The sequence below is a fragment of the Corvus cornix genome, chromosome 3 (assembly GCF_000738735.6).
Source record: "Corvus cornix cornix isolate S_Up_H32 chromosome 3, ASM73873v5, whole genome shotgun sequence".
Classification (NCBI taxonomy): domain Eukaryota; kingdom Metazoa; phylum Chordata; class Aves; order Passeriformes; family Corvidae; genus Corvus; species Corvus cornix.
This window is the reverse complement of record NC_047056.1, coordinates 57,502,164-57,607,432: the sequence shown is the minus strand read 5'-3', so window position 1 is coordinate 57,607,432 and position 105,269 is coordinate 57,502,164. Positions and strand designations below refer to the sequence as shown.

Here is a 105,269-nt window from a genome sequence, read left to right as displayed (position 1 = left end):
CCTCTGCCAGTGCATCAGATAATCACTTAAAAACCTCAAAATCCTTCTTGGAACACTGTCAGCAGTGGGGCGGTGACATCACCCAGTTTGCAGGCACTTGAGGGCACCATCCTACATAACAGCACTGATAAAGTTCTGCAGAAAACCATGACCTAAGTTTAAGATCCATACAGACACAATCCTCTTGCTAAATAAAAGAGTGCCTATGAACAAGCTTGGACAGCAGCCATCCACCCTGCTTGTTATCTCGCCTAATGCAGCTTCATATTGTACCAAATATTCGTCCCCCAGACTAAACTGCTGAGAATAGATAGCCCTAAGCAGCAGGGGTGCAAACCAGTCAGCCTCACACCTAGGCCCAGGAGACTGCCTACACCAGCCTTTCCTTCCACTCTCCATGCCAGGAGAAGGGGTGGGGATCTCCACAGCCCTGCATCTGAGGACTACCTGAGCCTCTGCTCACTGGTGACCCCACAGCACAGACTGCAATAGGGAACCAGGCGGTAGCAGCTCAATGCACATTGCACAGATGTTAATCGCAAGGCTTGGTTCACAGCAGAAGATGGCAGGAATTAGAAAGGATATCAGAGCTCGGTTTTGGAGACTAAATAAATAGTGGATTTTTTAAGATCAGAGTGAGACCTCTTTATGGGGCAGTTAGAGATGCTGAGACTCCCCTCTCCCACACATGGTACAATTACATTCCAGGTCAGGACACTAAATTACATGTAGCTTTTTCTCTGACAGTTCCTGTATTTTGGCTTTTGTTGCTGTTGGCTTTTTCCCCTTTGCTTTATTGATCTTTCTTCTTCCTCCCACACCCACTTTCATCTTCTTCTTTTATCTCCGTCTTCCTCTTCTTCCAGATTTCCTCTTTTTCTTTCTAAAAGGTGGCAAATGTACTCAATGAAATATGTTCTTTCCCAGGCCTCTAGATCAACTTAGCAAGCTGTAGGCTGAATTTGAGACGTGGGAAAAGTCAATTCCAATCAACAGGGTTTCCACCTTTTGGCAATCCATTAAAGCAATGCACAATACATTATACTCCCCTCCCTCACTATTTCCACGGACTGTAAGCTATTTTTACCATCTTGATCCCAGGAACAAATATAAATAACTGTAGTACTTGGAACTGTAGAATACAACAACCAGGGGAATCTATACTCATTGCTAAGACAGCAGCTGAAACAGCAGAGGAAAATAGACACGAGGGGAAAGAAGGAAAAATTGAAATGAGGAAAAAAACAGCCCCTGAGGCTCCCCCAGGCTGATCCCCTCTGCAGCCACCAGGTTTCCCTCCCTGACACCCCACACCTTTCCTTGCACAGGCTCACTCTTGGAGTGAAGCAGTCTCTGCTCAAGGCAAATGGGATGCTGCTGGGCCTGTGCTTTATTGCCCAAACCCAGTGCTGTTTCAGCCCCATGGTGGTTGCATACCACTCATCTTTGCCTGTTGGAGAAGATCAGGTACCACACATTTGTGTGCTTGCAGATGATAGCCTTCCTCACTGACTTCCAGCATACTGAAGGAAAGCAGCAGCAATGTGTCTCTACACGCATGTGTGGGAACACCTGCTTGCCAGGATTTCAGCTCAGGATCTGAGACAGGCTGGGGAACCGAAAGGGCTCACCAGCTTCCTCAAGGCCAGCTGAAGGAAAGGCAGCCAGAGGATAAAGGGTTCCTACACATCCATTTTCATAGTCTATATGTGGCTTCCCTCATCATTTTTCTTTTCACCCGGTCACAGTGGTGGCCAGTGAGGAGGTTACACCAGGCTCTACCTTCCTGTTCAGATAAATATGCCGTAATTCCACAGAATTTTTATCAGGATCCTTGCTAATGACTCAGAATAAGCAAGCATTTCAGCTATAAGATAAGACAAGCCAAGTTCACCAGAGGGTATTTTACACAATGGAACAAACAAAGTATATTTCCAGAGATGGCTGTAAAGGCCTAATAAAATGAAAATGTTCCCTCTCATGTTATCAGACAGGTGTAAATCACAAGGTTGCTTCCTCTCTCAGCTGCACGGGCCTCAACTTCTGCTTGGAAAGTCAGTAAAAATCACCTCAGTTTTGTCTGTGATTCCTCATTGTTGCACATCCCTCCCCTATGACTCAGTTTCCATTAAGCTTGGAAGCCAACATTTCTAAATAATAAGAAAAGGACTTTCCTTTAAGGTTTCTAGGTCCATTTTATGAGAATAAAGATGAAACTTTTAAATCTTATCAAGGATGGTGTCAGTGCAATGAAGAGATCTGAGAGTGCCCCTCTCTAGCTATCTACTTGCCTAGCTATTTCTGAAGGGGGAATTCTATTAAAAAAAGGGGGAAAAAAACCACACGAAACCAGGGTTTTTAATATTAGACTTTATTATCTACTTTCATACTGTTTCTCAGTTTTACTTTTATATTCAGTATTCCAAACAAGCCTTTTTTTGTGGCCTTTCTATTGCATTTTTTTGGTTAAGAACTCTTGAGAATGTAAAAGACCACTAAGGTGGCCAGTGTAACAAAAATGCTAGCATTCATACATGTAAGAAGAAAGTAACAGAGAAATCGCCCTAGACCACTACTGTCCATCTTATGGGCAGCTTTGGGTAGAAGCAGTATGATCTGCTGTAAAAGAGAATTCAGGTTCAAATACCCCACGAGCCTTAACATTTAGTTGATCAAGTCCACATGGGAGAGCAAATACATGCTTCATATTTATGTGAAAAATTATCTAATCTCAACAGATTTCTTGTTTCTGTCTTTCCAAGACAATTGCAAGTTATTTTTAATGCCACTGAAAAAGAACTGAGAAACAGCTCTGCAGAAACTAAAAAAAGCTACAGGATCAGGGTGAGTTCAGAGCAGCAGCAGAGACCCAGCATGCTCCAAATGGACCAGGGAAAGTTCAAGTCATCCTGGAAGTATGGATGAGAACTAGTAATTCCTCAGTGCCTTTCTCTATTCTCCCTGTCGTTTTTGGAAACCCTTAGCAGTTACAATCTATTTATAGTTCACTCTGTTTTTGTAGTTTATCTCTGCTATAACATCATGTTCTTTGTCCTGACTGCACAATACCAACCCAAAGAAATTCTTCATGGCTGGGTTCTCACCTCCTGCTTTATTAGCATGCTTTATTAATAGGAAGAGGGACCAGACTACTCTCATCAGGCCACTTAACTGGATGAACATGCTCTCTGTTCATGATCCAGCTCTTAGCATGCTACTTAAAATGGGCATTTTTGGGTATGTGGCCCTACCACAGAGTAGTTCAGTTACTCAGTTGTTTTAATGTTTATTTAGTTTTAGATGTCAGTATATTTATTACACAGGATTTATTTTATTTTCCCTTCTGTAGTGAATGTTCCTGGGTGTATTTGAGTGTATTTAAGCAAAAAACATAACGATGTAAATATCTGATGTGGAGACGCAAAGCAAGGATGATTCAACAAATTCAAAAATGAAGGAATTGTTTACATTGGTCTAAGATCCCCAGACCCCAAGCAAATAGATGAACTGAAACAAAGGCCATTCAAGCTGAGTATATCTGAAAAGGATGCAGCAGTTGTATCCATTTTCCCATGAAACAATTCTGCAGTGACTGGATGGAAAACATAACACCTGTATTGTGGGGAGCTGGCCCGGGTAAAATGGCCCAGGTAGGTGGCAAAGGAAGTCCCTGAGATGAATTCTGTATTTGTAGGCTGAGCTTTCAGTCACCAAACCCAGGCCTTAACAGAAAACCCTAAGTAAGGGGAGTACGGTGACCAGGAAACTTGGAGAGGTGATCCCTGGCAGTGTGACCACAATGCAGCAGATGGAAAGCCCGGGGCACTGGGAACTGGAAGGCATCATCTGCAAAAGACTTCTTCCTGCTGCAAGGTTGCTCCCCTTGGCAGCTGGTTTCAGCAGAAGGAGTGCAGCCTTTGACTCAATGCTTGCAGCCATGCCATAGCCAAGAACTGGGGCTGCTGGAGGATGAAGGGACATTATCAACCACAGAGAAGGGATGGCACCACTGCTCCCCCAGCTCCATGCTGGCCAGCTGCAGTGGAGTGGGGACTCTGGGAGGTCTTGTGAAGTCTGGGATTGTGCCATTTGCTGCCAGGGTGGGTAGCATTCCTTGGGTGCAGGCCCACCATCCATCCTTCAGGGGAGCCAGTCCCACATATCTGCTCTTCTGCACTGAGATGAGGACATGGGGAATGGACCAATTTCAGTAAACAAGAAGTTCCTGGACAAACTGCCAGCTGCTTGAAACTTAGATTTAGGAGACTTATTCAGAGATGAACTTTATGAAAAGATTATTTAGAGGATTAGTTCATATGGTATTTTTAGCAAAATTTTAGCTGAAGAAAAGCAAAAAGGGCTTACTTTGGGTTTGTTTAATAAATGAAAAGAGCAACAGTACCATATACTTTCCATATACGCATCAGTACAGCAGCTGGCACCATCCGGACATCTCAAATTACTATCCTCCTCCAGTCCTGTGTACAACAGCAAACTGCTCCTGGGCCAGTGGAGCCAAGGAGACATTTATGTTTCTGCATAGAAAGCAGGCACCAGCATGGACCTTACCCTCTCCTCATCTGCAGTAGGACTGCAGACCTCACCACCTTCCCATGGGGTGAGGGGGGCAGAGCCTATCCCACTCACTGCCCCATCCAGCACAGGCTGGTGGAGCAGGGGTGCAAGGTGTTACACCTGTTGGAGCAGTTTGTGCAGCCGAGGAAGGCTGTCTGTCACACACCTCATGCTTGGCACGCCCTGGTTATCACTCTCCCAGCCTTCATCCCAGCTTGGGGGATGTTTAAAGGCAACTTCACCAAACTCTTTCTGCTTCAAAATCATTCTTCTTCTTTCTTTCCAGCATTATGATTAAAATGGCAATTTGTACTAAAGAACTAGGAATGCCTCATTCAAATTCCTCCTGGTAACAGCTTTTGCTCAGACAGGTGGCACTGGTAAGCAATATGTCAGCTTTTTTCGCCTTGTTTATCTTCTGGAAGTCTAAGGTGTTCCCAGCTAATCCTTCACTGATTTTTCTATATCGAGGGAAGTTTCTCTCTTGTTTTTTCCGTCACATGATGCTTTGTTCTGATATTATTCTGCTCCACTTCAGTTTTCCTTCCTCTGAGAATGAACCTTTCAGGAAAGCCCTGTTTGCTTCTGGACAAAACCAGAAACTTGAAAACCTCTGTGTACAATATGAGAAATCCCTGCTCCCACTGCTCTCCTGTTCCATAAACCCAGCAGTGCAGGAGGAAACTCTAGCCTTGTGACCAATATAAGGAGGCCTCAGGCCTTGCAACCACAGTCCCAGCTGTGATCCCTGATAGTTCATACTGTGCCAAGATTTTCTAGAGGTTCATTGACTCGGGCTGTGTCCAGACTTCTGTTTACAGAGGCTGCAGAGTTTTTGCCAGGAAGGGATTACAGCACATTCTTGAGAAGCATGTTTTAAGAGGCAGTGGGCACAGGCTGAACCACAGGATGTTCCCTTTGAACACGAGGATACATCGTTCTAGCGTGAGGGTGACTGAGCACTGGAACAAGCGGCCCAGAGAGGTTGTGGAATCTCCACCCTTGGAGCCATCTGGGAGTGATCCTGGGCAACCTTTTCTAGGTGAACCTGCTGGAGCAGGTGATCTTGAGAAGTGCCTTCCAGCTTCAACCAATCTGTGATGATTCTGTGTTTCTTTTTCCCTGCAAAGCTCCAAGCAGCAGTAGTCTGTGTCACCTGTACTTACTCATTCCCCTGGAAATGCAAGTTGGGTTTGCCTGACTTCTGCTCTGCTTTCTTATGCTTTTGTCAAAAAATACTCTGTGTGTGCAAAAAAAGATATGGGAGTGCCAAATAGCAAAATTATTCCTGTTCTCTGCATGCCGTGGGGGTGCCACACCAGTTTTGTTCACCAGGCAGTGGGTCTAACCCCCATGAGAGATTGTCACGCTCATACCTGAGATGGACAAACCTTCACTCACCTCCAGGCTGTCCCAGAACCATCGAATCACAGAATGGCTTGGGTTGGAAGGGACTCTAAAGGTCATCTAGTTCCAGCCTCCCTGCCATGGGTGGGGATGTCACCAGGTTGCTCAGAGCCCCATCCTGCCTGGCCTTGCTAAGCCACCACAGCTTACTCTGTTGGAGCACCCTGGAAAAAGGGCAGCTCTGACCCGAACCTACACAAACAAAATAACTGCACAAGAAGTTGTGAAGTAGCAACATGAGAAATTGCATAAAAGAGGAGGATTAAGTATATGGTGAAAGGGAAGCAGTAGTTTAAAGGAATTGATGACCCAGGTAGAAAGTGCAGAGGTTATACTCTGTGCTATCATGCCACTGATACCACATACCACTGTTAAACTGGCAGAACTAGGATTGGGGGTTAAGAGCAAACAGGACAGCCTGTTTGGAAAGGGATGAAGATGGTTAAGGAAAAGGGCATGGGAGGACACAGTATTGCCTGCTGCCAGTTTGCTCTGATGCAAGGTGGCTGGCAGTCTCTGCTCACTCTCGCCAGGGCTCCTTGGTATCTTCTTGTCCCAGGCTGCTATTTGCTGCTGCCTCTGCTTCCCTCCCTGCCTGAAGGTGGGTTTGGCCTTGCTGAGAGCAAAGAGCAGCTTGTGGAACAAAGACTTGCTTAAAACTCTGTGCACCCATGTGAGCGGGTCAAAGGGAAAGATGTGCAAAGCAGGCAGCAGGCGCAGAGGGAACAGCTTAGCTGGCACAATGACAGTGCAGGGCCAGCTCTCCATGGGAGAGCTGCTGAGCTCCTCTGGTGCAGACCCTGAGGAGCTGTGGAAGAGATGGGACAAGTCAGGGGGCAGAGGAGAAAGTGATCATCTCCTTGGAATGCTGGTCATGCCTGGCTCTGCATTGATCACTTCCACCTCCTCCTGAGGGCAGAGGCTCCACTGTGCCACCTTCCCCAGAACCGTGGCAGCCACAGACAGCTCCGTCCTCACCACCACAGCTCACACTGGCATCCAGGCATCCTTTTCCCCGCTGATGCAGCCTTCAACTCCTCCCATGCTTTGCAGCCATAGAGTAATTACAGAGAAGCTGAGTGAGGTTTGCAGCCACCTCTGAAGGCTCCTAGCAGAAGAAGAGCCTGGGCAAGACCCTCACCAAAGGGCATGAGAGGAGAAGGGCTTCCTGATGGGCTAAAGAGGCAGGAGGTGTCCTTGTTCCTTGGTCCTTCTTGTGAACAGCTCAGGAGGCAGCTCTGACTGTCAGCATTGTGATGCCAAGCCACAACCTAGGGGTAGAAAAAACCTGTCTTCATGAAAGCCATGAGTGCCCACGAAGTGTCTCCAGGACTGTCCCTGAGGGCAGTATTTCAGAAGTTGTTCTCCTGAGCAGAGGAAAATTACATCAGAGGCGTGACAGGGAAGCTGCTGTACTGTGTCCTCCTTACACCACATCTGCTGCTGTGGTGCCCATGACACAGTGGTGAGGTCAGGCATGCAGCTGGTGCTCTCCTGGCAGAAGTGGCCTTCCCTTTACCATTCATTTTTCTCAGAGGAAAGAACAAACACTGTATGCATGCATACACAGGTGTGTGTGTGCCTGGGTGTGCCCACCTTTGGCTGAGGCTTGTTGGTTCAGTGGTGCCACACTGTTGGCTGGCAGTGGTAGCAGACTGTGACAGCAGACAGACAAGGTGGCACATCACTGAGGTGATGGCTTGTTTGTGGAGACCTGATGAAAGACAAGACCTGAGGCAAAGGCCCCTGGCTAGAAAAACTCAATCGTGAGGAGTGTTTGCAGAAGAAGCAGCAATGCAGTGAGCCTTTATGGGGACACAACATGTGAGCAGTGTGACCCTGGGACCAAGAAGAAAAATGAGGTGCAGGGATGGAGAGAAAACTCTCTAAGAGTTCATGTGCACACAGGCATCAGCCAGACTGGTACAGAGTGGCATCTTTCTAACAGCAAAACCTTCACCACGTCACACTGAACTCAAGAAGCTCTGAGGTTCAGAGCAGGGGTTTGCATCACCAGGTGTCGCCATGGTCTGGTGGGAACCACCTGAGCACAGGCTCCTGGCCAGCTGCCATGCCATGGGAGCAGGGAAGTCTTGTCCCCAGGAGGGGACTAATGAGGTTGCAGAAGTAAGGGGAAGCACAATTGCTCATCCAGTGGCTGTCACTTTCAAGTACAGATAAATAATGTTGAAACTCAGCATTGTTGACTGTTAGAGCAGATTTAATACAGCCACCACTTTCATATATCATCTGTAGGGACATGGTATTCCTGTACCCTCTCATTCAGCCTGTGTCTCTGATCACTCCTGGTGCCTGCTTAGAAAACCTTGGGTCATTCCTTTGGAGCTTCTGAAAATTTTCAGACAGGTTTTAACTTCTCACTTCCTATGCAGCAGTTTCATTTAGACCAAGGGGCTATTTCTTAAGATTATTTTTTTGAGATTATTTTTTCATAGATTTCACTGTTTCTGGGAACTCCAAGAAAATCACAGTGCAAACTGAAGTTTAAACAAAGTTGTTGTGTGCTATCATATGACTCACTTGAAAGCTTTCCTCTTAACCATTGCCACCTGTAATTATCTCAGAGCACACACAAGTATTACAGGATGTTCTTGATAATGTCAGAGTTTGGAAGTCTGCAGTGTATTTCTCCCTGCTCAGTATCTGTCAGATTTATTTTTCATTGGGCATGGCTCTGCGGCCTGTTGGAAGCACAGATCAGCCCAACAGAGCACCTGTGTGTGAACCACCACAAAGTACATCCACCCTGGGAAAGGAGTCTCTGCTGAGCTCTACCTTCCCAAACTGACTGAAACTCCTGCTGGGTGTTGTCCTTGATGGCTGTATTTCTATCTGCTACTCCCTTTGGCCTGTGGCATTCAAGAAAACAAGAAGTGAAGCCACACATGTCCCACACACCAGAAGTGCCTGATGCACAGGAGTGCCCATGCGCTACCAGGAGCAACGTCAGGCACAGAGTCTGTGGTCAGTGTGGCTGTAAGGCTGCTAGTGCTGGGTAAAGATGATGCATAAACATGCTCAGCTGATTATGGTTTAGCCAGAAAGTATTGAAGAGACATAACAGTATCCGTGCTGGCTGAGGTCCCTCCCTATCTGCAGGTTAGGTATGAACTGTCATGCCAGGGCTGGCCTTGAAACTAATGTAAAAGCAGAGCTGGCATAGATCCTATGTCACGTGCACTCATTTGACAGGAACATGAGCTGGGCTCCGGGCCAGTTTTGAATGCTGCCTGAACCGGGAACCAGCACTGGTATCACCGGTGTGGGACAATTTGGCTGCAGGTCGCAGAGGAAACATACCCTGAAATTAGGAGGGAAAGCTGAGATCACAGTATCTTCTGCTCTTACCAAGGGGCAGATGCAGTTAAAAATTAACATCTCTGTGATATAGCTGTGACCTGGCCCAACAGTATTACAGGCATTGTGCATTACATACTTTGTTGAATGTGTGTCTGAGAATAGCCACTCACCTGGCTATCTCCACAGGTATGACTAACCACTCCTCCCACCCACTTCCAACCTTAGGGACTCAGAGATAATTTAATGACAAGTTAGGCTCACAATTTCCTGGTATACTCATAGGCCACTTACTCTTGTATTTATGGGAGCAGCCCAATAATTCAGAAGTTATCAGTAATCTCTTGTACTGAATGGGCAGCTTGCTCCATAGGAGAGTAAGGACATGCATTTTACAAGGTCACTTAGTCCAAAATACCTCCCTTGAGAGCTGCCTGTGCATTGTAAAACTGCCAGTGCTGCCGGCTCTGCTGCCTCAGTCTCGGGAAAGCAGAGTGGGACCAGTGGTGCTGGCGTGGCTGGCCATGCAGGGCATGGGCAGTCTGTCTCGCCATCACCTGCTGAGTAGTGCCAGACCCTGCCTGCACACACACTGCCCCCATGTACACACACACAGGGACATGCTGCTGTTCTACTGTTTGAAACTGTGGCTCCTTCTGTGAATGCTTCCTACACTTTGTCCTTGCTTTTATCTTGATCTGATTAACAAGCTGAGCTTCAGCAGTCACTTAACTTGCTTGAATTCATGTCTTAGTTTCAGTCCACTGAGAATGGCTCTTTCACAGGGAGCTCCCCTGCCTTCACTTAGCCAATTCTTCCCAAATCAAAAGTGGACCTGCTCTGGCTGAGCAGCGTCCCCATGCTGGGTTTATCTTTCACCCGTACAAAGTGCCAAGTTCAATGATCTCATTCCACCCACTCCCTTAGCTGTAAAGTGGGTCAGTTTTCCCATGGATATTTCACTTCAAAAGATGCTTGTTGAAGAGCCAATCAACCCTACAGTGCTCAAGGGTCACATTTCACTGAAGCATGTGACTCACCTACCACCGCCCCAAACAGGATATCTGATGGTGACTATCACTGTCTCGTTGCTTCTTCCACCACCAATGTCCACCTACTGCCTCATTTCTTACTGTGGAGGCCATTATGAAGGCACTTATGGCAGCAGGGAAGGGAGCACTGAAGCCCACTGGGCAGCACAGATGGACAATTAGCATGGGAAGACTCAACCAGAAAACATTGCTCTCTATTTCCTATTTCATGTGGTATGCATTTGGCTTCAAATTTGCATGCTAGCTAGTGTCCTTATCCTTGACTCCCCTCACTTCTCTGACCAGCCTCTTTAGTGTACTTCTAGCTAGTCCCACTGAAATTTCAGCAGTCCTGGGGCTAAAGTGAAGCAGGGCTGTCTGCATTCATGTTGGATTGGTGGAGTTCAGTCCGAATTCCCTACCAAAGGCTGATGGCCTGTCTATGAATGTTGGGTCTATATGTTCCCTTTGGACTTAAACTACTGACGCCTTCTTGCCATCGCTTCTTGATGGTTTTCTTTACTCTTGCAGACCCTGAGAAACTGTGTTTATTGTGTTTGTATTATCTCATTTGCAGCTGCAAGTGGATTTGTGTCATCAGTATATTTCATTGTCTCTCAGAAGTGTAGAGAGATGCCCAAATGTTCACAAAACCAACTTACAAGATATCAAAACCCAAACATTTACAACACAAGCTAAGACATGGAAATAAAACTTGAGAGCAGGAACTTTTAGCTTGTCCCGAAGGGAAAACTTTGGACCACCTGCCATAACAAGAAGTGTTGGATACCTGCTCCTCTACTGGGAGCTCCTCTACTTCCAAGCACCTGGGATGTCAGAGGCAGCAGGCTTGAACATGACATCTCACAGACCAATGTGCCATTTCTCAGCTACAAAAGGACTGTTTTTTCAAGCAATTTGAGCAGAAGAAATAGCTTCATTTCATGCTGAGCAGAAAGCTCTTTTAAAAACATAAATGTGCAGACTAATAACAATTGTGCAAACAAACACTGACAAACTGCATCACAGCTGTGTGTTTATGATACTTAATTCCCCAAAGATTCAAGCTTGTGAAATATAATTGAACTCCTTTTGCATTCGGAAAAAAAATATTCAAACCCAGAGTCAAGAAGCCTTTCCTTAAATCTATTGCTTAATTTGGGTTGATCCCCAATTACAATTTTCCTAGGTCAGTATTAACTGCTTTAGTGTTCCTTTTAATAAGTATTATGTGTTTGATTCCAAGTCTTCTGTCATTTAAAAAGCAATTTATGATGCCAGGAGATATAGGTGTGTTTACTTATTTCACAGAAGTGCTAGAATGATGCTTTAGCTGAGGACCATATGGAAAATACAAGAATATTGTTCATAATGACACTGAAGTTGAAGACTTCTGGCATGGTGTAGCTGGGGGAATTCTGTAATTGCCTGTCTCTCGTTAGACCACAGTCACACCAGTGATCCTAACAGCTGCATGGTGATGTGCAAGAAGCAAGGCTGTCAGAAATTCAGAAAAAGCAGTTCTCATAATGTTATACCAACTGTTACTCTATTAGGGCTGGGTTTAGAAAACCCAGTCCTCTGGGTAATGGTATTTTACTGCCTCAAGGATCAAACAGGATTTCTGAAGGGGTTGGGCCAAAAACAGGGGTAGCAGGAGGAGTCACAGGGGACTGTCACAGGGGTTTGAGTCAGGGCAGAGAGGTGAGTTAGGGAACTTCAATAGGGAGCAACTGGTCTCAAAGGACAAGAGCAATCTCTCCTCATGCCCTCCTGTTCCTGTCCATCTTCCCATGTCCAGAACACTTTGTCCCAGAGCAGCCTTGTCTGATGAGACACAGGGTCACCATCTTCTTCACACAACCATCCACCCCTCAGGGAAGCATCCCTTTCTCCCCCTCCCATTGGGACACCTCTGAGTAGCTGCCATTCCCACTGTGGAGGTGGAGAAAGGCATGGGCCAGGACAGAGCTCCAGAAAGCAGGAATCTGGAGCCCCCTGATGATGGAAATAGTTATGAGATGTGCTGCTCCCTTGTCACCTTCACTCTCCTCCCAGGCTGCTCACAGCAGCAGCACTGGGAGCAGAGACCTATGGGGGTGGGAAGGAGACATCCCTGCTCTGATCCCTGCAGGCAGGACAGCCTCCGCCCCTGCCACCTCTTTTGCTCCTTCACTGAGCCTGGTGAGGTGCCAGGGATGGCCCCATGCCCCACACCATGCTGTGCAGCTGTGATACCCTGTCTGAGCACAGCAGTAAGTACGTGATTGATATGTGTAATCTAGGAACTTATTAAGCAATCACACTCCCAAGACTTTACTGCAAAATTAAATGCTTGTAATTAACTACATATTAAAGTCTTGAAACAGGGCCAGTTCCAAACTGCAAACCTGCTTGCTACTTGCCAGTTTGCTTTCTCCTATGTTTTTTTCTTTCTTCCCTTTCGAATTCACAGGCTTTTTTTGAGCTGTACTTCACATGAAACCTACTTAACTTGCCTCTTCCTTCTTATCCAGGCATGAAGCAGCTCCCATTCCTGAAGAGCTGCTGGTCCAAAAAAAGCTTCTACACATGGGACAGAAGGAGTCAGTGTGTTTAAACCAACTCAGAAGTGGCCATGCCCAGGCTGAGAACAGCGAAATAGGTACCACCTCAGCCCCTGACAGGTGGCTTTGGGTGAAGTTACCCAGTATGTTGTGACAGCAAAGCCTACCTTCACCACCAGCAGAAATGCATGTTATGACGCAGCCTCAGTCCCCAGTTCACTCCATCCTCAGTTGTTTATCAAGTCCTCTGAATAGGATCTAGCCTTGTAATACCTATACTGTTTGCACAGCTTGTCTCAGGTAGGTCCTGCTACCTTTTCAGCAGGTATCAGTAGTTCAACTATGCAAAGGAAGTAACAAACCTAAGGCTTAGGCTGCAAACCCGTTTGGGATGGGGCTTGTTCTTTGCAGTCACACAGGGCTGCTCAACAGGAAGCTGAAGCCCTGGGAGCCATGGGCTTCCCAGTCTGGGTGGCTGAGGTGTCAGGCTGGGTAGAGACACAGGGATGACTGCAGATGGCATGTGCTGTACCTGTGCTGTGACATCCCAGAGCTGGCAAGGCTGGTCTGGCCAGCTCCATCCCTGGCTCTGCTGATAGACGTAGTTATCCTTCCAGACACCTCTTGGAGGAATTTTATAAAGTGGTTGGATGGGTGGGCTCAGGAAAATTCTCTGATCAGCATTTAAGAAAACCTGTGTGTTTTTCCTGAAGTGCCTAGCACACCCTCCAGGCTCTGTGCCAGTAGTTACAGGGCTGCCTGGACTCCTTTGCTCACTTCAGTAACCTGTTATCAGTGCACCCTTTGATAAGAGCGGCTCTACAAACCCCAATAACACTGTGGGGTGACCTTGCCATCTCCTTGGGAAGTCAGATCAAAGTAACAGGACCCGAGGGACCACGGCACAGGTTCACAACAAGCCAAGCTGCCCAAGGACCAGCTCCTTCTCCCTGGGTAGCTCAAGCATCCTCATCCTGGCCCAAACAGTGCTCACACAGCGCCCCAGCAGCCCATGAGGCCAAATGCCAGTAGTACAGGAGCTCGGCATGTTCCTGCTCTTGGCAAAAGTCATGCCACCTCATGACTGCAGAAATGAAACCTTCAGAGGACAAACTCCAGAAACACGTCATGTCCTGTGCCATGGCAAAAGCTGAGGAGTAAGAACTGTGGACTGAGCTGTCTTTGTCACCAAGGGAGATATTCCTAGGTTGCACAATACTAGGTGGTAATTAATGTTCAAGGAAGAAATGAGTTCAAGCTGTGACTTTTGGATCTAGATGCAAATAATCTTAAACTAGAGGGCTTTGCCAAATATAGTGTGGTTATCATCTAAGAAAAATGTGTTAGTAGTATGTGAGCCAACCGTAAAGTACACTTTGTTTCTCTCAGTTATAAAATAAGTTCTCATGGTGCAAATAAATATCAGGTGCAAACATGAGCTTTTTGAAAGAACTTGAGCAGACTGAAAACAAGGTGCATAGGCTCCCTCTACAGTCAGTTCTTAGAGATCCAGGTCTCGGTGCTGACACAAGCTCCAGCTGCTATTAGCAGCTCTGGGTGTATAGATCTGCCATTAAGCACCGCTGTAGGCTCCTGCTCCACAGGTGGATATATATCCAGAGGTAACTAGATGTTACATGTTCAGCTTTTACATGGCTGACATCAGCCCAGGTGAAACATTACGCAAAACTACAAGACAGATGATCTTTCCATCACCACAGGGACACCCTGCTTCTTCCTAGCTTCCCTCTCCCAGCAGCTTGAGCCATGTGGTCCTGTGCTTTCCTTTGTGCTGAATTTTCCATAACCCTTCACTGAGCCCCTGCAACTGACTACTGCAGACAGCATCAGCCTCTGTCTACTTAGCAAGTTGACTCATTCATGGTGTACAGGACCAACAAGTGCCACGACAGGCTGTAGGAAAGGGGATGAGGCCCTTGCACCAAGAAACCAGACTGGCAAAGCCTGGCTGAAATACCTGCACCCCACTGAACAGGCAGTGCATCTCAGTGGTGCATGATTTGCTGTTTTTATGAATGTGACCAGTGACTCTCCATCACATTCCTCTGAATCAAGCATGTCCTGGTCGGGTACATGGTAGCATGGGATTATGACAGACAGTATGCTCAGAGCTCCCTGTTAAAAATCTGTGTGCTTAATACATTCACAGGAAACAGAGTTAAGAGAAGGTCCAAATACACAGCTAAGTACTGAACCAAAATAATCACTAAATGGCAAGGATGAGAGAATGACTCAGTAGAAAGAAATCAATGCAGGAGTGTTTAGTTGTGCAAGAAGGTTTGTAGGACAACATGTCAGGAAGCACCTGAATGGAAAAGTTCGTCTAAGGCACCTCTAGCAAACTGTTTTAGCCTAAATTCTCAAAGATCTGAAAACCATTTTCTCTGAAGATCTAACCTGCTAGATCTCTCTGCCTCAGTTTCTCAGTCTTCATGAGTGATTTAATGAGAAGATGCTTTCAGATCTTTGCATTGGGGCTGTTGTTTCACAGCCAACAGCTATTTATACAATCATTATCAGTATGCCTTTTATCTGTAATTTTTTTACAGGAGTAGGTTTGGCTTTGTTCACATTTCACCAACGTTTCGAGCCTACATCTAAAGCTCAGGAAGGTCAGAGTACAGGAACATTTATCTTTTGAACACTGACGCGTTTTAAAGCAGTCATGGTAATGCTTCACTACTGCAGGTGAAGGGATTACTGATTATATCCAGCAAACCTGTCACACTTGACACTATTGCATGAACCTGCCACTGCAGAGTGATATGGGTCTTCTGTCAGGGGCACAGATGCCCTCTGCTAACAGAGCTGCTCTGGCTTTTTTTCACTTTGCTCGTCTGGCTGAATTACCTGTTACATGCTGATTGATGCTGTGCTGCATCTGTGCTGATAAATGGGTAGGCTGGAGGCAATGGCTCACATCTGTATACACCATCTTTTCCCTCCTGACTACCAGAAACAGCCTGCCTGTCATCACCTCCCCAAACCTGCCTGGGTGTTGTGTGGTGCTAGCAGGAATCAGGCAAAACAGTACTGGGGACGGTGGTAAAGATTAAGCACCGTGGGCACGGGACAATACTTGAGCCCATACACAGTCATGTTCAGTTTTTCAGTACAGGGGTCACCCTGGCAAGCTCTCGTGCTGCCTCCATTCACATGCAGTCAGATCCACCAGAAGAACTGCATACATGCTCACTGCTTGCTCTGTCCCCCACAAAGTGGAAAAAAACATGCTAAAAACATCTTAAAGACATCTTACTCAAGAGTCACCTGCCTTTATATTGGTGGGATGGACCACTCAGTTCCTCGAAGACTGGTGAGACCATACACAGGAGAGAGTCTGGTTAGGATTATTTGAGGGCAGCTTGGATGACAGTAGGGAAAACCTCTGGACTTTATGCAATATGTAAAGCTACTAGTGGTCACTCCCACTGTAGGACAACACTTTCCTTCCTGACGATAAAAGAGGATACTCGAGTGACAGTGGAGGTTTTCCAGAAGAAATAACATTAATCATAATCAGAGATACAACCTTCTACCAGCATAACTGGCATGTGAACCCCATACTGGCTGCTTTCTTCTTGCTTTCACCAGCATGAAATTACAGTAGGCAGAATCAGGAAAGGGAGTAAAGCAGATTTCTAGAGTTCATGCACTTCTTGTTTCACTTAATTCAGTTTTGGCTGAGATAGGCTTTAGATGGTAACCACTGCATCAATTATGTGCACTGCTGAGTAGTCTGTGTGCAGAAGGGTGCAAGGTTTAAAAACTGCTGGTGCAGTGAGCTCCTTGAGCATTAACAGGGGGAATAGTCTGTTCTTGCTTCTAATGAAACCAGATTGAACAGAGATATGTAAACTCTTCAGTTGTACACAGTCAAATGGCTGGTCTTTTCTTAGCTGCAAAAGATATTTATTGCAAAGGAGCAGTCCTGTTTGTGATTCATGAAATTTCCTAGGAATGCTGGTCACTGTAACTCAAGAGCATTTGTTTTTAATAGCCCTTTAAAATATTACATTACTTATCACCTCTGTTTTCCTCATTATTTAGTTTTGTGCTTCATAAAACTCAGAGAGCTCCCTGAGTGCTCCTCAGGGAAAAATTAACCCAGGGACAGCAGCCTGCTCAGAGGTTCCCTTCAGAAGCACTAACCAAGCTACAGAGTCTTTGTCTGGCTTAGAAAGATTTGCAGATGACAGAAAGATGGCAGAACATATTCAGGCAGAAATTGTTGCCCACAGATGTTTTTCGTCCACATCCACACTTTTGATGTTCAGCTGCATCATTCTTCCAGTCTTCCATCATTGAAGGAAATGGGGAATGACATGCAAGGACCTTATGCAACCATGGCCATGGGAACACAGCATTAATCACCCCCTCAAGTAAAGAAGGCTGAGGGTGTCTCCATTGCTTAATCACACGTTAGCATTGTCTAATAAATTCTCATTAAATAGCTGTTAAGCATTTATGAGATGGAGCTGCAGCTTGCAGTAGCCTCTGCCATCTGCCTCCCCAGGGTGCAAGGCAGGTCAGGAGGCAGAGGGCAGGATGGCCATGCAAGGGCTGGTGACCAGTCTCAGGGCCACTCTCAGTTCCGAGTGTGAGGCAGCTGCAGGTGAACCCCTGCAAGTTCCATTTGATCACCTCTGACTCAGAAGTCCCAACTCACACTGCAGTGACTGGTCTGCCTCCCATTTGAGGCACAACACTATTCTTTAACCACTAAGTGCCTCAAAGAAATCTGCCCTGTTGTGTTTTTGCTGTACTGTTTTCTTCTATTCCCTCAACAGAGCATACAAGCAGTCATCTATGTCCCTTGTAATTTTAAGGTTCTTCAGTTTATATGTATATGAGGAAGAGGATCATACTGCTTTCATAGTACTTAAGGCCTCTGAAAATACTGGACAGAGGAATTACCACCTGCCCAACACTGTGCACTGACAGATTCTCAGTGACAGACTGAAATGGCCATAAGCTAAGACTCCAGATCCTGCATTTCAAGTATGTCATATATAAAACAAATTAACAACAGAAGTCAAAAAGAAGAGCCAAAGTGTGTTTAGAAATGGCATTTAGGAAACAAAGGTTGAGATGCATGGCTTGACAATTGACAAAGTTAATTATTTGTTTGTGAGTTTAAGCAAACACTTCAGCTATTATTTAAGCATGCAGTGAAGTCCAAAGCCCTGGAAGCAACCGAGTTAGATACTTTCATGATCTGTGACACACAAAGATGCCAGCCTTGGATGACATTTTAGAGCAGGTCGGAGAATTCGACTTCTTTCAGAAGAAAGTCCTCTTTGTCTTATGCTTGCTTTCTGCTACTTTTGCTCCCATTTATGTGGGAATTTTTTTCCTGGGATTCACCCCTGAGCATCGCTGCTTCAGCCCCGGGGTGGCTGAGCTGAGCCAGCGGTGTGGCTGGAGCCTGGAGGAGCAGCTGAATCACACGGTTCCCGAGTGGGATGGCCACGGGGCCAGCTTTGACAGCCGCTGCAGGAGGTACGAGGTGGACTGGAACGCAACAGGCATCAGCTGCACTGACCCGCTCGGCAGCCTGGTGGGCAGTGGGAGCACCGTCCCCCTCGGTCCCTGCCGGGATGGCTGGGTCTACAACTCCCCGGGGAGCTCTCTCGTCACCGAGGTAAGACATAGCTTGTCCAGAGAAATCACTCCTGTCTGCACAGCTTAAAGATACAATATGCTTGATTAATAAAGTTTGCTTTTGGTGTGCTGTCTGAGTCTGACTGCTAATAAACACTCAATATCAGAACCTGCTAGGCACTTAGATCAAAGATTCATATACATAACAAGGGGAAATTATCGCTTTTCTTGGCAGCATAATACTGCAATCTTGTCATCAGTGGCTATTCTCACAATTATTTCCATTACCAAACTGAGGGTAGCACCCCCTTAGCCCAGACTGAGGAACTGCACTTTTGAGTGACAATCCAGATACTCATCCATAATGAACAAGAAGCAGAGGACAGGTCTACATTTCTCACATAATGCTTTAGCAACAGCAGTGCTGCTTTATCTCAGTTAACAGTATCTAAACCAGATAATCTAGAATATAAAAACTATGCAAACCAGTACTAATAGTCTTAAAGCCACGTAGAGACCTGAAGTATAGGAATGATCTCCAAAGAGATCTCTTCTACTTCCCCTCCACTGCCAAATCTGTATTAGCTATACCTAAACCATGCCTAGCAGATGTTTGTGTAACTTGATCTTAAAACAGTGCATCACTGGATGCTTCACAGCTTCCATGAGCAGGGCATTCATATTTCCTTGCTTCACTATAATCACTGTTACAAAGCAAGTCCACCCCATTTTCTCTTGGGACAGATGGGCTGGGGCAGAGAAGAGCACTCCAGCTATCCTCCACACCCGGGAAACTGAGCTGAGCTGTTTGGTGTGGCCCCAGCAAACTTGTCTGGGTTAGAAAAAGATTAAATAAGCAGCCAAATACATTCATGCTTCTTTCTGGGCTGAAGGCTAATTACACTGGAGTGAATATTTCCAGCTGTAGAAAAGTTATTACCAATTTGCCCTCCTCCCTTTGTTGGGTGTACCCTGACAACCTGTTAATTGTAAATCAAAAGCAAGTGCCCCTTCCCTGCAGAAAAAAGTCAGCCCAATCCTGGGCCTTTTGCCAGTACTAATGAGGTGAGGGATACCCCAGCTCCTGGCTCCACCCCAGCAGGGCTCATGGAAACACATGGTTTGAAATAGGTCTTGGCATCTGGGAAGCTGACAATGCTCCAAGTGTCGTCCAAATTTCAAGCAGATGGGTGGGGACAAGAGGATGAGATTTTTCTGAACTTTTTTATTTGTTCTTTCAGAGTTTTCTTCCTTTCTCACTCTCCATATGTGTCATTATGCAATAATTTTCCGGGATGTAACTTTTTCACGAGGTTTGGGAAAATCCAAACAAGATGCATCGCAGATGTCAGCTTAAGAGGTTAGAGGGTTTCTTTCCCGGAGTCTATTTTCTCGCTGATGCCATTGGTTTCCCTCCTTCTCAAACAGGCATGGTTTGTAGGGAATGTCCCTGTGCTTCTAACTGTGTTTGCCCTTACAGTTTAATCTGGTGTGCGAGGACTCCTGGAAGCTGGACCTCTTCCAGTCGTGTGTGAATGCTGGGTTTTTTATTGGCTCCATGAGCATTGGCTACATAGCAGACAGGTGGGTGGTGTGTAGACAGGTACGGGATGAACCCTTTACTCTGGTTATTTGCTTTCTGATGTTGTTGAACAGCATTCACAATTTAGAAGGAAAATGAATGCAACCAAAACCTGTTTGAGAAGGTCTGTGTGTCACATAAAAGGGAGGTGGGTGGTGGTTTCTAAGGTCCTGTTTTCAAAGGCTGTTTTGCCCCAAGAATCCACAGAAATGCCAAGGTATCCCTCCACTTTTACAGCCCTGAGGAATTCACACAAGTGAAGAGATTTTGTTTTCTCTCACAGGTACAAACTGCAACACAAACTCAGAGTCAAAGATGAAATTTTAACTCTTGTACCAAGAACTATTTGCTCATCTTTGTGATAATTTTGTTCCACATTAATTTTAACAGTATCCAGATGGCCATAAATCAGTTTCAAAATAGGAGTTTTTCTCAGATACAGAAATAGAAGTAGTTGTTTCTTCCTAAATTTTATTTGATTGTCCTTTTTTTCAGCTGGGTCTGTGTTTAGCCAGTTCTAGACCTTATTGTCCCTCATTTCCTCTTTTCTATCACAATTGTCATTGTGCTGTATATCTGCCCAGTGGATTTTTTTTAGGTTAGACTCTGAACGAATTTAGTGCTTTGTAGCTGATCTTCCTCTGCATATTTACCAAAATTTTCAGTAAAATAACAAGAGAGAATGGGACTGGAACTTGAAGAAATGGAGGTAACAGGGAGTGAACAATCCTTCTGGAGATCCAGTCTGTCCTGAATTTTTTTTTTTACTTTGTATTCTCAATAGCCTTTTCCTTCCAAGACTGGCCCCAAAATTGTCTCTGTTGAACAGATATTGCTATTGTTCCCTTCTTTTCACTGTCCCACTTCAAGGGGGAAGGGCCACAGCCATCCCCTCTAGTAGTTCTGCAGTGTCAATAATTAGGATAGGCTTGTGTTTGTCTCATTGGTCCCTGCTCCCAAGTTTCAGTGCAGGCAAACACACCATCAGTTAGGTTGTGCAGACAAATCTGCTTGTGAAGAAGTCCATCTATGCACAGATTGGACAGACTGCTTTCCCATCTTCATTAAACCATTACCTCGCTGCCAGTGAGCCAGACCAGCTTTTTTATAAGCTTTCTGCTTAAATGGATTTTTCATCAGTAGATAGTGATTTACTAAAGTAGCCTTTTGTGGCCACATCTTGTGTGTGGCTACACCTCTGGCAAAAGAGATTCTCAGGTGAAAGACATCAAATGGCTACAGCAGTACTACAAAAATACTACATCCAGTCTTCAGTCCTGGGGTGTAGTCCTCTCTCTGATTTCAAGGACAAAAGTGGACAAATTTATGACAATTTTGGCTTTTCTTTGCATGCATTTTGGAAGATCTTTGTTTCTTTTTTTCTTCTTTTTAATCAGAAACGTTTGTCACCCCCCTCATCCTCGCTTTCCCTTAAATCCAAGTTCTTGTTTTCTGACTAATCTCCTAGTAAATTTGAAAGCATTCCCTCCTTTTGCCCAGAACTGAGGCTTGGATGGTGATGCACACTCCTACAGGCATAACAGGACATGAAATAGCAGTGAGCAGATTCCATGAGCATCAGAAGCACCACATTTCAGATCACCTTTCCATGCCATCATGTTCACTAGCAAAGGCATTTCTTGCCACCATATGATGCTGCGAGCCAACAAAAGCCAGAGCTTCCAAATTCATAGCCATTTATATCCGAAATGCTCTCCCTTTGTGTCAAAATACTGAAGGATCTTTTTACAAAGGCTTTTTTTGAAGCAGAAGTAGGAAAATACATGAGGAAGTAGGATATAATTCCTCCTAAGATAAAACACATATATGTCAGAGTGTTAAGGGGTCTTCACTCTGCTCACACCACTCTGTCCCAGCTCACTGCTGCTCCTGCACTGCGAGCACCTGAGAGCAACACAAAATACCATAACAAAATGTATTGTGCTCAGGGTAAAAACAAAACCAGAACTCTCAAATGTGGTCTGATGAGGCTTTCTTGGGTAGAACTTTCAGGCAAGTAAAACATATCTGTTTGTCAGGCTCATGAGAGGAGGAAATTTGAGTGATGGGATCTGCTGATGTTACTGTGGAGAACAAAAGACATGTATTTTGGCTGGCACTTATTATTGCGCTATTTTTGTTAGTGGATATTGACTAATTCAATGTTTTTTATAGTTCATACTTCTAACAGAATATGCATCTCTTTTCAGCTAGAAAACAAATGCTTTTCTAGTGTTCCAGCCCACTTGTTTATTTTGGAAACCCTCTACTTCTGGCCATCAGGGAGTCACGGTGATGGAGGGAATGACAACAGGGATGTACAAAACCCTATTCAAGAAGAGCTCAGTAGTCAGCCAAGGTTGATAAAACATGTAAAGATCACAGTCAGCAAACAAATCCCCATTAAAAAGTGCTGGCAGCTTTGAAAGATGGGTTGGGGAGCCATTATCAGGGCAATCTTGAATTAATTGCCGTAGTCATTAACCAAAAGTGAGCAATGACCTGAAAACACAAAACCAGGGGAGTTTCCTGAACCTCCATTGGGATTGAAAATGTGGCAAGGGGAATAACAGATACAGGCTCCTATTCAAAATGAGCAGAGACCCTCTCCAGCCTCTTCAAACCCTTTGGTTTGCCACCCTACCCTCCCAGGAGATGAGCCTCTTTCTTTTCGTTTTTTCCCTCTGCAGGTTTGGGCGCAAACTCTGCCTTCTGGTCACAGTCCTCATCAACGCGGTTTCAGGGGTTCTGATGGCCTTTGCACCAAGCTACACCTGGACGGTGACGTTCCGCCTGATCCAGGGACTGGTCAGCAAGGGAGGCTGGCTCACAGGCTACGTCCTCAGTTACACAGTTTGCAATTGCACCTTCTGGGCTGGGATCCTTGTTTAGCAGCAGGGCTGACCCCCACTGACGCCATCTGATTTCCTGAGCCCTGTGTGTAATGAGAGCAGACAGTGACACTGTGCTACTTACTGCCAAACTGCACCTCTTTGCTTAAATGCAGGTGCTTGTGACCCGAGCTTGCACCAGCTCATAGACATAAATGGAATAATTAGGAGGCAGCTCTGAAAACTAATGCCAAAATGATGGGCAAGGTCTAGAGGCACAAACAAATTGAAAATACTGTGAAGATGTGTAGCACCTTTCTGGGAATGGCAACAAGCAGTGATGTAAGACAACACTCATGTTTCGCAGCCTTGGTGCCAAAATGACTTTTGCTGTGCTGATTCAGCTGCTTGGTGGGTAGGGAGGTTCTGTTCCCAAGCCATATGGGCGGAGGGAGATGGAGGTAAACAAGTCACATCAGTCGATTTTATTTTGCCATTTATTTCACAGCTTGAAGGAGTGGGTTGAAGAGAGCAGCCTTTGCCCTGTGTTGATGGGTGAGGGCCTGACACTCAAAGGAGGGGGCAAAGTCCGCAGCTGACCAGGGCTGGGGCTTGCCCTGTGACCGAGACCGGCTCTGCTCTCCCACCCAAACCCATGGCCATGTGCCATGACCCAAGGACACAGCTCAGCACAGGGGCTACACGTGGTCTCAGCTGGCAGGAGTTATGCTCCCCTGGCTCTCCAAACCCGTATGTTTGCTCATATGACTTGTCTTTGCAGTTGCAGAATTTGTTGGTTCAGACTACCGGAGGGCAGCAGGCATCATTTACCAGCTTGCCTTCACCCTGGGACTCCTCATCCTCACCGCCCTGGCTTATGCACTTCCACACTGGAGGTGGCTCCAGCTTGCAGTCACGCTGCCCAGTTTCTTTCTCCTGCTCTACTATTGGTAAGTGCCTGCTGTTGCAGCTCCCAGTAATGCCACACCACACTGACAGGATCAGGGGACAGTGGCTGAGAGCTGAAGGTTCTCCTTAGAGAACAGCTGCAGTGCTACAAATAGGATTCCCAAGATTATATTAGAAGAGATTTGGCCTTTTTCTGTTCCCTCTGCCCAAGGGTTTACTCTGACTCACCTAACAGCAAGGGGCTACCTGCAACATGGTGTAATGCTTCTGTGTTTGGAGTCCTTGCCACACATCACAAAATAATATGTCATTATTTCTTGACCAGTCCTTGAGCTACTGTGGGAAGGGAGTTTTCTAATCATCTATCATAATTGGTTTTGGTTGTTTGGGTTTTTTAATGCAATTGGCACAGGGTTGTTTGTGGGTTTTTTTAATTGATTAAAAATGTTTCTTAGAATATAACTAGATCAGGGAAAAGAATTGGGATGTGATTTTTTTTTTTGAAAGGTTATTTTTAACATGGTAGAAATTAAGGATCAGATTTTGAGCTATTCTTTTTTATATCCATAGACTATTAGCTATTTCTAAAACTTGTCAAGACAATTTATCTCAGACTAATGTTTCCAAACTGTAATAAACTGGGTTTAGATTTAAAAAAAAGAGAATAAATTCAGGCAAGGCTACCTTGCCACTCAAATGGAGCACGAATCGGAGTGCAATCACTGGCAGTCACAGCTACCACTGAGTTCAATTCCCCCTGTGAATCCTCAAAGCACTGTAGGATCCTAGCCTGAGCAACTCAGTTCCATGTTCATTTTCCAGGTACCAGTAATGTGCATTTTCCTTCCGTGTAGCTGTCATGCTTATATGTGTTGCAGGTGTCTGCCTGAGTCTCCCAGGTGGCTCATAGCTCAAAAGCAGAATGATGAAGCTATGGAAGTTATTAAGCGCATCGCCAAGGGAAACAGGAAGAAGCCACCTCTTTCTTTCCAGGTGACTGCACTGCATTTGCTGCATGTGTGCCTGCTTCAAGACAAATAATGTTATGAGTTTAGGATTGTGTTGGGTTTAGAGCAGGGAGCAGTTGAAATCATTGCAGCTTCCAAAAGCAAAGGCAAGTGAGTTCCCATTTACTGCCTAGGAGCCTCACAGAGAGTATTTGGGAGATTTCATGACTTTAAATTCCAGAACATCCTTATTCATTACTTTTTTTTAAATGTTGCTTCATGCCATACACAACTACAACAGATATGAAGATTGTCTGTATAAATTTTCATATTTCCTTTACCCAAAGTACTCTGGAGAAATAATTTTGCCCTCAGTTACTTAACTGGCAAATGAAAACCCTCATTCTCCCATCAGCCTAAAGGAAAATATTCACTGTAGTGCTCACCACCTTCTCCTCCTCCCACTGTAACCTCTTGTCCTGTCACTTCTGTTCCCAGAATCTCAGCTCTGAAGAGGAAGACAGAGAAAAGTTGAAACCTTCATTCTTAGACCTGGTCAGGACACCTCAGATCAGAAAATACACATTCATTTTGATGTACAGTTGGTAAGGATGGGAAGGCTTTTGCAGCCCAAATGGAGGTGTGTGATTTGGGGTCATTAAATCATTGTCATTGATTTAAGCCTGTTTTGCTCCTGACCAGCTGCAAATCTCAGTTCTTTGCATAAAATGTCTCCCAGGGGGGTCGGCTTCATTTGCACCCTCTTCTCTTCCCAGGTTCACGAGCTCTGTCCTCTACCAGGGGCTCATCATGCACATGGGAATAGCTGCTGGGAACATGTATCTGGATTTCCTTTATTCTGCTCTTGTCGAGTTCCCAGCCGCCTTCATCCTCCTGCTGACGCTGGATCGAATCGGCCGTCGCCACACCTGGGCTGCAGCCAGTGTGATGACAGGGGCTGCTTGCCTCATTGCAGCATTCCTGCCAGACAGTGAGTTCTGCAAACCTCCTCTGTCAAGGAATTATCTCCCCATCTCTTGCTTGTTGCCCTGGAAAATAGAAAAAGATCCTTGATAACCTGGCCCATGTCGGTACTGTGATCCAGTGCAGTCAAATACCATAAAAGCAGCAGTATTTATACCTGCTAATGAGAGGCTGGAGAAATGGGGCAAATCAGATCATAAGTCTGCAGGTGCTAGGTCATGAAGAATGCCATGTTCACATGTCCACAATTTTTATCTGACCAGAAGTTTGTATTTTAATGCACGATTCAGGGGTTTCATCCAAAAATACCCACATTTTCTGTTCCTAAAAAGGAAAAATGTATAGGCACATGCACACACTTAAACAATGTCTGGGTACAGTAAGTGCTTTCTGCCATCAGTGCTGCTGCCATGAATGTAGGATGTCAAACAACCACGGTGACCGACACTCGGCTTTGGTTTAGCTGAGCGCCTGCTCCAAGATCATTGTCTCAAAGCAGTGCATCACTTAAGGGCCACCAAATGAAATTCCTTTCCTTTTGTTTTATGGAATATAAGTAGACTGAAACTACAGCCACTACAGCGCCACACAACTGTGAGTTCATTGGGGAGACAAGAACAAACACACAAAATGTTATAGTAAAATGTTATATGCATAAACCCCAGAGCACCCAGACAATGAAAAACCATTTTAGGAAGCGACTGGGGAGCGCAGTGGCTGTGCAAGGTGCAAGGGCCCTGCTGAGGGAGTGCAGGAGTGGGAGTCCTGTGGCCCCACAGCTGCTGCCTGTGCCAGAGCATGGGGCACAGTAGTGCCTGAGAGAGCACCTCACTCTGGGGACAGAGGTGTGGATGACTTGGGACCTAAAACCCCACGTGGCAGACAGAGGTGTCCTGGGCTGACTCTCTGTGTAGGGCTAGGACATTCGTTTATTTGCAGCAGACATCTGCAGGTGTGAAAGCATTTATAGATCACCCTCTGAGGTAGGGAGGCAAACACAAACTTGTCCCAGCTTGAAAGCCATCACAAGCCTCTGTGCAAAGGTACAGAGTACCTTCCTGCTAAGCAGATTTCAACTGCCAAATAATGCCCTCTGTTAAGTTTTATTGCAAGCAACAAGTGGTGTCCTGTGTAAGCTTTTGTTTAACACACTAGATAACCCAAACTACTTTGTGTCATGAATTTCTCTCTGTGACAGCAGCCTAGCAAAGTCTCATGTCTTGGTTATTTGCTTGAATCAAAAGACAATTGCATTCTAAATTCTTTGCTGAGTGAAACAACAGCATCATGCTTTACTGTTTCATTAAATTAAATATTTAATGCTGTTTTATGTCAAGAGCAGAAGAAAACCATAGTTTTGTATTCAAACCTCAATGTGCACAATGTCTTTCCAGGTCTTTATTGGCTTAAAATGACTGCAGCTTGCTTGGGCAGGATGGGAATTACCATGTGCTATGAAATTATATGTGTAGCAAATCCTGAGCTGTATCCAACATTTCTCAGGTAAGTGCACCACCTTCTGTCAGCAGGTAAAAGCACTGGGTGTTTCTCTGTGAGAGACCAAGAGACTGGCTTACAGCTAAGGATGTCATGGAAGAGGAATTTGCTTGTATAAAGCACACCTTGAAATGGGGGAGGAGGGATACTGAGTGATATAGCAGAAACCCACCTCCTTCCGTGGCCAAAGCCCCTTCCCCACTTCCAAGCCTAGCACTGGGCAGTTTTCTGGGGGAATGTGTAAGAAACCTTCCCAGACAGCCTTCATGCTCCCTATCCAGTGCACCTCACTGTACCAGCAGAAGTCAAAGGCTCATTGACCTCTCCACTACAGGGCTAGTCTTAATGTCTTACCTTGTCTAACCCTCCTCCCCTCACCCAATTCATCTCGTGGTATGTCTCCCTGTGAGAATGCTCTGCCTGTGCTCTCTTCTGATTATACTCACCACTACAGGGGCCAGGTCTTTCCAAGTCTCTTCCTAAGCCCCAGGGTGTTAACTCTCTTCTCTTTCCAGGGCTCACGGCCCATCTCTTTTCCCATCAGCTGCAAATCCTGGACAGGGTGCTGGCCTGCTCATCTGGCAGCAGGGCTGAGTGAACCCTTGTGTGTCCTGTGGGGTGCAGAGCAGCCCCAGGCAGAGCTGGTGATGTGTGTGTGTATTGCATGTGCACTGCAGGAACCTGGGAGTCCTCGTCTGCTCCTCCCTGTGTGACCTCGGTGGGATCATAACACCCTTCCTTGTGTACAGACTGGCAGACCTCTGGCATGAACTGCCCCTGGTCATCTTTGGTAAGAGCTGCAAGAGGGGTTGGTTGGCCAAAGCTGAAATGAATTAGTTTGGTGATTTATTTTCTGTCTTTAAAAAAAAAAAAACACGGAGAGATGCATACACATACGTTTAAGATACAGCTTGGTGAGTCTGTTCATCTGGGTGTTTGGAAGTGGTAGCAAAGTCACCTCTTAGCCCCTTCTGTGCTGAAGGGGACCCCATGCTTTTGGGATAGCCCTTTCAAGCTTTGACTTTCTCCTGCTGAGCCCTTTCCAAGGGAGGAAAAACTTTGGGTTCTGTCCCTCTCACAGGCAGCATGGTTACCTGAACTGAGGTCCCAGCAACATGGCCTTGTCTCCCTGCAGAAAAGTTATACTCCATCTCAGGGTGGCCAGTCTATCAAGGATGCCCTGGCAATTTAGGATGGCAAAGGAGCATGTCAGCCCTAATGTTAAGGTTTCTATCCCAAGAAAAGGGCTGCCTTGAATGCCAGCTGCTGCACATACTCAAACCTGTGTGCCTGCATGAACCATCTGCCCTCAGTAGGGTCACAGAGGGTCTAAAACTAATCAGAAGGTGAAACTGGCCAGGTGGACTGGTAGTAACCTTTTATGCATGTCCTAATCAAGCCGAAAGTAGTGATGACAGCTAGCCAGCGTCACCTCAATCCCATGCCAGCTGGACAATCATAAGCAAAACCTGCTTCCTCTGCACTGTGTGCCTGAAGCAAGGAAGCCAGGCTCCCTCCTGGGTCTGTGCCTCAGGACAGCTTTCCAGGGCTCAGATGTACCTCAGAAATGTCAGCAATTACTCTGACAAATAAGAATCATGCAGATAAAAATCCAAGTGTTATTATTACTTTGAGGTACCCTTATTCTGCCATTGGGGCAGACATTGTCTGTCCATTGGGGCATTAATTAGTGACTTGAAATTAAACATAGGCATGACAATTGCACTGCCTTTGTGATCCTTGTTCTGTGCTTGCAGCTGTGATTGTTCTAATCAACAGTGGCTTAGTTTTGCTCCTACCTGAAATGAAGGGAAAAGCTCTGCCTGAGACCATTGAAGACGCTGAAAATCTGCACAGGTATGGTGTTAAACAATGTCCTCTAAAGCAACTCACCTTCACATCTGCAAAATCTGCTTTAGAATCTCCATTTATTGTACATATCTGGAGATTTGTTGGGTTTTGTTGTACCCATATAAATACAGTTGGTGGCTGGTGGGTGACACATCCCTGATTGCAGTATCGGGCTCTGGGCTCTCCTGTATGATCTGACTGGAATCCATAAACACCTTACATATGAGCCAGACATTGGGAAAAGGTGTGGAAGGTAGTGCCATGGGCCACCTGAAAAGCATTGATCAGTGAGGGGACTGTTGATATCCCCAAAGATGCTCTCACAGCAAGGACAAAGCTGGCTGAGATGTGGTTTTAAATCTGGGAAGCAATTCAGTGACTGTCCTGTGGTTTCAGTGCTCTTGCCTTTTGGCTCAACCTGCAGCTTCTGGAGCACCTCCCAGGGTTGGGGGTAGAGCTCCACAAACACTGGAAGGGTTGCTTAAATTTACTGAAGCTCCTGTGAAGCCAAAAAATACTTGGCCTGGTAAAAAACTGGGTGTGGGAAAAAAGGGACCTAACGTGGCCAGAAAGAGATGGCAATGTAGCACAGCATAGAGCAGGGACAACATGCCTCTAGGAAACATTAGGAAAATCATACATGCAACCACACACCCAGATGTCACTTTAGAATCCACTTAGAATAAGAGTTTTTAGAGTAGGAAATGCTAGAGTTGAAGTTTCTAAAGGTACCGTTGGGATATGATTTCCAGACAGCAGCACAGTTGAAATGAGGCCACAGAAAGTCTCAAATTTGCTCCTTACTCTGCTGCTCTTCAAAGTAGCCTAACCTCGTTTGAGCAATTGCCAGTGCCAAGATAACAGTTAAACCTAGTTTTGTTGAATGAATGCAAGAATATGGATTATGTGGCAGATCATGCTGTTAAACACCAGGAACATCATCTGTTTTTTCCCCTTTCCTTCCACAGGCAGGAGAGAAGTAAAGAAAAAACCATTTATCTCCACGTTCTGACTTCCGAAGTTGCCCCAAAGTAAGGGCTCATTTTGCCCTGGATCTGCCTTTGTTGGGGCAGGGAGGCAGAAGAGGGCCAGCAGAGCAGCCACAAGCCCGGACCTCATCCCACATCCAGAGAGGATGAGCCATCCCACTGTGATGATCTTTCCCTGTTGCACTCCCCCAGCTGACAGCACTCTGACACTTGGGGACTTCTGGAGCCAGAAGCATTTCTGCTTCACTCCCTCATGGACCATGTTGCAAATTTTTTCTATTTGCCTCCTGAACACTTTCATGTCTCTGGTGTCTCAGGCCATCTGGCAGCAGCACCTCATATGACATGAGTGGAAAATTCATAAAGGAACACTTCCTTCTGCTTCTTATAAAACTAAAAATCTCTTTGGGCTGCTCACTCACAGCTCATTTCTATAGCAAGCAGGAGTGCAGTCATGAGCCCAATTCACTTCCTTCAAGCTACACCTGACTCCGCACAAAAGTAACACGGTATCTGATTTACTGCCGCAATTCCCTCTACATCCCTTAAAATATTGATGCTGTTGGTTGGTCTGTGGCTCCTGCTTCCCAGATCAGCTCTGTGATTCAGCTCCTGCCACCCAGGCAGCGAGCACTGCCACTGTAGAGACCACTGTGGGAGCCTGAGGCATCCACAAGCTCCTTTTCCTTCCTAGTTTTGCTCTTCTTCTTCCAGAGAAATAAGTACAAAAAAAAAAGCACTTCTAAGTCCAAGCTGACTTTTAAGATTTGGTATTCCATAATTTGACTGGATATTAGGCAAGCTGGAAAATTAAAAGGAAGAAAATGAGGAATTGGAGGCAGTAAAGCCTCAGGATGCGGTGGGCTGCGTACAACTGCATCAGCATTCGGGATCAGTGACAGGGAAGGGGCAGGAAGCCCCACCACCGTCACCCCCTGGGACCAGCACAAACAGTAACAGGACACTGTGCCCCGCATATTAAAACATATTAAAGTTTGTGTTTATGCATGAACGTTTTCCTAATGCTCAGAGCTTGATTATTTACATGGCCAAACTCCCAAATATCTGTCAGAAAAAAGGACTGAGGCAGGGGGAAAGATAAGTCAAAAAAAGGATATGGCTTTTAAAGTTGATCTCCCTCCATACCACGCTGGAGAATCACTGCGCTAGTGCCTCTGAAGGTTGAAGAGTCCTCTCCACAGCTTTTGGGAAGCTGTGATTCACAGCATAGTCATCAACTTGTATACATTCTCTGGATCTGAGTTTGCCTCCTGACCAGTTCTAGTTGTGGGAAATGGCCCAGTTTCTTAATATTTTAAAATATTAAGAAACCCAGCGGTGTAGGGTAGGGATGGGATAGGAGCACCGAAGTGTCTGAACAACAGCTATCCTTGCGTGTTGGCGTTTGGATTTAGGTGTTGACAGCAACAGCAGAGGAAAAGAACAGTGCTTAGGTGCAGCCCTTGGCCACAAGATCATCTGCCCATCAGAGGCTGCCATGGAGAACACCAGAAACTTTGTAAAAGTAAAGAGCAATTCTTCCCAAAACCCAGCTGGTGGGTGGGTACCCCAAAACATGGAGCTTTTATGTTCTCTTCAGGCATGGTTGATATAAAGTCCAGATTTAAGTAATTAGGTGAGGGACAGGGTCTTCTTAAGGGGCCAGTCCCACTTTCATTTACCTGCCCTGTTTACATGCTCCCAGGCTCCTTGACAGAGTCAGATGGTGCTTGGTCCTGAAGCACTCCTTCCCAAGCTCCAAGGACAGCCCTGCCACTGGGCTGGTTATGCTCCAGCAGCCCCAGGAGCAGACAGGCTTCAGCTGCTCTTAAGGGGAAGGGAAGCTCAAACTGTGTGACTTGAGGCAGGATGTGAGCTTCAGTCACAGTCTGGGGGAGACACACTCCTGCCACCCCACCAGGACACAATGCTGCTGCTCCACATTTTGAGAGCAGCCATTTGCAGCTGGACCAGCTTTCACATCTCTTTGACTTCCCAACTCCAGGAAGTAATCCATGAATGGACAAAGGTCACCAGCAAGGAAATCAGTGAAGGACATTTGCCCTTGTGTTTATTAAGCTGCAAATGCCACTATCACTTGTAGGTGACTGCAAAGCAAAGGCACACCAGAGCCTGCCACCTCTGTAGCTCCTGCTGTGGCAGTAGCAGTGCTTATGGAAATAAATACCAGTGGGATGGGTAAGGGTCTTGGGACGCAGCTTTTTTAGTTACTCATTTATTCATCTCAGTATTTGCTTTGCTTGACTTGTTGCTACCTCCCCTGTTTTCTATCTGCAGAGTTTTCAACAGGTTTTATATTAAAGAACTGTAAGTCAGAAGTTCTGATAGATTTCTATTAGTGCAGAGCAGAGACATGTCTGCAACTGCAGCAGGACACCTGCTCTACCAGACAGGTAATTGCACCCACCCTGTCCCTCTTGCCCTCTCAGCACAAGCTTGTTCCCCCCTGATCCTGAAGCAAATATTAGTTTTGCAACTGCCCAGACCAAAGTCATGTCATTCCTGATCTGTCTGTACCCTTCTCAGGGCAACCTTGCCATGGCCCTGCCTCACCGAACAACATGCTTCCCTGCCTTGGAGGCCCTCACAGCAACACTGAACATTAACTGAGGCTCAGGTCAGCTGAAAGCTGGTGCAAGGTCACTGGGACGCAATCCTGGGGGAATTTCACCCTGCCTGCTAGAGCCCAGCAGTGCCTTGCTCAGCTGGGAGTTCTCTCCCTGCAGCTGATTATCACTGGGCGGAGGTATCTCATACCCTGCTCACAGTAGCCTTATGGAAAACCAGTGTTTCCCAGCAGTGACAGGGACCAGCAACACTAACAGGAAAGGGGAGCCACAGAAGGATTGTTTCTGTTTTGATCTGCAACCACAGGTCTGTTACAGCCACTCAGTCGGAGGGACTAGGAAATTTGTGAAGGTGCTGGATATTTCCTGGAAGACCCAGTGCTGCCCCTGATGCTCCCTGAGGCACAGGACCCTTGGTCAGGGTCCTGCAAGTCCCCAAGCCTGATCCCAGCTCATTCCAAAGAATGCCCCAACAGGACACGCATATAATGATATTACCTTATGAAGGAAATTAGTCTTTCTCCTGTGCATTCTTTTTTGTGCTCTGGAGTTGCCACATGCCCACCCTTGTGAGTAGCCAATAAAATAGGAGAAAATAAAATCAGTTTTTAAAAAAATCTGTGCAAGTCGTCACACGACTGACCCAGGTTTGTAGTTACCTTGATTCTACAATGGAGATAAATCTCTGTTATATTGTGCTGCCCCTTTGTAAGAAAAACCAAGTCAGACTTCATGGAGGCTTACAAAGTTTTGTCGGGATGGATCCCACCACATTCAAGTTAAGATCTCTTGAAGTCCACGTTGAAGTCCACACAGGTGATACAAAAATTCCCCAGCCCTAAAATATGTTTCTCTTGGTGTACAGCTATGCAGCAATAGGGACAATTCCATCAGAAAACCCTAAACATTGTAAATAAAGGATATGCAGAGAAATTGAAATAAGACAGGCAAGACTTTTGAGGGGGTATTTATTCTAAGTGGCATTTCTGTGCTACTGCCCTAAAGCAGACTACCCAGCAAGAGTTACACCTTCTTCAGCCACGTGTTACTTCTGATCCTTGGACACGGAGATAGATTTTTTTGGCCTTTGGAGCACTTTGCCTGCAAGGGTAACAAGACATGAACATCAGCCAGGAATGAAGGTGTTAAGTGAGCACCTAACTTCAAGTTCTTTACCTGCTCTGCCTTGGGCCCAGGAAAATGATCATATATTCCTTTAAGTTTGTTCTGGCTCCTCAGCAGATACTGGTGCTCCACGCACCACGTGTGAAGCTGCTATCAAGACTGTCCTTTTTCTGTTCAATTGTTAAGGGGTTTTTTTTAACACAAATGCCATTTATAATGGTGTTGCAGCACGTTGGAGAGGCAAGTGCAGCTATTCACAGGCCAGTAAAGGCCTAGGCTACTTGTTTTCAAGATGCCTAGGTAAATGTGTGGTAAAAGGAGTCCAGAATCTGTCCAGTTAGAGTCTGGAAATTACTCAGCAACTTCTTGGAATCAAAGAAGGCAGCCAAGTAATCCCTGGGCTTCCCTCTGGACAGGGATTTTGCCCAATTCCAAGTGAAAGCTGCTAGAAGTTCATCATCATGACTTACCTGTGAAAGTTTTCAACATCCTCCACAGTCTCAGGCAAAACTCTTCCTTTGGTTTCAGGCAGAAGCAGCACCAATCCACCCGCAGTCAAACCAAGAACAGCTTCAAAACAGAGGCACAAAGCTTGTAAGCATTTATCAAGCACTTTCTACTGCCAGACAGAAAGGACTCGTCAATGGCACTTTATTTTGTTCCTCATGCAAGATGTGCACCTCAAGCCTCTATATGCAGAACTGCTGTGCTGGTACAAAAATGGAAGCTGTGGCTGCCCTGTGGAGACAGTGCCAAGCCAAGTCCTCTTGTGTGTTATGCACTGAGCTAGGACACCTCTAACAGGGCAGACAATCCTTCCTTTGTAGAGGAAAGAAGTCTTTTTAGTGCTAGAGCATGCCAGGAAACATGTTCCATTTTTATGCTATTCACATAAGATTAGAAAATGTGTACGGAATGTATTATCTCCTAAAAAACGTGATCAACTTCTCCACTGATAATTTCTTTTATCCAGGTCATACATGTTTGGTATAAATATTTTTAATGTACTAAGCACCCTTCTAGATGTCCTGTCTGTTAAAATCTGCATATTGCCATTCAAGGTACTTTTCTATAAATAATGTGCTGACCTAAGATTCATAAAAATGTTGCAGGCCCTGACCTGAAAGTTCAGGTCACTAGTCTGCAAAACTTATCTTGCATTTATTTACCAGCTGCTTTCCAAATAGCTGGAGAAGAGCCAGTTAAAGTGTCAGAAAAGCTGAAGCGTAACAGCCCTACTTGTACTCCATTAAATAGGCAATTATGTGAAATTCTAGGGGTTCACTGCTGGACAGACAATATAATACACAGAAGAGCAGTAGATCAGCATGGAAGCCATCAAATATTCATCTCATCAAAATTTTTCTGAGCCCTTTGCCATCTGTCAAGTATGTATTTGGCTCTAACTTCCTTTAAAATACAAGGAGAAATCATAGGGGCAAGGAAGACATGGAATGCATAAACAAGTTCCAGCTTGTCATAAACTGAAGGCTAAGGCCTTGTAGAGAGCAATGGGCTTCTGCTGAATTTACAGCAGCTGCCTTGGTGGCTTTTCCCTCCCTTTGGAACTTGGGTCCCCCTGCTGCACCCTGGGCAAGGAGGTGCGGTGGCACTTACTGAAGACAATCAGTGGCAGATTGTACCAGACTTCCACCAGTCTGTAGACAATGAAGGGGACGAGGACTCCACCAATATCGCACAAAGAGGAGCAAACCATCACCCCAAGATTCCTGGTTTGGCAGCAAAGGGATCATGTTAGTGTCAGAGTACTGCAGCTGGAAAGGGATGGATCACAACTCTCATCCATGCACAGGAAAGATCCAGGCACTCTGTGGGACTTCAGATCCTTCACCCACACTAGTTCCCCCAAGGTTTCTTTTTATTTTGTTCATGTGAGTTTCCCCTTGTGTAAATGTACATTTCTTTTCTTTATTAAGCTACGTTTTTAAAGCATTTTAGCTGTGCTTCACCTACTTTATGTTCAACAGTACCTGTGTAGTTCTGACACATTTGAGGATAACTAAATTTAGCATAAAACATAACATACACATCAGCCTCAATTATTTGTTTCCAGGCCAAATGCCAGCTGGGAAGAGGATACACCTACCTGATATAAGTTGGATACAGTTCAGTGCTTACAAAGCAAACCATTTCAAAAGCCATTGTAATTCCCATTCTCCCAATGCAAGCAGCAACCACTTTTAATGAATGCATGTCTGCAGAGAAAATACATTCAACACATTTAAAAGTATCCCAGTGATTTAGCAGGTGTCAATTAATACAGCAGTGTTATTTTGTGGGACTTCTGATCCCATGTCAGTTGATCTTCTCAAGGGACTTTGTTTCACCCGTGTGAGTGAGGGAACAGTCAGCACCACATGAGCAGTGGCACAGGGACCCTCACAAAGCAGCATGGGGGTTCCAGATGACAGGGTGGGAAGCCCCCAGAGGGCTTCACTCAGGGGACTTACCCTCTGGGATGAGGGCTGTGGCAAGGCAGGCGGCCCCAGCCACCACGTTTGACACAGCCCAGGGGTAGCGCCGCCCGAGACGGTCAATAGTGACAATGATGATGAAGGCGGCTGGGAATTCAACAAGTGCAGAATAGAGGAAATCCAGATACATGTTCTCAGCATCCATTCCCATGTGCATGATGAGCCCCTGGTAGAGGACAGAGCTTGTGAACCTGGGCAGAGAAGAGCATCCTGGATTTGTTAGTCGGTCGGAGAACAGAGGTCTGCGTCCTGATGGAGTTTGCAAATCCAGAACTCCAAAACCAGCTCTCTAGCGTTATATTCTTACCAGTTGAACATCAAAATGAGTGTGTTTTTTCTTATCTGTGGTGTCCTGAAAAGGTCCATCAGTGAGGGATTCTGCTTTCCACAATCATCTTCTTCAAATTGAATATCCTATGGAAGAGCCAGTACATAATACATTAAATTTCTTCTGGGAGGAAATGATGGAAGGTACTATCACATGCTGCTTACTTACATGCACAAGCAAACCCTGAGCTCACCTTAAAATGGGAAGGCATCTTTTTCCCGTTTTTTTTAGCCATATCACTGACAATTTTCATAGCTTTTTCATTTTTTCCTTGAGATATCAGCCACCTGGGAGACTCTGGGAGGCACCTACAATGCGAGTAGATGCCATTATATGACAAAACATAAAGCCTACCTATTCTCCCATGCATGGAGACTTTGGGAGGACTAAATAGAGGCAGATGGATTTTTTTTTTGTTTGGGTGGGTTTTATGAGCTACTTCCCACTCCTGCAGTATGGGGAAAAGTACTGTATCCCATGGCTGAGACTGGAAAAGGAACAGTTGAGATAGTGGCTTTGGTCAAAGAGGAGTTTACTAAAGATAAGTCAGGGAGGGGCTTTGAGTGAGAGTGGTGCTCTCATCTTATGCAGCCCATTCACCACAAACCAGCTCCTCTTAGGGAGCCATTTTTCACTTCCGCTATTACAGGTTAAGAAGTAGTTAACAAGATAGAACTGGCTTACCAATTCAAAAATATGGAAGAAGGAAGGCAACAAATTTCTTTCTACTAGTCCTAACCCATCGAGACAATTTCTCAAATCCAAAGCACTCAAACCAAAAAATGTCAATTAAAAAGAGAAGAGAGAAACTAAAATGAAGGAGTACCCAAGTGCTTTTTTTTGGTTGGATGGCAAAAATCTGCAACTTTTTTTCTTAAAAGAACATGCTAACAACCTGTTAGAGTTGTTAGCACTAGATGATCTCTCAGTAACCACATTTTCAATGTAAGGCCAACTAAATTATGCCAAGGCACGTATTTTCTTTTATGAAATGCTTAAAGAAAATAATAAATTATATTAATCCACTTTTCCTCCAGTGTTTTTTCAAAGTGGTCTGCTTTTTAAACACAAGGTCAGGTGAGGTGCACAGGCTAGGATTCAACAAGATCTCAGTTGCTGAGGGGTCCTATTTCCCTCTCCTTTTTGCCGTGAACCTCCTCTTTGCACCAAGAGATGTGCACAACCAAAAAGGAGCGCCCACTCTCTCTCAGTATCAAGCCTTGGGAAGCAGGAGAAGCTGGGGTTTTTTGGGTCGTGGGCAGAGCTACAACAAAAGAGCCCTTACCAGTAGTAGAGCAGGAAGAAGCAGGTGGGCAGGGTGACAGCGAGCTGCAGCCACCGCCAGTGAGGGACGGCGTAAGCGATGGCATCGAAGACCAGGAGCCCGACAGAAAAGGCCGCCTGGTAGAGGATCCCCACCGTCCTCCGGTACTGCGGGCCCACCACTTCTGTCACTGCAAAGGCACACACGGACAGGTGAGCGCCGTGGCTGCTCCACACAGGAGAAACCTGCTTTGAGGGGACACTGGAAGACCAGCACTACAGTAACATCTTGGAGAAACATTGGTAATCATGGGCATCCCAGCATAATGCTTCCAGACAAAATCCCCTGGTTTGCTCTTCTGGCACCCAAAGTCCAGTAGGGAAGAAAACACTGCTGCTGGTAGTACACTGGCCTAAGACATCCTGGAACATCTGCTGCGGAGATCTCTGCATAAATCAAGCATTCATACAGGTGGATTTTGTTGTGAAATCTAATGCCAACATACATAATGTCTCCAACCCAACAACAAAGCTGAACATTTGGTTTCCTAAGTGCAGCAGTTTGGCTTGCATCTCACTCCAAGGACAGAAGGAAAACCAATTTCACAGGATGGCACAGAGCTCCCAGGCCGGGGTGGCATCACGATGCATTTGCACTTTGCAAGTCAGCATCACAGTATCACATCACACATTAACTCTCTATTAACAAGACTTAAAAGTAACTATTCCAGCCAGCAGGCACAAGCACACTCAACATTTTGCGTGCAGTTGTGTGATTCCAAGAAAGAAAACTCTTTAGAAAAAGAACAGTAAGGAAATAATTAGCAGCCAAAGGAACTGCTGAGTTTTGGAACCACAGATTAGCTAATGCTGCTCAGCTAAACGATGCACATAGACATCTCCTCAGGCTCAGTAGAACTGAGCCAGAAGCAGCTGAAGGGCAGACAAGTGCCCCAGCAGAGCAGGACAGCAAGGTTGTTCTGTCCTTGTATCCTTCCCTGGACATTCAGTATTGGCCACCCTTAGGGAAAAGATGAAAGTTTAACAGAGCTTTGGGGCTGCTTCTGGGTAGCATTTTTTCAGGAGAGAGTTTCAAGAGAATTCAGGAGTAACAAGATGTAACAGAGAAAATATCAGGATAGGGCAAATCATTGTCCTGAAAAGGACTTCGTTTTCTAAAATGGCTTAAAGTTCCCCAGAAGAAGGGATGAAGATTTCATATGTGCCAGGAAAAGATTTAAGAGGCCAAGCGAGCATCCAGAAATGCACAGGAAGGAATAATCATGTCCTAGCAGAAGACAGTCTGGACTGTGGGATAGGTACTTTTATTTTATTTTAATCATATGAGACATCTGGATAACTGCATTAGCAAGATGCCCCCACTGAAAGACTTAATGGAAGTTTAGGGCACTAACTTTTACATTTTTACCACTATGACAATGAACTGCATTTCTCAGAGACATTTGGTAGAGCCTTCTGACATCCTAACCCAGTTAATGTTCTATCAGTCAGCTTTTAAAATACTTAATCTGCTGCTTCAGTGATTGCTTGCAGTTGGGTATTTTGGACAGGAGACTGAACATCACTCCAGAAAAATCAGAGAAGTCCCACGAAGCTCTACCCTGCACCAGAAAATTGTCCTGAGATGGGCAACCAACCGTGCCTCACCAGCAGACACAGCTGGTGCAGGGCTCTGGGAGAGGCACCCACACAGGCTGGGTCTTCCACTGCTTGGCCTCCCCTCAGACTAGTGGATACACACAGGTACACAAACACCTTGTCTTTTTATCAGCAAGTACATGCTGTTCTTCAGATATTTTTAGATGCTGAAGCCTCTGTTTGCCCTTTAATGCTCTTCATGTCATAAAAATGCCGCAAGTTTTCCCCACCCTCTGCCTGCTTCTTTAATGGCCTCCTCTGTCACCATCCTGTCGCTGCCCGGGCTAGAGGGGCTGTGGTCTGCCAAGTCACCTTCCCCAGCCAGAGCCTGACGAGAGGAAGAGGAGCCATGGGGCCCAGATAGATCTGCAAAGGTGAGCTGTGCCATAGGGGAAAGCCTATCTCTACATAAGAGCCCTAATATACCACCATTTGCTCCAGCTTTGAAGGCTACTGCTATTTCTTCCTAATGACAGTGCTTGAAAACATCCTGAGAAGCCAAAGAGGGAGAAAACTCCTTAATAAAACACTATGGGAGGCATTTTTTTTAAATGGCTTTTTTTCAAGTTTTTTGGAGTCGAGCTTATTTCCTCCATCTTCTGCAGCTAGTCTTGCTCCTGGGAGAAGGTCCTGAACTCACCCAGGATGTAGCCCGCAGTCCAGCAGCCCTTGCTGACCAGCCCTTGCAAGAACCGGATGATGACTATCCACAGGTAGGTGGGCACGAAGACCAGAAGGATTCCACACACAATGTTTGCAAGGATTGTCGTTAAAAGGCAAAATTTACGGCCAAACCTGGATTGGAAAATAATAGGCATGAAGCAAACCACTAGTCATGGAAGCATTTTAAACCAGTAAGAGCTTTGTGTATCTTTGGGGAAAAAATCCAATTTTGCTATGCAAAATAGATACATGCTTTTTATTCCTCACCCACTACTCATTATTCTGCTTTTCTATTCCATGAAAAGTTACTGTGCCAGTTGCTCTGCAATTCCACAAAACCTTTCAGAAAAAAAGAATAGTCCCACATTGACATCTATTACATTGGGAATGAAAAATAAGTATGAGTTATATATATATATATAAAGTGGGAGCTCCAAACCAGCATTTCCTGGCTTTGGTTAACACCTAAGGGCTCTGATGTGGCACAGTAGGAAGTTTGGGGTGTGCAGTTCTAAAATAATCCTCGTGGGCTCTGCAGGACTTGCTGAGCAGATCTGTGCTCAGCACCAGGTATAACCTAAAAGGCAGGATACTGGCTCATGCTGCAACTGAATATCCACGGGGATGACCTTCTTTTCAGAAGAGCAGAGATGGTATCAGTTGCACAACCTTTACCTAAGTTTGGCTGCTGAACATGGATAAGGGAGGTCAGAGAGTTTTATTGTCAGCCCACACATACCTGTCTGCAATGTAGCCAATGTTTATGGAGCCAATAAAAAACCCAGCGTTCACAGATGACTGAAAGAGATCCAATTTCCAAGAGTCCTCACACACCAGGTCAAACTAAAGGAGCACACAGAGACAAAAAAGTGAAATGGCTCACATCCACAAGTTTCCTTCACTTCAGTTAAAGATTTAAACTTGTTTCTGGGTCAATGCCTGTTTTGTCAGCACACAGAAATCCTACTAACTTAACTAATTGTCCAACATTAAAAACTGGAACAAGCCCTTAAGCAGTTTACTGGCATTTCCTATTCATGTCTCATCTCTCTTTTCTGGAAAGAACATGAGTTACTGTCTGTCAAAACTGGCACCCTAACCTGTGTTGGCCCTCATTGATCAAATAAGCATCATCACCCTGAGTTTTTCAAATAGCCTTTTTTTGTGGCTGATGGTGAACCTTTCTAAGCAGTTCTTGTTGCCTCATACCTTGGCATGGCACAGAAGTACCCGCACACCACTCAGGACTAGGTGTGATGCCTTTACTAAAAGTATCCTAGATGCCTTCAGAAGCCTGCCTTTTCCAGCTTCCCATGGAGCACTGGTCTCCTGGAGGAGGGTGGAAGTATCTACATCTGCCCTGAGGCACAGATTTTTTTTTTTTTGTTTCTGTGTTCGTTATACATACAGGGGAAAGAATCCTGACTAACACCACCTCTGCAGCATTGGTGGAAACATTTGGTGGAACTTTCTATGATGAAATCAAGATTGTCATCACACTTACTGGTTTATTCTTAAAGCACCTAAACTGCTAAAGTACACTAAGTAGCTTAAGTACAATTTTCAGTTTATTCACTCCTCCTGAGAACATAAAAGTCATTGGCTTTTCTACAGTTTATTCCTGACTAATGCTGTTTAATTGTGGGAAACATTTACCTTTCCCCCACACTGACTGACATTCATTTTTATTTGAAACCAACTTTGAAAGACTTTTTTCCTTAAAAAAAAAAAGGAAAAAAAAGAGAAAAAAGAAGGGGATGGGGGAAAGAAATAAAGATCTTTGCATTGGCCAGTTTTGTTTGCAGCCCTGCAAGCTGCACTGTTTACACACCTTCACAAATCGGACCACTCATGTGACAGGAATTTCATTCAGAACTGGACTTTATCTACCTGGGGATTTATTTGCTGAAACATGCTTTGCTCCCCAGCTGGAGATATAAGCCTCCCGAGCAGCCAAAGCAACACTTCACAGCAAGGACAGAGGGAAGATGACTTGTAAAGCCCCCAGCGCAAGTTCACAGTGAGAGACAATCCTTTCTCCAGGTAAGTAGGCGATATTCTAACACAGCCAAGGCTCTACCAACCCTCTCCCACACCTCTCACCTTGTCTGTAACAGAGGGGACAGGGCAAAGGGGGCTGTTTTTACCTCAGTGACGAGAGAGCTCCCCGGGGAGTTGTAGACCCAGCCATCCCGGCAGGGACCGAGGGGGACGGTGCTCCCACTGCCCACCAGGCTGCCGAGCGGGTCAGTGCAGCTGATGCCTGTTGCGTTCCAGTCCACCTCGTACCTCCTGCAGCGGCTGTCAAAGCTGGCCCCGTGGCCATCCCACTCGGGAACCGTGTGATTCAGCTGCTCCTCCAGGCTCCAGCCACACCGCTGGCTCAGCTCAGCCACCCCTGGGCTGAAGCAGCGATGCTCAGGAATGAACCCAAAGAAGAAGACCCCCACGTACACTGGGGTGAAGGAAGCAGATAACAAACACAGGACCAAAAAAGTTTGCTTCTGGAACCTGTCAAACTCTCCAACGTGCTCTAAAATGTCATCTAGGGTTGGCATTTTGGCTTCAAAACCACACAAAAAACCTCAACTAGGTCCTCTCTACAGAACTGATATATTTAGTTGGCAGCAAAGCTACTTAAGTAACAAAGATATTTGACCAAAAGTCAAGATTAACTCTATAAATTATTAAACTACATGTTGCAAGCTTTATTTTTTCGGTTTCATCTGAAATCAGACCTTAATTCACCCAGGGAGAATTTGCATTTAACCCCTAATCAGAGCGCTTATATGTTCCTGTTCTCTGGAAAAGCCCCTATGGGCCACAGGCCTTCAGTTTTGTTGGGGGTTTTGGGATTATTTGTTTAATTAGGCAAGTCAGCTCCTCAAATAATAGGTATGTTTAAAGAGCAAACATAGATGGAAAATTCTACCAACATACAAGCAACACATGGGTTTAGTGCAGAATGGCTGGGCACCACATGTGAGCAAAGCTTCTTAACCAGAATCTGTAAAAAATAGGTGGGTACACTCTGAAAAAGAAGTGTCTCTACGTTGAGCCACATAGCAGTAAAGGAAGAGCTTTCCTGAAAATTCCTGTATCATGTGTGTCTCATCCCTCACCCTCCACACTCTTCCATTCCCATGGAAAACCTCTCCCCACCTGTATCAGGGAACACAATTTTCACCTGACCATATTTTTGTAGTGATACAAAAGAGAAAAAGCATTCACTACAGAATTATGCACTGGGAAGAGCTGTGGGAAGCCACAATATACAGTATCTATGGCCAAAACACCTATTTTTTTTACCACAGAAGACCTAGAAGACTTTAGGTAGACTTTATTGCAGGCACCCCAAATAAATGCAGTTACATCAGGCTCTAGCGGTACATTGTCCTGCCTATGGATAGATACCAACTACTCCCGTATCTTTTGCTGACAACGGCAGCCTTCCATCAGAAAGAAAAGCATAAGTGAAGGTAACATTTAAAAGACATTAAAAAAGTGAAAAACTGCCCAGAAAGCAATTTGAATAGCTTAGGCAACAATGAAAAATATTTAAAGACACAATACACTCAAAAAAACCCCCAAAAAACCAGAACTTGATCTTGCTGCTCATCATCTACAGACCAACAGTGGCCTGAGCAGCTGTGAAAGCTGCTTTGCAGGCCAACACTTCAAGATCATTCCCCACATCACACAGATGTAATTTCTCCTCTCCTGCTTCATCCTCTTCTCCATCAGGAACATCTACACCAAGTTAACAAGAACTCCTCTCCTGGCCACTCACAGCTGTGTCACCCTCAGCCTAGCACAGCACCACCCCACAACAGACCTTTGCCTCCCTGGCTGCAGGTGTTCCGTGTGGAGCTGGCGAGGGAAACATGGATGCAAAAGCGCACAGCAGTCACCACACTGAGAGCCAGTCCCTGCAAGCCTTCCTCAGCAGGAGAATGTGTGCAGTCAGCTGGGGCCAAGGGAACTGAAGCCAAAGCTTGCCTGGGAAGCGGGTGAAGCTAAGGCATTAGGCTGCATCTTAAAAACACACCCAAAAAACCCTCACATCTTTTCCAAGCAGTATGATTTAAACAGTTGGTAATGGTGTGTAAAAGTTTCCCTTGAACCATGAAAGTTCAAGGAACACTGGGCCAGTTTTCCCCATCTCCCACCATTCTCTCTGCAGCCAGCCCAAAGGAGGCTGGGTGGGAGTGTGCCAGGCAGGTGGGTTTCTAAGGGACACTTCCCAAGGAGTCATGTTGCTGACTGGCAAACTTTCTCCTCCTGGCCCATCCATTTGTACATACTCATCTGGGCCCTGCTATCCTCATAACCCTTCCCTCCCTACAGGTAAGTAGAGTATTCTTCTGGGAAAAATAGTCTGGTGAAGCTGGTTTGCATCCAGCTCTCTATGAGGTAAGATTCAGCTAGCCTACCTACCTCCCACTGCTGTCAGATACAAATTCTACCATTGATATTGCTCAAATAAGCACCCCCAGACAGGGCAGCTCTGTTCTACCTAAGCCTCATTAGGCATAGCCCAAACAAAGAGACCATGTGACTTCACACAGGAGAAATAATTTCATGCAGTGTGTTCATGGATCAAACAACTCCAAAATGCCAGCCTTGATGACTTGAGGAAGGGAAACAGAACTCTCCAACATGCATTGAGAGAACTGTGTAATGATAACTGACAGTATTAAAAATACACCATCAAGCCTCTGATTTCCCCCACCTCACCTAATTCTAAATATGAAAAATGCTGATTTAAGTTTGAAAAGATGAAGCTTAAGCCAAACTGATTTACAGCTCCACTGGTAACAATACAAGAAGAAGAAAACCCAAGTCTGATAAAAGAAAGAACATACCACCAGAGCCTACCTATCTATTCTGATCTTTGTCATCAAACGCTGGTTCTCATTTTGAGTGACACAATTGAGGTATAAACCATCCCAGCAGGAAAGGGTCCCGCTAGGCTGGTGAGCAGCATACGGAATAGTGTAAGAAGGATTCCAGACTTGAGATGTGGGATTTGGAATACCCACTTCGTATCTTTTATTGAAATTGCTGAATACTTTATATTACACTATTTTGATTCAAAATGGAGTTTTTATAAAAAGAAACCATTGTTGAAACTGAATAAGCCAGCCAAAAGGAACAACAAAAAGTTTCAAAAAATTCTGACCAATGCATGTTCTTGTACAATGCTTTGAAACCCTATCATTGTCCATAATTTTATTTAGGAAATACCTGGAGAAGAGCAAGACTGCTAGAGAAAAATTGACTTGCATTCATTACCAGCAACATTTCAAATCAATGACCATGGCCAGGATCATAGCATATGGACTAGAAATCAGGCTATCAGAAAACATTGGCCCAAATTTATTTTCTTGATATTAATACCAGAGAGAGACATTATGCAGACTAGGGCTCCTCTAGTCCTTGGGCTTTTCTTGGTGATGACAAACTGGGTAGCACAGATTGTATTACAGGAACTCTGCCTCTACATCCTTGAAAACTCTGGTTGTCTGTGCAGTTGGCCTAGTCCAGCCATAATCAAGGAAAAAAAAATCTTTGGGTGCTTGTCAGCTGCTTAGGCAAATACTGATAAAGTCAGTCATACGACCAGTACCAAAAAAAAAATACCATGCGAAGAACAGCAACCATTTCAGGCTAAAGCTATACAGAATTGTACCTTTCCATCCACACCTTTGAATCAATTATCTGTTTAAATTAGAATGGATATTCAAATTTACAGGATAAATTAGACCAGTTCCAAAATTTACATCAAATCATCCCAACACACAAAAGTTATACTTTTCCTTGTCTCACAATGGGTGAACCCATAGAATAATACCCTGCCGGCAGGAAGAACATGTTACTATCAAGCAAACCTGAGTAGTGAGGATCAATAAATACAAGGAGTTAAAACGATAGTAGTCAGATAACTTGAATCTCAGAAGCCAGGGGCTTCATTGAGCCTTAATCCTTTCCTTTCAAAGGTTTCTCTTTTTTAAGCAAGCATTTAACATCTATGCTGAGACTTCAAAAAAAAAAAAGTGTCCTGGCTAGAGAGAGTCAACTAACTCAGCCAACTGGATGTCAGAAATCCAGTCATTACTGAACAGATCATTGTAAACAATCACAAAATCTTTCTCTTCTTCCCTTTTCAATGGTTTCTTGTTAAAGGCAAAATTCAGAAAAATCTTTCAGGCTGAAGTCCTCATATTTGGTTGGAAATGTTGTCCCGTTATATATAATCTCTCTATATATATTTGATTAGGCACAAGAGGGGTTATTAAATATTCAACAAGTCCTCATCACTATCATCATGAAATGATACTGTATTTGTAGAGTTCTGTGCCTTCTGCTGGCCTGGCTTGGCTATTGCTTTCCTTTCCTTTCCTCCATTCAGTAAATAAGACTTGTTATCACTGCCAAGACTGTGTGGCTTCTTTTGTGGGTGCTTGCTCTTGTCTAGTCCTCTTCCTGTTTGAATCTTTACATCTGGAATGGTTAACACTTCATCCTCACTGTCCAGGTCATCCACATGGAGAGAGGTAAGGGCTTCAGATGTAACAGACTTGGTAGCAATGTGACCGTTCTCCTGCCCTCCTTTGGCCATTCTTGGATTTGGTGCTGCGACTTCCTCCATAAGCCACTCGGTCTCATTCTCATTAGCTTCTTCTTCGCTGTTTATCTGCAAGAAAAGAAAAGACCAGACTGTATCTGCCACTCCAGACTGACACACACTGATCTCCCCAATCGTCAGACCCCACAGCACACACGACCTTGGTTTAATGTAGCTGTGACAGTAACACTGCAAGAGATCACTTTTCACTGCGCTGAAACAGACTTTGTTCTCTTCTTGTACGTTTGCACGTTACTTGGTGATTTATAGACCGCTCTTCAATTCTTTATCTTCCTTTCCCATTTCACAGTATAAATATATACATATCTCAGCTATGTGGCTTTCCTGATGCCACACAGTACGGTATCCATGCAGTAAAGGAACTAGAAATTAAGGGGGTTATTTATTTATTAAAAAAAAGCTTAATTTAAAAAAAACTTTACAAGAAACAAATTTGATTTTGTCACTGTATTACCTTTGTGTATTTGTAGGAAACACCAGATGATCTTCTGCAGCAGTTTGTTATCTTGCTTATTACAATTTCCCTAAGGAAAAGGAAGAATACTACATTAGAAAGACTATATCCACTTACTAGCCCTCACTTTTCTTCACTGGATTTCTACCATCAACATAAAGCATGTCAACAAATGAGCTGCAAACTATCACACTGACCCTGAACCACTCTAACAAAATTCAGTCTGGGAAGATGTACATCTTCCCCCTTGCTAAAGCTTCAGGCTGACTGTTCTGAAACCCCTCTGGCTTTCATGTCTAAGGGAAAAACACCCCAAAAGTTGTCTGGAAAGCAGAGGAACAGCAGGACCTGCACTTGTTCCTTGACACTGCTGTATGGATATGGCCTGACTTCATGAAAGGAGAGGGATATCAAATGCTAACAATGTTGTCATGCTGTTTTATGCTCCTTAATTAGCAGCTGCCCACAACATAGGCTAGACCAACTCAGTTGTACATCCCAGCCCTCTTTTATATGGACCTTCAGACAGTAATGGAGAATTTGAAGGACAGTTGATGCTGCCAACTAAAAAACAGAACTCAAATCTCTAAAGTTTACTATTTCCCTTTCACTTTTGGCAGAAAACCAAGTCCTGACAAAGAAACTTCTAAAGCCTCTTAATAATTTCTTACCTCCTCTCTTTTTTGTAGAACAGCAAGATTATGAGACACGCAGTGAGAACAACCAGGAGGACACTCAGCACAGCACCAACAGCCTGGCTTCTCCTTGAAAGACCTTTATGTATTTGGGTCTCCTCATCTGTCTGGTGCTGATTGTTTCCTGGATCATTGGTTAATCTAGCAATGTAAATTGAAAAGATAGGATCTATTGATAAATTCTGTTAAACTGGATTAGAAACAGCAGATTAAAAGACAACATGCCACACCATCCTGTCAGTCCAACCTAAGAGCTGCACAAACAGATTTAGGGGATTTCATCTAAGTAAAAAACAACTTGAAAAACACAAATAGATGTACTGTGCCTACATCCCAGTATGCTATCAAATAGTGCACGAAACTACAGTCAAGACTGCAGACCACAATTAAGCACTCCAGAGTTTATACAGCAGCAGTTGTCCACACCAAGCTGCTGTTTTAGAACCAAATCTGCACTTGCATAAGCTGCAACAGCTACAGAAATTATCTTTCATCTGACTATGGCACAGACCAAACTCCCTCAATGGGTTTAAATCAGAATCAAGAGTTTCCCTGTGCTTTCAAGCTAGCAGCCAGAAAGTAAACACTCCCAGAAGTAGTCACTCCATTTTTCACAGTGAGGCTGCCTACCTGTCAAGAATGCTGTAAGCACTTAGATACAGACATTCTGCTTTTAACACTGTCCCCTCACTAATCAGGAGATTAGCTGATCATATTTAATTGCAGAAATACTTCATTATTCCTTTAAGGCCTGTAATGATTTTCCATTCCAGGCTAAAGAAGTGGGCAGATAGAGGGAAAGGACAGTCTTTGTCACAGCTTCAAAGTTTTCCAGACAGTAAGACAAGGGGGACCAAAGACCTCACCCACGAACTGTTTGCTCCTCTCAGTAACACAAACCAGCATGTTCTGTCAGCTGCAGTGGGTTTTACTTAGTGAAAACAATGATACTAATTCCACTGTGCCTCTCCAGCTTTAGGTCCAGATCAGTTTAGCAAGCTTTAATTTAGTGGTCATGTGCCAAACACTGCATACACGATCATCAATTTATCTACTGCTTTTTTAGCTTTTCCCCTTTTACCAATCACTGTGATGAACAAATAAAAGAAGCCTTTGGCTGCGAAGTGCTGACAAAAGCTGCTTTCAGAAAATGGTTAACTACTCACATTAATGGACACACAGCAGCTGTGTACCAGGTAAATAAATACTGGCAATCTGCTGTCTCATGAAGGAATTCAGGGATGCCTTCCTTTGCTTGTGGATTGCAGTGAAAGAAAATGGTTGAAGACACAAACTTTGATTTATCTTTACCGCATCTGGAGTCAGATGAAAATATGACATCCAAATCATCATCTACAATGAGAAGAAAACCTTGTAGTTTACTACTTCCTTGAGAACAATGTTAACATTAGACCCTGAAAAGAAAAGTAGCTAGCTAAAGGAAATCATTGCTTATGCAGCAGCACAGAGGGAAACAGGAGACCAAAGTCTTCTATCTCGCATTGTTTTTAACAAAGTCTTTCAGTCTTCAAGTGTCCAGCCCTAACCCATATTAAGGCTGTATTTGCAACTGAGCTTACACAGCAAAAAAAACCAATCTAAATTATGCTAGACAGACTTTGGATAGCTTTACAGAAACAGATGAGCACAGATGTTGTTAATCAAGAACCATTTTCTGATGAAGCAATTCACAGAACATCAAGCAATTCTCTGTGGTGAGCAGGTACTTACCGTCAACGTAATATTTGGCATTTCTGGCAGAACCAACTCTCCGAACACGCTGTTCATTAGTTTTCACCTGGCAGATGTTTGCTCCAATGCATTCTGTGAAACTTGAGTTTGTTATACCAGAAAGTTGAATTTGATATACATATTTATCACCATTTGTCCGTTCATCACCAGAAGCTGTGTACAACCTGAGGAAACAGAGGACAAGTCTGTTCTTAAGTCTAAACACACAGGCTGGGGTTATTCCTAAGACATAAAACTGGCAACAGTGGTAGATGCTATCACTGGGTGATACCAGAGCAAGCTGAGTGACCAATTCAGCAACCAGAAAAGATGCAGGACTGTGGCTTCCTCCCTGAACAGTAGAAGTAAGGATTATATTTAGCATAAGTATAATCCTTAGCAAGCAGAGAAAGCAAACTTTTCCAGCTATACTGCCCTCAGTGTGTGAGTGAACATGTAAATACCTCCAAAGGTTTAAGATAAACTGAAGACAAAAGCATGATTCAGTGGCTCATACACACTCCTGACTGAGAACCATATGATGTGATCTGCAGCAACGATAAATGGCACAGCTTAGCAATCTTCTCCAGAAAGGTAACTAGTTCTACCATTCTGTTGGTTTGGGGTTTGTTTGGGGCTTTTTTACTCACTTGTAATAAACATCCCCTAAAGAAAAGTTTTTCCCAGTTGCAGGATTAATGACTGTTCCGTTCACCACCTCTACCTCCTGCTGCTTCACAGCACAAGCTGCACGTGTATCCCATGTGATGTAGTAGGCACAGTTTTCTTCATCAAACCTACCAAAATGAAAGATAGAGCTGATGATATCAGGAAAGAGTAACAAGTTTTTAGCATCCTGACAAAAGGAAAAGACAACTGCTAACCCACATGTGACAACATCCTGCCTAAGCATCACACCGAGAGTAAGCTAAAATAGTCAAGTAGCACTCAAAAAAAGCTACCTGAAGAATTGCAATGGATTTTTCTGCACTTTCATGATTTTAGAAGACCTGGCTGTACCTCAGCTTCCTACTGAAAATTCCAGAATTCCCATAGTGTATCAAAGGGTTTTATTGATATATTTTAGCTAGCGAACATATCAGGCTGCTTTTTTGCAGCATGCTAAACCTGCCTTTTATTTAAGCAGAACAATAGGTATAAGCTAGTGTCCTGGTTCTGGCCAGGACAGCGTTAATTTTTGCAGTAGCCAGGAAAGCCCATGGCCAGGACCCAGAGGTTATTCTATACCACCTCACATCATTGCTAGGAACAGGGGGAAGGACATCTTCTCTAGGGAGAAGGGGTCCCTCCTGGGCCAGCACAGCACGGCAGAGGGACCCCAGTCATGTATCGTTGTCTCATTTGAACCATTCAGCTCCTTCTTGTATCCTCTGTCATTGGTATTAATGTTGTTACCGTTTCTTTTCTTATCTTATTTCTGTTTCAGTAAATTGGTCTTATCTCAACCCATGATATTTATCTTCTGTGCCTCCACTTCTCCTCTCCAGCCCTCGGAAGGGGAAAGGGGGAACAAGCAGCATATAGTTTCAGTGGGAGCCCTGAATCAGAGAATATCATTCCTAAACCCTGACAGCTAGTCAAACTTTGCTGCCTAGTTCTTTGACTCACACAGAGCATTTTGTTCAGTTTTCCAATTCTACAAGCAATATGGAGTTAATATAGAGACTAAGAAAAAAGTCCTCAAGCTTTCTAAGTATTTGTGATCATGCATATATACCTCACTTTAGACAGATTCTGGTTAAATACACTGTATTGAGGCAGAAATAAACCATGCTTTAGTAGCTCACTTACCGACAGTAAATGTCCTTCAATAAACAGATTTTGAACAGAGTTACGAGTGGTTGTACAATGACATTGGCTAGGCACATTGAAACAACAGCATCCAAGCCACTGTCAGATCTAATTTGAAATCAGAATGTTTAAGTTTTTTCCCAGAAATTTTAAGATAAATACAAAATACGATGTTTATGGAAATGAACAATTGCACGAACTCCAGAAGACCCCATGCCTCGCAAGTACAGACCATGGATCATTTTAAGGACTGTCCAACAGAGCAGACAGTCCCTGTCCTGAGATTTAAGGGTTTACTAGACAGGTACAAAGGAATTGGCCATGAAGATCAGTGGTGTGTAAATTTATTACTCACCTCTGCAGCATGGGCATGCCAACTGTTCTTGCACATTTCAGTTCTATAATTGTTCTTACTTTCTTATTTTTCCTACATTCTTGCCCACTGGAATAACTAATATACACTGTATCACCTAGAAGAAAAAAATGGTGATAAAAGGTTTTTGTAAGCAGCTGTCAGAAGTTTCCTTTGCTCATTCCCTAGACTTCCTTACTTCTAGCATTCTTTTCCCCTGCATAGACCATATATCAATTACAGTACTTCAGTAATTCGAGGCATTCACACTTGTGATCATTTAAAAATCACTCCTCAAACACCTTTGCCTTTACATTGTACCCTGTGTTCAGGTCCCCAGTATGGCCGTAACAAAAGTTTACATTTAAAGTATCATTTTTTTAAACATACAAATAAATGAAGATACCCATTTATAAAGGAACTCAGGCAATAAACACAGGCAATACATGTCACTGCTTTTGTAAATGGATGGAAAATTTCCCTGAGCACCAATTTGAAAAACATTCCTTAAACTAGAAGCTTGAATAAAGTTGACATTATTGGTTTGTATTTGTTTTCCTAAGAGTGAAGCCAGTTAATCATCCTTCACATGCTGCTTTAATTGAAGAAGTTAGTAGATGCAGAGTAAGTCTTTTCAAACTGGATGAACAAAAATTACTTCCCCTCTCACAATTATAGAATCACAGATTGGCTGAGGCTGAAAGGGACCCCTGGAGGTCGTCTGGTCCAAACTCCCTGCTCAAGTGGGGTCACTTGGAGCCAGCTGTCCAGGACTATGTCCAGACAGTCTCTGAATACCTCCAAGGTAGGAAACTCCACAACCTCTTTAGACAACCTGTGCCAGTGTTTGGATATCCTCACTGTAATAAAAGGGTCTCTTGATGTTCAGATAGGTAATTCATTTCTTACAGCTTTAATGACAACACTGTTTATTTGCTTCAATATTTTCTCATGGCTTAAGCATCACATTCTGTTTTCATTTTTAAACAGAAGATTCACTGATAAAAATATTTCAAAATAAAGGCTTCAGCATAATTTAAGAACTACTATAGCCAGGACATAAGACTTAATCCTTCAATCTCTAGCTCTCCACAGGAACAAAACAGAACTCTCTACCTGTCACATTCAGCTTCTGTGTATGAACAAGTCCAAGAACTTGAACATCTCCATTGTAGCTTTTCCTGCAAATACTGGCTCTTTCAGGGCAGCCTGTGGGTCCCTCGTGTACCCTCTGACAGAGGTTCACATAGTACCTATACAGAACATGGTAGACAAAACTTCTTTAAAATTCATTTAGGCTAAACTGAAGAAGTGATATGCAAACTTTAGAATCTTCATAGGAAGCTAGACAGGTTGCAAGAAACTAAATCTCCAATTAGCCGACAGAATAAAGCATGTACTGAGGTTTGGCAGATTACTTCTAACTGTCATTTTCAAGTAAAAGACTATGCAAAAAAAATAATTGATCATTTACCAGATTAAGTCCAAACTAGAAATTGGAACAGAGTCAAGAAATATCCAAAAGTTTTTTTCATTTATAAAGATTATAGTACTACCCTAAATTCAGCATCTCCTCGGAGCTATACAAGCTCAGATATGCTAGGGCAGAGAACTGCTAGCGAGGTGGTGAATGAAGTGTTTTGTTACCCCACAGTCTATCATAAGCTTAGAATTAGATGCTGTCATCCTTGCCAGTTCATTTCTATTTCCTCACTGGAGGAGGGAGGCTGGAGAGGTTGATGTCTTCCTGACATCCATATTTTCCACTATGCTAACACATCGAGAAATATGGGTAAAAAGTCCCGGTTAAACTTTAGACAACAACTTACACATTTGAGTCAAAAGAAAGCAACTAAGTAATTAAGATTTTTCTTCAACACTATTAAGAATCAAAAAAAATAGCATTTAAACAACAAAATTACATTTTTAAGATAGAAGTTTAAATAGAAAGCTTTTAAGTAGCTTTTAGTTTAGACATATTCATCCTTTTAAAAGGGTTACCAATAGAGGGAAAGGGTGAGAATGAAGAATGTGATTACTCAGTCCCTTCAGATTTTTTATTTATATGAAGTGTTAAGCATTGACAGCTTTAAGACACTGAGCAGGGACCAAACAGAAATACTATGCCACATTACAACTGTACTGATAAGCAAGCTGCTCCCTCTGAGCTGCTCATTACTCACGAGTTCCCATTGTGGAAAAAGATCCATGATCCTGTCAGGGACGAGAGCATTCTCAAATCGTAAGTTCTGTGTTTTTGGACAAATTTGCACTCCATTTTCTTAGGAGGACAAACAGCCTGAGTCTTCCATTCAAATGTCACAGCACAACCAAGAGTCTCACTGAGAAGGTATGGGCTCCCAACACCAGCATTTTCATCACATGTAAAGATAATGGTAGATTCCTTTCTTGCAGTTGCTATAAGGGGAAAGGTTGGAAAAAAGAAAAAGTGTATTTTACATGAGGCTTTCAGGCATGTATGGATTCTAGTGCAGCTAAATCTCTGTGTTAGCTAAGACCCTTGTACATGAAGTATAGGAAGTACTTACTGCTACTACAGAATCCCCACTTTTCATCTCCCTGGTAGTTTTCAGTTGTAGCACACCACGGCCTGTTCTTCCCTTCTGTAATACATTCCTCATAGGTCTTCCCTTTGTACTTGAAGGGGAACACACAGAGCTCTCCCTTTTCAGTCACTGAGAAGGAAAGATATAATCTCTTAGCTACACACAATAGAACAGGAGGCGTATCCACATTTGGAACCTTATTCAAAGCCTGTACTTCAATATATTTCTTCTTAAAGAAAGGTCAGTGACAGACAACAGAAATACTGAAACATTGAATTTAAACCCAATTGGAGAACTAGATGTAGCACACAGTTAGCTACAATCATCCCTGCAGAAAAGTTGCACTGTCTCTTCTAGGGAGATACTAATCTGCAAGATCAACATGTATGATGCTTGTGATTTAGCAAAACTACATGTTTCTTTTGCTATATGTAAAATCTATGTTGCTTCCTCCTGTCTCAACAAAACCTCATGTGTTAAGGGAAAAATATCCTGACAAGTTTTGAACATAAAGAATGGGTCTGCTCCGATCTCACCTGGAGGGCACCGATCACCTCCTGTATATTGCAAGATGACTTTTTCATCCTGGTGGCTGTAGTCCATTCTCATTTCCTTCAGGTTTCCAAAAGACGACACGCCACTTTTAGATGTCAGACACACTGCCCCATCTCTGCATTTTCCCTGGGGCAAGCCTACACTGCACACACCAACGTGGTAATTGTTGGACCCAGAAAATACCTGTGTAGAAAATCAGAACCATCACAGCAAGTCTAGAGTTAATACTTACAAAATCACACAAGTGCTTCATAAAACAAGTCTTAGGCAGCACTTGCATAATGCAGGAGGAGAAGATAACTAATTTTGCAAGTCTGGCCTTTCTTAATATGACAAAACTGCAGATAAAGCACACAGGACCACAGATAAAATCTGCTCAGCAGACCTGCTCTCTCATTCAAGACTCTATCAAAGGTGAAGATTTCTCATTCCTTTACCCATCACTGTGTCCATTAAATTTACTCTCAAAAATATTAAAATGTTATACCCTCTAATATTATTTCCTCTGCCAGAAGCCAAACAAGTATTGATACTGACCACAGCACATTTTAGCCTTTTCTCACACCCCAGAATGCTTAAAAGAAACCCTTCCTGCAGTTTTAAAGTGTTCATAGCAATAGGGAATTATAAATAAATAAGTAAATAAAAAAACAAACAAATAAATGTCACACCACCAGAAGGCATTACCTCGAATGATTTTCCAGAAAGGCTGGTCAGGTTAAAAGTATAGTGTAGCTGTTCATCAATCACAGAGCAGCCTAAAGTTTTCACTTTATCAGGACACACAACTGGAGTTTCCCACTCAAACACAAAAGTGCAATCAACTTTCCTTATCATCTTCGGCTTACCCTGTTACCAAAGAACACGGGAAGACACATTTAATTTTTGGAGAATTTGTTGTTGTCTCTGCATTTCCCCCCCTCCCCAGTAGTTCACCTCAGTTACTACCATGGCTAGACTTCACTGATTGTAGGACAAACACCATATTATAATCAGTACCTAAAAAACTTAAAAGGGAAGTGCATTCTACCTAGCTCCAGAGAACAATCAAGGTACACAAGCTTTCTTCTTAATTAGGGTTGAGATTTTGATGTTCAGCTCAGTTGCAAGCAGCAAAAGTGTGAGAGCTGTGCTTCTTGATGGCAGAGAGCATTAAGAAATTTCACTGAGTTAGGGTTTAAAGAGAATATTGTTTACTTTATCATGTTTTAAACTGAAGTATTAGTATGGTCTGTGTAATATTCAGAGCTGCCTCAAGTTTCAGCTCATGCCCTATGTTGACAGAAAATGGTTTCATGATCTTCAGCAAGCTCTAGTTTGACAAACATCATATCTAAGTGCTTCTCTACAGTTTGCTGAAGTATTAAAAAAATTCAAGAAGTGCTAGATTCACATCACCATGCAAACTCAATTTAGTGTTCAGGTGTTGACACAAAATAAAAACATAAGCAACTAAATGCAAATTTTTAAAGTTGTGTGTGATTATGGAAAACATTACAGCATAGGGAGAACACTTCACAGTAATACCTGTACAGTTACACTGGTTCTTGTGTTAGCTTGAGGTACAAGTACAAACTTTAGGATCTAAACAAGGTGCAATGCAGCATAAAGTTTAATGTCAGCGATAAGTTATCATTACATTACTTCCATGGAATCTGATCCTTGAAATCATTAGAACCTGTTACTCTCAAGCTTAAAGTTCAGGCAGTCAGTAAAATTTTGGCCAGTTAAGAATACAAATATGGTACTTCTTGAAACAAGTCCATCCATACATTCTAGAAACAAATCCTTGACTTAGTTTTAAACACAGCTAACACCGGTTACTCCCCACTTTCCATTACACTCCAATATCAACATAACTTTAATGGATATCTCACCAGACTAGTTCCTTGGCTGCAGTGAAATACAATAACAGAAGTATAGTTCAATCTGTTGCTTATCTGACAAGGAGTAGTGCTGTTGTAAGTGATGTAAACTTCATTTGCTGCCTTATTGAACTGGGGAGGTTCAGTAACACGACCAATATCCTACACAAGCAAAAATGTTATTAGTAGAAGTACAGGACACATCTAGATTCCAGATCAGCCCAGAGATTAGATCAGCTCGGATTCATCTGTTTGGTTTACACAGGAGCACTACTATTGCTCTTTTGAAAACTGCATTCTATACTCAAAGAACAGCCATTACATTTCAATCCTAACAAAACACAAGTTGAGCAACTCAAAACAGATTTTGACAAAACTTGACAAAAGCCAGGGAGGTTCTGCATCTTAGAGGTAGATTCTTCTTTACATCAATGTGCCAAATTACCAACACATCACTTAAAAATAGCATTAAGAATGAAGTAAGGTCCCTAGATTAATATGGAAATTCATGGAAAACAATCTGAGCTTTTTATGTCTATCTTCTAGAGCTTGCAAACGAGTCCTCAAAAGCAAAAGCCTAGATCTTTAAGGTAGTAACACAGACAAGTTAATCAATCCTCTGTAACAGGCTCACTATTTATGCAGCTGTCAAGTTCTTCCATGAAAGATCTAAGTGCATTTTGAAGCATACTAGGGTCTAGACTGCTCCAGTTGCAACAGGCTATCACAATATCAATTAAGCCACAGAATGGCTAAGACATTCTGCTTCCCAGTGTCCATATTTGGCACACAGCACTTTGGGACACAGAATTTATTTTTCACTTCATGAAAAAAATTCTCTGTAGCAATTTTTCGTATTTATCACTGTATTGAATCTTCTGACATCCAAAAAAAATCAATGGGGTTCAGAATAGAAAAATACTTCTTCATAGGGAAAAGCAATAAAAGGGAACTTTGCAGAGGAGATTTTAATTCTGCATTCCATTTCTTTAATCCATTGTCAAGCCTCTGGCTCAAACAGGGTCTCTACATAGGGATACTATATTAAGCTATTAGAGAAATGCACATTTCAGTGATTCCTGGCATGGTACTTACTATTGGCAATCCATTAACAGGAACCATGCAAACAGCTGCTCCAGGTGGGCAGCTGACATCTTTGATAGGATTGAGAGGCTCACAAATGTTGATGTAGAAGTCTGGAGAAACATCTGTACTATCTTCATCCACAAATGCCTCATAATACCCAGTGCGATGGATCAGAGGAGACAGGTCAATAAGGGAACTGCCATTCATTACTGAGCACTTCACCTACAAGAAGGTACATTTATTGCTCTTATTCTTTTACTACTTGCTTTGATTAATTGACAAACATCTTATCCTTCTTGGGGCCAGAAGCATGGCTCCATTCAAAAGTTTCAAATATAAGTAAAGCAGCACTGATTACAATTTTCACTTGTCTACAGATACTAAACACCTACAAGCAACATATGAAAAACCTTGATAATTTAAACATTCTTATGGAATGGAGTCCCTATCAGAACAATACCAAGACAAAGCTCTGGCACACATACTCCAGAAAATGTAGTCACTATGAGGTTTTAAGATCGGGCCCCGTCCCTTCCTCTCCTCATCTCCCACACATCACTGGACCACCTCCAACAAACAAGCTTGGTTATAACAATGTAAAGTTAGTGTATTGCAAGTTGATGGCTTGAGTACCAGATTTCCTCAGAACCAATTTCATACACTCTTAACATGCATAAACCTACTGACAGTCTATGTGGAATTTGAGAAATCTATTCTTGTTTAGATATTGGATAAGGAGCAACTAACAAAATTACCATTTAATTTAAGAACAAATAATCACTGTTGCTACCCAGATATCATCATACTGAAATAGCTTGGGTCACTGTGAAAAAAGTGATCAGAAGTGCACTAAGGATCACCACATGGAACTAACAGGCTAGAAAACACAGTGGGATTGGGTACTGTTGATTTCCATTGCAGCATGGTACACATTACTGAAGGGGAAACCAGAACTGTGTGTAGCTGAAAGAGGGGACATGTGAAAGTTCCTGCTGGGTAAAGAAAAACTGGAAGGTGTTTTCCTAAATGGAAGCCAGAGCTATTGTAGTAAAGAAACAGTGATGAGGAGGAAAAACAATTTATTGCAGGGAATGATGGTCACACTGGAGGTAATCAAAACAGCAAAAAGAATGATTAGGCAGATTCACAAAAAGAAATATTCAGGTATTAAGAAAGGATCTAAATTCATCCAATAGCTCATTTAGCCTTCTATTCCTAGTGCTGCCTTTTAGTCCATGCACCCACCACTACTGGTCATTTTTAATTAGCTAAAATTAACTACAGACTATCTCAGAGCATTGTCTGGAGCACCAGTTCAACTAAACTGACCAAATGATGTTGTTACAGCATGTGTTGTGCATCAGAAGCAGATTCTAAATTCATGCTATCAAAGTTTATCAGGTTTTGCACTGAGCAAACTGATCATGTACTTGCCTGGCCTCTAGTCACCTGCCTAGAAACAAAGACTATCCCCATGCACAGAGATGCTATCCATCCTCAAGCACTGAAGTACCTTAACCATCACTTCCCAACATGACACTCTATGGCTTCTATTTGAACTGTACAGAAAAGCAGCTAAGTAGGTTCCACAAAGGGGTTACTCTCAAGTGTTAGAAGTTTTAACTTGGCTCAACACAGAAACAGGAGTTTGTCAAGTATTGCTCATCCCTGTTGAAAATGTCAGTATGGAAAGCATACAAGAACTCCTGTATGAATTTGGCTTCTGTACTACAGGAAGAAACCTTTCCCCCAAAGAATTTAAAATATACTGCTATTATATCTAATCCCCCCCAGAAATTTTAAGTCCCACAAGTGTTTTCTGAAAAAGTGATTCTCACCTCTTCTTCACAAGCCAAGGAAGTATGCCAAGAGAAGTAACTACTGCATGTCTGCTCGTCAAAAGACACAAGAACAGGCCGGCTCTCATCTCCAGCTTCAGACTTGCATACAAAGCTAAAGTAGCTTTTATGCCTCAGCACAGGGTCTGCAGGGCAAGGATCTCCATCTTCATAGACAAGCTTTAACACTTGATCTTCATAACTTAAAGTTTTACTCTGTTTTCCAGCATTAACTGGTTTTCGGCCACCTGTGATGCAGACAGCTAAAGTAAAGAGAGAAAAATAAAGAAAACAGATCAAGTCTGATGCAACTGCCCTGAAAAATTGCACCATACAACATAAGCAGCAGGAAACTTAAGATTTTAAGGTCACTTTAATTTTCCTAAGAAGAATAGGCTTTGCCACACTATCCAGAGTTGCCATTAAACTGAGCTGAACTGCACTGATACAAAGACCAAATATTGCCTTTAATACTTCATCAACCAGCTGAATGTACTGCATCTATACATGCTTAAGCAACCACAGAGCAGTGTTTGGTTATTGCTTCTCTGAAAACCAAGCAATTAACACAAAATGTCAGACAGATTTTATGTAATTTTATTCAGATGCCTATTAAAAACCAAATCAATCCAATATTTTCTTCTAACTACACAAAAATAATTTTCACAACGAGCAATATTCCTATTTTAGCATCTAAGATGCTTAAGTATTATTTCATATTCACTTTGACAGAAGAGCTAGTAATTCAACCTGCAATTAAGCAGCTTAAAAACCAGTTAATTAAGCAGAAAGTTGACTTCTACTGATGTTTCAGAAGCACCCACATCAGAACAGAAAGCTAGAAAGAAGACTGGCAAAGGTTTGAAGTGCAGACACAAAGCCCAGTGCGGATGCATTACAGTAATGCACCAACACAGAGTTCACTCTAGCTGGAAGGTTGTAATGGCTCCATTTTCAGAGGATTAAAGACGTGCAATAGAAGCACCTACATTCCTGCCCTCATGTCCAAAAAAATACCCATTCATTAGGAACTAAAGGGACAGGGACTTGAAGCGAGTCCATGCAAATGATGTTTGGTAGAAATACATGGCCTCATTTCCTAAAACAGTTTTAGGTTCTTTTGCTAGTCATTACAGCCACACAGCTGTTCCCTTCACTCCTTCTGCATTTGAAGTAAAACATCACATTTTACCGTAAACTTGAGCATAAGCATTTCTTTTGGTTACCCTATAGTCAATGATTACAGTACCAGAGAGGATGCTTACCAGCTCCATTAGCACATGAACTTTTAGCTTCAGCACAAACATTCAACTCAATTATTCTGTTGTGTGAATCACTGATGGTATAGCCAGACTCTCGCTTTAATGATGTCAAATCAAAGAGGTGGCCTATAGAGAGATCAGGGAACAACTTAATCTCTTTCAGACTCAAAATCAAGACATTTCTTTGTATTATAAACTTTCGGGAACTTAATTCAGTAGAAAGGCTAACCAGACCCTTTTTGCCAGCTAGCTTAGAAAGGCAAACAGTTACTTACTCACATTAACAGAGGAAAAACTAGTTTTGAACTATAGACTATTTATGTTCCAAGGGATATTGCAGCACAAGATATTTCTGCTGTCAGTAAGCTTGTTAGTCACCCTCCAGAGGATGTGTCACACTGCCCTTTTCTAACAAAGTCCCTCAAGAACACAAACACAGTAGTGTTGCTTCCAACAGCCTCTTCCACATACAAAATCCTGAGGCCTCCTCCTTACCTGTTGCAGGATTGGTTACCCGACAGTCATTTTGCACATTGCTTTTAAGAGGACATGCAGCAGCAGTGAACCATAAGAAGGTATATTCACAATCTTCAATGGCAGTTATAAGTTCTGGCTTTGATTCCTAAACACAGAACAGTGGAGAGAGTGACATCTCTATAGAGTGATAGTGTTAAGATTCCATGCCAACAGGTTCATCCCTGCAGCCTGTAGCTGAGCTCAATTCAAGCACACCAGTCCTAGAAACCAACACATCATCATGGTCCAGTGAATTTATCCAAAGTCCGAGTATTTTACTGTGATTATTTCAAATACACAACAGTACAGAATCACTGTCAGGAGAAATAAAATTAATGAGAGGAGAGCTAAAGGTAGCCTAGGCCAACAGAAAATCCAAAAGGCGATTCAAATCTCATCAAATAGAAGAGTACTTAATGGCAAGGCATACAGATGCGCAAGCGTTAAGAACTACGCAGCCAAGAGCATTATTTACTAACTGAAACACTTCCCAACCTGCACTACATTCATCTTCAAGATAGAAGCAGATGATCTGACACTATTACAGATGACAAAATTTGTGCCAACAGACTACAAAATGACCTCTTAAAAATTGCTCAGCATCTAAAATACATGAACACAAAATCCCAGCAGAAGGAACCCACTTACAATTTTGCTTTCATCACACTTGAGGCGCAATACTGTTGTTTTCTTCCGAATTTTATCTGGACACTGATCTCCATTAATGTATTTCAGGACAGAAGTGACATTTTCCCAACGAGGACCATCAGCAACTTCCCCAAGACTGGTACATTTTGTACCCTCAATGAGGGAGGCAGCAGCATCAGAAGGGCAGGAACCTATACAAATAAACAAAAACTGCATTATCACTCCAAATGTTAGTAAGGTGTACTTGCCTGGAATAAAACTCCACTACTCGACTTTCAGGTATATTATGGCTTCTATGGATCTATCTCCAGGCCATTGTCCAAACCATGCTCATTGGGGAGTATTTTCCCCAAAAATCACAACTAGCAGCAATTGTCTCACTTCACTTAAGGTCATGCAAAAAGTAGTGGCAGCTACCACAGTGGAAGTAGATTGCTACAGACTGGAAAGCTACAGTCTGGCCTTGCATTGCACAAAACATAGAGTCAATCAGAAGATGCCATAGAGAAATTCTGAACTGATTATTTTAATCTTTAAGAGCTACAGCATACTTTGGATAAGGACAGAAGAGCCAGAGTGACAAAGTTATCAAGAGAAGGTAAGAGCTGCTAGTGAATCTCACCCACTAAGATGGAAATCAGGCCCACAATCTACCTTTCCCTCTGGTGCTGAAACCACACCACTGTCTCCACATACTTTCCTTTGTGATTTTTCTCACCCAGAACAGCCATCAGCAGTACTGTCCTACCACTTGCCTTCCCTAGCTATAGGAAGAATATATCTTTATTTTGCACTTACGTGTAGGACTATATGGTACTAAGGGCTTGCAGACATTAATATAGTATTTCTGGGTAGTAGCAGATACAGCAATTGCCTCCCAGTTCTCTCTATGTCGCGTCAGCGATGAAAAGTCATAGAAGTTTCCTTCGTCATCCCTGTACAAAAGATTAAAGGCATGTAAAATAATTAAGTGTTTTAAAGTTGCAATTCTTAAGTTACTACAGTAATTTTAACCTGATAACTCTAAGCAGGGAATTACACTGGGAAAAGAAGTCTGCATTGAACTCAGTGCTCCCCAGAAACTTCAAATTCAGTAGAGAGATATATCACTGCACCAGCTATCCCCACGGAAACTGTCCACATGCAAACAGCTCTCAGCCCATGCAAGAGTAATTCCAACTTTTAATTCAGGCATGCTGGCTTTCAGTGCATGGCATGCACACACACAGTTACAGTGCACTGTTTCACCTTAGGGTAGTGACCTATAATGAGGCCAGATGTTCAAACTCTGGGCCAATTACTAGCCACATTTGATCCCACTAACGCAATCTTAATGAGCTAATACTTGGTTGTGACAGATTTAAACGACATTTTTCCTGAAGCATTCTTTGGTGGAAGTTTCAAACCGACAGTTGTAGTCTTACTCAAATTAGATATTGTTAAGTAATAACTAGACACTTCCAACAACCTAACATACTCAGCATTCAACCATCAATAAATACATACCAAACAGTACCCTTTTATTACTCTCCAGAAGAACATCAAAGTATTTTTTTTCCAATGAAATTAGTTTTCGGAAGCACAGGTTGCAAACGTTATTTAAAATATTATGCATTGGCATTGAATGCTACATTAGCTGGTCAAAACACAACAGCTAAAGGAGCAGTGGTGCACTGAATTGCAAGAAGGCCGTATTTGTCTCTCTCAACATACAGCTCCATTTTAGTTTTGTGGAAACAACTTACTTGTAGGAGCACTCAGTAGATTTAAGAGGTGGGCAAGCATACTGAGTATGCCATTCAAACATGTAGGTGCAGTCTGGAGTTTCCTTCAAAAATACAGGCTGAAAGAACACAAGACAAAAGTAATTTGCTTTCTCAATTAGACACATTGAAACTGAAATGTCTCAGTCATGCTACAGGAAGATCCAGGAACATACATATTATCTTAGAGCCACACTATGCCTCTGACCAGCTGAAAAGCATGGCTTCTCCCAAACCTCAGTTTATCCACATGCACACTTCTGATAAAAGGGTAGCCATTAGGAATTGTTGCCTCCCCCATGAAATAAGAAGAGGAAAAGTAATTCTAGACACCATTGTTTAAGAACAGGAAGCGATGCACAAATACAGACAGATACTAAAAGCAATTAACCAGCTTAGTCTGGCCATGTAATACCTGCTTTGCTGCACATTAAGCCTTCTACCTTTTATTTCTTACAAAGAAACAGCTGTTATTTACGGAAGAACATCCCTTCCTAACTTCTCCAAGAGCTTTGGTAATGATAGACGTCCCTTAAAGGAACAACATGCCCTGATTTTCCTGGGCAATGATAAAGGTACCATCCATAAATAGGAAATTCAAAACATTCTTCTTTTTTTTGTCCCCTACCAGGACCATTGAATCGCCTGTCTAACCTGTAAATGATCAGGCATGTTCATGTTCTTCACCCTACCCTTCCATACTTTAAAAAAAAGAGGGCAACTCTGGAAGACAGTATGTACAGGAAGCATGTTTTGAAACTAACCTCAGATGTAGTCTTGTCACAATAGAATAATATGGCAGTTGATCTTTCATATATTTTATGACATTTTTCTCCACTGGTGTAATTAATCATTATTAAACCATTTTTGAAAGTCAGTTTGTCTGTACGTAAGCCTAGAAGCGAAGAGTTGAGAAAAGTCAACAGCTACAGTAAACATACAACTGCAGTAATGCCTCTGGCAACAGGGTCACACAAACAGCAATAACATGCACAATTAAAGAACTGATAGACAGACTTCAATCTTCCTCTAAAACTTGCAATCTAGTTATTGAGTGACTACTCCAGTACAGTAAGGTTGAGCTCATTTGTAACTGAGTGTCAAGGTAACTACATGTATGACATTTTATCTGCACATTGAGCAGAAGCAGCGAGGTGCTTTATCTCATTAGATGTACAAGATTAGCAAGAACCCTTCTTCTATTACACCCTGGCTAATCTTCCCGTTCCCTAGGTTTGTTTCGGTAAGTGCAGTACCTGCTACTTTTCTGAAAGTACTGTCCATCTTCTTTACTTGACAGGATGCAACACTGTGACCCTCCACGCCGCAAGGTTGTGTTATTTCTCCACAAACTCTGAAGTAGTAGTCATACTCATCTGTGCTCACTTTTATGTCATCATTGGAAAGTGGCTTCAGGTTAAAAACGTGACCATACCTTGGATCTTTCACCTGGCAATCCTTTCCTTTAAAGAAAAGTTAAGAATTTAAAATACAACTTAAGATCTACTAGCCTTGCCAAATACAGCGGGGATAATTAAGGCTTACTAAGACAAATAAGGCCACAAAAATGAGTAGCTACTTTAGTGCCTTAACACTGAAGAACCATCTTAGTTCAGCTAAGGAACTCATTTCATGAAGTCACCAATATCTAGAACTATGTGACTATGTATAAATGGCACATTTCTTTTATAACTGTCACTAAAGCAAGATGCAGAAGTCACACTGTAATTCAAAAACTACCTCAGAGTGGTCTCAAGTGCTTCCTTCAGCTGTGCTGAAGGTTAAGTACAGAATCAGAGACACTAAGTCCAGAACTTGCTTAATTATCTAGAAAGAACAGCAAGGTCACAAAATCAAAGCAAAAGGTGTCTGAGATGTCAGTCTTGTATCTTCTTTTAACAGCTCTGAAGTTTGCTGATTTAAGAAAAAAATCGGTCATAGGAAATATTTACTCCAGCTAACAAATCTACAAAGATGTATATAAAAGAAGATTTAGGAAAATTCTTGTTTCATGAGTCTCGTTAGCTGATATATGTCAGTGACTTTGCTGTTGATCAACTCCTCAGTTTTAAAGTGACTCTTTACTAAATATTCTGCAGCTTTTTAAAAAAAAATCATCAGATTGTATCACATGAACATTATGCTCTTCTCAATCATACAAGTTGGTAACAAGTAAAGACATCAGTTTCCCTCCCTTCAAAACCACAATTCAGTCACCAGTGTCCTGCACAGTAATTATGTGCTACAGAGCAGTAGTTTGTGAACATTCCTCATGCCACGTGAGATCACTGGCAGTTTCAATAATGTCTAGGACTGTTGCGATAGATCCTTTACAGGAAGTCCAGATGTTTTATAAGGAATTATCTACAAGCTGCAAAAAAAAGCCTGCAAAGGCAAAGAAGATGCCTACACACTTAACCTTCCATCTAAGAGATGATAATTAAGTACCAGAACTAGAACTTGTGATTCCTTGTTGTACATCCTGGAGTCAAATGCAAACCAAGACTCTCTCACTGGTCTCTCCCCCATTGTTTAACAAGGGCCAAGTTTAAAGCCTTGCTTCCAGTCTACAGTGAGGGACAAGGGAATGACTTGCCAGGCATAGAATCAACTCTGTTCTCATGAAACCTGATGCTTTAATATTTACTAGCAAGTCTGTCTGTGATTTAATAAGGTAGTACAATGCTTTCTTAAACCAGCATTATTATACTACCTTCTTTCCCTAGATAGGCAAGTACATTTGCCTGTCATCGTTAGATAGGATTTGTAGTTAGTTTAAAGCTCAGAATAGGCATCCCTCCACAAGCCAACACTTTTTACAGAAAGATTCACAGGGCAAGAAACCAACATAGCTTCCTAAGTATTTACTACTTGTACAGTTTGATTGAGAATTTAAAGCTCAACTAACTACACTTACCTTCTGCTTTGTGAACAGGACATGCTGCCAAGGTCCTCCAAACAAAGACAAATTCACAGTCAGTCTCTTGCTCCAACACTGGTGATCCCTGCAGAAAAGAGCCATATGAAGGAGGCTTACTACAAGTAAGCCTTACTTACACTGCAAGTCTCAAAACATACATGCATGGCTTTTTTTTTTACTGCAGTTTCACAGTCTAAGATCTCCACTATCAAATTCCAGTACTCATGTTCAGCAAAGAGCTGCTTTTGGTGGCTCACAGGATTCTGATAGTTCACTGTTGTGTTCTACAGGTTCAGTAAGGCAGACAGAGTTTTATTAAGAAGAGACAAGGAAAAACCTGGTATGTAAGTTTTTACTTTTTAGAACCAGTCTCTCCATTTTAAGAGGAGCAAGCACGGTCTATTCTGTTACCAGCACTAAAATTCTCATTAACAACAAGTAGAACAGAAAATTACCGTTGTTTGATCACATTGGAAGATTATACGTGTAGAGTAATGCTGATTCTCTTTGCATGTGTCACCATTCAAGTAGATAATGCTTAATGACCCATCGGTAGCAGCCTGGGGGTTTATCTGAATGACTCCAAGGTTCTTGCTTTTATCGGCGTATTTCACACAAGATCCTATGGCACCACCTACAGGAAAAGAACTGGATTTTAGCTCAAAGCTTTGACAACCAGAGTTAAATTTATTGTAAAATAATATAACAGGGTAGCTTAAGAGAGCTTTGAAGTAAACTGTCTCAAACTCCTGAAGCAGAACACAACACACACATATTCATAAATACAGATAGAGACATTGTGTACCTAAAGCCTTTGAGGAATAGAACAAGTTACTGTCCTGCAAACACTGAAATCTTTCAAACTCCACTGATTTATCTGGTTCCACAGACTTTTAAAAGACTACAGTAGTGTTAAATACATTGAACTGGCTAGAAATGCAGTAAGACAGGGTATAAGCTTCTCATTCTGGCCTCATTCAGTTAGGAGACTTCAACAATACTTGACTTTCTGTACTAGTTTCAGCTGGGTAGAGTTAATTTTCTTCACAGTGGTGAGTATGGGGCTGTGTTTTGGATTTGTGCTGAACACAGGGCTGATAACAGAGATGTTTTTCTTACTGCTGAGCAGGGCTTACACAGAGCCAAGGCCTTTTCTGCTTTCATACTGCCACACTGGCAAGGGGGTGGGGGTGCACAGGAGGCTGGGAGGAGACATAGACAGGACAGGTGACCCAAACTGACCAAAGGGATATTCCAGACCATATGATATCATGTTTAGTATATAGAGTGGGGGGAAGAAAAAGGAAGGGGGGACCATTTGGAATAATGGTGTTTGTCTTCCCAAGTCACTGTTACACATGATGCAGGCCCTGCCCTCCTGGACATGGCTGAACACCTGCCTGCCCATGGGAAGCAGGGAATTAATGCCTTGTTTTGCTTTGCTTGTACACACAGCTTATGTTTTGCCCATTAAACTGTCTTCACCTGAAACTGCTCACTTTCACCCTTTCTCATTTTCTCCCCGATCCTACGAGTGAGGAAGTGAGCAAGCAGCTGCATGGGGCTTGATTGCTGGCTGGGGTTAAACTATGACACTTTCCTATCTTCTTTAAAAAATAATAATAAAATCACAGAACCCAGCAATACTGCCCTCCATGCAATTTTCCCAAATGCACTCACATACATCTCAATGCGAGAATCCTGATAAGCATTAAGACTGCTCTCAGTTTGCAAAAGTCTGTTTATTAATACTCCTGACACATGTCACCCAGGTCTAAGCTATTTCCATGATTAAATAGACAGAGTCAATAAACCCTACTAAAATACACAGGAACATCCTTCTGACTATAACGTCTTGCATCAGAAGCCACAAGTCAAGAAGTGCTTGCCACTTGGCTTACCAGGACATCCAGTCACATAGGGCAAGGGCTTGCAGACATTCAAGAAAAACGTTCGCTTTTTTGCTTCCTTTGAAGTGTCTATAGCAACCCATGGCTCACCCTCTTTGCTCAAGTCACTTAAGTCATACTCATTGCCAGCAGCATCTGGAAGAAATGCAGTAAACTGAGAGAACTTACAGCAGAACTGGGTTTGAAATGATACCGGTTTCACTGACAAATATACAATTCAAAATAATTTTCAGAATCCCATTAGATACATATTATGAGAATGTACTGTTGCCACCAGAACATCACTATGCCAAATGCAGATCATAGTTCCCCTGACAGTTACTTCCCAAATGTAACTTCTCCACAATTCACAGGTGCATTTTTACAGATGTCAATACTAAATTAACTCATTTGCTTCAGAGTTGGGCTGAAGCAGCATCAGTCACAATAAGGATTATTTAGTTTTCAAAGTAATTATCAGCTTTCTTGTGTATACCACAACATTTTAAATTAGCTTCTTTCCCTGTTTGTGTAAGTTAAACCTGCTTCAATTTGCCTCCTCTCCTACCCTACAACTTCTATAAAGATTTTAAGTCTTACAAATGTCTTCACAATAGGTATTCTTAAAGCCCTCCACTGACCAGAAGTTTGCTGGTCAGTTAGTCCTTCCAACACAGGACAGAGCCCACTCAAATTCCAGGTACTTACCTGTAACCTGACAATCTACAGGAGCAGGAGCACAAGCAAGAGCTGTGTGAAACTCAAAAAAAGTATCATGGACATCCAGCACTGTGTTTATCTCCTCACGCACAAACTTAAGCTCTCCAGGATATGAATCATTACAAATGAAAGTCACTCTGAACATGTCTGATGTTCCTGTAAAACAAACATTTATCTGCTGATAGTTCTGTTCGGAACATCTGAATTTAAGTTCGAACTAATACATGACATCACAATTTTCTAACAGTTTCTTATTACTAACTGCTTCAAGGATAATACTACCTTACTCCTTATGGACCTTAGCTATAAATATGCAAACATTCTTTAGAAAGCTATGAAAAATTGCCTAGGAGCCCCAACTACCTCTACAAATAAGAGACCAAAATGCCTTGACACATTTCAAGAACATAATTACCTTCACTGACCTGTGTTCCCTATGTTCTTTGACATATATGAAGAAACACAAAAGCTTTAAATTACTGCTTTTAAATTACATCACACGAAGTTCTGGGTTTGGGGGTTTTGTTTGTTTGTAAGAAGTTCAGTGTAATGACTGCAGAACAAATAATACTGATCCTATCAAAGCACTATATTTTAAGCTCTGTTTAGTTCTCAAGAAGTGACAGAATTATGTAAGGGAGTATTATGTGTCATCAAAATGCTTAGTAGTGTTATAAAAACTGTAGAACCTCTCAAAGCAAAATACGTAAGAGCTCAATCATTGCTACATATTATGTACAAAAATGTCACAACTGAGAAAATAAGAGATATCACCCCAGCAATTTGTACAGAGGACAAGCACACAGAAGCATCTGAGGGTCCTGAATTCAAAACCCAGTTTTCCCAAAGTCTTTTATTGCTAAAATGTCATATTCCTTTCTATGAAGCTCAGTTTCAGTATAATTGGAGAACATGTAGTATCAAAAAACTAGATACACATTTTTCATTCATTTTATCTGCAAAAGAGACTTAAATTAATGAAGTAGGTGTACATGAAGTATTAGAGCACTAATTCAAAAAATTCCATACAGGAGAGTATAAGCTTACTGAAAACTGACCTTTCAGATATGAAACAACTTTAGAGAGCACTATCCATGAAACTGAAGATAAAAGCTATTACTTCACTTAGAAAAAGAGCCAGAGTTAATTTTATTTGACTATCCATTTCTCTATGCAAGGACCACTATTTTTCATCTGCTAAGGAAAAAGCCCTATACTGTATTGAGTCACTTTCCTAGAGTTTTGAAATGCACATGTATTACTGAAAACTGAGCCTTTACCATTCTGTGTAGCTTTTTTTCTTCCTGAAATTTCCATATGAGCCAGTTTGTTTAAGTAATTAATACCAAGCCAAACAGACTTCAGTACATGAACAAAAGAAAGAATGAAGACCAGTCACACCAAGTTTTTACAATACAAGCATCCATTTCCACTGTGTATTTCCGGAACTCACCTGATTCCACATGAAGAGGACCTCTGTAGGTAAGAGTGAGAAACCCTTCACTGGATAGAGAGAGGGTTTTGTCCAATTCCACCCGCCTCACAGGTGTCAGATTTTCTCTTTCACACCCAGCAGCTGTTTTGCCATTGATTTTACCACAATACGGCAAGTGTCCACAAATGTTTAGCTAGAAGGTTTGAAAACATGTAGATATACAGAATATTAACTGCATCAGAAAAACAAGGTCCACGTAGCCATTTCTACATCAGTAAAACTCCCTTGCCAAGAACTATTTCAAACAAAATGGTTGTCTTACAGTCTGGAAACGACAGACATTTCAACTATAATACAGTAACAGTATCCTCAATCTTCAGATTACAGGGTCCACAAATTCTCCCCACTAGAAGTACAGGGTGTGGTTCAGCAAGTTCATTCTTGGCCTAAGATACCACTACAGTTTTATCTGTGACAGCCTAGGACTACTGACACATGCAGATTACATTAAAAACACTGATATGGACAGATTAATCCCTTTCTAGGCTTTCCCTGTCGATTTCTTCAGAATCAGCAGGTAAATTGGTAGTACACAACAGAATCCATAAGGGGAAAATCATCTCAGAAAGGTAGCCTCAAAAGTGTGGCAACCTTATGTTCACCAAGAACCAGAAGTTTAACGCTTTTAAGACCATCTCAGATGAATGAAGTTATCTTTCATTCCTTCTCTCAATCACAGTGCTTTCCTGCCAACTCATATTTCCTAAGAGGACTGAGTGAAAGCTCCACTAGATCATTAAGCAAGACAAAAAAATGCAACAACAGCGCTCATAAACAACAGACTGCACAGTCGAAATCCTTACCGAGAAATTCTTCCCATTACCAGTAGCCGAATAGCCCTCATCAGAAGCCAATGGCTGCAGGTTGAACAGAAAGCCAGTGTTTGGATCTCGCACAGAGCAGGACTGGAAAAAAAAATTACAACAGAATTACTTTCTCCTTCTGCATTTCTTCTGTTTAGGTTTTACCTCTAACTTGTTTCAAGAACCAAAGTAGTGATTTAGACATATTCCTAGCCTGCATACCAGAACACCAGAATACAGCTCTGGCAGTAGCTTCATTCAATTCTTTTGTACATTTATTCAATTATTTTTGTTCACTGACATCAGCCACACCAACATATCAAAGTGGAATTTAACAGATGGCATCCATCATATATTAGTAAGAGCAAGGAAATTTTAACTGAGGGCTGTCTTCACACTTATGTGTTGAGACCTGTAAAGTAGAAGCAACTGAGTAGATTTCACAGAATATTTTGCACTGGAAGGGACCCTCAAGGATCACTAAGTCCAACTCTTTAATGTATGGCTCGTATGGGGATCAAACAGGGATCAAACCCTCAACCTTGGTGTTATTAGCACCGTGCTCCAACCGAGCTAATCTGAGGGTTTAGTGTGAAAAAAGAAAAGTCTCATTTGATGATCTGCACAAAACAAGGACAATACATATCCTTACATATAAACTCAGTTTTACAAGCAACGTAGCAAGGGAATGAAACATTCAATTACAAGAGCAAGTAAACTGTTCTCAAGAGAAATCACCTGAATACTTTGGTCAGAAATTAGACATTTCAGAAACACTTCAAAAATAAAGCAATAAGATATCACATGACTCCATCATGATCAACTTAAGATTTCACTTTAGTTAGTTATCTTCAAGAGCCATTTAAACACAGCAACCAAGAGTGCTAGAAAAAAAAAATAGTACATTGGGACTACAAATACAATTTACATTCTCCTTTCTCACCTGAGAATCATCTTTTGTTTCTTTGATTGGGCAAGCAGCCTCAGTTTCCCATAAGAAAGTGGCCACACAATCCAGAATAGCTATAAACCGTGGGCTGCTACTCTGGAAACAGATTGCAGAGGAAGACCAGAGTAAGTGTAATAGCTATCACTTTCTCATGTTTGAGATTCCACCTTGCAAGAAACTGTCAGGTTCTTCTAAAAGACTTCACTACAAAGGCATACAATTCTCACCCAAATTCCCTCTCCCCGATTTACCTTGAAGGTCATCATCGAAAATTTTGTCTAGTTAAACACTTACCATGTCACCAAGCATTAGCCAAGAACTGAATCTGACATCCAAATACTCAGATTAAATTCGATATTTAATCTAGACATGTGTAACTAGATCTTGTCTCAGTCTAAGCTTTGAAGAGTTTTGGGGTATAATACATAGTCCATAATTTAAAAAAAAAAAAAAAAAGCAAAAGTAAAGCAACATAAGCCTGTTAGGTGAGGTACCAAGATAACAGGAATATTAATTATATACACTTCATGTCAGTTTTCAGACAAAAGCAAAGCAGTTCATGTCTGCAGTTCATAACTGCTCCATGTCACAGATTTTTCACCACACCTCTTAGGCTAAAGAACATGTGGGTGATGAGAGTAAGACCTGCAGATTCACAAAACCAAGCAAGCTTAAGTCTAACAATCCCCTCAGTCTAAACTTCAATATGTGGAGTTCTATCACTGAAAACTCTACAGATTTAAGAATTCTAGAACTAATAATCTAAGGAGGATGCAGAACCTAAGCCTGAAGATACACTTTACAACATTCTTCCTCTTAAGAGGGTCCATAATGTTTGCAGTTTTAAGTCCTCATGTATTTTTCATGCTAATTGGACCAGTCTGAAATAGTATTGTCCATCAAAGCTGTTAGTTTTTATCTAGTTCTTATTTATGTAAAATACTGAGACATGTGCTTCTCTATCATCTAAATCAGCTTTGTTTTTATATCTCTGTTTTAACACCTCAAGAAGTCTGCCTTGTCACAAATCTGCTATACACTACACGTCTTCATGTGGTTTCATGAAAAACCTACTATGATGAAATAACAACTGGAAGATCATTTGTCCTTACAAGAGTGCCCCTGGAACAGACAAAGTGGATGGTGGTGGTATAAGTAGTTGTCTTTCCATCAGCATTGATGCACACAGAGCCATTTGCATAGGTTAGAGAAACATGTCCAGGTCTTTCAATTACTAGTTCTTTGCTGGCAACACCAAGATTACTAATAGAAGTGACTTCAGAATAAGAAGCCTAGAAATAAAGAAAAGCATGTCAGCAACATTTAAAAAAATAGATACAACCAAAAAGAAAATAACCTGTATACAAGAGTATTGTAGTAGGTATCTTGAGAGTTTTGAAGGTAACAAAGGTATAGAGATATCTCTACATTTCTCTCCCATTCTGTTTCACATATGTAACAGACAACCTCCACAACCAGGATGGGGGGGGCAACAAAGAATCTTAAAACAAATTTTTTCCACAGCTGATTCTAAAACAAGCTAGAAGCAGGACAAAATATCCAGGATGACAGCCTGTTCCTAAAGAAATGTGTATTCCTAGCAGTCTCTGAGACTCCAGCAACTCATACAGAAGAGATGCAGTCTGTCTGCCTTTGAAACACAGGGCAAAAAATCATGACTGTCAAACATGACATTGGTACACTTGTAAAAATTAAAGCTTTGGTCTCTGAAGAGGTGAACAGGAGGTCTATCATTCTGCTATGGATATGCAACGGTATGGGTACACAGAATATTCCTTTGCACAAGGAGTCAGAATTCACAAGGGTGTCTTAATCTCACTTGTGTCTGTTTCAATCTCACTTGTGTCTGTTTCAATCTCACTTGTGTCTGTTTCAATCTCACTTGTGGCAAACCAGCTCTGAGCTGGGATGTAAAGGGTACTCACAGAAACAAGCCTGTATTCCATCTGACAGACAGATGCTCGCCGGTCACATCCTGGGACAGCAATCAGGGGTCGACAGACATTTATGTAGTACTTCTTGCGCTCACTTGGTCTTGAATTATCCATGGCATACCAGTTTTCACCTCTCTTCTCAGATTTTGCTAATCTGAGCAGAAAGAGAAGTTCTACTCTAAGAACACACATTCCTCATAGACTCTCTCTACCCTTCTCAATCTCAAGAAACAGAGCAACCTGAAGGCATTCCAGAGTAACTTTTCCCCCTCATTTTTAAGTGCTACAATTAAGAAAGAATACTCCTGGGACACAGAGCACAGTTGACAAGGTAGTAAGTTTTTATAAGCAAAACCATCCCAAAAAGTCAGTTTACATCCTAGGAGGCAATTCAACATACTAGAGGGATTTCAACACACTTGCAGTCAAGACTGTTACAACAGGTGAAGCTTCTGGTGCTGTCTACACAGGAAACCAACTTCAGCCAGAACTATCAGCCAGAACACCAAACTAGAATAGCTAAGTTACACTGCATGTGTCACTTTCCTACCTTGACAAGTCATACTGGTCCATGGTGTTGCGATCAGTCACAACACATTCCAGTGGAATTTCTGGACAAGCATGTTCAGTGTACCACCTGAAGTTGTAGGTATAGCTATCTTCTTTCTACAAATGAGCAGAATAGGTCAGAGAGGGTTTCCACACAGATGACTTTGCGACTCATAGCTACTCCATTATATGGAGTATATATGCCATCTCCCCTTGGTTTTGGGATATACTTTCTCAGACTGATTTTTGTTGGTCTGTTCTGTTATAGATCTTGTCATTCCCTGTGTCATCAAAAATGCTCTTGCCAAAAAAATCTGCTCTGGTTCTGTTAAACTGCTCTCTGCTATGTTACAGGACACACAGTCCTACCGTTTGTTACTTCTCAGCCAGTTTGGCTTTTTCCCAGCTAGAAATAAAAGACAATCAAAAGCACTAATAATTACATGGCCCAGGGACTAGAGGAGAGTGAGGTAAGAATCTGAATCCAGGTAAACAGCTTAGTGTTCACTGGCCAAGGTAAGCTTTATGGCTACAACAAGAGTTAAACAGACCAAGAGAAATAACTATTTCTTTTAGTCTGCTTTATAGGTACTGGATATTTCCACACATAACACTCTGCTTGTACTGACCTAGTAGTTATTCTTGTCAGTATTTTAGGATGGAGACCCTTGCTTTCTTCATACAGAGCTTCTTACCTGATATTCAGGCTGACCTATTCCAGCATCACGGTCACACAGGAAAGTTATAAGGGTAGATCGCTGTATTTTATTCTCATTGTTGTATGCTGTACCATTTTTGTAGGTCAACTGAATCAGGCCATCATAATATGAAAGTTTGGAACTGGGCAGTCCAAGACTCCAAGACTGATCCTTACTAGAAAAGAAGAAGTGAGTTTTGAGAGTGAACAGAATGCAAAATTAATTGTCTCTAAGAGAAGTCTTACAAATAGTAACCACACAAGTAAGTTTATACAAGACACCACAGCAAGATATAATAATAAAATAAGGTTGATTAGACCTCCGTGAGCTGGGATAAAAAGAATGCTGCCAAAAGGAAACTTAAAACATGAACAGAAAAAGGAAAGGAAGTTACATATTGCTTAGATATCTAGAAAACTTTAATACTCCCTTCTCTAAAAGAGTGACAATACCATCAAGTTCTCATTCTCCAAGGCAGAAGTCAAACTGCAGACACCCTCAACTGCAGACACCCTCAACTTGGGGTCAAACTGGCCTCATCCAATTATATATGGGCAGTGAAGACCTAGCACTGCACAACAGCTCTTTGCTAGGTATCAGCTTTGGTTCAGGAGTGTTTCTTCACTCTGACTTAACACTGACTCTATCAGACCTAGCTTGACCATTTTCCCCTGAAGAACATTTTAAGGGTCTGCAGTGAACTCTCCTTGGCTGGAAGTAACTCAGATAGAGCCAGCTAATATACAGCTGCAAGTGTTTGCCCTGTACCCCATCTCTGACCTGCAACCTGAAATGCAGAGATACTACCTCAGACATAGTTTGTAGGAGGCAAAAGCAATGATGCTGTCGGAGTAGCAGTACACACTGGGACCATGCCTGCGCAGCACATTTAGTAATGGAGATCATAAAATTGTTAAGGTTGGAAAAGACCTCCCAAATCACCAAGTCCAATCATCATCAACTTAGCACCACCACCAAATCTTTACCACTAAACCATGTCCTCAAGTCCATATCCACACATTTTTGAACATTTCCAGGGATGGCAATTCCACCACTTCCTTGGGCAGCCTGTTGCAATGCTTGACAACCCTTCCCATGAAGAAATTTTTCCTAGTATCTAATCTAAACCTCCACTGGCACAACCTGAGCCCATATGGTGCAACACCTAAACTCTGGGCTTCACCTCTGCCTAAGGCAGCCACTGTTCATCCCAAGGGCAGCAAGCTCACATTCTTTAGGCCAGCTCCTGGAATACAGCTGACTCCCAATCTCTGGATTGTAGGTTGCCTTAATACAGCTGCAGTAGTTAATCTAGAGTTTACAGTGCCTTTGGATAACAAAAGGGAGAGCAATGGGCACATCCCATCCCACAAGTTAGCTGTAAGTAAGATTACATGTATGTGCATTTGGCTTGAAACAGCTAGCAGTGTAATTACTGCAAATTATATGCAAATTACCTGAGTCTACTACAGGTAGCCCAGTAATTACTTTACATGCAAATTGTTCATTGTTGCACACAGACAACAACACATCACGCAACGAGAGATCTCTTAGAGACAACAGAATTAGTTACTCACCTTTTCGTTACTTGGCAAGCTGCTGACTTTGTGTGACACAGGTCATCAGGCAGGCTGCCACAGACGCTTATGTAAAACAAGTACTCCACCGTGTCAACCTTATAGGAACTTTTTGCCTTGGCCAGAGGTGATAAATCAAAAGAGAAGCCTAATCAGGAAGGAATAAACTTTATCAGTTCGATTTTGTTCCGATGTCTCTCACAGGTTTTGATTCAGTCAGTCACATGGCTAGTTCACCTCCCCCTGAGTAAGTCTCCTTCTATGTAATTACTGTTCCAGAAACAAAATGGACAAACTAAAAGCATGATTTCTTATAGAGAGAGATTTACTTCAGTAAAATGTGCATTTCATCTATTTTCCTACATTCACTAGCGGAGTATTAAGCTCATGCTGTTCTGATCTTCCATATGCACGTACTTAAAACTGTGGGTGCTTATAGCATTAGGCTGAACTCACTTTACTCTTGAGCATCAAAAGGACTTACTTGTTGTGGCACAAGTTCTATCCCTAATGACCTTTCAACTTGCTGAACAGAAATACATACCTGCCTGAGGATCAGAGACTTGACAGTCATCTCCTTCAGTTTTAGACAGGACACAGGCAGCAGCAGTATACCAGTCAAATGCATATGAACACTCACGCTCAGCCATCAAGATTGGAGCACTTTCTAGATCACCTGGTATCACAAGAGCAATGTGTTATGCATACAGACAGCCAGGCTGCCAACAGGAACTAGGAGTCTACCTAAGAACATTAATTTCCCGAGAAAAGCAGACCAAGATAACTGTTAATGAAAAATAATTTTGATTCCATTTTCAAAGAAGAGGTACTTTAAGTCTTTGCATCCTCCTCCCCAAAATAAAATTTTAGCCCAGAAGTAAAGGTGGAGGGCTCAATCTGCTCCTGAGAACTATCACAATATTTGAAAAAATGTCTACTTTGACACACTAAATTGGTGTGTTTATAACAAAGCAATAGCTGTATTAGGAAATAATGCATAATCTGATCCTAAAAGCCAGCACACTTGGAAGTTTCAACTTCTTAAGGCTGAGGTAGAAGAACACAGGTTTTCTATTTCCCTGAGAGATAGTTAACTATCAGACTATTGTAATCAACATGAACAATATTAACTTCTGCAAATGTTTCTGCTTTTCATAAACTGCCAGCAGTTTAGGTACAAACCATACTTATTGGAAAAGAAGGCTAAAGTATCTGATCTCAGTTGAGAACGACTCCCATCAAGACAATCTAGGGAAAGAAAGTGCTTCGTATAGCTTCCAGATATTTGTGGAGTTTTAAACACTTAAACATACTTCAGTCATGTTTGGAAGAATCTTATTTCAAGAGACCTACTCAAGGGTTTTTAAAGAGTACTTGAATAACAGGTAAACAGAACTAAATACCTACAATTTCATTGCCATCATTCAAACAAACCACGATGCTTCAAGCTTTTTCATAGAAAGAGATAAAAGACAAAATCACATGCTAATATTTAGCACTCATGTCTGGGCTTATTAGATGACCTTCAGTCTTTAACTGGATCAATGAACAGGGTGTGGATGTTCTCACCTGGTCTGCATATTAGAGTGAGTACTGTTTGGATTTTTTCTTTAGAACCACAGCTGTCTCCATTTGAATAGATAAGTTGAATATTTTCTCCAACCTTTTTAGGAGAAGATACAAATGTTCCAAGATTCTTACTGTTGTTTTGCTTATCTGTAAAGACAGTAAATACAGAACTTTTGCTTCTCTGAAAAGAAGTGAAGCTTCTGTTAGATTCTAAGACTTTCCATTTGTCTAGTTAACGAGAAAACATTGATTTTACCTTGCCAAACCATGCTACAAAGCCTACGGCTCTTTAGTTAGAAAAAGCTACTTGCATTATTTCTTCAAGCATCTTTGAGATCAGAAGAGAAACATGCTCCTAACTTCTGTTTCCTTGAATAAATGAAGGCACTCAGGACAACCAACCCCATTTGCAGAGAAAGTGACAAGCCTTCAGAGGCTTAAAAAAGCAATGAACCAAAAAAACTCCAGAAACACCATGAACAACCCCTGACTCACCTACAGAGCAAACAGCAGCACCATCTGAACAGCTGGAAGCTCCTCCTCTCTTCCACACTTTATGGCAGACATTGATGTAGTAACGTTTCCTTTCTACCTCTGAAAAGCTACTGTCCACAGCTTCCCAGTTCTGGGCTGACTCTGAAATACAGAGGGTTGTCAAGAACAAGTCATCTGGCTAAATTGTTCCAGCATCTCCATGCCAAAATGCCTTTTATTATAGAGGACCCCACATTTCTGTGATGACCTCTCCTTCAGAGCATCCCCCAGCACACAGAAGCCCTAATCTCAGCTCCATTCCCCCACCAGCTGAGATTATACCTGCATCTGTCCCATGAAGCCACAGCTGCCAAATCCTGCCATTTCTGGATGGGTCCAAAGGTATTCCCTTTGCACAAACCACCGGGTGGAAGCTGCTGAGCCATGGTGGGTTCTGACTAGCACTGGTTGCCCAGAGAGATGGTGGATGCCCCATCTCTGGAAGTGTTCAAGCTCAGGTTGGATGGGGCTTTGAGCAAACTGTCTAGTGGAAGGTGTGCCTGCCCATGACAGAGGTGTTGGGCTAGATGATCTTTAATGGTCCCTTCCAGCCCAAACTGTGATTCTGTGACTTAAAACCACTTAGGATGGCAGCAACCAAGGCAGTCACTGACATGGCTACTTTCATAAGGCACTCAGTCTGTTTGGAATGAGGGAAGCAAACACCAGCATCCCAGAAATTCACTAAGAACAGCAAAAGCTGACTAATATTCAGCTAAAGAATAGCATTAGAGATGGCATGTAAACTCAGGACAAAAGTAACTGAAAACTGGTTTTTATTGCCATACCTGAACTGCGGATAAGAGGTGACAAGTCATAGTGTTTTCTCTTATCAGTAACTCTGCAAAGGAGATCTTTTTTCTCTTTAACACATGCATATTTTGTATCCCAAGTAAAAAAATAGGTGCAGTCAACTTCACCGGTGAATACTGGCATTCCTTTACCATCATTACCTTAACATGGAAAGCAGATGAACAGATATTAGGTTTCTAGTGGGGGAAGGGGAAAAAAGCAAGGAGACTTGAGGACTAGCAATGAGCAAGGAAGACAAAAAATCCCTTTGCTGCAGAGGACTTGCGTTTCTGGATTTTTTTTTTACCGTTGGCTAAGAAAAAAAAAAGGTTCTTTTATACTTCCATCTTCTCAATCATCAGTGTAAATTTAGACTAGCAGTGCTACTACACAGCACATCCTGCTAGACATTGAAATTACTGCTTACTGTAACAATATTAATTTCTTGTGTTAGCTATGGCTCAAAGCAAGCATTCATTTGAGCATAAGGTCTACTAGCAAGCACAAAAGTCAAACCCTGAGCAGAGCTGTCACAGCTTGGTAAACTCACCTGCTGTTTCATTGCACTCGAAGTTAATGATGGTCATTCTCTGAAAGCCGGAACTACACGCATCCCCGTTCGGATAAATTAAAGTGAGATCCCCATCAGAGTATCTGGGTAAGAAGTCAGTTTTAGATAGAAATGTGGGGTCAGACAATCACACAGTGTTCTTCACATAACAGAAGTCACATTCTGGTTCATTTATTAATTGTCTCACTCCATGGGAAAACAAATGCTAGTTCAACATCAATACTGGCATTTCTACAGCAACAACGGCTTGCATCCCCTGATTTTTCTGATCACTTTTCATTAATTTCTATAGAGTTTAAAGAATGCTCTAAAGCTCCTCTAGATATGGTAGAATATCTTTTCCCATCAGTTTATTGTATGGCTGTTTCTGCAAGTGGAGGAAGTCATACTTCCTGGAAGATCACTGCAACAAATCTGTCACAGACAAAATGGAAGATTGTATCGACATGAATTAATCTCTGTTTTACAATCTCATGCAAACTATTGTCCCTATGTACCACTTGGGAATCAGCTTCTTCTGATACTACTTTACATGTAAAACATGAAAAAAGGAGGACAATAGGCAGTACAGCACAATCTGCAATTGGGACAACCAGGTCAGTGGAAGTCTTCCTGTCTACACAATGGCCTCTGCCAACCTCACTGGCGCCTCTGTTTGTTAATGCTATCCTGGTATACTGTTACAGTTTTTCTAACAAAAAAGTGAGCAAAAATGCTTGCATTTTGTATCAACTATTGGTTACATGATAAGTAAGCATCAAAGCAGAAAACAAAGACCAGTTAGACCAGTTAGCAGGGCTAAAGAGCACTTACACACCTTAGGGTTTGGTTCGCAAATCTTCCTGCCACTTTTTTCTGGTTATTTGAACGTTTTACTTGGCAAGATGAAATATATTGTGTACCGTCCTTGCAGTTACCTGCAGTGGTTTTCCCACATACATTCAAGTAATAGAAATACTCCTCTTTGTCATCTTTGGCAAAATAGGGTGAGACATACTCTGAATGAATAACAAACAAAAAAGTGTTTTAACACACATCAGGACAGACATGAAACTCCATATATCTACAGAGGACACTTTTTCTGTCCCTAAATATGGAAATACAAAACTGGCTAGTAACAACCACAAACACAAAAGAAAAATATTGAGCTTACCTGAAAATTGCTTAAGTGGACTTAAATCAATGGAAATATCATGTTGCTCATTAGTCAGAAGACAGCTCTTACTCTCCAGGTAATCCCTGTGACAGGCATATTCAGTAACCCACTCAATTTCATAGCGACAATTTGTTTTTGCTGTAAGTTTGGGACCCGCACTCTGATACAGAAGTGAACAGAATTTAAGTTGTAAGTAGAGTTACTTGAAATATGCAAGCAACAGTATCACATTCCTTTAAGATGAGTAACAACTACTTCACCACTAAATTACGTAAGATGTGCAAACATTGTTTCTGGCCTTTTAGAAACAGGTGTTATCAGTGATGTGGCAAACTATTACAAGTCTAAGCAGAAGTAAAGCATGAGACATTAGCAGCAGGACAGGAGAAGCAACAGTACTCTAAAAAGTACTTTTCCTTAATGTGTTGGGAAAAGTAAAGATGCAAAAACCCAAATGGCCTAAGCTTGGATTGTGTTTGCCTCAGAGAAGTTCTCAATGCAGGGAATAGAGATCAAATGTTCTCCGAAGGCAAAGTAGACTTTTAGGCACTGGTGTTTTAGCAACTTTGATTCCCTTGGTCCAAATCAAGACACAGACATTTGAGAACTCTTTAAGCCAACATTTCTGTCAGATGAGTTTTCTGTAGTGAAATACTTTTGCACATCCGGGAGAAGCAGCAGTCTTGGTTTTCCTCACTTCAAAGTGAAACGTTAGAAATTCAAATTGTTTCATAAATCTGTATTTCTGCCATCCACTGGAACAATTGGCAGATACACAGGTATCAGGTCAGTTACAGGCACAAGTATCACCAGTAATATTTCCCATGCTACAAGAGTGCATAGCTATAGCAAGGTAGTACAAAGTGACAGTAGACAAGAGCCGGGTTTGTTTCTGCAGCAATGAGAGTTAAGTATGGTACCGATCTAGGACAGATAATGGACTAAACATTAAACCAAGAATTACCCAGACAAGAGTTCCCTCCTCATTAACCTGCAATGAAAAGCATCACTATTTGAAATGGTAGAGCATTAGCATTTGTCACTTCAGCCCAATTCAAGGTGCGTAGGTTGCTGAAATTACCCAGCATCACATCGAAGTGACCGTCACACTGCATTCAAGTTAGGCTAAGACACTGTCCTACATAAACTGAGCTGTTGCTTAACACTATAGATTTTATTTGAAGTTAAAAATAATTCAGGAGCCTGCTTAGTAAAAGACAGACTCTTGCCATTCAATGACACTTACTTGCTACTATTTTTCCCCTGAGGAAGAACAGATTAATAAAGAGACCAAGTACCACACAACAGCTATAAGCATGGCCACCCTGACTGAAGAGGAAGAGTGCGCATTAGCAAGCAAAGCTCTGTGCCAAGGATTAACTCTACACTAAGCCCATCCTATGCTTAGAAAAAAGCCTTGAACCTTTAAATGGACAACCAAATTCACCGATACAAGAGACAACACACTCCTGGGGAAATTTTTTTCAAGTTCTTGTTACTTCTTAAGTTCTAGAAGACTTTAAAGACTATATCTAGAATCTCACACTCTTCACAAGCTACAAGCCAAGAATATTTATGCTTTCTTCAGGCCTGAATAAAAATTAAAGATAACGCACAAAAAAGTTAGTACCAACCAGTTAACACAGAGTAAAACACTGAAGTTACCTCTTCTCCCCTCTTTGATGGGCAAACAAAAGTGATTGTAACTGCTGGATTATGGCCTAGGCAGAAGGCTGGCCTTTCTTCATCACGCGTGTATTGTCTCTCATAACTCAATACAAGCCTAGAAATAGAAAATAACAAACCAAAAAGAGAATTAAGACACTGCACTGTACAGAAGGAAGATATTCTTGAAACACTCAATATTTGCTAGACTCTCAGGCAGAATATACCAACGTAGCCCTGCTCCTGAAAGCAACTTTTAACTTTTATAAGGTACTCATTCCTTTAATCTTAAAATTAATTAAAAATAAAGATTAAAATAGTCCCAGCAAAATTACTTAATACAGTATCTTCTGGTACCCTACCTAAGACTATGCTGATTGCCTTGTAACCCATATTGTACCAAGAATTTAGCTACAGTCACAGGAACACTCGCAGCTTTGCTCTCAAAACTGCTGCTGGAGAGCAGATGTGGCAAAAGTTCTTGTGAGTTTTGAAAGTAATATCCACTCAGGTTTTGCCAGATTCCTATACTTTACCATCTCTCTATGTATAAACTCTTCCCATTCTGCCCCCAGAATTAACAGCAAGACGAACTCATCAGGAAATTTGACAGGAGCAAGGCAACTGGGGCAGATCAGGTGAGGCAGGAGTAGGAGAATAACACATGGTAATTATCTGACAGGGAGAGACAAATAGCAAGATGACTTGGATGAGAGAACAGGAAGATCACCACAACTTCCCAGCTATGCATTATTATTCTATACAGTTTAACAGGCAGAAGACAACAGCTCCCAGAGCAGTGACATTCTGGCTTCAGATTAGCCACACCTCTAGCTGGCCCTTCTGTACCTCAGGACACAGATATCCAATCACCTTACTCCTTCCCAGGCCACCCTAGTCTGATAGAACACATCCAGTGAATATTCCTGAAGCAATGAAGAGCTCTCCAACCCTAGCAGGGGCAAGCTTGCTTGCCTAGCACTTTTCTAGAGCACTCCTAGTTGCACTTCAGTATGAGAACAAGCTTGTGCTTCCTCAGATGTAAGCTACTGCCTTGGTACAGAACAGCTCAGTCACTTTTTTCATGCTGGGGGAAAAAGCCCTGCAACAAAGAACTAACAATTTCATTTGTAAACTAAAATAAAACCCTCAGCTGTACCACAGATAGGTCAGAACCTCCCTGTTACTAATTTATTCTGCTTGCTTTCTTCAGCTGGCATCTGAAACAAAGAGAGTACTGCAGAAGTCAACAAGGGTACTATTGACCCTACAGACAAGGCAAGCAGGCTCAGATGACCTGATCAGAAACATCAACATGTTAAGTAAGTTCCCTAAGCCCCATGAGATTGTTTGGGTGGCGTTTTAACACGGTTTTTTGTTTGATTATGGTTTGCTTCTGCTGGTGGTGGGCGTTTTTTGTGGTGGGGTGGTTTTTGGGGGTCTTTTTGGTTGGTTCATTCTTTTTTTTTATTTGTTTAGAGGGTTTTTTGTTGTTTTGTTGGCTTGGGGTTTTTTTTACTTCAACCTATACTTACAGTACAAAAGGCAGTAAATAGAAGCATCATCAAGAAAAGTTTCTTGAAATTCCAGCTCTACCACCACAAGGAACACTAAGTCTTGCATTGCTTACCTACTTCTTCTGTTAAGAATTCATTAAAGCAAAAAAAAAAAAACCAGAAAGGCAACATCTGGTCCTATTCTCAACTTTTAAAGTACTTCTGAAGAGTAGAGTGAGCCAAATACAGTGCATAAATCCACAGTGAGCCAAATGCATTTACCCTGTGGGCCCTCAGACAGTAGGCAGACAGGACTAAATCTTACCCTACTGCTTATGGGCAGAGAGCACCAATCACCCCTTGCTTCTGAGAGTTCTGCAACTCTGTAAAAAGGAGTCTCTCACAAAAAGGAGAAAATTTGATCTGTTATGGCAGTACCACAGAATGCCTGACAGACTGCTCTCACAGTATTTGAATATTTTTTCTGCTAATGCTTCAACATTGAAGAGGTATTAATGTTAAATTTTAGGAGACTCATCTGTTACCAAGAGTGTTGTTTCCAGGCCAGACGACTGAAGTGTCCAGAGAAGTATTACCACAAGAATTACATACCTGTCTTTGCCTTGAAGCTTCAGCTGCTCCTTTGGATGGCCAACATCATATGCCACACCTTCATGCAACAAACAAGCAGCACTGCCAGTGGGGCACCTTCTGGTCTCTCCACTTGAAGTTCCTGGTTATAGCACACAGAAAAGAAGTTATAGGACTCTGTTTCTAAGCCCTGCTCTACCTGAAGTATCTTGCCATTTTATCTGTGGGTTCTTCTAGAAATACTTCTAAAAAACGGGCTACATTAGAATGTGAAACTGACAAGACAAAACCTGGAGTGCTTGTGGCAATTCACGCTGCCCTGGTTGGGGACAGCTAATTCATCCTTCCTGCCAAAGTAGATGCAGCTAGTTGCTAGTACAGCTGCTGGATACACAGGGCTTTGAAAAGTTCTAAAATTGTGCCAAGTATTTCTTTTTTTTCCCATAACCAAGTAATGGGTAACCCCTCCTTACAGGGAAGGTTTTACCCCCTTGTTTCTTATTAACCATCTGATTCAAAGCTGTCAGCAAAAAGTTTCACACTAGCGGGATGTTTAAAAGAATAGACCTCTCACTAGAATTGGAAGTATTAAACCCTTAACAGGGGCACAAAACACATATTTAACTGCAGAGTAAAAAACACAGTGGGAACATACAGCTAAACAAAGCTTTTCAGCAAGTTTCAAATATGTGATTGTGCTGGTTTAATTCCTTATGCATATAGGTCTAAACTGAGAAGAAGGTGCACCAGTACTTAGGCAAGCACCTAACAGTATTTTAGATGCACCTCAGGACATTCATCAGGAACTGGGCAACAACCTGGTGTCTAAAGGAATAAATTTAGAGCACATGAAGCCCTATGAAAAATATTCGTCCTATTTGGCAGCAAACAAATGCAGATACTAGACAAACTGCACTCTCCCACTTAGAAAAAGCAACTTAAGACTGTACTAACAGTACTTGCCCCTCCAGAAGGGGCATAACTCTGAACACCTCAATACTTGGAGGGTAGGGAGTTTGAAATAATTATCTAAGTCTTGAAATACTGATCTTTGGACATAGGACAACCTTAATGGAGACAATAGCAAAGAATCACACTACAAGAAATTTACACACTGACAGGTGACATAAGCAACCATTCAAACCTAAGTCCCTGCAGACATTTATGAACAAGGAATCATCATCAGAATCATCCACCAAGTAGTATCCTGAAACTTGGATGAGAGGATTCAAGTCATGTTTCTTGAGATCTTCATCGAACACATAGCAAGGGACCTAGAACAACACCAAAAAAAATTACATGCAAACCGTGCACAAGTAGGAGGAAGTTATGAACAGGCATATATGAAGCCCAGTTAGTATGTGGAAAAGTTTTTTTACTTCTGGAAGCTCAAAGCTAGACATGCTGATTAAAAGGATGAATTCAAAGTTAGACTCTTCTGCTCCAGCTTTTAGAAGAGTTTTACTATAAATATCCATCCAATGCACAGAAAAGGTTGAAAAGTTATTCAAAATTCTCATCTCCACCAACTTCCAACGTATAAGCTTTACACACCTATGGAAAACATAGGTTCATGGAGGTTGTTCAGATTAATTTGGGGTGGGGGCAAGTAATTAGAGTAAAATTGTCATGTATGTGAAGAGTAACTTCTGCATGGATAGTACATAGATTACCTCTTTCACAGGTTTAAACAAGTCCTTCTTGCAAGCCATAAAGGTCCTCCATTCAAAATAGTGCACACACTCTGTTGCTGTTACAAATTCAGGGGTACCCTATTTAAATGGGAAAAAAATTATTCTTTGAAAAACAGACTGGTTTTATTTTACACCTGTAGACATTAAGAAGTTTATTCAAGAGATTAAAAAAAAAAAACAATATAGCACATCACAAAACAAGGGCATACAGCTTCTTAATGGCACTTGTTAACAGCAAGATTGTTACATAACAGCTTTGTTGGGCAACTCGGGAAGATGCAGGATGCCAAATCCTTAGTCTGCATGTGCACCAATACTCCAATTATCATGTGCCAGTCCTAATACACAGTATTCCATCTTTTAGAAGTGCTCACTATGCCAACTGAAAATGACAGAAGCACCAGCCTTATCTGCTTACTAGAAAGGAAGACACCAATAGAAATGCATATGAATAGGTTAACACAGCGAGGCAATGCATGGTGTATCAGCTCCCTGTCTTTTACCCTATAATAACAACTGATTAGCAGCCTCTTCTGCTACACAGAAAGAATATCCCTGACATTAGCTGTGTATTTTTATAGGCTCATGTTATACACATTTGTATATATTTCAAGATGGGGGTTCTACCATGGTTCAGAACTGGGTGTTCAACTGAATGTCTCTCAGTGAAAAGACAACAATTTTTCACTTTGCCCTCCATCACCTGAGCTAGAAGCACTTTAGCATACATAAACTGATTCCCTCTCTCATTTAACCCTGCCATAAAAGGGGAGGAAACTAGTTTTTCCAGACACTATTACAAAATCCTTTTACTACGTCATGTGATGAACAGGTATCAGAACTGAGCTAACTAGAAGAAGTCTGAAGATCAGTATGATCTGGTGTTACAGCTGAAGTTGAGCAATAATTTTTAATTTAGTTTAACGAGTCATCTGCTGAAACAGAACAAGAAGCATTTAAGTCCCTGTTGCACTGGCACTTTGTTTGAGCTGGCTGGATTTCCAAGAGGGCTTGTGCATAGCAGTGTCAGTGCCAACAGGAACGCCAATAAATACTTCTCCCAGATACACAAATATGTGAACTGATCACAGTCTGTACCAATCTGTCATATCTATTCAGTGTGTGGAGGGTGTAACTCCAAAAGCACTTTGGAGTGAACTGCATGCACACAAGCCCCTAGAAACTTTTCAGAGATCTCCAATCACACTTCAAACAGAGTCTCAAAAACAACTATTTCCTCAGAAGCCCAGATGGCTGCATGAGCACTGTTAGTTCAACAATGTGCAGACCAAGCCTAAGGCTTACTGTTGTCAACTATGCTGCCCCACAACAGAGGTCAGTCATTTTTTTCAATACTGTTCTATTAAACAGTCATGCCAGGTCCACAGCTCAGGCACAGCCAACAAGTAAACAACAGCTTGCATTGTTATGGCACCCTGTACAATGTTGACTCATTCCTCCATATTAAACTAATAAAATACTACAGTGCAAACCACGTAAAATCATTAAAGACAAAGAAGAGCCTGTAACCAGAGCTAAGCTGCAGACCTGCAACTATTTTCTACTGGGATTGAATTTTGAAAGCCACAATAAATCAGGACCTTAACAGTAAAACATAACTGGCTCTTCTTTAAGCTATGAAGTTCAGCAATCAGTGCATCCAAAAGTACAGCAAGTCTCCTTAAAAAGTAAGTCAGAACTACTTGTCATTTCCACTGAAGATAAGAGCACATTATTTAGACTTACCAGTGTTTTCCCACACAGGAAGTTAATATTGCTTTGAATTTGGTGTTCACTGCCTTGCTGCAAGCAGCTATGTGTAGTGTTGAGCTCCAGAAGACTTTCAGAAACTTTTAGCAAGGCTAAGTCACCTAAGGTTTAAAAATGAGAGGGGGGGAAAAAAGGGTGTTATAACACAACGCCTTCACAGAAGCTCAACAGACAGGGTCTAGTTTCAACCACTGAGCAGCACAAGACACACCAGTCCACTTGAAGACAGTACAACTGAAGATCTTTGTGGATCTTCTGATTTGGAAGACCAGATCCAAGTTAAGATAGTGTTTGACATCTCTAATCACACTTCTAATTTCTTAAAGGTTTTTAGCAAACATTTTTTAAAATAAAAGTACAACAGCAGGTGCTACTACAAACTAGTCGCCTCCTTAGGAACAAGGAAAGCTGCTACCAACTAGTTTCAATCACAATTCACTCCTTCCTCCTACCGGCTTCTATTTATTGGTTTCTCAGCCTCTATACCATTTATAATAATAGCATCAGCACAAGATGAGAGAGAGTCTATCATAGAATGGTTTTGTTTAGAAGGGACATAATCAACTAGATCAATTGCTCAGAGCCCTGTTCAGCCTGACCTTGAACATTTTTAGGGTGGGGCATCTGCAACCTCTCTGGACAACTTGTTCCAGTATCTCACCAACTGCATCATAAAGAAATTTATTCCTTATATCTGGTCTGAATCTACTCTCCTTTTGTTTAAAATTATTACCTCTTGTCCTGTAACTACAGGCCCTCTAAGTCCGTCCTCGTTTTCTTATAAGCCTCCTATAAGCACTGGACTGCTGCAATAAGGTCCCCCTGGAGTCTTCTCCAAGCTAACCAACCTCAACTCTCTCACTGTCTTCACAGGAGAGGCGCTCCAGCCCTGTGAGCATTTTTGTGACCCTCTTCTGGACCTGCTCCAACAGGTCCATGTACTTCCTGTGCTGAGGACTCCAGAACTGGATGCAGTAGCCCAGGTGGGGTCTCACCAGAGAGAAAGGAGGGGCAGAATCACCTCCCTCGACCTACTGGCCACATTGCTTTTGATACAGCTGGCTTTCTGGGCTGCAGGTGCACATTGCTGGCTCCACTTAATCTTTAATGTGCTTAATGAAGAACACACTGGTGCCTGTGCACTGGCACTGTCTGCAGACAAACCCAGCACAGATCCACTGCCTCAGTGCAAATCCTCCACATCTCCCATCCCCTTTAGCACAGGTCACATGCTGCACGAAGAGTAAGGTCAGTGCTTTGTCACTGCACATTGCTCTCCTTCCCAGCACTTGACATGAAGGGGAAAGGTGGAGCACATTTCAAGTCATAATGAGCACCAGCTCAGGTCACTGAAATGTTCCTGCTAAAGCCCATTTTGGTTAATATTAAACACCAACCCTTTTTGGATCTTACATGCTAACTTCAGCCTGGTTTTTTTTTGTTTTTTTTTTTTGATAAGTAGATTTTAATCCTGCAACAAGTTTGGTTGGAACTATAGAAAAAGCCATAAAGTGTGAGTATTGATCAGCTTCCCCCTTTCCATTTTAGTTCATGTCTACACTAGGGAGAAAGCAAGTCAAATCTGTAATCATTGCAGATAGCTAGCTTTGCACCTACACCAAATGTTGTTTCATTTTAAAAACTTGTTGGAACTTCGCCCAGCCTGTTATCACCTCACTCAAGGCAAGCAAAACTACACTGCACCCAAGTAATATAGTCTAGAGACCAAGAAGAGCAGAAGTCAAAAAAACTGGGGAGAAAGATGATACAACTGGTTTGTGCCTTTTATATTTCCTGTGTTATCAAAAGGCCATCTTCAGGTTTTACAGCTTCCAGAACTGATGCTAGCCAAGTTGCCATGCAACTCTCTCAAACCTAAGAGCTACATACTGCTTTGAGAGCATGAGTTTTACTTATCACATCATTGCTTAGAAGATACTGTCAAGGTATCCTCTTTACTTCCACAGATTAGCAGAAGGAAGCCAACACAACTTTCTAGGTAAGAGATGTATATAGTAACCATATGCACATGACTTAAAACCTCTCCAGTTATAAGTGTACACAGCTACAAGCCTCCATTTAGCAGGGAACTTATGGCAGCACCATCTGAGGACATAGCACTCTGTAAGCACTAGTTTCTCTCAGTGCTAAAAACACAGTACATGGCTTTAAAGGCACTTGTGAACTGATTCCAATTTTCTCAGTTAAAGCAATATTCAAGAAAAAACAAGTTCAGCCAGCATATCTTGTTTACTACAGGCCAACAGGCACGCTCTCTTCCCCCTTGCATGCTTACGATTAGTTTGGGAGCTTGCTAAACGTTTTAACAAGTCTCTTCAGTGGCACATGCCTCATCACACCCTGGCTCACAGAGCAAGGGATATCAACCCCTTACATGATCAGCTTCCTTCCAGAGCTGCAACCACTTTTACTGCAACATTAAGCTCTCTCTACAACAATCACTCATGTTTCTTCATGACTTCAGAGATGTGTTCCCTCCACAAAGCAACACACTACTTAATCAGCTAGTACTGTTCACAAAATTTAGCAGCAAATACTTCATATAGCACAGGTGTGCTAAATCAGTATTAAAGGCACTGTCCACAACACCTCCTGCTCATTGACTCCATCTGTTTAGCTACTTATCAGGAAAAAAGCAATCATGGAAGACATCCAATCAGTTGTCCAGAAGAAAGGGGCATTTAGGTGGCAGCTATCATTTCATGTCCACTCATCCTACTGCAGCTGGACAAAGTGCACATTTCACCATCAGGTTAACAAACACTTAAAGTAGTATCTCCATTTTCTAGGAGTAGTCCAACTACATGGCACATGAGTCACTAGGTGTCATGGTAAGTTAAAAAATTAAATAACTACCATGTTATTTCCATCCTCACTGATGTTCATGAACTAAATATTTGCCTACCCTTGAAAACTTCTAGGATTAATAGAAGTGCAGAGAAGAAAACCCTGGTACATCACACTGACACACAGTTAACATTAGCCACAAGGCTTCCCTGGGATACAGACTGATTACTGCCATGGAGCATATGGCCTTAACACCTCTTAAAGCTGGGAGCAACGAACAGTCCTACAGCTGCCATCCCCGCACAGCTGGTATTTAAAAAACAAATAAATTGTTTACACTGATTTTTTTTTTCTGAAAGAATGAAGAGCACTGATTAAGCCCATATTTGAAGAAAGCTTACAACTCAACAAAATTTATCAACTGACAAATTGCCCTTCTTCCCCCATATAAAGGTCCTTCAGCTGCCCTCATCTTTGGCATACATGTAACCTCATGTCATCTGGATTGCTTGAAGACAAGTATGTGGTTTAGCTGGTTTAGGTAACTGGGAATCTATACCTGCCTAGACCTGGATCAAAGAGATTCCTCTCTTCTCACTAGGAGTGATTTTTTTATTTTTTAACAAACAAGCTTGAAAACCCATTAGCATGATCTAAACTCAGTGTGATGGTAATGAAGCTCCAAGGCATCTAGAGGCATGAGCAAGAACAAAACCTGGACAATCTGACCAATAGAACAAAGCAAAATTCAATGACAATGTTAAATGCACTGCCTTGATTTCTCAGTTTATTGCAGGGTAGTTAAAAACCTATCCTACTTGAACAAGATTTGTGGCTTAGCCTTTGAAAGTCACTTCAAACTGCCTCAGCAAGACCACAGTACATCTGCTGCTAAATCCTCTTCCACTCAGTACCACTGAGGCACTCAGGAACTCAAGGTTTGCATACAGAGGAATATTTGATACTGCTCAGTCATCACCCAGCTCTGTTCTCCCTTCCTCTTTCCACAAGAAGTGTGGAACAAAACCTACACAAGCCTCTAGTTCTCACACTTCCCTGGCAAGAACAGACTTCCTCCATCTCACTCCACCTGCCACATTCCAGTCTCACCCAAAGCAGCACGTTAAAACAGAAGCTTAGATGCTGCTTTCTTTTCTAATCCACAGGCAACTGAAACCTCAATGGCATATGAGCTGAGACCCCCATCAGCAGGAGATAAAAATGTGTTTCATTCCTAAAACATACAACAAGAATAACAGCATCCAGTGCTCTAAGATGCCACGCTCCTCAGAGCAGATGCTACACTACATGCAGTTGCAGTTTCAATATAAATGCAATCTAACCAGTCATCCCAGAAAACTCTGGAGCCTGAATATACCTTTATTCATGCACTCAGTGATTCTGTAAGCCTGGGTCCCAACATTAACAGTTTGTTTGAAAAGCACCAATTAATCACAGACTGAAACCAAAGTATCTCTACTGTTAATAGAGAGGTGTGGGGAGAATAGAAGCTGACCAGCTGCTGTACATTGGTATTTGACATTGACAAATGACATTTGACAGATGAGAAACACCTTTGTCCTCACCATATTCCAGCAGCTCAAGCTCAAGCAATTCAATGAAGACTCACAGCTTCTTGTAAGAGCTATCTGCTAATGGCTGACAAGACTGGCAAACATGCTAAATCAGACTTCAGATCTGCAGATACTATGAAGCAGTCTGAAGATATATTGCTCTTCAGAAAGCTACTGCTTTATTCTATTAGAAGTAACAGTCAATAATCAGCCGCCTCTTGAACAGTACTCATATATTATTGTTAGCCAAAACACAAAAGCAACCTTGAAAGCAACAAACATCCATGAAAATATGTAACATGAACTCATGAAAAAATACTGTTCAGAACACAAGGTGCTTCTGACTGATGAAATCAAGTGCATGTGTATAGGAATATGCCAGTTTCATATTTAGATCAGTATGCACAAGTCCACCTCTCCTCAAAATACCAAGAACAGCTGTGAACTACTGCAGTCGTGACCAGATTTGACTAGTGTAACCAAAACCAGAGAACTGCATGTAATTAACTTCCTTTCTGTGTGGAACAACTTGAAGATGACACCCAGGACACTTAGCAGTACTCCCAAGATTGCATTACAGAGAGTAACCTGCCTCTGAACAAAGACCTGATATTACATCAGGCCAGGCTGAGTATACTTTAGAGTTGTAACTTAAGCTCTATCCTGTGTTAGTATTTACAAAGTTGTACACAGTCCATATCCTGCCACAGGTAGATGCACTTATGCTACTTGAGATAGCCTTGCATACTTTCACACTAGATTACAGTTAACTAGACCATAAGATTTCACAGTCCCATAAAGCGATTATCTACAATCAGATCATGTTTCACCAAATCTCCCCAGTAAATCTGCAACAAAACAAAGTTTTACACTGTTCCAAGAAGGGGAAAAAAAAGAAATCTTTGCTAACACATCGAAGTTTCTAATAGTTATAAGACCACCCACTAACATTGCTCTAAACTACCTACAATACACTTGTTTACTTACCTACAGAAAGATAGGTCTTCTTTTTGATGTCATATGCACAGACTGCACTTGTCCTTCCACACTCTTCAACACCAGAACAGAAATTTATTTTATAAAGCACCTCTTTGTCTGCATCAATTGCTTCCCAAGTGTAACTGAAAAGACAAAAATGCCTGTCAATTGGTATTCAAGTTGTCTGAATTGCATATCACCTAGATACAAGTCCCTGAAATAGCCAAGTTGAAGGCTAAGAGCACCACTAACTTAAATTCCCATTCTGTTCTATATTTGTAAATACCAGAAATAATTTCTATTTTGTTGGGACTAAGAGCAAAACAGATTTAACCACTTGTGGAATGTAATATCAAATCCATTTTTCCCCCCTTTCTTGAACATCCAATCATCCATTCTTCCCCATCAAACCTCTGTGAAGGCCACTCTGACTAAGGATCATTACCTGTGATATATTATCCTTGACAACCTGATACATTTCTCAGATGTCTTTGGCAGGCTGGACACTACTGCACCTTAGTATTCTGCCCAACAACACTGGCAGAAGTGCTAAGTCTAAGTGGAATAGAGCAGCCAGTCTCATCCTGCAGTGGAGCCGCCCAGCTTCAGGGTCAAAATTGGGGTTGAGAGTCTTACAGTATTCAGACCAAAAGATGCTAACAGTACATATTAGGGCCTAGCTGCACCTTAAGGTATTATATATATATATATATATGTACACCTCAGTATCTCAGTATCTCAATAGAACAGTTCCTAAAGGATGATGTAAAAAGCTGCAAACCAAGCAAAGCTATCCACAAGACACTCAGTGAAAGACCACACTACCTAGCTACAGACATATCAGAAAGCCAGCTGTCTAAAAACTGGGAAAGGAACATGAAGCTCAGGTTAAATATAACTGGGAATAAATCCAAGTAACAGCAGAAAAATATCAAATGCAGCACAGTTCAGAGGCAGAGCAAGAATTCCTTCCCCTCACAGCAGGCACTAGGACTGCAGCAAAATGTGGTCAGTCACATGACACAGTACTGCTCAGTTTTGAGGCAGGCCCAGGTCACTTAGTTTAGAGCCAGGAACTCTTTAGACAGCCTGGCTTACTATCAGGGTGCTCTGGCCAAGCTCTGTTAAAAAAGCACAGCTCAATAAACATCTGCAGTCACCTTGGCTCAGCTACCCCTCTTCTGGCACTGGCAGCAGCCTGCATCCTCTGGACACTTGATTTTTGCACGATAACAGATTCCGCAGCTTCCCTTCTATCCCAAGTGGAAACTTCAGTAGGATTAATAAAGACTCATCATCACATCAGAAAACTGAGGTCAGCACAGTGACTTATTAGGCATTCATGTTATTTACAACTCACACAAAATTTAGTGCACCTATCTGACCCACAGAAGCATTTGTCTTAATGTACAAATCTCAGTTGATAAGAAGCTTCACACATCAGGTTTGTTTGCCTTAATCTCTAGGTCATATGTGTTGCACCACTCAGCATTATCATACTCCAGATTCCCCAGGAGGAGAAACCATTCCTGTTCAGCTCTGATGTCCAGTTTTTGGATGAGAAAGGGGCAACAACAGTTCAGCTACTTTATTTTAAATTTTAAATCTTCTGAGAACTCCTCTCACACCCAGTGCATCCCAGATCTAATCAAAGAGCCAGCAGTAAGATATCACATACTTTTCCATTTTAGTTACTGACTACGGGGCTCTTGGATTCCCTGTACTACAGCAGCCATGTTCATTTCAGATTGCTAATGGCTGGAACAAGTTAGGGACAAATACAAGAGAATTCTCTGTGAACTGAAAAAACAAAGAAAATCTTTATATATTAGTGTATTATTATATTTGAGGCTTTATATCCTAATATAAGGGTCAAAAATAACTTGCCAGGTATTGAGTCATACCCAAAACACCAATAAAATTATGTATTCAAGGACTGTGTCTCAATCCTAGACAAATACCTGCCACTATTCTTTCCTCATAAGCAGGCAGACCTGACCTTTTACAATCATACTGATGAGCTCTCTCAGCTAGTCTGTTGCATTTCTGAAGTGGATAAAGGCAGTATCGATGCAGAAGGATGATGAGAATTTAGCTACACTACAGAATAACCAAAGTTCAGCAGTGGAATAAAGCTTTTCAACACACAAAAAAAGAAGTTAGAAGAACCTGACTATCTTCAAGGGCTCTGAAAACATCAAGAGATTAAAACCAAAGCTGGTTTTACATCCAGGAGAAAATGCATTTCAATCCAAACCCAATTTCTTCACAATGAAGCCTCAGAAAGTTAGCATTTCTCAAATTGAGAACTGAAAATTTCTCAAGGGCTCCGGTACTCTTTTTTTTGACTGGTCTCTGAAGATGACAAAAAGGTAACATAATATTAAGGCACAAAGCTTTTAATCAAGCTGGGGTGTTCTTCAGTGTGTTGTTGGTTTTTATAGGGAACTTGCAAGTTAAAATCTGTTTGTGAATGGAACAAGAATTTAAATCCTTCACACAACTGAATTATCATTCAGAGATTAAGGTTTTGCTTCCCCAGTCCATGTTAACATGTTATGAAACAGAGGAAATCAGCATCTTCAAGTCAGTTCACCCACAGGCAAAACAGAAACAAGACAAGCAGTTTACAGAACAGAAGCAAAGCAGCCACTGAAGCCAGATCTTCCCTCTGCCCTGTCACAGGCCCCTGGACAGGGAAGGTTGAGGAATTCTTCAAAACAGTCCGCACAAAAGGAGTATGAAATCCAATGTTCAATCATGTTCCAAACCACAACTTCAGGGGTCCATAGAAGTGGAAATCTAGTGCAGTTCCAGAGTAGTATTACTTTCATGGATGTTACAGAGACTTCTATTTTTTTTTTTTATCTGTGGGAAGAGCAAGGTGGGATTTATTCATTGCGAGTAACAGCACCCTGGATGTAGCCTAAGCAGCTGTTCTCAGAGAGATGAAAAATACTTTCGCAGTAAAAGCAAGAATTATTTCTCACACAAGTAAGATTCCTGGCACTAAATCAGTACCTGGGAACAGTTTCAAGTTGCATGTGCTCTACTTTTCAATAAGATACAAGCTGACCTCTCCACTACAATCCATAAGGGAAACAATCTCTTGGCAATCACATTGCCCATCCTGACCATGTGAGTCACATGGACTGGCTTCCTCCAGCTAGCTCAGCATTCACCTCCACCAGTGGTGAAGCCTGATGTAATTAACTCCTTGCCAGGGCCAGACGAAGTTATCTTGTTTGAAGGGCTTAAGCTATCCTGGTTCAATGCAGTTGAGCTAGTTTAGGGAGCTGTTATACCAACAGCTTTTAAAAGCAACAGCCATGATCACAGGGTGGGGTGTGATGCAGTCTCTGATAAAGGGAGCTCAGTAAAATGATACCTCACAGATTAAACCATTCAAACAGCCATTTCTGGAGCAATTCAAGGTTGGGGCTCAAACAAAATGTCTGCCCTGTTTAAAACTGTCAAACAGTTATTTTTGCTGAAACCACAACATGACGCTTGTTTTCTGATAAACCCAACTGTGAGCTATCCCACAATTAGAGGGATGAAACATACACTCACGTCAACCACCCCCCACCCCCTGCCCTGGGCAGGCGCTCCTGTCTCCTGCCAGCGTTGCTGGCCCAAGCACCTGACACAAGCTGGGCCCAGGGACTGTCCTCTCTCAAAATTAACTCAGCAAAAACAACAGGTGCATGTGCATGTGTGTGGAGGGGGGACTGAGCCTGGCCAGCTCCCCCTATGGCCATGCACCAGCAGTGGGAGGCACAGAAGGAGGCAGTGCCAGCTCAGGCCACTGTCAAAAGCAGTTGCGCAAGCAAGGTCCAAACGAGTTGTTGAGAATAACCTTGCCTGCAGGTCAGCCTTTCCAGTTACCTAGCTTTGTTTTTGAGACACTGAAGCAATCGCATAAAAAAGTAAATTAATCTACTTTTCAGCAAGCTGCAACATCAAATGAGAGCTCTGCTTTTTTTTTTTTAACTAATCAAAGAAGAATATGAAAAAAATAACATAAGAAAGGGGAAAGCAAGCCTAGTTTACTTTGTAATCAGAAGCTGAGGCACTGAAGTCAAGCAAGGTTCAGAAGGCTAACACTTGTCATATCATGTGCATCCCAATGCCAGAGCCACTTTGAGGTCTGAGCACTAGTGAACCACTTCAAATCAGCAGAGCACCAGAGAGACTACTGCCACCATTCTCCTAACAATAGTTCAAGCTTTTTGGTTCTCAAACTGTTACCCGAGGAATGACTGCTGGCAAGAACAGTACACCCTGCTCCAAACAGCTGTAAAGCATAGATGCAAAGAATCATGCATTTTCTCTCTGCGGAATGCACTGAAATAGCTCATTCTGCTGAGGGGGTGTTACACAGATGACCTGGCAGAGAGACAAGGCAACCTACAACCACAGAGTTGGAAAGCAGATCCACATGTGATTATGCATCCACACAATTTTGTGCCCAGATGCTTCTCAGCTGTCAGAACATTGCAGAGATTAAACGAGTATCCAAAGCTCTTTATGAGCAGTTTCAACCACCACAATCTCAGGCAGACAAGCTCAGGAACAATTTCCAGGATGGCCACTGCAAATTTGACGCTTGCAGCTCACTTGCCACAGAAATCACTATTAGATGTGACTACCATTTTCACATAAATATGTATGGTAAAGAAACCTCTATGTCAAAGCAAGCTCTCCTTACAGAAAATGCAAGCTTGAATGGCACAAAGTACAGCTGTCACTATGCCTCAAGAGCTTTTTAATGCATCCCTACCCATGCTTAATTCTGCCCTAGCTCACCCGTCCCCTTTTCCAACTACCACGCACACTGTTTGTCTTCAGGCAAGTTTTCTTGCGTGTGCATCATGCATGACAGACTTACAGCTACACCACAAGCTCTTCAGCTTTTTGCATCCAGAAGACATTTGGTCTTTCATGCTGCACTCTAAACCACACCTACTACACCATTTTACAGAGTGTTTAAGAAAAGGGGTAGCAATTTGAAGTTTAAGTACACAAGAGCTACAGAAGGCAGCTCATGTGCTGAGAAATCACATTCAGACATTACAATGGCAGCTTCCCAGGGACATGACACAACCATTCACATCGGTATATAGGTCCAGTAATATCTTATTTATGACATCTCCCACTTAAATATGTCAAAGCGCTTAATAGAGCGGAATGAGTGCACCTAAAGGTCACCTCTCTGTACTCAGCATGTGCTTCTTTACCAAGGCCAAGCTGAACGCTAACTCCACGGTTTCAAGCAGCACAGATGAGGACAGTTGTGGTTTCACAAGGGCTGAAAAGACAGTGTTTGAATGAACAGAAGTGTAGGTACAGTCAGCTGTAGGAGTTGTGTTATTAAAAACTATGCGTTTAACATAAAACAGAATTGACTTACAACCCCAAAATTTGAAGTCTGCGTAATAGCAATCCTGTGTTGTACAGCAGCTTGAGATTCCCTTACATCCACAAGTCTAAAAATCATTGAAGTTATGCACCAGTTCCTATCCTTGCAAGGGGGCAAAAACATCACCTGTCATTACATCACCTCTCATCCAGTACAGATTTTCAGGCACAGCCCACAGAGGAGGCAGTTTCTGTCTGCTGCTCTACCATCACACTCGAAACATATTCTGCTTTTTTTTTTTTTTTTTTTTTAAGAAATAAAGGAAAGTTACATAGCAACTTTTGCAGTGTTATGTGGAAAGTGAACCCAAACTCTCAAGATTTGAAGTAGATGGACTTGAATAACAGGTCACAAAATTAACTCTAATTCCAGAATTTTTCCTGCATTGTAACACGAAAGATATAAGGGGAAGAAGAAAAATTCAGAGAGAGACCAAACTGGCTAGTAACTTCTTATATCCAACCAGTTCCCTGTGTTCTTTCCCAGGTGCTCATATTGCACCAATCCAGGAGAAACCTCTACACAGAAGATAAAAAAAGAATTCCAACTGCAAGTCACATGACAGCACAGTCAGCTGTCGGAGCAAACAAGAACAAAGCATAACAAAATCAGAGACTGAAGCCATGTCATTAGACAAAGTTTCAGAGAATGAAAGCTTTTCTTCCTTCCCCAGACCATCCAAGCATACCAGCAGTAAGGCTACACAAAACAATGAAAACCTCCAACTCAAGTTTAAGTAGCCTCATGCCACAGTTCTTGCGCAAAGCAGTTTTGACACCTTTCCTCCTTCTGGCAAAACAACTTTCCTATTCTTACTTAAAGGAAACCCAGTGCCTCTTCTAATCCCCAGCAGTTTCCTTCTTTGCCCACCTTTTGACATTCACACACCACACACAGGAGCTGCTGCAGTTTCACCAGCCCTATCACAGCACACAAAACCCAGGACACTGTTTTCTTAACGGCTGTAAAACAAATAAAAACCTTGTCTTAAGCCAGTACAAAAATAGGTCAGTCAGGGACTTCTCCTGCACACTGGCATCATAACTTTTGGCTGAAAATTCCACCAGTAGCGTGTTTGCATTACCTGCATCATTCCTCACTTGGTATAGTTTTTTGGCAACTATACCCAAGAAAACACTTCACCACTGAACTCCTTGGGGACTTCCCACCTAACAGACAACAAGTTCTTGTTTCTTCTTTTACCCATTAGAGATTACTGGACATAAGTCCTTCCAAGCAGTTTTTACCCTGCCATGGCACAACAGCAAATGCATGTTTTTGAAGCAGTTCATCTTAAAAGGAAACCTGCTGATTGTGCAAATTATGTGCAAATTATTTTCACTTGCCAGTAACCAAATGAAACTAGCTTAAGTAATCTGCCTCCAAAATGAGACTGCATGTCCCTCCATAGCACTCTCAAATATTCCGCTTGTCACAGACCCACAACAAAGCAAAGACAGACATTGACAGGACTTAACACTACTCTCAGAGTAGGAACTGCTTGACAATCAAATAATTTAGGGTGGGTTTAAAAAAAAAACCAACCAAACCAAACCAAACCAAACAAAAAACCAAACCAACAACAAAAATCACTCATCAGGGTAGCTAAATTCCCTCCAGAAGCTACATGATAGTTTCTCATTTCTGTCTCAATTCTGCAATTAGGGTGGTCATCTGACAAAACCACAAAACCAATTTTTGCCACCCTCATGGGTTATTCTTGCAAGCCAATCTACTTTTTTTTCCCGCTTTTTCAACATTTAACAATATCATATCCCAGACTCTGCCAGGTGGACAGCCCATTCCCTCCAGAGATCCAACCTCTGCCCTTAGTGTTACATTCAGTCTGCTACATTGGTGCCTTCACAGTGACACTGAATGAAATAATGTGTTGTTGTATGTACCCTGCATATTCCGGCTAAATAATTGAGAAATTAAGACCAGCAAGATATTGGTGCTAGACTAAATTCACGGCTGAAGTTAGAGCAGAAAAATGTCAAGACATGAATAATGATGACACCTCGACATGGCAGTTTCTGAAAGCTTTCCTACCTCGCCTGTAAGTAACTGAATGGCACATGGTGATGTCCTCAGCAAGAAGCCAACTCTCAAGCGACATCCCTTCCAAACCAACACCACTTCGTGTTTTTCAGACTACACTGAACACAGGCGCAGTCCTGACCACAGGCGACTTACACAGAGCAAGTCTACTCATCCTCTCACCCGCAGATTTCCTGTATTTGCAGAGATCCACGCAGAGAGGTCCCGGAGGGGACCGGCCCCTCAGCCGCCCCTCAGGCTCCCAGTCCTACTGCGCGTTCGCCATGGACCAGCCTCGGCCTCACGCCCGGGGACACGGCCACCGCTTCCCCCGGAGATCCCCGGCCTGACCCTTCCCGGAAGGGGCGACCAATAGCCGGGGCGACCAGGCCCGCGCTGCGGAGTCCCGGTGCTGCGCTCCCGCGGAGGGCAGGAGCGGCACGGGCACCAAGAGACATCCCGACCCCCCCGCCCTCCCGGCGCCCTCCCCCCCCCCCCCCCCCCGCAATTACAGCCCTTCTCCAGCCGCCCCATCGCGTCCCAGCGGCCGTCCACCTGCACAAGTCCTGGTAGGAGCCGGGGAGTGCCTCGGCGGCCGCCCCGGACGCCGAGAGCAGCGCCAGGAGGGCGCCGAGGAGCAGCGAGGCCATGGGCGCCATGGGCCGAGCTGCCCCGGGACGTCAGGCGGCGCCGGCGGCGCGTCATGTGACCGTCGCGCGCCCCCGCCCCGGTCATGTGACCGCCGCCATGTGCGGGCCGGGCGCTGAGGGGCCGCGCCGCCCCCCCGGCAGGGCCGCGCCGCCTCCCCCGCAGCCCCTGCGGTGACACCGCGGCACCGCCACCCGCGCACGGGACACCCGCGGTCCCCGGGCTGCGCCTGTGGCTGCTGCCCGGCCGGCTGAGGTGCGCGGCGGCTCGGCCCGTGGGACGCAGTGCCAGTGGGTTGGAGTGTCCCGGAGCGTGTCCTGCGGAGGGCAACAAAGATTAAGGGGCCGGAACAACTCGTAGCAAGGACAGGTTGAGGGAGCTGGGCTTGGTCAGCCACGAGAAGAGACCTCATCGGTGTCTTTAAGTATCTTAAGGGCGAGTGCCGAGAGGATGTTTCCAGGCTCTTCTGGTGGTGCCCAGCAATAGGACAGGAGGCAATGGGTAGAAACTGATGCACAGGAAGTTCCACCTGTGATGCCTTTTCCTGGTCCTAAAATCAAGAGTCAGACACGATTAGAAGAAGGAAAAGGGATGTTACCTTGGTATTTATTTTAAGGATCCTTAGGTGCACACGTCCAGGTCAAATGCATCGAAATGCACCCCGCAATGCACACCCCCAAAAGATCGGGTATAACATTATAGGTTTTACTAATTAGCATATCTATCAAAAATTCCCCAATGAGGGGCTTGAGTGAGGCCCCCCCCCTCTCCAAGGAACCTTCCCCTGGATGGTTCTATCTTAGTTTACAGAATGTGTTCTGGAGAGGACCTTGGGGTCTGGGGCACACTAATCCCTAACTACGAAGCTTCTAAAATGTTTAGTCTCCTAGCTTGACAAACAAGCCCAAGAATGTAGGCAAAAAGCACTAAAGAATACAGAAGTTGTAAAAAGATATAACAGGGGTAGAAAAGAAAAGGCAAAAAAAATCATCATGGCATCACCTGAACATGAGGAAGAACTTCTTTACTGTGCGGGTGACCACACACTGGAACACGTTGTCCAGAAAGGCTGTGGAGCCTCCCTCACTGGAGACACTCAGGAATGATCTGGACACAATCCCGTGCCCTGTGTTCTGGGACAACCCTGTTGTAGCAGGGAGGTTGGACTAGATGACCCACTGTGGTCCCTTCTGACCTGACCCATTCTGTGATTCTGTGGTGTGGTGGTTGGGTCAAAGAAATGCTGTTTGGAAAAAGTTAAATGGGGCTTTAAAAAAGTTATTCGAAATGTGCAGTGAAATCAGGAAACTAAACCCGTTAGGGATGAAGACTGAGGAGGCAAAGACAGTGATGTGGTTGGTTCTGGCTGTAAGAGTTATTACTGCAGCAGGGAAGCTGGTGTGGTGTAGAAATTATCCCCATTTCAAACAGAGGGCAGGACGGGAGGCTTGCACAAGGCAGCAGCTTTGTCAGGAGGAAGTGGAGCACACACTGTCCTACCTCCACTGCCTCCTGGACTACAGAGAAAAGCGATCCAGCCTGGAGCTTGCATAGTTATTTCCAGGACTTAGCAAATTATAACTGCAACATTAAGATTTAAAAGAGATAATTAATTAGCAGTAAATTTTTGTGAAAGGGCAGTTAAGAAGAAAAGTATCTTTGAGAGTGGTAAGAGGCATAAGGATGAGAGAATGAAAGAAAACTAAAAATTACACTCATTAAACAGACAGCTGTCTTGTGTGAAGAAATCCTGTTCTCTAATTATGAATGCTTTCCAAAAGCCATTTGCACAAAAAAGCAAAAAAGGCCTACAACTGAAATAGTTTTTCTTGCCCCATTCCCTGGCATCCATGAGACTAAGACAGCACTGAAGATTTGCCTCTCTGGCAGTTCAGCCTGATTCCAGACTGCTGTGATCTCCTTTTCCTCTCTTTTTTCCTCAGATATGACCCACCTTTATGGTAGCATTAGTTCTGCAGCAGGGCAGTCAGCTGGCTAAAGATGCTGCTTTGGCTGAAAGTTAACATGCTATTCTGATTGTTTTGTGCAAGCTGTGTTTTTTGCAGCTGTACCTGTCACCTGACTTACTTGGCTCACTGCATATCTGCACAAACACCACCAGCAGCTTCAGACGGGGGAGAGGAACTAAGAAAAAGAAATAATGAAAGGGACTGAGTAAATGCTATTGTCCTCTACAGTTTTCTACTACAATATAATGGATTATTGTCAATTCTTGCTCTTTTGTTTTAACCTTCAGTGGATTCCTGAAAGCTCCAAATCTGATTACCCAAGAATCCCTGTTGTCTGCTTTTAAGACTCTAGTATGTATAGTTTAAAGACAGCCTTGATTACACCAATTCAAAGGCTCAAAAAGACAAAAGCAGTTGACAAAAAGAATAC

General features: G+C 42.6%; 3 protein-coding genes and 1 long non-coding RNA gene across 6 annotated transcripts; 2 read left to right on the top strand and 2 right to left on the bottom strand.

Moving 5' to 3' along the window:
* The first annotated feature begins 18,131 nt into the window (after nt 1-18,131).
* LOC104693915 (solute carrier family 22 member 2-like) lies at nt 18,132-30,657 on the top strand. Its single transcript, XM_010406864.3, has 11 exons — nt 18,132-18,542; nt 19,983-20,086; nt 22,775-22,929; nt 23,697-23,865; nt 24,703-24,817; nt 25,270-25,376; nt 25,548-25,762; nt 27,150-27,258; nt 27,930-28,042; nt 29,010-29,109; nt 30,072-30,657. Exons 1-11 carry the CDS (start codon nt 18,132-18,134, stop codon nt 30,136-30,138), a joined length of 1,665 nt encoding a protein of 554 aa, XP_010405166.1. The 3' UTR covers nt 30,139-30,657.
* A 2,974-nt stretch (nt 30,658-33,631) lies between these two features.
* LOC104690409 (solute carrier family 22 member 2-like) lies at nt 33,632-43,072 on the bottom strand. The gene is made up of 11 exons (XM_010401207.4): nt 42,361-43,072; nt 40,953-41,056; nt 40,191-40,345; nt 37,914-38,082; nt 36,822-36,936; nt 36,608-36,714; nt 36,277-36,491; nt 35,913-36,021; nt 35,423-35,535; nt 34,276-34,375; nt 33,632-33,781 (listed from the first exon to the last, which is right to left on the bottom strand). Exons 1-11 carry the CDS (start codon nt 42,769-42,771, stop codon nt 33,715-33,717), a joined length of 1,665 nt encoding a protein of 554 aa, XP_010399509.1. The 5' UTR covers nt 42,772-43,072; the 3' UTR covers nt 33,632-33,714.
* Nucleotides 42,066-48,240, top strand: LOC120411623. The gene is made up of 2 exons (XR_005604076.1): nt 42,066-42,256; nt 48,006-48,240. It is a non-coding gene; the product is annotated as an uncharacterized LOC120411623 (long non-coding RNA).
* On the bottom strand, nt 45,229-102,913 carry IGF2R (insulin like growth factor 2 receptor). Of its 3 annotated transcripts, none has more exons than XM_039568473.1 (49): nt 102,777-102,913; nt 94,769-94,902; nt 89,376-89,500; nt 87,609-87,707; nt 87,080-87,209; nt 85,957-86,077; nt 83,849-83,966; nt 83,148-83,174; nt 82,181-82,343; nt 81,845-82,025; nt 81,007-81,110; nt 80,453-80,617; nt 79,626-79,766; nt 79,131-79,277; nt 78,106-78,237; nt 77,562-77,709; nt 75,982-76,159; nt 75,288-75,403; nt 74,729-74,891; nt 73,895-74,074; nt 72,777-72,878; nt 71,834-71,935; nt 70,989-71,163; nt 69,524-69,691; nt 68,828-68,971; nt 67,382-67,560; nt 66,924-67,011; nt 65,263-65,469; nt 64,771-64,901; nt 63,989-64,086; nt 63,042-63,178; nt 62,244-62,434; nt 61,575-61,701; nt 61,083-61,205; nt 59,818-60,080; nt 57,989-58,201; nt 56,906-57,055; nt 55,716-55,877; nt 55,010-55,211; nt 54,456-54,602; nt 54,090-54,324; nt 53,023-53,159; nt 51,910-52,024; nt 50,393-50,539; nt 49,743-49,927; nt 49,178-49,364; nt 47,988-48,152; nt 47,317-47,386; nt 45,229-46,910 (listed from the first exon to the last, which is right to left on the bottom strand). In XM_039568473.1, the coding sequence occupies exons 1-49, from the start codon at nt 102,878-102,880 to the stop codon at nt 46,509-46,511; spliced, it is 7,428 nt and encodes a 2,475-aa protein (XP_039424407.1). In that variant the 5' UTR covers nt 102,881-102,913; the 3' UTR covers nt 45,229-46,508. The 3 variants fall into 3 exon arrangements, with proteins under 3 accessions (XP_039424407.1, XP_039424408.1, XP_039424409.1); XM_039568475.1 differs by lacking the exon at nt 45,229-46,910 and adding an exon at nt 46,917-47,224; XM_039568474.1 differs by lacking the exon at nt 83,148-83,174.
* Nucleotides 102,914-105,269: the final 2,356 nt, after the last annotated feature.

Excerpts from the sequence above, each read along its gene's own strand:
- LOC104693915 (XM_010406864.3), top strand. The coding sequence starts at position 18,132 with ATGCCAGCCTTGGATGACATTTTAGAGCAGGTCGGAGAATTCGACTTC. Across the intron at positions 20,087-22,774 it reads ATTGGCTACATAGCAGACAG|GTTTGGGCGCAAACTCTGCC; the intron begins GTGGGTGGTGTG and ends TTCCCTCTGCAG. Across the intron at positions 25,763-27,149 it reads TGCAGCATTCCTGCCAGACA|GTCTTTATTGGCTTAAAATG; the intron begins GTGAGTTCTGCA and ends ATGTCTTTCCAG.
- LOC104690409 (XM_010401207.4), bottom strand. The coding sequence starts at position 42,771 with ATGCCAACCCTAGATGACATTTTAGAGCACGTTGGAGAGTTTGACAGG. Across the intron at positions 36,022-36,276 it reads CACAGCCCTCATCCCAGAGG|ACATGCATTCATTAAAAGTG; the intron begins GTAAGTCCCCTG and ends TTTTCTCTGCAG. Across the intron at positions 34,376-35,422 it reads TCTGCCACTGATTGTCTTCA|CTGTTCTTGGTTTGACTGCG; the intron begins GTAAGTGCCACC and ends TCTGTTTTGAAG.
- IGF2R (XM_039568473.1), bottom strand. The coding sequence starts at position 102,880 with ATGGCGCCCATGGCCTCGCTGCTCCTCGGCGCCCTCCTGGCGCTGCTC. Across the intron at positions 53,160-54,089 it reads TTTTTCCACAATGGGAACTC|GTACTATGTGAACCTCTGTC; the intron begins GTGAGTAATGAG and ends TGTTCTGTATAG. Across the intron at positions 47,387-47,987 it reads TTCTACAAAAAAGAGAGGAG|GGAAATTGTAATAAGCAAGA; the intron begins GTAAGAAATTAT and ends CCTTTTCCTTAG.